Source organism: Mauremys mutica, chromosome 6 (assembly GCF_020497125.1).
Source record: "Mauremys mutica isolate MM-2020 ecotype Southern chromosome 6, ASM2049712v1, whole genome shotgun sequence".
NCBI classification, from domain to species: domain Eukaryota; kingdom Metazoa; phylum Chordata; order Testudines; family Geoemydidae; genus Mauremys; species Mauremys mutica.
Genome location: NC_059077.1, coordinates 47,859,231 through 47,975,292, shown reverse-complemented (window position 1 = coordinate 47,975,292; position 116,062 = coordinate 47,859,231). Strand labels below are relative to the sequence as shown.

The following is a 116,062-nucleotide window of genomic DNA, read 5'->3' as shown; positions in this document are numbered from 1 at the left end:
GGTGCCAGCTCCTGCTCCCAGGGGGTCGGGGGCCCTGGAGAGGGGTTTCAGAGTGAACCCATCCCACACTTGTGTTGCAGTGGCAGCTCCTGTCCTACAGGTCTGGGCCTGGCTGCCTGCTGTGGGTGCTGTGACCTGGCATCGTGATGCCGGAATGATGGCTGGGCCAAATTTGAATGAGAGGCATTGTGATCTGGCATATATTTTGGCCCCAAAGGACAGATATCACTGGTTTGGGGTGAGATTTTTGTTTTTCATTTTATTTTGTGGTGTTTTGCAGTTAAAAAGGTGAGGCTTTAACTATGAAGCATGGCTCTGGAATTTACACACACACATTTGACTTTCATGTGTGTTTATTCTCAACTATGTAGAAAGCTTCACTTGTTGAAATATGGGTCTGTTCTGTTCTTTCTTGTGGATAGTCACCAGTCTTGTAAGCTCCCCGGGTCTGGGTAGTGACCATTAAATATTATAACTTTGCATCTCTCAGCCACGCCCCCAGGTGCAGACCCTGTCTGGATTTAACTGTTGTTGCCTTTCAATGTTAATGTAAAAGTAATCCACAACCGCTGCATGATTTCCTCCCTTTTATAAGAGAACTTGTGCTGCTTGTGTATATATGGCAAAGTTCTATTTCCATTGTCTTAATACCAGGATGAAAAAGCTGCATTTCATAAATGCTTCTTACCACTTTCTGGACCATATATTCCAGTACAATTCTAATTCCAGTATTTACAGAATGTACTTAAGGTTTGTCTCATGGGGCAATTATTCTGATGTTAGTTTTAAATTACAGATTAATTTGCATGAGCAGTTTTGCACACCTGATATGCTGTTTTTCATATAATTACTCTTGGGGAAATAAATCTAGGAATTATGGGTTCTTTATCAAGAGGTCACATGATATGAGAAAGAAAGAAAAGCCTCAGATATAGGAGAAATTCTTTAGGACAATGATGCAACTACAGTACATTGCTAAACTAGAACTGAGGGTGCACTATATGTAATGAATAGATTGCTCACACTGTAAGACGTATCACGTGTTAGTTCCCATTCCTTTTAATAATCTGCTCTTTTACTATGATTCATGGCTTGGGTGAAAGAACTCTGCTCATAACTAATTGTTAAATAGACACATGTATAGAAAGCATGCTCTTCCATAATATAGTGGAAACTTATTAAATGTGTTTTACTCCTCTTAGCAGCTATTTATTTAGAAGCTTGTGCTACTTTACAAAATGGTCTGTATGATAGATGGTGAAAATACTCAAGTCTGTTCCTTTAACGAATGCTTAAGTGTAAACTCTCATGTGAAGTAGTTATGAAAATTTTATTTTTGTTTAATCTGAATGTGGCCCTTATGCCATCTTTACAGGTTTGAAGTTCTTTACCCATGGATGAGTAGTAGTTTAGCAGTAGCAATTTTTGCTATCAGTGTGTTTTGGCAGGATTTACTGCTAGGATGTGAGGGTAGCAGAGTCTCTGTATTCACTCAGGGCTTGTCCACACATAAAACAGTGCAGTGGTGCAGCTCCCCTCCCCTCTGTTTAAGTACTCCACCCCCCTGCGATGCAGTAGCTAGGTCAACAGGAGAATCATTGGGGATGTGGATTTTTGTACTTATACTGACCTAATTTCCTAGTGTAGACCAGGCCTCAGTTTCTGCTGGATTTGCCAACTATTTACTCTTAGGTCACGTCCACATTTGCAAAGTTACAGTGCTGGCAGTTACAGCGCCGCTGAGAGAGCACCAAAGAAAAACTTCTGTTGTGTGTTCACATGGACAACTGCCTGCGCAATAGTGTGTTCACACGTGTGGCACCATTCAGAGCAGTGCACTCTGGGCAGCTATCCCACGAAGCACCTCCTTCTCTTTCGCCGCTAAGACTTGTGGGAAGGCGGAAGGGGTCGCAGGGCATCCTAGGTCCTGTCCCAATGCCCTGTGATGCATTGCTTCGCATCTCAGCAATCTCTGTGCTTCCGTCCGCATTTGGCGCCATCTTTCAACAGTTTGTGTACTGCGCGCCCTGCCTTGCCTCTTTTGGTCTGCAGGAATTGATCCTGAGCTGTTGACCAGTATGCTGCTCGCACTGACCAACACATCACGAGTGGCAGTGGAGTTATTCCTTAAAATACAAAGGCAAGAGGAGTGTGACATTGATCTTGCCACACATACTTGCTACGACATAAGATTGCTTGTGGCATTCACGGAGGTGCTGACCACAGTGGAACACGGCTTTTGGGCTCGGGAAACAAGCACTGAGTGGTGGGATCACATTGTGATGCACATCTGGGATGATAAGCAGTGGCTGCAGAACTTTTGCGTGAGAAAAGCCACATTCATGGGACTCTATGATAAGCTGGCCCCAGCCCTGTGGCGCAAGGACACAAGAATGAGAGCTGCCCTGTTGCTGGAGAAGCATATGGCGATTGCACTGTGGAAGCTGGCTACTCCAGACTGCTACCAATCGGTCGCTAACCAGTTCGGAGTGGGAAAGTCAGCTGTTGGAGTTGTGTTGATGGACGTGTGCAGGGCCATTAATTGCATCTTGCTCTGAAAGACCGTGACTCTGGGCAACATGCTTGATGTTGTGGATGGCTTTGCACACATGGGCTTCCCTAACTGCAGAGGGGCGCTTGGCATGCTCCTTCCAATTCTGGCACCAGACCACCTAGTCACCGAGTACATTAATTACAAGGGGCATTTCTCAATGGTTCTCCAGGTGCTTGTGGATCACCGTGGGCGTTTCACAGACATTAAAGCAGGCTGGTCTGGAAAGGTGCATGACGCATGCATCTTTCAAAACACTGGCCCGTTCAAGAAGCTGCAAGCAGGGACTTTCTTCCCTGACTAGAAGATCACCGTAGGGGAAGTTGAAATGTCCATTGTGATCCTGGGAGACCCCACCTACCCCTTAATGCCATGGCTCATGAAGCCATACATGGGGCAACTTGACAGCAGCAAGGAACGGTTCAACAGGCTGAGCAAGTGCAGAATGACTGTGAAGTGTACATTTTGTCCATTTAAAAGCCCGCTGTATGGGAAGCTGGACATGGCCGATAACAATATTCCTATGCTTATAGCCGCGTGCTGTACGCTCCATAATATTTGTGAAGGGAAGGGTGAAAGCTTCACTTAGGGCTGGACTGCAGAAGCTCAGTGCCTGGAGGCTAAGTTTGAACAGCCAGAGACCAGGGCTATTAGAGGGGCACAGCACAGGGCCATAAGGATCAGGGATGCTTTGAAGCAGCAATTTGAAGGTGAAAGCCACTAATAGCTGTTGTTATGCTTGGGTTTGCAGTGCTTGTAATGCTAGGAGGTGATTGACAGGGCCGGCTCCAGGCACCAGCATTCCAAGCTGGTGCTTGGGGCGGCAATTTTCAAGGGGCAGCAGTCCCTGTTGTTTTGCCCCAAGCAGCGCACCGAATTGCCGCCGCGGGCGGCAGGGGCAGTCCGTGTGCCCTTAGGGCGATATGCGTATTTCCGCGGAGGCGGCAATTCGGCAGCAGCTTCTATGTTTAGCTGTCCGCGGCGCTGTTTAGCTGTTCGGTGCGGTGCTTGGGGCGGCGAAAACTGTAGAGCCAGCCCTGGTGATTGATGCACATGATGCAAGAAGGGGCCTTAACATAATTGTATGCTGCTTTGCAGTGCTCTTTTTGCTTTCACTTAATAGAATAAAGATTGATTTCAAACAAACAATTCTTTTATTGAGAGACAAAAAGCAGAGGAGAGAGTCAAATGAAAAAAATCAGCAGGGAGGGGGATGGGGGGAAGGGAAGGTCTCAAGAGGAGGAGGGATCCTGGGATGGCTACAGATTTGTGTATGTCGAAGGATCATACCCAACCTTCCCCTTTGGAGTACGATGCAGCAGGTGCTGTACTTCAGCAGGGCCAAACTGCATAGGGATGGGTGTTGAGTGCAGTGAGTAGTGGGAGTCCACACTGCTGGACTGTGAGGAGGGAGGAGTGGAGCCAGGAGGTTGATAACTGTGTGGTGGCAGGTGTGTGGGGAGCGCATGGGAAAGTTTTGCGACAGCAGCTGCAGGGGAGGGCGGGCGCAGTGCTGCTCAGTTTGAAGAGCTAGTATCGCCTGAAGCATGTCCACTTGGTGCACCATAACTTAAGAGCTGCTCCGTGGCTTCTTTCTGGTGTTCTGCATTCTCCTTTCAGTCTTTCTTCTTGCTGTCCCGCCACTCCAATATTTTTTTTCCTCAGCGGCGGAGTGCATTATAACCTCACGCATAAAGTCCTCCTTAGTTCTTCTTGGCCGCTTTCTAATTCTGCACAGCCGTTCTGCCGCCGATAAGGGAGGCTGTGCTCCCAAGGTCATCTCTGTGAAGTTTAAATGCAACATTTTACAGAAGCAGTATTGTTTGCAACACAGACAACACTGTTTTAATGCTTTAAAACACAGCCAGTACTCTCACATCTGACACTAACTGGCTGACCCCAGGCAAGCGCACATGAGCCACAAGACCCCCAAATGGTTAGTAACCACAGGGGCAGGGTAAATCACTGCTCCCAGACCCTGCCGTACACTGGGCACGGGGCTCTTGCGGAGAGCCAGCACTGTAGGGTGGGCCTGATAATCATTCCTGTCCCCACACTTTCCACAGGAGGTGATCATTATGGAAGATATTTCGCTGCTGAGGGTGAGCAGGGAATCAAGGGAGGGTCTTCTCCAAGGCTGCAGCTTCTGCTCTGGTGCCTATGCGGCTTGCCTGTGTGCAGCAATGGTCCCCTCACCAGCAAAGTGGCATGGGAAAGTTACCGTTAATGGGGCAAGAAACAAAGCAGCTCTGCTGAGGAACCTGTGGCAGCAGATTGCCCAGTATCTCAAAAGAAGATTTCCCAAATGCTGATGAGGTCCAGCAGCTCTGCATTGCTCCAAACGGGGAATCGCCTGGTGCGTGGAGCAGGCATGGCCACCTGGAAAGATGAACTGAGACCACTGCACACATCACCGAGCAAACACAAAGGGGACTTTTCAAATTTGCAAAAGAATGTATGGGGTGGGGCTGACGGTCACCTGAGGTCAGGCCAGTAGAGTTCAAACTGATGGCCAGAGAGGTGAGAACAGGCATTGTGGGACACCTCCCGGAGGCCAATCACAACGCTGTAATCACCATGGTGTCTACACTGGCACTGCAGCGCTGAAGCCCTGGCGCAGAAAGCTCTACGCCTCTCATGGAGGTGTGGGGTTTTTTTTTAGAGTGCTGCATCTGCGCAGTTTCTGCACACAAAGTGGCTTGGCAGTGTGTACACCTCAGGAGTTACAGCACTCAAAGCAGCTTTACTGTGCGCAAACTTGCCAACGTAGATGGGGCCTTATTTATTATTTTGGTTGCTGGGAGGTGGCACGTATGACTGCTATTGCTGTAATGTTCTAATTGTAATGTTCTAATTGTGATGAGGCAGATACATAATCACCTGGAACTATTTGATGACTGTGTAAAACAAGATAGTAACATCTTTTCATTATTGCTGTGGCCTGGATCTGAAACTGATCAAGAAGATAAAAGCTCCATCTCATCATCAGTTCATTTAAACAACAAATGCCATTTAGATAGATCAGACTGTAATTACTGGAGTAGGAGCTTACTTAGGACTGTGTGACTAATACTCCCACTCTTGTTTTAAAAGATTAAGTCGTCTCTTGGGTTGTTCAGTAATAGGTATGTCAGTGCATTGGTTTTGACTTTATTCTGTGAAACATCTCTAACACCACAGTGCTCCCCTAGCAATATTCTTGGTTCAGTTCTGACGAGGAGTATGTCATTGACTGTCAACCAGGGCCAGCTCCAGGCACCAGCTCAGCAAGCAGGTGCTTCGGGTGGCCAAGGGGAAAGGGTGGCACGTCGGGCTCTTCGGCGGCGGGTCCCTCAGTCCCTCTCGGAGGAAAGGACCTGCTGCCAAAGAAGAAAGTGGCACGGTGGAGCAGCCACCGATCGCGATCGTAGCTTCTTTTTTTTTCCCCCGCTTGGGGCAGCAAAAACCCTGCTGTCAACAACACCATTTTCTCTAACACCATTAATTACATTGCTATTAATATAATTGGGGATGTCTTTGATTGCTGATGGCCCAAGTCTGGCTGACGGAGGTGAAACTTTGAGTTATTTATGGGCACGTCTTTACTAGCAACGTTAAAGTGCTGCCATGGCAGCGCTTTAACATGGCTGTGTAGTTGCAGCACCAGAGCTGGGGGAGAGCTCTCCCAGTGCTGTAAAAATGCCACCCCCATGAGGGGAGTAGCTACCAGTGCTGGTGCACTGTCTACACTGGCACTTTACAGCACTGAAACTTACAGCGCTCGGGGGGGGACGGGGGTGGTCACCTCCCTGAGTGAGAAAGTTGCAGCACTGTAAAGTGCCAGTATAGAAAAGCCCTACTTCTCTAGTTCCCCTGCCAGAAAAGGATAGAATATGGTAGAACTTTTTTTTTTCCTCCCTCTCTCTCTCCTATTTGCTGCCAGGGTGGGAAATTACCCTACCTCTGATTTGCCAAGTCTGTACAGAACCCCAAAGAATTTGCTTACTCTTTAGCTCAGCCCTGTTTTATGGAGGTAACCTCTTGTAAAGCTAGGATGGATTGTTTGCCCACCTTGAGCTAGCTCTGACAAATGAGCCCCTTGAAATATTGTGTACAATACTATCGTTTGCTTACTAGGTTAATTTTCCACTGTGCTCCTAAATGCACTATTAAGGTCCTGATCCAGAAAAGATTCAAACGATTCATGCAGAAAGTTAAGCATGTATGTGAGTCTTTGCAGAGTTATAATCCAAGTTTACTATTCAGAGTAAACCTGAAAGAAGTGTCAAAATATACCACCAAGCAATTAACATTTGTAAAGCTGCCAGAGCCAGCTGAACTACCTTAGCTGTATAACTGTGAACAATTACTAAATGTGAACATCTACATTAATTTAAAGAATGATTTTATTTTATTTTTACAGTACTTACATTGTAGGTCCATGCAGGGCCATCCTTAGGATTTATGGTGCCCTAGGCAGGATTATTAAACTGGTGCCCCTGTGCCTGTCTTGCTCTTAGCAACACAAACATAAGCTTACACTATTGGAAAACTTGCCACATGCATGTTATTAAAACCAGTTTAACTTAATGAAGGACACTGTAATGATGATGGACTCGCACTAAAGAAGTGGCACTATAGAAAAAATTCTGATTTGACAGAATGATGCAAATAATATAATTTTTTTAATTTGTCAACATTTTATTGGAAATTTCTATGAAGAGGTATTGAAACAAGGATTAGTTTTTAATTAAAAGCATCTTTCTGGCTTTTTTGGCTGCAAAATCAGTAATAATGTCATTGTATGACAAAGACAAAGTGATGTCTTGTTTGATTGCAAGAATAGCAAGACGAGTCAAGTGTTCCTGACTCCTTGTAGAGCGGAGATAGTTTTTAATGAGCTTTAGTTTTGAGAAACTCCGTTCTCCTGGTGCTACTGTTACAGGAATTGTCAGTAGAATATGAGTGGCAATGTACACATTAGGATATATGTCAACAAGTTTGCTGGTATGAGTAAACTGTACAATGTCCATTATCGATTTTGCATGTGGCAACATTGATGACAGTGTCCTCAATTCTTCATACAGTTCAAGTCCATTTAAATCAAAACGATCACCATGCTTCAGGAGGCTCTCTAGGTCAGGGGTCCACAATGCTGTGCCTGCGGGTGCCATGGCGCCCACAGGGGCCTCTCAGTGCACCTGCGTACTGGCTGGTGGATGAGCATCCGCCGAAATGCCGCCAAAATTCGGCGGCATTTCGGCAGCGACTCCTCTGGATGATGCTGCTTGCCGCTGATAAGCAGTGTCAGCCAGAGGCGTCGCTGCTGAAATGCCGCCGAAATTCGGCTGATGCTCGTCCACTGCCACGGTCCTTCATCTGGCGACCACTGCTCTCGGTTCTTGCACTTTGTCATTAGTTGCTCTTGTTTTCCTATTTCGTTGAATTTAGTCCCGCTCACCCCACGTACCAGCTGAGTGAATGGAACCCCAGGCCGACAGTGGCTCAGCCAGGGTATCAGCCCCCGGCCGGCTCAGCCCGCTGCCAGCCTGGGGTTCCTTGGGGGTCCCCAGGCCAGCAGTGGGTGCTGAGTGGGGCCGGCAGCCAGGACCCCAGGTGGCAATGGGGCAGCAGCCAGAACCCCAGAGCTGCGTGCCATCGAAAATCAGCTCACGTGCCACCTTTGGCACGTGTGCCGTAGGTTGCCGACCCCTGCTCTATACATTAGTAAGGAGATGAGCATATTACAGTTGTTGGAGGGCTCTATTTAGCAGTAACAGGGCTATAGGAAAGTCAGTCAACATTTTTTGTTTCTCTGATGAAAACTGGCCCACTCCCTTCCCCATACCAAACTTGTCACAAATAATTGCCAACAACTTAATTTTCTGTTTTTGGCTAAGATATTGATTTAAAAAAAATATTGAAATTGAATTCAGGATTGTTAGCAAGCTCTTTTGGCAAACAAAGTTGTTTACTGAGTTGCCATTTAGATTGTCATTTCTGCTTCCTTGCTTGTCTCACCCCCCAGCCTGCTGGTCCAACAGCTGCAGTAGAGGAGGAGATAGGTGGAAAACTGCAGGACCCCAAAATCCACCTCTTGGGGTGCAGAGTGGCAACAGCAGCAGCAAACCCTCATCTCCGATCACATGCCAATGAGCACCACCGCCAGCCCAACGACCATGGTGAAGTTAGCACAGCATCTGATCTCAGGGACGGGGCACCCATGGAGCCACAACAGCTCATCCTGCCCTGTGCAGCTACCCCCGGGATGAGATGGATCACTGCCAGCCTGGGGGAGAGACGCACTCCCCAGCTAGGGTGACCAGATCCAGATGTCCTAATTTTATAGGGCCAGTCCCAATATTTGGGGCTTTTTCTTATATAGGTACCAATTACCACCACCTAGGATGACCAGACAGCAAATGTGAAAAATCGAGACGGGGGTGGGGGGGGAATAGGAGCCTATATAAGAAAAAGACCCAAAAATCAGGACTGTCCCTATAAAATCGGGACATCTGGTCACCCTACAGGTGAGTTCCTTCCCAGAGACCCCAGCAGCCCATCCCCTCCCTCAGACTGTGTTGCATTCGGCTCTCTTTAGGACTCAGCAGCCCTGCTCTTACATGCTCCACTGCTTCCCGTCTGTCCGGGCTCACAGCAGAGCGGTGCCCCCAGACCTAGTGGTGCCCTAGGTGGCTGCCTGTTCTGCCTATGGCTAAGGACGGCCCTGGGTCCATGGTCCAGCAGATTTTGTACTTTTAACTAGTGCCTAAGTACTGGTACTGGCTGATACTTGAGAAATTCCATAACAGAAGTGGGAGAGGCTGCTCTTATGCTGTGAGCAGTACTGTATTATCTGCTCTGCAAAGCTCTATTTTGAATCATAGGAGTAAGTTCTGAATTTTAAACAGGAAATATCTGCTGGGAGTTTTAGACAAAAGAACCTTCATTCTGAGGAAACTAGATTAGAAGTTAGGAGCTCACAGTTCTAGTCACAGAAAAATATTAACCTATATTAGATTTGACTATTTAGTTTTTGACTGAACTACTCCAAGGCACTCTACCCACATGAGAAGTGAGAAATCAAGTTACACCAGGGCAATAAAACAGAAGCTGCTCTTGCAGGATCAAGGCTTAAGTATATTATAGAGAGTTGCAAGTAAAAGCATGTGGATGTATCCTTGTGCCCCCTCAAAGCCCTGTCCCTGCATTGTAATTTGTAGGATCAGCCCTGTGATTGTGTCCTAGGGCGAAGATTTTCAAAAGCAGGAGCCTAAAATTAGGTTCATAAATCCATATTTGGGCACCTAAATTAGTGACCTGATTTTCAAAAGTGTGGCGTGCCCAGTAGCTCCCATTTGAGGGATTACCTGCAGTCAGATTAGAAGCCACTTTAAGTTCCTGTTTTTTGTTTTTGTTAATTCACTTTGGAGGGGGTCCTTGTTGTCGAAGAAAAACTCAGTTCTCGCTTTTTGTTTGGGTGCAGCAAAATCAAATACTTTTTATTTCTCCAGTAATTACAATGGAGGGAGAGAGTGCCATAGGACACAGGGTCCTGGACAGGTCTCTCAACTGGTAAACAATTACATCAAGCCTTTATACCTTTGTTACGGACAAGCTTAGACACTCATGGAGACAGTAAAAAGCAACAAATACATTTTGTTTATACATAAGCTTCTCTGCTATCTTACTAGAAAAAGCAAGACTGCACATTGCAAGGTCGTAATACTTTCACACAGTTCACTCTGTCTTACATTATCTTGCTTATACAAATCTCACGTCATAAGGGTCACAGTATGGCCTGACTCTTGCTAACTGACTAACATGCATTAAAATCCCCTTCAAATCCTTATTAATTCTTTCCTTGCTTCCACACTCCCCCCTTTTGTACTTCTAGTACAACAAACAATTTCAAATCTCAATTCGCATTAAACCATGGAGTTTAGATTCTACAGCAGATATGTCAACCTGAGGGGTTGTCAAGGGATGTAATGACAATGCATGATTTGCATGATCAGAAAAGGTATTATTACTATAATTATGTTTTTTTCAAAAACAACAACAATAACATAATCCTAAACTAACACGACAAACAATAACATTCTCATAGGAATAATATAATGGGGCTGTTGTACAATTTTAATCACAAAGCATAAAACATCATACCTAGTACATAAAGTAAACACTCTATAAGCTGTATGAAAGGCATTCTTTTCAGCTTAATATATATTCTAAAGCATGTGAATTTGCCCTTGCAATTCAGAGATTCTTCGAACCTCTGTAACAATGAAAGCAAATTTTCGAAACCGATCAGGCACTACCCTAGTCCAATCAAAATATACCTGAAATCTAAGAGCTACTGACAACATTCTATCTGCAATCTATCTGCAGGCCAGTAAATGATATAATTGCCTGCAGCAGTGGTAAGATCAATATGTATATCTCATCAGGTGTTATTCTAGGGGTACTGTCTATAAATCAGGTAGGTATACCAGGTGGTCTAATTTCCCAGATGGCTCGGCAAATAATTCAGTTCCACATGCATCCTCCCCATGGACCCAGCAGGATTCGGTATATGGGAACCCACACCCACCCTAACCGGTCCATATGCTTGGAAGGAGCACTCTGAATGTCCCCACTTCCATCCAGAAAGTGTCCAAGTATGTCTCCATGACCACAGATCAGATGGTACTCCTGATGCATCTGTAAGGGCAGTGGGCCAAGTCTGGTCTAGATCCCACTGCAATACCTTCCCAGCCTCAGTGGTATTCAATACCATCTCTGTCAGTAACTTCTGGGTCATAGAACTAAGGGCTGAAATGACATGTAACTCACCAACTCCAGCCTGTACGTAAGATAGCTGAGTTTCAAGAATAAGGCTAGTAGCCTTTTCTAGTTGGCCCAATTTCTTATCATGTTCATGGCTTTTAAGATATTGGCCCTAGCCCACAGGGATCTGCTCAATTCTCTTTCTCTCCAGAGGAAATAACCCAGGCCCTCTGTTGTGCTAATCTAATGGCAGCCCCTTGTGAGCAATCTGGGTATGTAGAAGTGATTTGAAAACTAGATAAGGGCAATGTCATTTAAAATCCAATTAGGGAGGGCAATACATACTGAAGGATTTATCCAAAACACAGGGCACAGCCTGTAGATTAATCCAATTAATACCACATTCCCAATCATGGGTCCCACAAATTTCTTCCTCCCAGTGTACAATTCTTTGTTTCTTCACCAGGGTCAGTTCTCAATGTCCTTTTAGTCAGGAATTCCTGGACTTTGGCAATGTCAGTGGAGCGAGTGTTTCTTCTTCTTTCCCAAAACAATCGTGGTTTAGCATCCTACAGGGGAGAGGTTTCCAGCACATATCACCCTGTAATGGCTTTGCTTTTTCTAGAAAAGTCTAAAGGCACAGTTGGTCTGTCAGTGGACAAGGGAGAGGTTGCCAGTTTGGCACCTTGCCCTTTTTCCTGCTGTACAGAAGCACAGTGGAACTAGAAGAAAGAATAGGGTAATCATCAGTAGGAAAATTCTCCTGATGCGGAGGGGTCTTTTTTTTCAGTGAGAATCCTGGGTCCAAGCAGTCAGTCTGTGGCACTGCACAACGGTGTTGGTAGTCAGCAGGACTTGGAAAGGGCCTTTCCAGCGTGGAGCCAAGGCACTCCTTCGTTGATGGATCTTTATGTAGACCCAGGCTCCTGGTCCCAACGAGTGGCAAGGTTGCACAGGATCCTTCGGTAGTGCTTCCTTCACCTGTGTATAAAAAGACTTAACACATTGCATTAGTGCCTGACAATACTTAAGCATTATGTTATCCAGCAAATGAATGTCCATCTGAGCTGGGGTTAGTGGGGATGCAGTTGGTAGTCACATTGGGCGTCCTGTCAAAACTGCATGAGGGCTGAGTCCAGTCTTTCGATTGGGAATGGCTCTCATACACATCAGTGCCAAAGGAAGGGCATCTGGCCACTTTAAGTGTGTCTCAGCACAAATCTTGGCCACTTTATTTTTTTTAAGTCCCGTTCTGGCGTTCCACTGTCCCAGCAGATTGTGGATGATGAGGGCAGTGAAGGTTGTGTTGGATCTGCAAAACTTTACATAACTCCTTTACAGTCCAGTAAAGTGTCCAGTAAAGTGAGTTCCACAATCACTGTTGATAGTCACAGGGATGCCAAAACGTGGTACAAAATCTGTAAGCAAAGACATCTACTGTCCTGCAGGGAAAAGCTTCAACCCAAGTGGTAAATACATCAACTAAAACTAATACATATTCATAACCACAACATTTAGACATTTAAATAAAATCAATCTGAATATTTATAAAAGGTCCTCAAGGAGGAGAGAGGGCTGGCCGCTGCACACCAATCTCGTGTAACTGCAGCAACCATTCCCCCCCCCTTCCCTTGGTAGGCAGCCAAGCGGTGTCCTTGACTGGGGCCAGCGCATGTTAGCCATTCTCTTTTTTTTTTTTTTTTTTTTATTTGTTCATTTAACCTACAAAGGAAACGTTTACTCTTCAATTATACACCTTTTCATACCATGAACACATAAACAGTACTGGTATACAGTACATAAATCTTATCAGTCAATGTATGCCACATATACCCTTTCACTAAAATAACCTTATTACAAAACTTTGGAATAACAAGCCAGGACAAGCACACCCACTTGGAGAAGTTCACTAAATATAACTTCTAGTCCAATAGCTATCCACCATCCCCAGCCCTCTGGCTAAAAGTCTGAGGTAGCCAGAAGGATCCCTTGTACAATATGGGGAGTGGGTTAACTTTTCATGTCATTGCTTCCAAAGACTGGCAGTATGCAAATTTTAATAACCACTGTAAATTAAAAGATTTGACCAATGTAGTTTCTTTCTCTTACTTAAGAAAATGTATTAGACTTTAGTGTATCACATTTTTCTGATGTAACCAAACACTTTGTATGCTAAGTTGAACAAAACAAGTATCTGCATTTCAATGCAACATTTTCGCTTGATTTCAAATCAGACCATCTCATGAAAATAATAAACACAACAATTTTGGCCACTAGACAAACACCACAAGACAGAACATAGAACACACAACATAATTTTTACTGTGCCAGTAAATCAGGGTACGGTGAATGCAGCACAGCTGGCATTAGTTTTCTTTGATTATCTGAAAGACAAAACAGGTCTACCCCTTCTGGGCAGTCAAGCATTACTTAAAACATACAAATACTCTTGTTGATTTCAGGCAAAATAGAGGAATTACCCCATATTTCTCGTATGTGTTTCTCAGACAGCTCTGGTTTCAGCGGCCTCTACCTTATCAGTTAGTTAATTTGCAGTAACACAGATTATTTCTGGCTTGCTTTTTATACTTTTAATTCCTGCTTTTAAACACTGAAAGAAAACATCACCACTTATAGTGCCTGTAGAGCCTAATAAAATTTTCATTACATAGCACTGTATACAGTCTTCAATTGATATAACAAAATCGGTCACAGCCAAATTATTACAATCTAATAAATTTATTTGCCTGAATTTATTTACAAACATTTCAAAGACACCAAAAACTGTTCTCTTAAAAATCACTCGCTTTTCCCTTCCAACAGCCACTTTACCAATTCAAATCACCATTCCAAATATACTTCTGAGTATTTGAAATTCTCATGCTTATATTCACTTACTCCTTTTTTCCACTACACCCTCAAAAGTTTCCAACCTGTTTTCCAATCACTCTGTCTGTTGCCTGCTCGCCTGGGCCCGATCCTTTTTTTCTCGCTGAGCCGTCCCTTCCATTTTGCACCAATTTGCTCCACTACAAGTTTAGCTAGGATGGTGAGCTTCTCAACTAGCCCCACCCTACTGGTCTTTTCCCCAAAACATTTCTACTCACAAGACTACCTGAGTCCTCCCTAGTAAGGCTTGCCACCTGGGCAAAAATACATGGCCATTCACTTAACACATAATCCAAACCCCTTTGGGGGTCTACCCAGAGACCCACCCATTTGTCTGCTGACACTTAAACAGAAAAGTGCTCACCAAACTGTGACAAATTCCTGGTACTAATTTATCCCTCATGTCAGGTGATCAGACTGACAGAGCATATAATCAAATTTTAAAGCTTCATTAAAAATAATAAAACAACAATGGAGAGTATTGGGAATGCTCCCACCTCACACAGGAAAAACATGAATGCCCCAAGCCTTAAACCACTTCAATACTCACACATGTCTCACTGGGAAGTTAAGCTTTGCAAATATAATTCCAATTCTGTAACTTGTACAGCCTTTGCACTTAGCATAGTCCGCACTGATTCTCGACCTTGAACACAAAACAACTTCTCTTATCTCTGGGTGAAGCCGAATTTCAAATTAACCCGTTCCTAGACAAATTGCTCACACCGTGTCAGAGGCTTTTATCTGGTGATTAAAAGCTCCTCTTAGATATATGATCTTATCTAGATTGAAGGTGCCTTCTAATGGGCATTGTTTAAATGAATTTTCACGCGTGTACAGATTCCAATCATTTAAATACCTGCAGGTTTTAGGACCATAATGTACGTACATGTAATATGCTGGGGTACCCTTAGGGGGTAAGGTGGAATATTTAGACTGTCCCTTACCCATTTTCTACTAAGGAGATGATCAGACTGTCAGTAGCCCACACGGAAGGGAAAGGGGAGGGAAGATGGGTTCACACACCCCTAGACCCAGGCAGCTTCCTCGCCGGACTATGCCAGGCTGAGTCAGCCCACCGTGGGTCAGATCTCCTAAAGATCCACTAGTTACCGGGCTAGCCAGGGCAGCCACTCACACTGGTGTACACACACACACACCAAGGCCTCTTTTTCTTCCTTTTTATCTCTTTTTAAAAATTTTTTTCCTTTTTTTTTTTTTTTTTTTTAACCACGATGCATCTTTACCTGGTCCGGACCAATACCATGAGGCGGTATGACAACCCCTCTTGAGGCGGTAAAAACCCCTCAGCACCGGTGCATTCTAATGCATTTACCTATGCATTACCTTATGCATTTCCTTGGCCAACTCAGCAGTTCCCAGTACTGCTATAAACTAACCTTATTGGGGCCTCTCCCCAATACCACTTTGCATCTGATCCTGCTGCACAGTCAATAAGTTCAGATGGCGTGAGCCCAACAGAGACAAACGTCCTCACGGAAAGTCCTCCTCCGATACCCCAATAGAGATTTCAAAAGGTCTCATACCTCTCATGTGGCGCCATGGGGTTCGAAGGGGAATGATCCGTAGTAGTCGTCTGTGGGTCCGTGGGCATTGCCATCCCGGACGAGCCCCCAAATTGTCGAAGAAAAACTCAGTTCTCGCTTTTTGTTTGGGTGCAGCAAAATCAAATACTTTTTATTTCTCCAGTAATTACAATGGAGGGAGAGAGTGCCATAGGACACAGGGTCCTGGACAGGTCTCTCAACTGGTAAACAATTACATCAAGCCTTTATACCTTTGTTACGGACAAGCTTAGACACTCATGGAGACAGTAAAAAGCAACAAATACATTTTGTTTATACATAAGCTTCTCTGCTATCTTACTAGAAAAAGCAAGACTGCACATTGCAAGGTCGTAATACTTTCACACAGTTCACTCTGTCTTACATTATCTTGCTTATACAAATCTCACGTCATAAGGGTCACAGTATGGCCTGACTCTTGCTAACTGACTAACATGCATTAAAATCCCCTTCAAATCCTTATTAATTCTTTCCTTGCTTCCACATTGTTAAACAACACTTAGTTGTATAGGTCCTAGAAATATGGTAGGTGCTTAACAGAAATAAATGCTGTTCTTAGAGTGCTTTTTAGGGAAATTTTAGAATATTAGGTACTGCGGTGATTTACTACTGAACCAATGCCCCATCCATTAGGTTAGCTGTGTTAGGGGCATTGTGCCATTGCAGGTACTGTTTTTCAGCCAAAACATAAAATCATTTTGATCATTGATAAATTTGTGGTAACTTTCTAAGAAGCCAACTGTCCTAGCTAAATTCCAGTTTGGATAATTACATTCTGCTTAGGTTCTTAAGACAGCCACCACTATGCTATCTAAATACCTGTTCTGCCTAGCTACATTCCCCTTGCAGTTTCAGTGACACAGGGTATATTATATTGAAATCCTAGAGAATTAAAGGCACTGTTTACTTCTAGATAATGTTTATTTGTAACCCACTGCTAGTGTTAATATGCACAAGAATGTCTTATCTACATACACACACAAGTTCCACTCAGATATGTCCACCCTCTAATCATCAAGTGTACCATTTCTGTTCTCTGTTTTGTCTACTTTGAATATAAGGTCATTGGAGGCACTTCTCTAATCTTCCTTCTCTATAATGCTGATTACATTGTTGGCACTCAGTACATAATATTAATTACCAGGATATGCCTTGCTGAAGTTAGTATTGCTATATCAACATGCAAATGTGTGTAATAAATAATAATAAAGATGGGTGATGTTTTTCCATCTTGGTATGTTAGAGCAAGGGAATCAACTCCTTCTGACTAATTCAAGCAATTAGATTGTCTAATCTCCAAACATTCAATTAATTTCATAATAATAGGCCTCAGAGTTAATAGCATTACTTATGTGCATTGAGTGGACATAGAAACTGATTATTTGCTTGCTCTAAGAGGCAATTACACTAGGTGTGTGTACACACCGCTGGAGCCACGCCGATGCAGCGCTGTCCAGGGCCACCCCTGGATGCGGCGTCCTGAGGCTCTGGGAGAGGGGAGAAGCAGGGGTAAGCGGCATGGTAAGGGGCCGGGGCTGGGAGGGTTGGATAAGGGGCAGAGTGTCCCGGGGACAGGAAGCGGGGGGAGGGGATTGGATGGGGTAGAGGTTCGGGGGGGGGGGCGGTCAGGGGACGGGGAATGGGGGGAGTTGGGTAGGTGTGGGAGTTCTGGAGGTCTGTCGGGGTGGTGGTGGATGGGGTCGGGGCAGTCAGGGGACAGGGAGCGGGGTGAGTTGGGTAGGGGGTGGGATCCTGGGGGGCAATTAGGGTGGGAGGGTCTCAGGAGGGGCTGGTCAGGGGACAAGGAGCAGGGGGGTTGATGGTTTGTGGGTTCTGAAGGGGGGCAGTCGGGGGCAGGACGTGGGTTGGGGTCAGATGGGGGGGGGGGAGACAGGCACGTGGGGCTTGTACTCACCACGCGGTTCCCTACCGGGTCTTCGGCGGCACTTCAGCAGCGGGTCCTTCACTCGCCCCGGGTGCCGCTGAGAACCCAGAGCAAGTGAAGACCCTGTCGCCGCTGCCACCGCTGAAGTGCCACCGAGGACCCGGTAGGGAACCGGTTCTTAGGATTTTGGGAGCTCATCACTGTGTAGTTCTGAATTCCCACCCAGATGACATCAGTGCCAAGCTCTTTCCTAGTTGCTGTCTCCAAAAGAGGCAAAAGCTGGAAATTCCAAATATGATTTTTAAAGAGGCTTTTTAAACAAGACTTAGATCTTTTACTGTAAAACCCAATTGTTTTAACAAATTCTGGAAAATTGTGGCTGAGAACCACCCTTTAAAAGAGCCTAACACAGGGGATCTCAAACTGGGGGTTGGGACCCCTCAGGGGGTCATGAGTTTATTACATGGGGGGTTGTGAGCTGTCAACCTCCACCCCAAACCTTGCTTTGCTTCCAGCATTTATAATGGTGTTAAATATATACAAAGTGTTTTTAATTTATAAGGGGGCTGGGGGCTGCACTCAGAGGCTTGCTATGTGAAAGGGGTCACCGGTAAAAAAGTTTGACACACACTGGCCTAATAGACACAGTAAAGATTCCATATTCAAGATTGTAAATAGAAAGCTATTTAAAATGTAACTTTGACCCCCACCCCCTGGCAATTCCTCAGTATTGAAATAGTATCCATTAGACTTCGGAATTAACTTGTTTTGTTTTGGTTAAGAGTGAAAAGGGGTGGAGGAGGAAGAATTCAGACTTTTAATGTGACTACTGCTTGAGGAAAAATTCCAGTAACAAGCTTTTAACAAGGGAACAGTGTGTAAAAAGCTTATTGTAATAGACAAAACTATGTTTTTTTAAATAAAAATTTTAAATTAAAAGTCTGAAAAAACAAAACACAGAATTACCCAAAACAGCCTATAATTTACCTGCATTTTTTATTTTCCCAGAGTCCTTATCTAGAACCTTCTCTGGATGCACATGCAGTTGATCTGTCATTTTGTAATACAACAGAACATTAAACCTTATGTAATTACTGAGGTCATGTCTACACTATGGGTGCTACTGCAGCTATGCTATTGTAGTATAGACACTCCACTCCCTGCATCCATAGAAGGGGTTTTCCGTCAGTTAGGCCTGGTCTACACTGTGGGAGGGGGTCAATCTAAGATACACAACTTCAGCTATGAGAATAGCATAGCTGAAGTTGACATATCTTAGATTGAATTAAAATTACTTACTTCATATCCTCGCGGCGCTGGATCGACAGCTGTGGCTCCCCCGTCGACTTTGTTTCTGCCTCTTGTACAGCTGGAGTTCAGCAGTCGACGGGAGAGCGATCGGGGATCAATTTATCGTGTCTACACTACACGCGATAAATCGATCCTTGATAGATCGATTGCTACCCGTCGATCCGGCGGGTAGTGTAGACGTACCCTTAGTCTGTAATCCACTTCCCCAGCGGCTGTAGCTAAGACCTGGCCATGTCTATGCCTGGGGGTTAGGTTGGCTTAACTATGGTGCTCACACCCCTGACCAACCAGGATCTACACAGTACAACTTTATAGAAATAAAAGAGGACAAGGTCCCTGCCCTAATGAGCTTAATTTACATATAGATAATACAAGGTTAATTTTACCCAAATAAAATAGGACTAGAGTGACCAGATGTCCCAATTTTATAGGGACAGTCCTGATTTTTGGGTCTTTTTCTTATATAGGCTCCTATTACTGCCCCCCCACCCCGATTTTTGACACTTGCTGTCTGGTCACCCTAAATGGAACTACATAAAGCCTATCCACTACTTGTCTTAATGCATGCAATAAGGGACAAATCCTGGAACTAAAAGGAGACCAGGATTTCACTCTCAGCTTTTCAGTGGGGTTTAGGTAACACGCAGGAATTTCACCCACAATACTGAAGATAATATCAACATTGTGGGTGGAGAGGAAGTTTAGTGGGCTAATAAAACAATGGACAGTACTTAGGGGAGTATTAGGGTTAAGTTATGGGTACTTTTGGTTGTTACAATTGTTTCATGTATCCTATATCAATGCATCAATATTTATAATGCACCTATCACTACTAGCTAGAGGCTGATGGTTTTACATGGCTGGAGATTTGCATAACTATTCTGTGCTTCTGTACTTGGTAATTTTTTTAATGTTTCCTCTCAAATTATTATAGTAAATTTATCAACTATTTTAGTCAATCTTTTCAGGCTCAGCATACCAACCAATTTTCTGTATGTATAATCTAATAAACCTTAGGTTGAGGATGCATAAATCCTAGACCAAATATGTAATGTCTTTCCAAAACCCCTGTGATATTTAAGCTGCCCAGGAGGGAGGAGGGGAAAGAGAGAAACAACCCTCCTGTTTAGACCCGTGAGCACAGTTAGAATGTTTAAAATAAAGAAAACAAATAATCAGGCCAGTGATTAAATTAATTATTTTTCAACAGATTTAGTATTACTCTGTCAAGACTATTAGAATTTGCAAATAATTTCCCCACTGGTACTAATAATGCAATCACAAGTTTAACCCACTGCTTTATGGTATTAGTAAGAAGATATCCTTAGGCTATTAGTACTAGCTGGAGGTCAGCTGTATCATGTGCAGGGATTTAGATTAACTTGTTCCTTATTGTCATTATCTCTGATAAATTAAGCTAGCACTCACTTTTTAAATTTAGATTAGACAAAGTAGAGGGAAAGGGTAAAGAGGCTGGTGCCTCTCCATTGAAAATTATTAGTAAATCAGTCTTAATTACTACCAAAGAAGTGGAACCTCACTAGTTAATGTGTCAAAATAATTCCAGGTCTAATACTAGTGCTTCCAATATAATTACATCAAGGATAAATAGTCCCATCTCCAATACCAGATGTTTCTATTGTTAGTAGAATTGGGGGGGTAGTAGAATTCACTCTTCACAAAAGCTTTTGTTACAGTAGCCAGGGGCCTTTCTTATTTAGCTGCCTCTGGGATCAGCTAGCTTTACGAATATCAATGTGAATTAAATATCCATCTCCACAGGAGATTGACACACAAATACAACTCTTGGGACTCAGATCATCTAATTTATCAGGGCTGCAGGAGGTAAGTACAGCATTCAAGGAAGCTGAAGCACTGTCTCCATTCAATTTTATTTTGCTCCTGATTAAAATGCATTTTGAGTTTTGTTTATAGGGGAAAGTTTTACCAGTTATGTATATGGACACTCTTAAGTTATGTTTACACTATGGGTGCTAAAGTGCCATAGTGAAAGTGCCATAGCTATGCTGTTTAAGCACCATAGAGAAACCAACAACAGACTGGGTTTTTCTGTTGCTCTAGGAACTTCATCTTCCCAAACAACAGGAACTGTTCAAGAACAGCATTCTTCCCTCAACCTAGCTGCCTCTACACTGGGGGTGAGGTGGGCATAGTTATGGTATAGTGCTCAGGAAAGTGGACCTTTTATACCTCTGACCACCGTAGCTATGTCAACCTAAGTTTTAAGAGTAAACCAGGCCCTATGCAGATATTTTTGGGGTTTTGTTTATGTTGCTTAGGAAGGGGTTTAAATTAAGCTGAAAAAGGTACTGCTATACTAGAGTGTCAGGCAGAGGGTTGTACCAGTCTATTTCAGTTTAAATTCAAACCTTAGCTTATACCCCTCCCCCAAAGTTAATATATTGTAAAGCCTCAGTTATTTTTATTTCCTTCCAGTGCATGCAGGTGGGGAGGGGGAAAGGTGCATAGAAACAGCGCCACCCTGCTCCTAGTACTGCTGATTTAAAAGGGTGGCACTGGCAGAGGGAGAATGGTAGGTATTATCACCTTTGCCCTAATGCCCTCCCCTCAATTTGTCTCTCTCTTTTCCTGGCGCTAACCCCCATAGGCCGCGGAGCTGTGTTCATTCGTGTTTTATTTCTGCAACACGACAGGCAATTTACAAACAATACCAAGACGGGTGCCTGGGCTGAGGAGCTGCAATCTAAGGGCCTTATCGCTGCGCCCCCAAATCGTCCACTGATCTCAGTGGGGCAGTTCTGGGCAGTAGGGGAGGGGCGACACATTAATCCCGGTTGAAGGGTTAAAGTGTCTGTGACGTGCCATCACGGAAGGGCTGAGAGCGAGACACTCTCCCTCTGCCCCTCGTCTCCCGCCCGCCCTTTGTTTACACTAGAAGCTCAGAGCTTGGGCAGCCTCACTCGAAACTGGTTCCCGGCTCCTTCCACGCGCTCGCTCGCGGCGCTGCAGGAACAACCTGTTCGCTGCCTAGTCCCGGCGCCGAGTTTCAGGTGACGGGGTCACGCGCCGCGAGCGCCCCGCCCGCTGTCGGAGGGGACGAGACCAGCCAATCGGCAGCTCCTACCCCGCATTCCAGGCAGGGCAGCGGGAGCCGCTGGGCTGGTTTCCACCCGGGCGGGGAGGGAGGAATGGGGGATGATCGCTCCTATCCCCTAGCCCCAGGTGTGCAGGCAGGGCGCATGCACGGCGGCTGGGTGTGGCTGCTTGGCAGGGACGGGGGAGGAGGCGATGCGAGCAGGCAGCTCCTAGTTGCAGAGCGGGGATCTGGCGAGTCTAGCTGGTGCGTGTGTTGCTGACATTAAGGTAAATGATCTCCTGGAGCTGAGTGCCTGACTGGGCTACAAGCCTCTGAATGGGAATTCGAAGTGGGATGGGGGCGAAAGTAGAGTGTGTGCGTGTGTCTAGTTAGTAGTGTTATTTGCTTTGTGTAGGTGGTCGGGGGGAGGAGTTTTCCCCTTTTCCCCAAACTCATCAATGCGGAAATTTAGTGGACTGTAGCTTCTCATTAAAAGTTTTCGTATATATTTATGCTTATGGCTTGTAATTTGAAATAAGACAAAAAGCTGATACTTTCAGTTTGTGGGGTACTAATATGCATTGCTCATTATTATAGCCAGATCATGCACAGATCTCACTTATTAAATGCTCAGTTGCATATTTAAACTCATCTCTGTGTTAGTTGGGAGTTCTCTCCGTGACATCATGATGACTTTTCAGTTACATCTTTTGCAAGTTAGCCTGCCTCATTGTTCTGGGGGTGTGCACTATAATTAGGTTTTAGTTTCCATTGTGGCTTTCTGATGTGAGTGTTCTCTCAAAAAGAGGAATACTGGGAGGGAAGAATCAATCATATGATTTTAATACGTAGTTTCCACCGAAGCTGTAAACACCATATCCCTTGGGAGCTGTCGGTAAGTACTTCCTGGGTGTCCCATTCAAAAATGGGTCTTTCTAACAAGTTGCTTCCTTAAGACCCATTTTCTTCTCCCTCAGGAGTCAAGTATCAGAGGTGTAGCCGTGTTAGTCTGGATCTGTAAAAGCAGCAAAGAGTCCTGTGGCACCTTATAGACTAACAGACGTTTTGGAGCATGAGCTTTTGTGGGTGAATACCCACATGCATCCGACGAAGTGGGTATTCACCCATGAAAGCTCATGCTCCAAAACATCTGTTAGTCTATAAGGTGCCACAGGACTCTTTGCTGCTCCCTCAGGAGTGACAATTCCACTAGGGTATTCAGTCTATTATGAATGCTGTCTTCTCTGTAAAGACATTTTCTGTATGCATGGGAACACATGCATTAAATTCTTCTTTGCTTCCCAAAGAAATGCTGTATTATTCAGCAACTAATGTCTTCTATTCTTTCCTTTATCTTTACTGTAGTATCCCCTCAAGGCTGCACTGAAACAAATTACATTTTGGTTGAAATAGCTGTACTCTGCATAACTAAGTTTGAAATGTTTTGGTGACGTTTATTGAACTGCTTTTCCTAATCCAGCAATTAACGAGGATAGCCACTTCAGGGACTGAAATAATTATTGTTTCAAACCATAATTTTAAAAGGATAATTTTAAAGAGAGCTCTTGGCACGCCACTCGACAGATGATGACTCTAAAACCAAGAACCTCCACCATCAAAAACCTATTTGCTATATACAGTACTTGCTCTCACTGGGGGCAAGGTGGGGTGGGGATAAAATTGTCACTCTTTTGAATGCCCGAATAACAAAAGTTTCCCAGCCAGTATTGACAAGTCCTATTGCTCTTTTCTTTTGCTGTGGGGATCTGTTTGACAAAGGTCTTTTCTCACTCTTGTTTAGAAAAACATACAATTTAATTCAACATTTGGGGATAATCTAGTAGATACTCTACCAATGGTCATCTGAAATGTTGTACTGCTTTGTGTCAGTATGTAAACAAACTGGGTAAAGGCAAAACTAATGCACCCCTCCAAAAAGAAGAAAATGTAGATGATCATGAAGAATTCTCCATGGTGTCACTACTTGAGAGATCAAGCAAGCTGTTAAATAATTCAAGATCTTTTTGGGAGAAATCATAGTGTTAAGATAAACCACTGTATAAAAAACCTGTAAGATGAAGGGGAGTCTCTGGATATTTTGGGGGAATAGAAGGAATTGTTTGTTTGTAGTTGGTGAATTGAAGGCTCTAATTGTTGAAAGCCTTGACAAAAAAATAATTGATTTGTCTACTTGTCTTTTTGTTATTATTCAAGATTGAATAGCTATCTGTGCTACTTAATAAAGTGATCATACTAGCTATAATGCCATTACGTTTAGATTGCTTTGTTACTAAGCCTGTCACTTTTTTTTCCCTTCTAGTTACCAAAAATAAGTCTGAATTTAGCAGCCAAGCACTTCAACTATGTCATCCAGACCTTTTGAAAGTCCTCCACCTTATCGACCAGATGAATTGTAAATATCCTCTTTTCTGCTTTGGTTACCAATTTAATTTACCCCAGATAAGCAGTGTACATAGTTGGAGTTCATATCTTTAACAGCTCATTTATATAACTGTTAACAGTAACTGTGTCAACTATCATAAGGTTGCTGCTGTTAGACCAGGGGTGGGCAAACTTTTTGGCCTGACAGCCACATCAGGGAATAGAAATTGTATAGTGGGCCATGATTGCTCACAAAATTGGGGTTGGGGTGCGGGAGGGGGTAAGGGCTCTCGTTGAGGGTGTGGGCTCGGGTTCGGCTGGGGATGAGGAGTTTGGGGTGTAGGAGGGTGCTCTGGGCTGGGACCGAGGAGTTCGGCGGGGGATCAGGGCTGGGGTAGGGATACCGAAAGGGGTGCAGGTTCTAGCTGGGGGTGTGGGCTCTGGGGTGGGGCTGGAGATGAGAAGTTTGGGGTGCGGTGCAGGAGGCTGCTCCATGCTGGGATCAAGGGGTTTGGTGAGCAGGATGGGGCAGGGGGTTGGGGCGTGAGGAGAGTCTCAGGGGTGCAGGCTCTGAATGGCGCTTACCTCAGGTGGTTCCCCCGGAAGCAGTGATATGTCCTTTTTCCGGCTCCTACACGTGGAATGGGGCTGAGCCACATGGTGTGGCCCCTGACCCGGCGCCCCGTCTGGAGCTTGCCGGCCAGCTTAAAACAGCTTGCGGGCCAGATCCAGCTCGTGGGCCATAGTTTGCCCACCCCTGTGTTAGACTGTACCTTGCTGCTTATTTAATGAAAAAGCAAACATCTATCTAACACATGGGGCACATGTAGAATGGTCTAATAGCTTGTTTACCACTTTACAAGCTGCTTTTTGTCTCTTAGATCTGTAAACTAATCAAACAAAATTTAAACTGTCAATTAGGTGTTGCTGCGCTCAGTGTTGCAACAAGTAACTGACTATCAATGGGGTTTAGGCTCCTAAGTGCCTAAATTCCTTTTGAAAATGAGATTTAGGCTTCTAAATCAGTTAGGCATTGTTGAGTGCCATTCCATCTAAATACCTTTACAAATGTGGGCCCTACTATTTTGTATAATAAATACTGCAAATTATCACGGTTAAATATTCTTTCCAAGTTTTCCAGAGCACCTGTTACAGTAATCTCTAAATGCCAATGGTCAGAGTGGATTAATTTCAACCTTCTAATATTTGTAGCTAACCATCGTAAAAGCATCTGAGAGAATAGAATTCCATCTTTTTGGAGGAATATATTCATTCCATTTAAATTTAGGGGGTCTTCTTTCAAAATTGGCTAATTCTGACCATTTCCTGAATTAGTCTGTTCCTGATAATTTCATTGCATGAGTGTCATGCACTACAATTTTTTTGTAAGATAGTTTTTCATAGCTGGCTAAAAACTTCAGTTGATAATGTTTTCATCTTATTGCAGCAAACCTTCTCACTATGCACCAAGCAACATTACATATGCTGAGGAGATGCGCTCTCAGCCCATGTACTCTCAACCAGCGTATTCCTACTATCCAGAGGATGAAGTGCAACACTTCTACAAATGGACTTCCCCTCCAGGAATAATAAAGATCATGTCAGTTCTCATTATAGTGATGTGTGTAGGCATCTTTGCTTGTGTTGCTTCCACATTGCCTTGGGATCTAGAATTCTATGGAAGTTCCTCTTTGGGATCTGGTGTAGGATATCCTGGATATAGTGGTTTTGGAGGCAGTTACAGTGGCAGTTATGGTTATGGCTCCGCGTATGGATATGGTGGAGCTTATGGCATTGGAGGAAATTACATTGAGCCCCGAGCTGCTAAAGGCTTCATACTTGCAATGTCAGCTTTTTGCTTCATCGCTGGAATGGCGATTTTTATACTAAGTGTTACCAACTCAAGCATGTCCAGAACAAGAAGATATTATCTAATTGTGATAATAGTAAGTGCTATCCTTGGCTTCTTGGTATTCATTGCCTCCATAGTGTATGTACTGGCAGTAAACCCAACCGCACAAGCTTCAGGATCAGTGTTCTACAATCAACTTGTTGCTCTGTGCAGCCAATATTATGCTTCTACAAATACAGGAATCTTTGTGAATCAATACCTGTATCACTACTGTGTGGTAGAGCCTCAAGAGGTATGTATGCACTAATGTCTGTGTTGTTTTGTTTTTTCCCTTTAGCTAACTAAATCGTATATCTAACACTTCTGTGTACAAAAGTCATGTACAAAATCCATAGCTAATCTAGCTAAACTTTCTCTGCTCATTAAACCAACTCCTTCAAATTCTACCTTACCCATTGCACTGAGTGTTTCTAAAACAAATGAAGAGCCTGAAGAACTTTTATATGCTTCCAGGAATATAGTAAACTTCATGAGTAGGGCCCCACTAAATTCATGGTCCATTTTGGTCAATTTCACAGTCATAGGATTTAAAAAATCCTCAATTGAATCATTTCAGCTATTTAAATCTCAAATTTCATGGTGTTGTAATTGTAGGGGTCCTGACCCAAAAAGGAATTGTGGGGAGGTTGCTAGGCTGGGGGCATTACAGTACTGCTGGTGGAGGCGCTACCTTCAGAGCTGAGCAGCTGGAGAGTGGCAGGAGCTGCCCAGGAGACTAGCTCTGAAGGCAGAGCCGCTGCCAGCAGCAGTACAGAAGTAAGGATGGCATGGTATGTTATTGCCACCTTTACTTCTGTGCTGCTACTGGCGAGGTGTTGCCTTTAGAGCTCGGCGCCCAGTTAACAGCAGCCGCTCTCTGGATGCCCACAGAAGTAAGGGTGGCAATACCGCAATCCCCCTAAAATAACCTTGCAAGCCCTCCCCCTTGCAACTCCCTTTCAGGTCAGGATCCCCAATTTGAGAAATGCTGGTCTCCCCCTGTGAAATCTGTATAGTATAGGTTAAAAGCACACAAAAGACCAGATTTCATGGGGGGAGGGGGGACCACCAGATTTCATGGTGCATGATGTGTTTTTCATGGCTGTGAATTTCGTAGAGCCCTATCCATGAGCATGGGTGTAATTAAAATAAATACAAATCACTTTTAGGAGGTTAAAATAAAGTCCTTTCCTTTTTAATGGTGGTGATTTGTTAGTGTGCCAACCCTTTTTTCTCATGTCCCATTGCCCCACCACATCCCTGCCCTGTCACAGTAAAAGGAGCTAACTACTTTGGATATTTTTATTTGTGAATATGAGTCTTGTTTCTTTGTCAGTGTTTTTTAACCTAGTCTCCTGTATCAAATTTATATGCACTAAATTGCACCCGTGCAAGAAAAAAGTCACACTGATAAGCCATAACCACTTCTTGGTGTCCAATATGACCTGGTGATGATACATTTAATACCTTTTAAATAATTCTTTAGCTACTGCAGTCACTAATATGTTCGGCTAATGGAATTTTATAAAATACTAAATTTGAAAACCTATATTTGATGATTAAAAGAGCCTGAGATAAATACAACTTGTGCACTGTAGGCCTTTTTTTAGAATACCACAGTGAACCATATTATTGACTAATCCCCACATTTCTAAAAAGTAGATTTAATTTTAATTAAATTTATGTACGGAAAAGATCTGAGCTGGTGAAGTTTAATGGCACAATACAGGAGACTTCCGGTCTCCTATCCTAATTAGTGAACACAGTTTTCCCTGGTCTCTTGCCTTCTCATATTGATTTTCTTCTAGATATAGGTAGATTAATGTATTGAAACATGTGTGTGCGTGCTCCATTTAAGGCCCCAAAATGTACTCAAAGGAAAACTGCATGTGGCGTCCTGGGGGATTACATGAGATGGTGCTTCCTTTAAAGGTGACCTGCATGGGAGGAAGGGGAAAGAAAACTGGGCTGCTGTGCGAAGAAGGCCTAAAAGTGTTTGGGAGGTTTTCTGTTTTGTTTCCAACTTGCTCAGAAATTTGGATTCTGTCTGACTGAAAGAATCTGAGGTTTGGAGAACTCTATTGTAAAACCTTGTCTTCGCTGCAGGAGAGGGTTATTTTAACTTGAGGTAAGATCTTAGTGAAGAGGTGGTTTGTAGTTTTTTGTACAGGTTATCAAGTCTAAGATTAGGCTCTTCAGTAGGCTTTGACTCAGCCTGCTTCAGGGAAATCTAATCTGACCTGGTATCTTGTGTGAAAACTACAAACTGCCTTGCCTTCATTAGGATTTTACCTCAAAGTAGATAACTCAAGTTAAGAACACACCTTTTTTTTTTTTTTCTTTCTTTTTTTTTTTTCCCTTCCTTCTTCAGTGAAGACAAGGCCTCAGGGAGATGTCAGATGAGCCATGTGAGTGAAAACTGACCTCTCAAGTCACTTTTAGTTTTCTTTCACTTTCTTCTTTATAAACCTAATTTAAGTTAAATTCACATTTGGGCTCAAGGAGGCCTTTGCTAAAGATCTAACATCCTTGACTCCTCTTCAATAAAGGTATTAAAGCTCTTAGTAAACATGCTTGAAAATTCCTGAAAGGTCCCTTTCTGGTTTTACTGGGAGAAAAAAAATGGACTTTCCTAATGTTTCTGGTTTAAAACTCTTTAAAAAAAAAAAAAGTTTAAAAATTAAAAAAGCAAGAAAGGAGAAGCTCAATTAAAAAAAATCCTTTTCATGTCACCTTTGAGGAGTTATTTAAAAAAAAAAAGTGGTGACTAGGTGGTGGTCCTGCAGAACAGTTCTCTTCACGTTTCATACAGGACGCACAGCTGAAATCGGTGCAAGTGCCCACGATCCAGCCGCCTTTATATAAAAGGAGGGGGGGGCAGTTTTCCAGCAGGATTTACTCCTCTACTAGTCTTAAATAGCTTCAATTTGGTCTCCTCCATATGCTCCAAAGCCCATTTATTGGTCTGGAAATTGAGGATGTTCATCTCATGGGAAGATGTTGGACTTTTAATTTGGATTAGGATCTTGACTTGTGTGGAGGTGGAGGAGACAGCAGCTATTTGTGGGTGGGTGTTTTTTTTTGTTTTGTTTGTTTTTTAGTGGGGGCTCTGAACTTATTTTTGGCACCTTGAATAGATGGTTTTGTCTTAAAATCAAATAATAAATATCTGCTACATATTTTTCTTCTTTTTTAGGCTATTGCCATTGTGTTGGGATTCTTGGTTATTGTGGCTTTTGCCATAATCATATACTTTTCTGTAAAGACCCGAAGTCAGATGAATTATTATGGTAAAATGAACATTCTCTGGGATAAAGTAAAGGTTTATGAAGAAGATCCCCCCAATGTAGAAGAATGGGTAAGCTTAATATTGGATGTTTGTTCTAAACCGGTACAAACCCTCAAATTTCTTCTCAAGCTCAAGGTTTCTGTGCCCCAAATTTGACTCACCTCTATAATAAGTGACATCATTATGTAAAACTCCCATTTAAAAAATCTGGAAAAAAAATTAGCGTAATACTAAGGGCAACTCTACAATAACAAGTCCATTTGCACATGGAATAGAGCAAAAGCACTTCAGAAAGCCATTGTTAAACTAGGTGTCTGTTTTCAGCTTCTACAGTGGGTTGTCTCCAACAGTAAAATTATTGTAAAATAATTTACTATCATATTTTCATAAAACTATTCAGGTCTTGTGTGTATTGCTATACTAAATTACTCTGTAAACAGATGGTCTGAGGTAATCAGACAGTGATACTAAGAACATAGTCAGAAGAGGAAACACATATAATGACAACAGTACTTTGATGTAGTCTCCCAGTTATCCTCTCTGGAAACCTAGCAACTGGGCTGTGAGATCTGTTATCCAATTTCAGGAAACATCCTTAGTTGCTTTCCAAAAAACCCAGATTGATTTATTTTGATTGTTTAATACCTAACACAAAATTTCAGGCGTACATGATTTCTTAATGCTTGTAACTATGTTCACAGTATTCATTGTGTACCTCTGTAAGTATGTTATGACTCATGTGATTCTACCTGTGCTCATTGGGTAAAGGTCATGAGCCAGGACTGTACTGGGAACTGCTATAAAGAATCATTTGAAGTAAATGTTTCGGTGAGACAGTTTCTGGGTGTGCCTTTTCATTACTTGTTTACTCATGTTTCAAGATGTCAGAATAGGGAATATATAGGAAACTACCAGCAAAACTTAAAACGCTGATGATTGGCTATCTGATGTCTTGTGGTTTTATTTATTTATTTTTTGGGGGGTCAGTATAAAGAGGTGGTAGCCTCTCCATAGTTAAGGTTTCAGCTAGTTTCTGTTGCAAAGGTCTCTTTTAATCTCTTAGAATTTATGACTTGGAAGATTGTTTTGGCCAGAAAACTGCCAGATATATTACGAAAGTAAAGGATAATACATTTATAAACAACTTGTTTGAATTACAGTTACTATTACATTTTAGAAACTTCTGCTTAAAGTTTCTTTTGTCTCCTCATAGGTCTGTAATAGCTTGTTTTTACCCCTTCACGTTTTCTAGGTAGTTGAGTCTCCTTCAGTATGTGTCCTGGCTTTATCTGAAAAAATGAGTTTAACTTATTGTTTTGGGACCCAATCCTGCTATAAGTGATGATGGTGGAAGTTCTTTGCCACTGCAGTGGAAGAATTGGATATTATGCATGTGAATATGTTGTCCTCTAATGGCTGGCAGTGTCTTAGAAATAATTAGGGCGGTGTTTGTTTGTTTTGGGTTTTTTTATTTTTATTTTTTTTCCTGTATATGATGATCTCCTTCTAGCGTAAGGAGTAGATGTTTTGTTTTGGATACCAGGCCACGGTTCCAGTACTGATTGTGGTGGGGAACGTGGTGGTAACTTCTTCATAGTTGCCACAATATTCATGATTATTTTGAAAATGGTGGTTTTGGGTTTTTTTTATATCAATCTTATAACTCCACACAAAAACAAACCACCCGAAACTCTTCATTTTAAGAAACTTCTAGGGTTAGGTCTCCTAGAGATTTTGTTTTGTGTGAAGCTTTTGCTAAGGGTATGGCTACACTTGAGAGTTGCAGCGCTGGTGGAGGCTTTCCAGCGCTGCAATTAGTAACTGTCCACACCTGCAGGGCACATGCAGTGCTGCAACTCCCTGGCTGCAGCGCTGGCTGTACACCTGGGTCTGCTTGGGGAATAACCACTGCAGCGCTGGTGCTACAGCGCTGCTCGTAAAGTGTGGCCACACACCAGCGCTGTTATTGACCTCCAGGGTATTAGGAGATATCCCAGAATGCTTTTAACTAAATTACTCCCTTTGTTTTGTTATGCTGCCTCTCTTTGTTTTGTTGTGAACTCGGGGCTCTGGGAGCTGCTTATCTAAAAAACACAGCTCCTGTTTGCTGTGATCAATCTGTAACTGACTGAAAAATCAAATGAGATAACCCACTACCTTGCTGTGAATGAAGCAGGCAGGGGGATGAGTGTTTGCTTGAGGAGAGAAACAGCGGGGGCAGGGGTGAGAAAGGGAGTCCGTTGGAGCAGCTGCTTATCTGGTCTGCAGGCTGTTTGCAGTTAAGAGTAAGGGGTCGGGAAAAATTTCTGATTTTGCAAGGCAGGGAGCTGATACACAGTGTCGGCTCCAAAAATCCACTCTCTCTCTCTCTCTCCCTCCCCCGGTCCCTGTCACACTCCACCCCACCCCCCTCTTTTGAAAAGCACGTTGCTTCCACTCTCAACAGCGCTGCAAATGCTGCAAATGTGGCCACACTACAGTGCTGGTAGCTGTGAGTGTGGCCACACACCAGCGCTTTCCCTACACAGCTGTACGACCAGCGCTGTAACTCCCAGCGCTGCAACTCTCAAGTGTAGCCATACCCTAAGTGCCTTATGTTTCAGAGACCTTCTCTACCCAGAAAAATCTCATTATGACATGAAATGTAGAGAGGTCTTGAAATTGCTTTGTTAAAACATTGTTCTATTCCTGATTTTGAAGAAATTGACATTTTTGAAAAGTAATTATGCTTCACAGCCAATGAGACAGAGGAAGGAAAGAATATAGTGACAGAGACCATTTTTGCCTCTGACTTCCAAACTGAATAGGATTAACTTTCAAAAGTGAAGAATGATTGACAATTACCCCTCTTATTCAGGTTCTGATAGTGCACCCATCACTGTGGTACCTGGGTTCATTCCTCACCAAAATGATCTCTTAATTTAGGATGTGCACAGATTTGTTTGGCAAACTGAGCAGCTGAGAGTTGGGTTATTAAAAGTTACACAGGAAACATGTGGCACAACTGGGCACAGAACCCGCTTAAATTGTGACTTATTTTGGCTGCAAAGGAAGTCAAAGTTCAAGTCCCTAAAATGAATTTAAGCTTAAACGCTTCCCAGTCATTTCTCCAGAGTAACAGCTGGGCTGGAAGGGATGTGTTGTGTTTTCCCTTTGAAGTTTCACTACCTGTGATCTCATCTCGTATTAGGACTTCAAAGGGAAGCACACTTCCTTCACAACACATCGGAGGAATGCATCGGGGGCTTGCCTATTATATCATGTTGTATTGAAATTAACCAAATCTTGTATGTGTCCTTAGGACAGCACAACTAATACAGCAGTTCTCAAACTTCATAGCATTGTGACCCCCTTCTGACAACAAAAATTACAACATGACCCCAGGAGGGAAGACTGAGCCTGCCTGCGTCCCGCCAGCAGGGGCCAAAGCTGAAGCCCAAAGTCTTCTGCCCTGGGGTGGGGGCCATGTAACCGTAGCCCTGGGCAGTGGGGTTTGGGTTTCAGCTTTGGGTTTCAGCTTCAGACTTGCTGGGGCCCAACACCAGTCTTGGCAATTCCATTAAAATGGCGTCACAACCTAGGTTCCCTGTAAGCTGCGCAATCGCCACGCAGGTCACCAGGCCCACAGCCAGAGCTGTTGTGGCTGGGGGGAGAGAGAGAGAGAGAGCTGTGATGAGTCCTCTTTTCCCAGCCTAGCCCCAGCCGGCAGCCTGCACCCCAAGCCCTTCATCCCTGGCCCGACCTCAGACCACACACCCCAACCCTCTTCCTCAGCCCCAAGCCCCCTCCTCCATCCCAGTCCCCTCATCTCAACCCCAGCCAAAACCCAACCCTCTGCCCCAGCCCTGAGCCCCCTCATATATGCCGAACCTCTCAGCCCACCCCACCACATGAAGTTTATGTGCACCAATATGGAGATGTTGTCACATATACCTCCATATTGGTGCACAAACAGACACTCCCTGGGTTATGCAGACCCAACTTACAGAAATCCAGACTTATGGAAAAAGTTCTGTAAGCCTTTTTTTTTTTTTTTTGCATAATGGATCACTTGCATAAATCGGGGAGCTTCTGTAATAAAATTAATTCCACACGTGTGGGGAAAAATTAGAGGCAACACTGGTCATGACCCACTTTGGGATCCCGATCCTCCCTTTGAGAACCCCTGAACTAGTATGATATTAAGTGACTGTGAAGGAGATAGAGTTCCTTTTTAAAGTTCAGGGGGTTTTGGGGGTGGGGTTTGTGGTTTCTTGTTTTCTTTTTGGCTGCTTTATAAAGATGTGAGAAGTCTTCTTTAAAAAAAAAAAACAAAGTAGAAATATCAGGCAAGGACAAGTAAAGTCTATTTTCCTGGTCCACTGGAAGACTTCTCGTGGGAATGGGGGTCCACTGGTAGAACTGGTTCTGAACTTTCTGATGAAAGTGGTTTTAGTTGGAAAATGCCACTTTGTTGAAAACAAAATGTTTCATGGAAACATAGTAGTTTCCATGAACTTCTGACAAAAGTCAGGCAATGGATGGCTTCCAGGGTCCGCAGCTCTGGGATAGCTTGGCCATGCTTCGCAGCATGGAGCCTATAATACCCTGAGAGCACTGGATAAGACATCTCCCGAGTTCTTTCCTGTTGCTCTACCAGCCAAGTTCTGCCAAAATATCTCCATTCTGATTTGCCATTTCTAGATCTCTACTTCTCCATCCTAAGTAGATAATTTACATTGTTCCAATTATGTGCTGTTTTTCCATGTATCAAAGTCAATGCATTTTTTTCTGAGGTCTTAGTTCCAACCTCCAAACTCTCATTTGTGACCTGATCAGGATTTGAATTCTTCCTAGCTGTAAACGACTCATGCATTGCTGAAAACACTGTCAAAACAGACTTTTTAACTGGGAATAACTAAACACTAAGGTGGATTTAAAATGCATGACTTTTCTGCATGAGTTTTCCTAAATTGGACAATTAAATGTTTCCTTTGCTGATAAATCTTGTTGAATGTTTGTCATAACTTTATGCTCTAATTTGCAATTGTTCATGTGTGTTTGAAGAGGAAAACACATTGATGCTTTATCTAAATGCAAGCTGTGTTTGTGTCCTGTCCTTTAAAGCTCATGTTGTCCAGAATAAGTTACATTGTTTTCTTAGGCTGTGTCAACATTACAGACCTTACAGCAGCATCACTGTACCACAGCAACTGTACCGCTGTAAGGTCTCCCATGTAGCCACTGTATGCCGACATAGTGCTGTCCACAATGCTGTGTCTGTTGGTGAACTTATGTCAGTCAGGGGTGTGTGTTTTTTCACATCCCTGACTGACAAAACTTTTGTAAAAGTGCTAGTGTAGATGTAGCCTTAGACTGAAGGACCGCTGCTAAAGGGTGGATATCCAAATGTGTTGCTTAAATCCATGTTTCCTTGTCATATTTTCCTCCTGCTCTAAAGTCTGGTCTAATTACAGAGTTGCACTGGCATAATATAAGGGGTGTGACTTTTAAACCAATTTAGTTACATTGGTGTGACTTTGTGGACGCTCTCACATTGATTTAAACCTGGTTTATGTGGGGGTGAATGTAAATTTACAGGGACAAGCTACATTGCCAGGCTTAAACAGATGGGAATGTACCCACATAAGTATTCAGTAGTTCAGCTAAATGTAATTAAATTAGCACAAGTTTGTGAAGCCATACCCTTATTCTTCAAAGATTTTATGTTGAAAAATAATTGAGCACTTATGAACGAACACACACACACACACACACACACACACACACACACACACACACACACACACACACACACACACACACACTTTTCCTGTAAGCAGTTTAGTGTAATCTACAAGTATCTTTTTTAAGGCAAAAAGTGCAGGGTTTTGCATGCACATGAACATTCTATCAGCTAACAGAGCTGACTCCCACAGCTGGGAAGGGAGAGGGAGATAAAAATATTTTTCAAGCTCCTGTCATTGAGCCAATGCACAAACGTTGTATGTTGTTCATAAGTAACTCATCTTTTACTGCAATATAGGTTTTTAGAAGTTGATGCTGCTTTTTCCCTTGTCTGTAGTGTGTGGGGGAGAGTAAGAGAGTTAAGATCCTACCAGTGCAGCATTCTGAGAGGTTTTGTTTGTCTCTTGCCCACTGCCATCCTAAATTAAGTAGCTTCTTTCTTTTCTCATTTGTCCATGTCAGCAAACTTCGTAGCAGCAGTTGACTACTGATGAGAGTAAGGGTGAAAGCTGCAGTGATGCCAGGGCTTGGGCATCTTTACCATAGTATCACAACAGATAACGTGGTGGCTACAGCCTGAACCTTCGCTACAGCTTCCATCAGTGGTGGTGAATTATACACCGCTACCTCGATATAACGCCACCCAATATAACCTTAATTTGGATATAACGCAGTAAAGCAGTGCTCCGGGGGGGGTGGGGCTGCACACTCCGGTGGATCAAAGCAAGTTCAATATAACATGGTTTCACCTATAATGTGGTAAGATTTTTTTTGGCTCCCAAGGACAGCATTATATCAAGGTAGAGGTGTATGTATACATTTTACTAATGGAGATGCACTTAGGTGTCTTATTTGTTCCTATTCATTTGTGTGTGTTTCTTTTCCCCCTCACCTTTACTATTGAGTGTCTGTGTGATATGTCTCCTTGCCCCAGGCCATGCTGGTGCCGCCTCTGCTTCACCAGCAGGAGAAGCACAATTAGATTGAACGTGTTCTGGTATGATAAGCACTTTTTTCCTGGCTTAGCAGGTACAGAATGGCACTGACTAGGCCATCATGTCTGCTTTTAGGGTGGCTACATCTGCTAGGATTAGTGGGAACAAGAACATTGCCATAATAGTCCCACGGTAGAATTTGAAAAACTGGTATTGAAGGGGAGATGCAGGATATTGGCACCTTGTGCCAACCCTAAACCCTCCTCTGTTCATGGAGATCTCTAGTTATTAAAAAAGCAGGGAAAAATCAATTAAGTGATATTTTGGAGTTTAAAAAAATACTTTTGATGGCATATCAAATAAAATATGGAAGAATATTGAATGTTTTGAGACTCTTCCTTGGAAAACACTTGTATATGTAAAGCACCTGTAGAACTGGAAAAACTAGTTGAGCCACACTTTTCTTCAAAGAAACCCTAAAGGGATTTCATGCCTGCATATTTTCACAACATTAAAATTTCTAGATATATAGATTAGACACAGCTTTGAGAATAAAGCCCTCTTCTGTCTGAATTGTGAAGGGTAGGCAGTCTTGCAAACAATCAAGTGTCGTGTACACAATACCGAAATATAAATTTAAGACTCTATAATGCTTAATACTGGAGCACACTACAGAGAGGTACATTACAAACATACCTGTCATATTTAGATCCATTGAGTGCAATCTAGTTCATTAGGGGCCCAGTTTGGAAAGGTTCTTAAGCTCGTGCCAAACTTTAAGCATGTGAATAGTTACCTTGACTTTAGTGGGTCTACTCGTGTTTAAATAACTTGTTGAATTGGGGCTACAAATAAAGCTGATCACCCAGTTGCTCTAAAAGTCGTATCGTTTCTCAGCCAACTACATTAATCTACTCCTTCTACTCTAATCTTCACACTCTTTCAATTCTCAGGTCACTCTTAATGGCATCTTTTAAAGAAATATAAATACAAGTTACACTTCAAATAAAACAATCTTCTCCTTCTCTTTTCTCTCCCCCCCCCCCCCGCACCCCTTCTGTACTATTTCTACTTCCAATTCCAAAACTGCTCCACTTCCTTCAAACTGACCCCCAAAAGAGAGTAGTAATGGGCATGGGGAAGATTAATGCAGTCAACCCTCCATCCATCATTCTGACACTGATATGAAGCAGCTGCTGAGGCTTACCTGCATGTGATAAAACTATTCCATGGTACTGCAAGTGTAAGACTCTTCTTTCATATACTTGTAAGCTATCTTGTTTCAGAAATACCCCTGGCACAAATACTTCATGTAACAATGGGCAGCGGAATCAAATTTCTTTAAAAATAACACAAACACAGGACTCTCATGCTTTGGGCCTGGAGCTTCCTGTGCCAAAAAGGATGAAACTGCTGTGGCACTAAATGATTGATTTTATGGTCCTTTGTGGTCCTCAGTGATGTCTAGCAGGCAAGGGGTCTTCAGACTACAGTCCCCCATGCACACACGAGCTCAGCCCTCAGAAGCATTCAGTCACCTTATTTCAATCTGTCTCCACTTCTCTTTGGTCAGTGCTACCCTAGTATTAAAATAGAGCTCATGACTTCAACATAATGATGCTAGTGTCTCAGTCATCTGCTGTACGTATAGGAACATTTTTTAATAATTTGTGTAATTCTAGTTCTGAAAATGCTTTCTTAATTTATTTTAAAAATCAAACAAAACTGAGAGTGAACTGCTAAAGGTGTTTTTTTAAAAAAAAAAAAAAAAAAAAAAAAAGCTTTTAGCCACAAAACAGAGATGTTGTGTATCTTAATGTCTCTCTCTTTTTGGATGGGGATTATTTTACTAGGTAAAAACTGTAAATGCAGAACCAGCAGAAATACCAGTAGTGGACTACCCAGATCGAGTTGCCAGTTCCATGGTTTACTCTGTTTCTGAGAAAGTTAACGAAAATCGAGTTTATACAGACGCCTACAGAGCTATGCCGTAAGTAAACTGTTCCTGCCTTGTTAATGGATACAGAACACTAGAAGGGTAATAGAAGTGCATTGGGACTCTTGCTCTAAAGAGAGGATCAAATCTTTTTTCTTACTCAGGATTCCCCATGGAAGAAATTGGTGGGATTCTTGCCTGAACAGTTATTGCAGATGTTATCCTGTCTGTAGGGTGTTGATTAACTTGTATATGTTGACTTGTTCTTGTGTGTCAATTTAATATTATAGTTTTATAAGATTATGGGAGATTAATGTGAGACTTGTACCTTAGTTTGTAACAATCAAGCAAACTTACTCACAAGCCTCAGCTCTAAGTGTAGTTGAAAGGGGTGGTCTCCAGGTTATGCTGTTCTTACTAATTCATAACATGTCTTTAATATAAAATAGCTGTCAGTCAATTTGTTTTCAGATAATCTAGGAATTGACTTTATTTTGTAGTATTTATCCACATTAGTCCCTTTCTGGTGTAAAGATTTTTAGTTGCTGTCTGTCACCATTACGCCTTTTATCCTTGTTTTGACTTGCAGTCTGATCTGTAGAGATTACTTAAATTCAAATTAGTATTATGTAGAGTACTAAGAGCCTAGGATAGATTCTTCTAAGGCATTTATCATCTTGGTGTCCAAACACCAGTGTGTGTGAATATTTAAAGGAGAAAAGAGAAATAAATACGCCTTACCATAAACAGTAGTGGAGGTAGGGGGAATTAAATGGAGTATGCTGGTGAAGAAAAATTGCACCTGTGTTTGAAGAAAAATAGAGGGGAACTGTCAAACATAAGGGAGGGGTGTGTGTGTGTGTGTGTGAATTAAATGCATGACATTCAAAGATGGGGGGGCTGAAGAAAATCAAATTGCTTGTTTGGAAGTGAATGTATTTATCCACCCAGTCAATCAATAATGGTAATCTAACCAGATTCCTTCTAAAAATAAAGTACTAAAATCCACTCATTCTAACCTACCCCCATATCTCTTTATCCTTGGAAAAATTATCAGTTTTTCATGTGAGTGAGAAATATTAAGCCTCCTCCTTAAGCTCATATTGATCTCTGAACTCTTTCCCACCCTGGGGGAGTTAGGGCATGCTACAGAGTCTGTTTGCTTTGTGTCTGGACTAGAAGGTGTCTTCTTCAACTTTTAATTGCCCATCCGTATCTCTCTTGAGCTCATCTGTGGTGCATGATGGCTGCTCTGTAGACTGGAAATCATGTAGCAAATCCACAACACTGGACTGCTGCTAAAACACACACATGTTGTTCCTTTTTCTATGTTATGGAGCAGGCAGAGGACTTGGACTGTGCAGAAATTCCACTTCTAAGCAGGACTCCCGTATTACTCCGTTCTCTGCTTGCTCATGACAGTGGAAGAGACCCCCCCTGCCAAAAGTGAGGGGTGTGTGTACACCTGAAAAACAAAACCATGGCTGGGTCTAATTTTGAGGTCTACAACCTGTTTAAATATAATTGTTGTTTACTGAATGCTTTAAATCAGAGCATGTCTCTAAAGACTTTGGATATTCTTCATTGATTTTTACTCTCACATCATGTGAAAAGAAAATTAGTTGCAATTTGAAGATCTCCAGCAACTGCTTATAATTTAGTTACTGACACAAATTCAAATACTACAGACATTTCCTTCTCTCTTTCTTGCAGATCACTTGTCATACAGGCCTTGATCTTTCGAGAAACTGTTAAATAGTGAACACACTGAAGTGTGAATCAGGCCCTGCACTTATGAAACACACAAACTTTTGAAAACTAATTCAGAGCAACTGAACCCTGATTCTGGAATTAAATGCCGAATGTGCAGTATCTTAACTTTGCCACTCATAACAATTAGGAGGGGAGTTGGGGGAATTATACCTCTCCTCCCAGTAGACACCTCTTCTTCTGTTCTAGTTCTGCCTGTTTCAGGAAGTGCCAGAGATGATTCTCTAGATGAGTGGTCCCCAAACTTTTCAGGGCTGCACACAAACCCCTTGTTACTCCTGTCCATGCCCCCTCCTGCGGGGCCAGGGCTCCTGGGGTGGGAGGGACATGGATGGGGTAAGGGGCTGAGGCTGGGGCCACAGTTGGGGGCAGGGCCAGAGCTGAGGCTGGGAGTGGGGTTAGAGCTGAGCTGGGGACAGAGTAGGGCTGTATGGCATATTCTCTTCCTGTCCCCTGTGGGGGATGGCCCAGAGCTGTCACACTGCCCTAGAGGGGTGTGCCCCACAGTTTGGGAACCCCTGCTCTAGATAGTCGTTAGCTGCATAGGGAAAGGAAAACACTTCAAATTGAGTAGAAATTTTAAAATTAAATTTATAATAGGATGAAGTCTTATGGCAAGTCTGAATGGAGTCCACTATATCGGTGTTCCCACAACGACAGGTGTGTGGGCCAGTGCTGGTCCCCGAGATCTCCCTGACACAATTTAGGAAGGCAGCAAGCCTGTCCCTGATATCAAAAAGGTTGAGAAATACTGCACTATATCACTCTGAGATACCTCTTTACCCCCTTTACTTCCCTTTTCTGACAGCTTTGGACTGGGGTGATCTTTCCTTTGTCTGACATAGGTATGCTGGATACAGTTTCCTTCAGAGTAATGCCTTGAAGTCAAGGCACAGAGAATATATTGCTAGTTCTAGGTGATGGTACTGTTCCATCCCACCCGGCACTGGACCCTGATTCTGGTATTGACCCTGGTATGGAGGTCCCAGAAGTGGCCCCAATGGAAGTGGTGCAGATGGAGGAAGAAAAAGCATCCTATCCTCCAGGGCTGGCCTCTTCCTTGTCATCCCCGGATGAGGCAGTTGCAGGCCCCAGTATCCCGCTGCCTCCGGATGACTTCAGAGCCCATCAAGAGCTCCTGAAATGGGTCACCGCAGACTTAGGGCTGGAAGCTGAGGAGCTGAAGGAGTCTGTGCACAACTTATTTGATATCCTGGCTGCAGCGGCTCCATCCAGAGTGGCCCTGCCAGTTAATGAGGCAGTGTTGGGGCCTGTCAGGGTGCTCTGGCAGACCCCTTTGTGTCTGCCCCCATCTCAAAAAGGGCAGAGAAGTAGTACTGTGTACCAGCCAGTGGGTTTGAGTACCTGTACTTGCATTTTCCCCCGGTCCCTGGTGGTGTCGGCTACAAACGAGTGGGACAGACGGGGCAGTCGAATGCTACTCCCAAAAATAAGGAAGCTGAGACTGGACCTGTTTGGACACACCACTTATTCATCAGGCAGCCTCAAGTTGCATGTCTCTAACGAGCAGGCTCTGTTGGGTCGGTACGATTTGAACCTGTGCGACTCAGTGGTCAAATTTTAAGGACTCTGTCACAGGCGTCAAGGCAAGAGTTCATGGCCAGCCTGGAGTAAGGCAAGATGCAGGGCCAGGACCTCCCTCCTGGCAGCTCTGGATGTGGCTTACTCAGCAGCCAGAACAATGTCGTCAGCAGTCACCATGATGCACTGTTCATGACTCCAGTCATCAGGTGCCTCTCACAAAATGTTGCAGTCCGTCCAGGACCTCCCCTCCAAGGGTACCTTCCTGTTCTTGGAACAAACAGACTTCAAGCTTCACGGCCTCTAAGACTCGAGGGCCATGCTTTGCTCCTTGGGCCTTTACACGCCTCCAGGAAGCATTTTAGGCCCCAGCAGCCTCCCAGATTTCTGGTGCCTCCCAGGCAGGAGCTCTACAAAAGAAAGTGAAAGGGCTATAAATGTTGTCAGCCCCTACCTTCTGCCTCAGCTTTCCAGTGGGACTTGCATAGATAGCCTGGTGAGGTCAGACAGGCCTTTTGAAGGTACGTCTGAGGATGGCATACCCACCTCAACTGCAGATCCACCCCCCATTTGTTTTTTAGACCACCTGTCACCCTTCCAGCTGGCATGGTCTTCATAACATTGGACCATTGGGTGCTCAGCACTATAACAGTTGGTTACACCCTCCAGTAACCCTTTATTCCCCCCATCCCTGCTACCTCCCTCCCCCATCCCTCTTCAGGGACCCTTCTCACAAGCAGATTCTCATCTAGGAGGTGCAAGCCCTCCTATGTGTGGGGGCTGTAGAGGAGGTTCCTCAAGACGTGAGAGGGAAGGGGTTTTACTCCCAATTATTTCCTAATCCCGAAGGCCAAAGGGGGTCTAATGGCCCATCCTGGACCTGTCGCCTCAACAAATATCACAAGAAATTGAGGTTCCACATGATCTCCCTGGCCTCCATCATTCCCTCCCTGGATCCAGAAGACTGGTATGCCAACCTCAATTTGAAGGACTCTTATGTCTACATCTCTGTCTTCCGTCAACACAGGAGATTCCTCAGGTTTCTGGTGGGTCAGTGCTACTACTAATTCACCGTGCTTCCTTTCAGCCTGTCGGCAGCCCCGTGGGTTTTCACTAAGTGTATGGTAGTGGTTGCGCCCTTCCTCAGGCATCGAGGTGCACAAGTCTTCGCATACCTTGACGACTGACTGATCAAAGGCCACTCACAGGCTCAAGTCCAGCAAATCACTGGCATAATATGGGCCACCTTTCAGGCACTGGGCCTCATAATAAATGAGCAAAAGTCAACTTCGGTCCCAGTTCAGAGAATAGAATTCATCAGGGCGGTACTTGACTCCAGCTCAGGCCTATTTACTGGAGACTATATTCTGAACTCTGTCAGACTGGATCTCCCCCCTTGCAACCTACCCTCTTACAACCGCCTGGGTTTGCCTCAAATTGTTGGGTCACATGGCGGCATGTACCTATTTGGTGCACTACACGCAGCTACAGCTCAGATCTCTACAGATGTGGCTGGTGTCAGTCTCCTCCCTCGGCAGACACCACTTGGACTTGGTACTCATGATTTTGCTGCCCATCCTAGCTTCACTGGCTTGGTGGAGAGAACTGGGTTCCATAACTTTTAGCTACCATGTATCTATTGGTAACCTTGATTTTGGATGCATCAGACCTGGGGTGGGGAGCCCACCTTAACAGTCTCAGGACTCAGGGCCTCTGGTCCCAGGAAGAACTCTCCCTGCAAATAAATGTCAGGGAACTCAGGGTGGTATGTTTGGCTTGCCAGATGGTCCTTCCCCAGATCTAAGGCAAGGTGGTGCAGGTCTTGACAGACAACACAGCTTTGATGTTTTACATCAACAAGCAGGGAGAAGCTCAATCTTCAGCCCTGTGCTCTAGAAAATCCACGGAGAGAGCCTATATGTAAACAATGATAGATCCTGTAAATAGGAAATTTATTCCTGATGCTTTATACAAAACATGATTATTTACAGGGACTATCACCATACTGTGAAATTAGTTGTTGGTGCATATGCCAGATTTTCCTAACTTTTGCTCACCAAAACACTCTATTTCTGTTGTCCACTTCTTCATCTTTTATTCTACAGTGTCTATCCTAAAATGTAATACTCACGATTGTGTCCAGGACAGTCGGTATGGTCTCTCAGTCCTTGCTATAAGCAAAATGTAGTTGAGTTTCTAAAATCTTAGGGGCATTTGTAAAGCAAAAATGCTAATCCTCTAAGAAATTTCACACTCCATGTTTAGGTAACAAATGGATTCCATCCATTCAAAGGACAGCCTTTGACAGACATATCTTTGACGGATCTCTGGGCTACTGCCATTTTATCAACTATTATTTTTACTTTAAACTGAGTGCCATTCTGTAACAGACACACTTTTTAAAAAATTCACTAGCAGCTTTCTTTGTATAGGGATCTCTTACTATTCTTTAAAAGGTTAGTTGATTACACTTTCAACCCAGTGTGTGTTTCTCAACTCACCAGTTTTAGGTGAAAATGGAAGCATGAAATCACAGAGGTGGAATGATTAAAAATCTGGGAAACTTGTTCCATTTTAGTTTGGAACAAATACATTCACATTTTATATTATAAGCAATTTGTTAGCCAAAGTTAGTGAATTAAAATGAATGACTCTTGTTTTCCAAATACATGTTGAATTTTTTATAGAATAAAAATCCAGATTATTTTGTCTTTAATTGATCCTGTTAATACTTACCCTGTGTTTAATGTTGATAATTCAGCCTGTAAATGGCAACTAATGAGATCTTTACTGCTTTTGGTAGGAAGTCTGAAGTTATTGTTCCGTTAATGAAGGACCTCACACAGTCAAATTATACTGGTAACAGTAGTTATGATGGATCGACTAAGGAACCACCACAAAAGAGAAGAGCAGGAAGACGGAAGAGAACCAACTCTGATAACTATGATGCAGATTACACAACTGGAGGGGAGTCTTGTGATGAGCTGGAGGAGGACTGGGACAGGTACTGACAATAACTTCATCAGGCATTGAAATAATACTAACTCCCCTGCTTGTGATACATTAGATGAGCTAACCCAGTTAATAAGTGTGCTGTCTCTGCTGAATGTGGTAGTGGTTGGAAGCTTGTTATTTATATAGTTGCAGTGCCACTTCCATACTGTGGATAGTGGCAGCATAAGGACTATTGGAATAGGAAGGAGGCCTAGAAAGGTGGTGGGAAAAGAATTACTTTTTTATACTTGGAAACATTGCCTTTGAAAGGAGTATTTGCAGCAGTAGCATTATCTGCTGTTACTTGTCTGAAGTAGCCTCTTCCACTGACGCTACTACCTAGAATGATTTCATAATGTGGCCATTGAACAAGACTTTGGGTGTCTTGGGACATCTGTATTCAGTGGAATGCACCAAGTATATTTGAAGTGTCCCATTTATATTTTAATATTGAGACTGAAGCAGTTAACCAATATAATAGATGCTTCAAAATTTGTTTTAGTGAGTTCTTAACGCTGCTCATCAGAGCAAGTCAAGTTGAATGCATACATGCTGCAAGCTCTCCCAAAAAGCGGGTAATAAAACTCTTCCCCTCCTCTGCAACACTCCTGTTACTTCAATATTGAAATGCACTGATTTCCTCCTGAGCACATGTAGCAAATCTATGCTAAACCAGCCTTCATAGTCTAATGTTCTCTCACAGTAAATGCTGCCCTGCATATAGACAAAAACTGACATGCTTTGGGTGATGAAGAAACTGAAATATTTGTTATGGACAGCTAGGACTTCATGCTGCTATGAAGTGGATAGTACTTTTGAATGAAATTAGCCGTATTTAATAATAATAATAATAATTCATAAATAAATACAAGTGGTCTTTAGACAATGATCAAGTTAATCTGTGGAACACTTGCTAAAAACTGATGGCTATTCCAAAATGAGCTGTTGAGAAGGTGGCAGTGGGATAATATAGTTGAATCCTAACCTGCAGAGGTGTAAGATTTTATAAACCTACAAGAAAGAAGGATTAAACCATTCAAACCACTATACACTTTTGGTAAAGTTAGCAATTTGCATTTAGGAAAAGCACTTGGGTATTTTGCATTGTAAATGTGAATTGGGAAGTTGGTTCCTGGGAAAATCCAGAAGATGGGAAGAGTACTAATGTTGTGCCAATAATCAAAAAGGGAAAGTAGGATGACTTGGGTAACTATAGGCCAATTAGCCTGACCTCAATCCTGGGCAAAATAATGGAAAAGCTGATATGGGATTCAATTAATAATGAATTAAAGGATAGGAATATAATTAGGCTTGGAAAGGTTAGATTTTTATCGATTAAATGACAATTTCACTGTTCACATGCAAAGCAACAAAAAATATTTCCATCAGTAATCATCAAAATTTACAGATGGGTGAAGAAAAAAATGCTGCTTGAGAAATTTAGTTGATTTAAGGATACTTTGAATATTTGGACATTTGATGTTGACAATTTGTGTTTTAAGAGTTGAAAAACTCTTAACATTTGGAATCTCAACATCTGTCATTAAATAATCACCTAACCCCTGCATGACTTCCCGCAATTGTAAAAATGTAATAAATAAAAAATGCTTAACGATAAACATTGATATTATCTTGAATTTTTTTTAAAAATGAAGCCTAAATATACTGCCAGTTAAATGTGATTTTTATGGAATACAGGTCTTGTCATACAAATCTGACTATATATTTTGGTAAGGTTACAAGTTTGATAATAAAAGTAACTATGTAGATGTAATATACTTTGATTTTAATACTGCATGCCATTCTGATTTAAAAAATTGGCTCTATACAATATGAAGAGAGCACACATGAAATGGCTTAAGAACTGGTTAACTGACAGATCTCAGCAAGTAGATATCAGTGGGGAATGATACTTGCATGGGGGTGTTTCTAGTGGTGGTCTGAAGGGAGCAGTACTAGATCCAATGCTATTCAACATTTTTTATCTATGATCTGGAAGCAAATATAACATCACTGTGGACAAAATTTGCAGATGACACACACATTGTTGGAATGGTAAGTAATGATCTGGTTTTCTTGATAATTTGGGCCCATTGAAACAGAATGTGTGTTAATAAGGTCAAAAGCAAAGTTACACATCTAGGAACAAGGAATGCAAGCAAAATTTACAGAATGGGGGAATGTATCCAGGAAAGCAGTGACTCTCTGAAAAGGATTTAGGAATCACAGTGAACAAGTAACTCAACATGAACTCCCAGTGTGGTGCTCTGGCAAAAAGGCTAAAACAATGCACAGGGAATATATAATAGGAGTAGGGAGGTTATTTTACTTCTATATATGGTATTGATGAGACTGACACTTGATTATTCCATACAGTTCCGGGGTCCACATTTTGAGAAGATACAGAAGAGAGCCACAAAAATACTTTGAGGGCCGGAGAAAAGGTCTTGTAGTGAGAAATTTGAAGTGATCAGTCTGTTTAGTTTAGTTTATCAAAAAGGAGATTGAGAGGTGACATAATTACAGAATACCTTCACAGGGAGAAAATAGCAAGTATTAAAGGGCTCTTTTAACATAAAGGAGAAAGACATAACAAGAACTAAGGAGCTTGCTATGTGGCCCTACCAGTGCCTGTCAGGAGCAGAAACTTTTTCATCCAAAACTTAACATGCACTCTCACCCTCCATCAAATGGATAAACAAACGCTTTCTGTTATACAGCTGAAGATAGCCCATACCATATGTAACAAGTGACTTTTTTCCCCCCTCTCTCCCTCCCTCTCCCCCCCTGCCACCAAATCTTCCCCTAGGGAATACCCACCAGTAACAACAGATCAACAAAGGCAAACATATAAGCGAGACTTTGACTCCGGATTACAAGAATACAAGAGTTTGCAAGCTGAACTTGATGAAGTCAGTAAAACACTCTCTCGACTGGATAAAGAGTTGGATGACTATAGTGAAGACAGTGAGGAATATAAGGTATTTCCGTGGATAACTTTGAATGTTTATGCAGGATATCTTGAGGGGGGGGGGTTGTGAAGGGTAGGGTGCTTAATTAATGTATGCAAAAATATGTGCCATGCACCAGTGAATGCTAACTTTGTCATACAAATTACTATGTAGCAAGTAAACTTAGAGTTAGTGAACTGATCATGCAAAACTTAATGAATTTGAATTTGAAAAAGGAGCTTTTCAGAATTTAGAGGTTTTATTAAAATTTTGATGGGATACTGAAGATCTTTGTAAATGGAAAACTTTTACAAATAGGGTGAAAAAATTTCCAGATATTTTGATAGTAAGATTGTCATATCTCTTAGACTCTGTTCCAGAGTTCTAGATCTTGGTCTGGGATTAAAAACTATCCATGTACTGGAAGAAATACTGATGATCTCTTCTGTCAATATCAGAATTTTTGTCCAGCCTTGAATATCATTCCCAACCTCCTTCAGATTTTTATTAAATGGGCCTTACTCCTCTGAGAGAATAGGATATATGGTACACGCCAACACAGACAGATTTCTAGCTCTAAATCCCTCAGACTGTCTACCAGGCTGACATCCAAAGACTATTTTTACATCCTCTGTAGTTCAACTGCCTTTCTTTGTAACTTTAGATTTTTTTCCAAATGTATGGTTAACAACTCAAAACCGTGTAATAGGATATTAAACCTATGTTATTCATAACACTGACATGAACTGTCCTACTTAATTTAATTTTCTCTCTAATTATAGGTTGCTGCTGATGAGTACAATAGGATGAAGGATATAAAAGCAGTAAGTATCATAAGGTTCTCTTATTCTTGTTTGTTATTTCTAAGGACTTAACTTTTGTGTGTGTGTAAAATAAATAAATAAAATCTTCCTTCCTTTTCTCCCTGTCCAACTCACATGCAGAGTGACAAGCACTGGAAGCAGGTGCCAAGTAGTTTTCTTTTAGCAGATCTCTAACTTGTGCTTGAGCAGTAAATTCAAGAAGTCTAACTCTGTCTTGGCACATCTCCAGTGTAGTCAGTCAGTCTAGTTGTGACTACTTATACCAGGACTGAAATTGGCCTAAACTACCTCAAAACCTGTTGAGATGCTTCTCAGTATGGCCATAATATAATGGGTATTTGTGGTGAGATGACTCCAGCTATCACAGTACTGAATTAATGGCAACTGAGTAAAGACTTCAATATGCTTAAAGCATTTTCTAGGCAGACAGAATGCCCATTAAATAGCAGGACTAATAAAGCGCTGGCAAAGGTTAAGTGTGGGGCAAGATTCCCTTGTCCCTCAATCCTAATATGCAACATTCCTGGTTTTCAAGTATTGGGCTTCTCCTGATTTAGTCTGTCAAACTGTATGCGTTTGTAGGCAAACTTTAGTAAGGGACTAAGATTGCATTGGCAGGGAGATACTGAATGGATAAACAGGTCTTTCCTATCTTTGCTGGTTTTATCTTTGTAGAAGTTTAATAACAGTTTTGCTTTTAACTAATCTAAATCTGAAACTTCTGCATACATGAGAGAACAGTATCTTCTGATTGCCACTTATGAAAACTTTGAAACAATAGATGAAATGTTGCCAAGTCTCATGATATTTAATGTCAGTCTTAATGCCCCAGGTGATAGAACCAGTTTATTACATGAGATTGTCAGCTTTTTAGTAAAATAGTTTCTAACCCTCATGGCTGTAGAACAAAGCTTTAAAAATGAACTCTGAATGCTCAAAGAAAGAACACAAGGCAAATAGTTCTCCCCCACCCCAAAAAGAGACTAACTCACAATTTTTTAACTCTTGAGATTGGCAGTACTGGAGTTGAAACTATGTACTTCCTAGGTATTGGTAATATTTTTGCTACTGATACTTGGGAAGTTGCTTTGGACCTTGCATAGGAGGGCTGACTGCAACTCCTCTCTCTTGATCAGACTGTGTCTGGGCTTATTTACATATGATTCCCTACTTGGTGGTCACCAATACACGTGTGTGTGTTGTGGGTTTTTTTTTCTTTTTTCCCCAACCTTGGAAGTTCCTATAAGAATGGATTCTTCTTACAGCAGGCTAAGTAAGCTGGTAAAGGAACTGGAGTATTTTTTTACAGTATAAAAGTAACTTAAGAGTCCAAGTGTTTATCATTATACAGACTGCCAGAATTGTGTGTAAACAGATGAGCTGCTTAGATTCCTGGGAACCTTTTCCAGATAGGACTCAAACTGATATTTACTGACTTTTATAACTCTGAGATTTATAATTTTATTTAAAATGGATTTTTATATTAATGTGCTGCCCTAGAGCCCTTTTCATATGAAAAAAATTACTTGTAGAGAATTCTGGTTGGTCTAATGCCACATTTGGTTTGTGTTTTTTGTTTTTAGTCAGCAGACTATAAGAACAAAAAGGCACAGTGCAAGAAACTGAAGAGTAAACTGTCACACGTAAAAAGGATGGTCAGTGATTATGACAATCGGAGATCGTAGAGGAGAAAAGAAGGAAACAAATTAGAATCACTACATGGGTTATGTCCAGTTTGTAACAATGGGCTATAAAACGGCTTTGGTTGCAGCTGAGAAGCAAAACCCCTTTTGTTTTATTGGTTAAAAAACAAACAAAAACCCACCCCACCAACAGCCTCCGTTTTTGTTACCTCAATGTAATAAATTTTGATACCTTGTTTACTATTGAGTACAGCCTCTAATAAACCAGACAAGGAATCTGTTCTATTTGAAGCCTGTCATTTTTGCCTGGGAACAATTCAGGTCCAAGGTTTGTTATCTAAAAGTTTGACTTATTTAGTATTAAGTTGCAGACTTCCCTCTCTTCCTCAACAGTGGTTGAGGACTTTAAATATTATTGCCCTTGTCTGCATATTGACTTATTCCCCAGCTTTGTTCTCTACTCCATATGGTATGCCCTAATTTTGAAAAGCAGTTTCCAGATAATGCTGCATCTCTTCTGGCTCCTAATTGCAACACATCTGGATCTGTGTTGCTTACATAAACAGTAAGCTCTGTGGCCTTCAAAATTTCACTCCTTCAGTGTGCATTATATCCCACTGTAACCACTCCATTCGTAGGGTCATGATTAACCATTTGTTTAGGAATGAGTTAAGTTGCATAAGTAAGTGTATTAATGAGACCAATATAGTGTGTAACTAATGAAAACGTGAAATTAAATGTGAATATATTTGCTTTTTTAAAAAACAATTACATTTGTATTTTAGATAAAAAAACATAATTATTGTACAGGCATGTATTTAGAATGACCAGTTAATCTTTTTATGTCTTATGTATGATTTGTAACTGTGTGACTGTGCAGAATCCGGATGTTCCTGTGAGCAGTTGTCTTCTGCTAAATATGGTTTATTTAGCAGAACTAAGTCAATCCATTGTCTGATGCAATTAACTTTGACCTTTTTTTTTTTTTTTTTTTAAAGCCAAAATGTTTTGACCATTGTAATTGAAATAGTTCGGTAGGGGCCTAAATAAACTAAAACCAAAGTGAAGTTCAGTGGTTTTAATAAAGTTCTGAATCTTCCTTTTTTAGGCTTAAATTCCCATGCTAGCTGCTAATTTATTTTTTTTGTTTGTTTTTAAATATTCTCTTAAGAGGAAAAGGAAGTGACTCTTAATGGAAATTCCAGAACACTGTTTTATTAGGTATAAAAAATCTTTTCTGTAAGTTGCACCCTTACATTTTTGATGTGATACTTAAATTGTCTGCAGTATATAGTTTTAAGTAAATCATTTTTCACATAAACTGCTCTTAAAAGGTAAGCAAGTTTGTGCTTCTAAAAATATATTTTAGCCTATGTTACTGAATACCTTCAATAAAACCATTTTACAAAAAATCTGATTTTTTTTTTCCTTCCACATTTCACACTGTTTGGATGATGGAAATAGATTATTCCTTCTAGTCAATTTGACTCTCATTCTCATGTGCTGGACCAATGCTAAAATATTTGGGTTGCAAATAGTACAAGGAAATAATGTGGGTTTCTTTAAATCTGTTTCCATTAGAATTTTAAAATAAAATAGTGAAAACATTTCACTTTATAAAACCTACATTTGGGGCCAAATTTTATCTGACATAATTAGTAGCATACTGCAAGTAAAGCAGCTGCATTTCAATTGGATATCTAGTCAACATGATTAAGACCAATACTATGTACATACAAAGACTACTGACTTGTATCTAATGTTGTCACTTGTTTTTGAAGCTGTATAATTAAACCAAGTTGCATATCAGTTTCTTGGAGTTCATTAAGTGAAGCTGAAATGAGAGCTAAAGAGAAGCACTCATTCTATTAACCTTTATATGTTCCTACTAACCAAGTGTTTTGAAAATTGTCTTTTCTTGGTATCTAAATTCTAGCTGCCTGTTGCAGTCAATGACCATATTAATTAGTGCTTGTTTTTTTAAGAAGGTGAGATTTCTGAAAATGTGAGTGCACATGGTTGGCTCTTTATCTAGTAATATATCCTTTTTGGAAGACTTCACTTCCCGAAACAGAAACATTACCTAAGAATTGTAGTAAAATTGAGTGATTTTTTTTTTTTAAACTTGCAACTGAAAACAAATACTCTACATTGAGCCGTTCACTTTAGTAGATTGAGCATAACATGTAGCATTTCACTACAGTTTCTTTCACATCAATAAAGCTGTCATAGTTCAATACATATTTTTCCATTATCTGGATACCCATTAAAACATAAAGATATGCATTAGCTGATGCACCTACTCTTCAGTGGGGTTGCTGACTCTGACTGATCTATACCTCATGTTTTCAGAAGCATCACAAGCCATTTTAAATTGGTTTCTCACAGGGAATATACTTAATTCACTGGGCTTTGTGCCTGTTCATATATAAAACTCTGAATTCTGTGCACCCACTGCTCTACCAGGCAATGACTTAGTACAACTTTAACTTGTACTCAAGTTAAAGGGGACTGTATTTGATATTTTCACCCACCTATTTATTGTTGTCCTTATAAGGAACTAGACTGTGTGTGTTCAGTCAAAGGCTTATATCTTAGTCTTGAAGTCTTATTTGTATTCCTTACTGCCTGAAAACTTCCTCATAAGCTTTACAGTATCTGCAACATCTGTGCTGAAACCCATCCTCTCTTGGAAAGGCATAAGATAGGCCACCCAGATGCAAGACTGAGTACGCAGCTTCCATCAGTTTTTTTGTCAGGGAAATCTTTTCAAAGGGACCACAGAAACATTACTAGCATGACATCAGGCACAGTGGTGAACAAGACATTTGATCTGGAGGAAATGTCCTTGTGACAGGTTTCCCTGGGGGTGCCATCTGGAACTGGGGCTCCACTGAGTCCCCCTGACCCACCAGCCTGGGCTCCCTTTAGACTGTACTGCTGTGACAAGCTACCCAGCCCACACATAGGCCAGGATACACCCAGCTGCAGTTACATGCAGATGCTGTGACCAGCCCTGCATGGGAAGGCTCCAGCTAAGGAACTTCCCAACTACTCAGGCATGTACCCCATTCTGGATTGTAAACCCAAAATTATATCAACTTGTGCTGCCCAGAGAACTGTACAGCATAAGCTCTTTAAATTTGCCCCCTCCCTCAATGTGAAGAGGAATATACAACAGCTTTTTACCCCGAGTTATGACTCCCACACACGGGTCTTAGGCAAAGCAAAAACAAGTTTATGAACTACAAGAGAGATTTTAAGTGTTTATTAGGGACAGCAAACAGATCAAAGCAGATTACCTAGCAAATAAACAAAACATGCAAACTAAGCTTAATATTCTACATAGATTGGCTATGAATAGCAAATCTTCACCCTAAGTAAGGATACAAGCAGGCTGCAGATTTGTAAGGGGCAAGCTGCACTTGTTTAGAGTTTGGAGTCACCAGGTGTTCCAGTCACAGGCTAAAAATCTCTTTAGCCTGGGTCCAGTACTTCCCCCAGTTGAGTCCTTGTTCCTCAGGTGTTTCCAGGAGTCTCTTTGGGGAGTCAGAGAAGAACCATGATGATGTCACTCCCCTGCCTTAAATAGCTTTTGCATGTGGCAGGAACCCTTTGGACTTGTCTACACCATGCAGGTTTTAGGGACAAGGCTGTGTTGACGCAGCCTTGTCGCTAAAAGTCTGTGTGTAAATGCTTTGTCCGTACTTTTGCTGACAAAATACTTCCAGCCCCATGAGTGGCATTAGCGTTGTCTGGCAGGAGAGTGCTCCTGCCCACAAATCTGTGTTCACACTGCCACTTGCATTGTCAAACCTTTTGTCTTTCATGGGAGGGGCTTTTTCAACTACCCGTGAAAGACAAAAGTTTTGTTGACAACTTTGCATTGTAGATATACATATACCCTTTGTTTCAAAGCTTGGTTCCCAAACCAGCGTTTGGAAAAATACTGATATCCCAAGCTAGAGTTCTGGTCACATGTCCCTCTAGTGCCACAGCAGCCATAACTTGGAGGCTTTCTGTAGCATCCTCAGGAAGGCTCACCTTCTAAGGCCTATTGTTTTCTCCTAATGGCTCATTAACCTGAATGGGTTCTTCCTAGCCAGCGATCTAGACTGAGAGACTTTTGTCTAGTGGGCATTCTCCATGTGTAAACACATTTGTAATACAGATGCATAGTCAATATTCCTAACTTCAGATAAAAAAATGATACATGCATACAAATAGGACAATCATATTCAGTAAATCATAACCTTTTCAATGATATCTCACATAACCTATCTTGCATAAAATACATCATAATTATGCCATAATCATATATCACTATGAAGAATATGGGGTGCAGTGTCACAGTCCTGTTCCAGAAAATCTGTGTGATGACTGTTTTGTGCAAGACTATATTGCTGTTTGGATTTGCATTAACACTGGACTGCACAAACACTGGGTGAAACCACTCCCAAGATTTTAAATGCTGGAAGATTCCAGGTGTAGGGCTCTTTAATGATAGTTCTCCTACTGTGTTAAAAGATGAATTGAATAAAATTATATTCTTCTCTTTGAACAATGAAACACTTCTGTTAAGTTAAAATTTACTAAAATTCAGCTATTTTATGAAGAGTAATCTCAATTCTTACTCACCACCTTGTATTTTAGGAGTAGTGTACAAACAGCATTCAGTCCACATCTCTCACCCTGTGAAGTGGGGAAATATCCCCATTTTATAGATAGGGAAACCAAGACAAGCAGAAGTGATATGACCATCTTGAAGTCTGTCAGTCAGCCATGGATTACAATGGCTTAAAACCATGTGTAGTCCACTTGACCATACTGTCTTAGTTTATTAGAAAATGCCCCTGAGTATGACCTGAACACAAGATCTGGAAAGGGTTTAAAGTCTATTTGATACCAAGAGCTGTCAGATATATAGGAGCCAGTACTTTTCAGAAGTTTGAATAACTAAATAAATGATTTTTAACGGTTTCCATATAGAGTATGCAATGAGTTTGCATGAGAGACTATTTTAGACACTTAAAATTTTTTTCTATTAATTAGTTGATTAGTCATAGAGCCATATCAAATAGATAGTGTTTTCACCCCTCTTTATTACACTACTGTGTAGAAGTAAAACAATTACAGCAGTGGTTCTCAAACTTTTGTACTGGTGACCCCTTTCACATAGCAAGCCTCTGAGTTCAACCCCCCCCACTAATAAATGAAAAACACCTTTTTATATATTTAACACTATTATAAATGCTGGAGGCAAAGCAGGGATTGGGGTGGAGGCTGACAGTTCGCGACCCCATTTAATAACCTCACGACCCCCTGAGGAGTCCCAACCTCCAGTTTGAGAACCCCTGAATTACAGACTCTGTGTCTTACAAGAGTGTTACTACCCTATTTGGGGCCATTGCTCTAGACTATAATAGTATCATTAGGAAACATTCAACAAATGGAAAAAATAGATGTACAGTAACTTACACATAATACTGTATTTTAATGTATAAATCCTACCTCTCAGATACTTCAGTTAATGACTAAAATAAAGATGATTTACACAGGTGTTTTTAGAAGTAGTGCTTTAATCTGGTGGAAAATCATACTTCCTTGACAACACATTCCCATTAAACAAATTTATTTATGAACAATTGGCATGATACCTCCACAATCCGGCACTATGTGAATCATAGCAAATGACCAAGAGAAACAGCATTATTATATGGGAAACAAGATTAATTTATATCTACGTGAACAGGAATTTTGCCCCAATCCTACAGATTTATGAACCTGCAGAACTCTAAACCCTGTGAGTAATCCCACTGATTTTGGAGGTATTCACACTATGTAAACAGTCTTTGGAGTACTGGGATCTTAGTCTCCTACTCTAATTACTTGACAAACAGTTGTGTGATTCATTATTTGTCTTAAGGTAAGGCTACTTCTGGATCTGAACTAGATCAGTCTGTCTTCGGTATAGATGCTGTGCTAACCATCACAGTCAATACTGGAGTGCCTTATAAACTCTAAATCAAGAGAACATTCTAGATATAAATACCTCCTTGCCCAGCACATGGATTTTTTATTAAATATTTCTTAGTATTGTAAGTTATGGTAGAGAGATGTCTTGTCTTTTATTCGGACAGTGGCAAGGTTTGTCCCAATCTTAGCTTTTAAGTGAGTTTCACAGCTATCAGCTGCTGTATCAGCTCCCACTAGTCTCATTTTTGTTCTTGCAGAGCACAGCTTGACGGCAGTATCAAAGACCACTTGTCCAATCCTTTTGACAGCTTTGAAGGTCAAACCAGGACATTAAACTTAATCTGGTATTTCACTGGATGCTAATGTAGATACCAAAGCACCAAGGTGATGGTGCTTATGATGATGTGTGGTGCCTAATAGGAGAGTTTCACATGTTGCACCTGCTTTTTCAGTGTCTCTTAATTCCTAGCTATATTGTGTGTTGTACCCATCAAGCCTGCCATGGTGTTGGTGACAAATAAATTGAAACATTTCCCTCTTCTTCACAGCAGCTCTGCCTTGTCTGGGTTGTTTCACGCAGTTTACCAACCAGGTGCTGAGTTATTTCAGGAGTTTGGGGTATGGCGCTATTTGTGTTTCAGGTAAAGCTGGAACTTGTCTTTATGCAACTGCCACTTAACTCCTCTTACCTCCTCCCAGGCAGATTTGAACTTAATGGGCGAAAGAGCCCAAAGGTTCAGAGGCCACGAGAGGGGACAGCTCTGTCTGGGGAGAGTTTCCCCTGGCAGGAACCAAGGAAGTGCGAGGCTAGACCCGCCTTAAGGTCCATCTAAGCCCGAGTCCTGTCTCTGACTGACGGCGGCCAGCAGTGGAGGCTGCAGAGCCTAGCACAATACCCAGTGGGGTCTGGGGACAGGTTCAGAGCCGTCCCCAGCGGGCCGAGCAGGGCCCGTGCCGTGGAGACAGGAGCGCGGACACTCCACTGCACCAGCGCTGGGCCGCAGCTCAGTCGGGAGAGTGCCGGGGTCCCGTGTAACTCGGGCAGCGCCTGTGGGCGGCCGGCTGGGGCCGACTCACGGCAGCCGTGCAGAGTAACGGGTCAGCCCGGCCCGGGCGCAGCTGGAGGGAGAGGCGTCCCTTTGGGCGGCCTGGGCCTGACCGGGAGGGCGGGGGGGGAACGTGCGTTACCCCCGTGTACCTCCCCCCGGGGGCCGGGCACCACTTCCTGCCCCGTTCCAGGCCGGCCCTTTCTGACGGCGGAACGTTCCTCCCGCGGCCTGGCGCGCCGGTCGGACGAGTTGCAATCACACCGAGCGTGTGTGTGTGTGTGTGTGGGGCGGGGTGTCCGAGATTCTCGCGGGGAGCTCGTGCGCGGTCCTGGCAGGTCAGTGGCGTGCGCTGGGATCCGCGCGTCGCCCCGCTAACCGCCCCCGGCCGGCCTGGGAGAGCGGGGCGCGCGGGTGGCAGGAGCAGGCCGGGGCCGAGGGGAAAGTAGAGTCGCGCACAGGCCCCCGGCTGCTGCCTCGGCCCCGCCTCTCCCTGAGGCCCCGGGTAACGGCGCCAGGCAGAGTGGCCCCGTCTCAATCCCTGGGGACCCCCTTTAGCTCTGTAGGAAACGTGCTTTAAATAACCGCCCTGCCCTCCCCTTTGTGAGGCGCGGGTGTGAGCGTCATTGACATAAAAACTAACCGGGCACAACAAACGCACAGGGCAAAGTGCTACCTGCATGTTAGTATTGAGGGACCTAGTTTTGACAAAAGTAATTGAGCATCTTAAGTCACATTTTTATTGTCAACACAGAGACTGATGCATTGCATTAGATCCAATGTTCTGTGGCACGTAATCAGACAGAATTTAGCAAAATGCCTTTGCTTATAAGGATGTAATCATTGTCCTTAACAGTATTATAAGCACGCACTTTTGGACAGACGGACAGACATGGATGACGAGCCTGAAAGAACCAAACGCTGGGAAGGGGGTTATGAAAGAACATGGTAAGCTTTGTTTTATTAATTATTTTATTTTAAGAGAGAAAATTTAATCTAACTTTTATGTAATAAATTGTTCATTGTAGGGAGGTTCTGAAAGAAGATGAATCTGGGTCACTGAAAGCAACTATAGAGGACATTCTTTTTAAGGCTAAGAGAAAAAGGTAAGCAGTCCTGAAGTTCTGAAGCACAGAGAACACATTAGGAAAAGCTCATCTCTGGAGTGAGTATGTTGAAGTCAAAGGAATTATATTGAGAAAAAATTGTCCCCATCAGATAGATTAAACATACTGCAATATTTATAAGTAAACATACTTTCTCTTTTCCCTTTTTTTTCCTCATTCTGTGTCTTAGATTCAGCCTCCCCTTCCATAGTTCCATCTTTACTTAATTGTGCCAGAAAGAGTAATATGAAATTTCTTTTCAAACTGTTTAAGGGCATTGATACTGGGTAGTTCATACCTCTGCTCCCAAAGAAAATGGGTCCTAAACTTATATTTTATATGTGGTAATGCAGTGTGCTGCAACTAGACAACTGAATATAAATAGCAGAATCCATCTTTGTATGCCCTCTAACAAAATATTGATATACAGATTAAAATAATCTGTTCATTATTGGACTGGCTGGATATTTGCCTAGTGCTGTGTTATTTGCACCACATTATAAATTGATTTTGTTTAAAATTCTGTGACTAAAAACATTCTAGGCAAAGGCTAGTTTTCATTCACAGATTGATGTTATGGCAAAACCCCTCAAACTTTCAAATATATTATGTTTGTGTAAATACTTCAGAGTGGCAAAGAAGTTCAAAACAAATAACCCCATTAAAATTTGATATGACTCACTGCACTGTTTTTTTCACTGAGCCTCTTCCACAGTTTTTCACAGTCCTGGTTGTATGCTTATTTAGAACCTAATCTTTCATCCCTTTTAAATGCATTGATGTTAATGGTAATTTAGCATGTGATGTAACTGTAGGATTGGCCTTAGTTATTGATGCTGTTTTAGAATCCCATGTTATAGTCTTAGCTCAAATTCTTCTGTATTTTTAACAGAATCTTTGAACACCATGGGCAAGTTAGACTTGGAATGGTATGTTTATATATTCCCCTTGACTGTTAGATCTAGTTTTGTTGTGTCTGAGATTATTTGTACAGTGGTTTTCCCTCTTCAGAAAACAGTGGCATCAAATCTAAGAAATATTTTTACTGACTTGATGTGCATGAGTTTGAGGTTTCTTTCTGTCCCAACAGACAATTTTTTTTTTTTACTTTCATGAGTTGGTGTGTGGTATGCTAAATATTGAAAGTGTCTGATATTCAAGAGACCTGGGTTCTATTTTTTTTGGTAGGACCTGCTTTGTGATACAGTTGAATCAGACAACCTCTTGGAGTTTGTTTCCCAATGTGTAAAATGGTACTAGCTTAATTCATAGAATATCAGGGTTGGAAGGGACCTCAGGAGGTCCTCTAGTCCAACCCCCTGCTCAAGGCAGGACCAATCCCCAGACAGACTTTTGCCCCAGATCCCTAAATGGCCCTCTCAAGGATTGAACTCACAATCCTGGGTTTAGTAGGCCAATGCTCAAACCACTGAACTATCTGTCCTCCGAATTCAGACCAGTTGTGAGAACTGATTGATTTGTAAAACACTGACTTCCTCAGTTGAAATGATATAAATACAAAATATTATTATTCCATAATCCATCTTTTGAGAGAGGATGAGAACAGTGATCATTTATCAGGAGAAGATCTCTGCTCACATTGTAAAGGGAGGATGGAGAGGAACTTAACCTCTTTAATCAGCAGCCACCAAAGACTCCATAAAGGCCATTATGCTGTTCCGTACTCTAAATATTACCAATGTGACAGAGAAGGCTTTACATATTGTCTATTTAATTTACTTGAAATAAACAGCAGTTATTTTAAATTACTGTCTTATAAATATGTTTAATGTGAGTTCTAAAAGTTTATTTGTTTCAAACCAAGAATTTGCAGAATTAATATCCTTTATGATTATGATTCAGATGCGTCACCTTTATGTGGTGGTAGATGGATCAAGAACTATGGAGGACCAAGATTTAAAACCTAACAGGCTTACGTGTACCTTAAAGGTATTTATTTTATCAAAAGTATATTAATCTACCTTTGTTGTGATGTCTGCAGATCACAATTATCTGGACTCGAACAGGATTGCAACTACCTTTGACTAATACTTATGTTAATGTTCCCATCTGCCTCTTCCCTCTTTGTCTGTTGTTTGTCTTGCATATTTTCCAAACTCTAAATCAGTGATTCCCAGACTTCGTACTAAGGCGACTCACCAACAGCATTTGGTCTTTTTTTTTTTTTCTTTTGTAACCCACCATTACATATATGCACCCTCTGCTCTGGCACTGCAACCCTAATCTTGGCCCAGTGCGAGGACTAGGAGAGGAAGGGCATGTTTGGAGAGTGAGTCCACTCTGCACTGATCCCGCAGTGGCAACTCCTCTCCAGGGTGTGTCCCCCTCCAGATGTTGTGACTTGGTGCACGGGGGCACAGCACTTCTCTCTCAAATTTGGCCTTGCCCCTCCATGGTGACCAAATTTGCGTGGGTGAGACTGCAGTCCCAGGTACCAGGTTGCAATACCTGGAGTAGGAAGCTGGGCTCAGCCCCATGGGAGAGGAGCTGCCGCTGTGGGATGAATGTGGGGTGGGCTTGCTCTCCAACCCCCCACTTTCACCAGGCTGGGAGAAGTGTATGTTTGGCTGGGCTGTGCAGTGATGGGTTAGTCTTGTCCTGGTTGTGGTGATCCGTCTAGAACATTCCTGTAATCCACTGGTGGGTTGGGACCACCGATTTGGGAAACACTGTTTCAAACTCTGTGCTCTGTGAGGTAAAGGCTGTCTTTGTGTTTGTTTTGTACAGTAGCTAGTACAGTGGGGCTGTTTGGCATCATTAAGCACTACAGAAGTAATAGTAATAATAATTATGTTAGGAGGGCTGTGGAGAAGTTTAAATAACAGGAAGTGCCATACAAAAAATGTGGGAGTTGGCAGACTGTGGAGTATCACCCGCAGCATGCAGTGAAAAGAGAACAAATATACTTTGCACTTCTTAAAAATAAATTTTTAATTTTTTGTGCTGAAAATATGCTTCATAGGTCCTGATTGAGTCTGTGATAGTGACTTACTCCAGTTTAGATAGGTATGACTAACTATAGAAGACTGAACTTGATGGAGATGATAAGGTGATGCCCTGACAATACTAAGCATTAAAGTTGTTTTAAAATATGTGTATTATTCTGATTTCCTATACAAATAAAACATTATGTGCTGTATTTATGGCAACAGTTTTAGCTAACATAGGAAAAACTTTCACATTTTGCTGAATCAAATACTCCATTTTTCTCTTTTCCCTGTAATATGTGGTGGACCACCTGCGTCCCATCAGGGTAATCTGATTGCAGGCCACAAGACATTTTGCTGATGTTGACCACAGGCACGGCCCTCTGTAGCTCTCAGTGGCCATGGTTCCCAGTGGAAGCTGCGGGAAGCAGCAGCCAGCATGTCCCTGCGGCCCGCTTCTTTCCGCAGCGAACCGTGGTCGTGGGGGGCTGTGCCTGTGCCTGTGGACGGTCATTGTCAGCAAAATGTCTTGGGGCCTGCAATCAGATTATCCTGATGGGCCGCATACAGGCTGCAGGTTGTCCACCACTGCTGTAATATCTTCCATGTGTTCAGAAGTATAGATAATGTAGGGTCCTTGGTGCGAATTAGGGGAACACACTTTGTTTAAACTTCATAGCTTTTTAAAAATTAAGTAATTATCAATATTTCTTTTGTGTGAATGGGGAAGACCCTCTGTTCAAAATAACTCTAATCTTCCATGTGTTGACCAAAATACTGCTTAGTTTTGGTTAGTGAATTTGAGCCATATGGAAGGTGGAATAAGTTTGGCTAAATATGACTTAGTCCTTGATCTGTTTTTGCAAACAGTTACATGTGTTTAGCTTTATGGACATGAGTAATTCCATTGACTTCATTGGTGTACACACATGCTTAATGTTAAATGTGTGTGTACAACCATTTTCAGGATTGGGACCTTAATTTTTGTTAACAAGATTATTGGTCGCAGAAAATAACTCAGTAATCGTTACCACTGACCTGTATTACAGACTAAAATTTCAGCTGTTGTCTTAATTCTAACTAATGCTGTTAGATCTATTTTAAATTTGCTGCAGAAATAACAGTAGTATAGTCACCATGTACTTAATGTAAGCTGAGATTTTTCTAAAGTTTCTGAAAGGTACTGTGCACCCAAGGAGAGTCGTGGGTAGAGAGTGGGAGGATGGGGGTGTTTAAAGGTTTTTAATGGCTTTATAAGTACTGTCATTTTAACAGAGATGAAATTACTGATATGTTTAATTATCTTAATACTCAGAACTTTTTTTTATAGTTATTGGAATATTTTGTTGAAGAATACTTTGACCAAAATCCTATTAGTCAGGTAGGTATGTACACCTGTGTTGGAAACCAGATTCATTGTTACTGATTAAGCAGCTGTCTGAAACCAAAGTTGGAAGAACTATTTTGAAGTTTTCATTTAATTTTAAACATTTTTCAACAGATTATTTTAAATTAATATTAGTCTTTTCCCCTTTCTCCCCCGATCTTGTCATTTTTGTTTTCCTCTTAAATGGTGAGGATGAGAATTCAATTGAAAATTGATTTACAGTACAAATGCTAACACAATTAGGATTTAGAATTGCATTCTTAATGCCAGGAAGAGGATGTAAAGAGACATTTTAGTCCTTAGGGGCTAGAGGTACCAATAAAGTGAAGAATTAAGAATATATTTTCATCTTAGTACAAAGGGAGTTATGCTAGTAATTTCCTGTATCTCAAAGTGAGAGCTGGTTTTAAATTACTGTGCTTGCAAAGAAAGCCTGCAGAGATTTAAATATGTGGGTATTATAAGCACTGATCCAAAAAGATCTATATAACAATACACAGGGTATACTAAGAATGTAGATCAAATTGATAAATCACTAATAGAACTATTTCTTGCAGATTGGTATAATTGTAACTAAGAGTAAAAGAGCTGAAAAGCTGACAGAACTTTCAGGTAGGAAAGAAGTATCCTTTTGTATTAGAGAATCATTGTCATCACTATAACTGTTGCACTCTACAGCCCTGATCTTGCAACTTGTTCCATACAGGCAGACTCTAATGAAGTTAGTAGAGCACCAGAAGGGTTTAGGGTCCACGTTAGTGGATCTAATTGCAGGATTGTAGCCTGTTTTGAGATAGGTTTCTGATTGGTCAGGGAGTCTACTTATGCTTAGAATATAAATATATGTATGTTTTAAGAGCAGAAGTCAAATTTCAGTGTTGATTTTTCTCTTGATAACTTTGTGCATGTAATTTGTATTGAGTGCCAACACATGACTTTCTCTATTGCCTGCCCTTCCTTCTCTCTTTTTCCTCTCTCACCAACTTCCTCTTTTATATACATTTTCATGATTCGGTGCGAGAGCCGTCTGCTAGGAGCTCTTCCCATTTGGAACAGCCTTCTCATATTTCTCCCTCATCAATATTTCAAATATCATATGAAAAAAATACCTTTTTTCTGATGCTGGTTATTTTCTTTTTCTCCTTGTTATCTGTTTTAACTTTGTAATTGTAGTTAATGGAGGATTAGAGGTGAGGCTGAGAAACAGGAACTCTTGATTTCTAATGTATGTTCTAACACTAACAAACTGTGTGGCTTCAGGCAAATCATTTAACCTCCCCTTGTCTACTACGCCATCTGTAAAATTGAGATAACTACTACCTTGTTTAGGTGCTTTGAGAGCGATTTAATGTTTGTACAGTGCTTTGAGGATGTAAAGGACAATGTAAGTACTAAATAGTATTGTTACTAAAACAATTTGTGATACAGTTCACTTTAGGATATTTTGTTTATGTATTTCATACTGTATCAGTATACATTTATAAAAAAATCTTACAATTGTACATTTTTCAGTTATCTTACTATTTCAGGTGAGTTTTGTTTTTTGTTTTTACTTATAGGAAACCCAAGAAAGCATACAACTGCTCTGAAGAAAGCTGTAGATCTGACCTGCCATGGAGAACCATCTCTGTATAACTCTTTAAATTTGGCCATGCAGACTTTAAAGTTAGTATATGTAGGTTATTATAGGTTTCATTCTTTTTGGAACAACAGAAACTGATAAAACGCTGATTGTAAGCTCTTTGTGGCGGGGAGCGTATTTGTGTTGGGAGTGATGCCTTGCACAGTGCTGCACTGATCCTTCTGAGATACCTTAAGGTGTTATTACAATACAGATAACTAACTTCTGCTTTGTACAATGCACAGTCAACATAATTGTCATTTTAAAAATAAAAAATTAAAGCATTTAATATTCCCAAACAAAAACTGTTTATGCTGCTGTTCAGAGGGGAATATGTAATTGTTGTTAGGAAAAATTGGAAGCATTATTTAATATTAGTAAGAAGTGGGGAACTTTTGGTTTTCTGTCTCTATAAGAGCACAAAGTATTTATCAAAACATGTAAACAAACCATAACTGTTAGTTACCTATTACATAAATATCAAATGTCCCCTTGTCTTTTGGTTCACTCCGTTTCAGCACCTTAGAGAAACAGTTACTGGCAAAATTAACACTTCTGAGTATTTCTGTATAGGATTTCATTCTCTTCTTTGAAGAGGTAGGCAAGACCAGAGCTGTTACATGCAAAGAGCTGAAAAGTGCAGATTTTGAACTTTTAACTGCAGATCCATTAAAGCAAAGAACATATTAAAATTTTGTTTTCTGCACAGTAAGTGGCTCAGCTCCTCCGATATGAACAGACTTTTCATGGAGCAATCCAAAGCTGTAAAGTCAAATGGGAAAAATGGTGTAAGTAGTGGTCTGTAGGAATGGTTTTAATGAACTCAGCTATGAGGCTAGGACAAATGGAACCTGGGTTACTGTAGCAAAAGGAGCAGTTTATCATAATTAAAAAAATAATTCATCATGTGTAAAGGCCCCACTCAGGATCCAAGCCCCATTGTGCTGGGTATTGTACAAACACAGCTGAAGACAACATAGCCCCTGTCCTAGAAAGGTTAAAATCTAATAACAGATGAAGGTTTGGAAATGGGGATATAGAAGACAGGTAAATGAACAGGATGATGAAATACCATCAATTTTGTTAGTTTCCTATTTTTTATTTTTAACTATTTATTTTTAATTTGGCTGTAGAGGTAGGGTCTGGGGGAATGGCAGGAGTGGGGGGTTAGTTAAAGATATGAGAAAAGGAAGGAGGAGGAAGAGGAACAGTCATAGCTTACCACCTGCGGCAAGGTCATCTGGCTGGGTTTTGTATGTATCACATGAAAAGTGAGTAGCTTTTTAGATTTTTTGCTGGGAGGGAGTTTGCATGGTAAATAAGTGGCATGAGAGAAAGAATGGATGTTCGAGGGAGAGTCTGACTGGCAAGCAAGAAAGGCCAAGAACAATGACAGTAAAGGATGTGGTGGACATTGCAGTAAGTTACAAGGATGGCTATTTAGAGTGGTTCTAAATTGTTAAAAGCCTTAAAAGGAAATACCAGAAGCTTGTTGACTGAGTTGATGATGATTTTTTTTCCTATAGAGAGTTGAAAAGAAAAGAAAAAAGATTATCTTAAAGCATTTGCAGTATTCTGATATGTGGAAGTGAGAGAGACAGAAAGACACTAGAAACTCTCTGTGAAAGATATCATAGATTTGCATCTCCGAATTGACCACAGAATAATGGTTTAAAAAAAAGAAAAATGCTCGGAGATGATTTGTTGTGGTCGTGTCAGACTTAATCTAATTTTTCCCTGGAGGACTGTGGTGGGATAACTTCAAGAACTATAACAAGCCATCAACTTGAAAGGGTTATTTCAGTAGGTTAGATTTTTGGAAAAGTATGACCTTATTGTGGGAGCAGCTCTCTGAGGGATTTACAGCATCCTTTGGTGTTTGTGGGCATTAGCCATGTGTTTTTCTGAATTTTGTACAACTGAGTACTAGGAAATGTTATTCTTGGGGATTCTTAAAAAGCCACAGCATCAGACTTCAACATACGTGTATGTAATTGTTATATTCTTAGTTTATAGCTAATTTAAATATACATCTTTTTACCTTCTATAGGCACATGCCAGGACATACAAGCAGAGAGGTTTTGATTATCTTCAGTAGCCTGACAACGTGTGATCCATCTAATATCTATGATCTAATTAAGGTATAGAAGTAAAGAATTAGTACTTCTTTTAAAAAAAAATGTTGATGCATCATTTTTGTGATTACTTTTAAATTGAATATTTATATACCTTTTACAGTTTGCAGTCTTGCTGATGCATTCGAGTGTTTTTTGTTTTTCTATGTGAAGTGTTTAAAAGCAGTTAAGATCAGAGTATCTGTCATCGGTCTATCTGCTGAAGTTCGAGTTTGTACTGTACTTGCCCGAGAAACAGGTGGTAAGTATATAGACTGATTCTGAACATATGTCAGTAATAGTCATTTAAGTCTAAAAGTAAGTCTGAAAGATTTGACAATTTTTTTTAAATAAATTCTAATGTTTAAAGAGGATTTTTTTTTTTTGAACATACTGTTGTGTTAGGAGACTATTTCATAATTTCTCCCTCTGTTTAAAGAAGTCATACAAATTCAGTAAATTTGATATGTAACCATAGTTGCTGATTTGGAAGAGAGATGATTAAAGAAATAAGGATACCTGAAAAAGTCTGTAGGCAAACTGCATCATATAAAAGTTATTAAATATATATTACCATTAGTGACTACAATGGTTAGTTAGTGTGGAGAGGGAAAGGTAGGCTCTCACTATCTAGCTTTTAGAGGTACACAGTCATACTTGTATATTAAAAAAAAATGTAACAACTATAGGTAACATCCCATATATTTTGCACTATTAGAATTATACATTTTTGCTTAAACTGTTTTCAAGTTTTGCCTAAACTTGATTTTCCTTGTTTTTTTTTTTTTCTTGTTCATGGTTCTGATCTCAGTAAAATTATCCATATATTATTTGAACAGGTATTATGATTGTGGTGCTTACCTATTCTTAATAAATGAGTCAGCGGAGAGTCATGCTTTTTTTTCTCTCCATGGTAGGAACGTACCATGTAATTTTAGATGAAAGCCACTATAAGGAGCTGCTGATGCATCATATTAGCCCTCCACCTGCCAGTTCAAGTTCTGAATGCTCCCTTATTCGAATGGGTAGGATCTTGTTTTATTAAATTTTAAGTGCAAGATTTAAGAATCTTTGGTGTAACATCCTCTTTTGTGTCTTCTGTATTAAAGTAATACGAACAAGGAAGCTGTCTGAAATCTGAAAAACATATTGATGCATAATTGTTTTCATTTTAATTTTTCAGTTTTAGCAAACTGGATTTTAACATATTTAGCAATATACCTACAAACCATTTAGCTATTTAAATTAAAAATTGAGAATTAAAACAAAAGAGACAAAACTCCATTTTAAGTGGGTAGTAACAGATTTTACACAATATTTCTTTGTGCAGTAGTGGAAAAATGTGATACGTAAAATATTAAGATGATAAACCTAAAATGTGTGCCTCTCCATTTGTATTTTTATTTGCCATTTTATCATGATGACTGCCTTCTGTACCTAGGCCAAAATCCATGAGCCTTTTAAATTCATGCCCGTATTGCTTGATTAACTGATCGGGCATATATTAGGAAAAATCTTGTCAGCTTGTTCCTTTCTAACAACTGGAATGAGCTCCTTTGCTTCCTTGTGATAGAAAAAGAATTGTGAAAGAGTGTGAGCCTGAAGCTAAGTAGCAGCACAATGTTCTGCTGCAGTGCCACTGTGCAGGCTTGTTCCCCATTTTAAAACAACTTTCTTTTCATTCGTCAAAGTGAATAAATACATAAACAGTAGACATTTGTGTGTAATCATCCTTATAATTAAATGATTTAACCTTTTGTTTTTTCAGTCTAATCAGTGGAACAGTTTTTCTTATTACTATCTCCTTGGTTGAGATGAGCTATACAAATAATTACCAGAGGAGGACTGGAAGCTACCTAGGACCTCCAGAAAATATTGTATTAACCCTCATACTGCATTCAAAGGGATCATGTCTCTGAAGTCTGAACATTAAATTAGTTCCCTTTAATTTCTGACTTGAACCATAGTTCCCTTTAATACATTGCTCTTTCTTCTTCTCTACTATCTCACCTAATTTTCTCTGTAATTGTATGCCAAAAAAATTGGGGTTTGTCAATTTCACTCTAAGTGGGGGGAAAAAATATTTTTGTAAGGAGATGCAATACAGAATTTGGAGGCAGAAGTAGAAAGAGAACACTCACGATGGATTTAATATCTAGGAAAAGGTTTATTGACTTCTGTAATAACATGAAATATTTTAAACAGTAACCCCTAACTTTTTAACTTCTCCACTCAAATAGGAAGTTGTTTGTTGTATGTTACCAATTCATATACTGATGTAATATTTTTCTTGTCTCCTAAGGTTTTCCTCAGCATACCATTGCTTCGCTCTCTGATCAGGATGCTAAACCATCATTTAGCATGGCGTAAGTAAAATATGGTTACTTTTAGGCATTATTAGAATTCTGTGGTATCTAGATAAACTTAGAAAATGCTGTATATGCACTGAAAGGTACAAAACATCATGAAAATGGGTAGGCATCAGGTGTGCTGTGACCACTGCTGATGACATTGTTCATAATGAGAGACAAGGTGGGTGAGGTAATATATTTTATTGGACCAACTTCTTTTGATGAGAGAGACAAGCTTTTGCGCTTATACAGAGGTCATCTTCAGGTCACTGTGTACAACTGTTCATAATAGTCTCATTTTATCTTGTACTGCGAACATCTGTTTGTATTCAGCTGTTGTCTCTTATCTTATACTTCCTTAGATTTTAAGATCTTTAGGGTAGCGATCATCTTTTGGTTGTTTTTATAGTGCCTAGCACAATGGTGACCCTGATCCCTGACTGGTGCCCTTAGGAGCCACTGCAATACATAAACACTTTTTACTATACTATAGCAAATAATATAAATCAGCATCCGTAAACATAGTGGTGATAAAGAGAGAATACCTGGAACTGGGAACTGAGTCTTCCATTAGTTTCATTGATAATGTATAGTGAAATTGAAAGCTTGATTAGCAAGAGTGCCCTTCTTTGTGAGAAGAGACAATAGAGGATTTTTTTAAGTTTCAGAAGGAAAAAACCGGTTACTCACCTTCTCATAACTTTTGTTCTTTGAGATGTGTTGCTCATATCCATTCCAATTAGGGTGTTTGCGTGCACAGTCGGAAAGTTTTTTCCCCTAGCAGCACATGTCAGGTCGACTGTAGAGCCACCTGGAGTTGTGCTTCCATGGCACTCAATATATAACCCTGCCAACCTGGCACCTCCTCAGTTCTTTCTTGCCAGTTACTTCAACAGAGGGGAAGGTGGCTGGGTTTGGAATGGATGTGAGCAACACCTCTAGAAGAACAACAGTTCCAAGAAGGTAAGTAACTATTTTTCTTCTTTGAGTGATTGCTCATATTGATTCCATTTAGGTGACTCCCAAGCCTTACCTAGGTGGTAGAGTCAGAGTTATGGAATCACAGACTGGAGCGCTGCTCTGCCAAAGGCTGCATCGTCTCTAGTGTGCTGAGTCATGGCATAGTGAGTGGCAAAGGTATGCACCGAAGACCACATTTCCACCCTGCAGATCTCTTGGATTGGCACCTGGGCCAGAAATGCTATCGATGATGCTTGTGCCCTTGTGGAGTGATCTGTGAGAGCTGGGGCTGGAACGTTGGCTAATTCATAGCAGGTGTGGATGCAAGAGGTAATCCACGATGAGATCCTCTGCAATGAGACTGGGAGGCCTTTCATATGGTCCACCACAAATAGCTGGTTCGACTTTTGGAACGGTTTCATGTGTTTGATCTAAAAGGTGCGCACACGGCGAATGTCTAGAGGGTGGAGTCTCTATTCCTGACTGCTTGCATGCGGTTTGGGGTAAAACACAGGCAGGAAAATGTTCTGGTTAGAGTGAAATTGGGACACAACCTTTGGAAGGAAAGCTGGGTGAGGCCTAAGCTGACAGTGTATGGAGGGTCAGAGGTGAGGGCCTTGAGCTCTGGAACCCATCTCCCCAAAGTAATGGCAACTAGGAAGGCAACCTTCCATGATAGATAAAGGGGCGAGCAGGTTGCCAACGGTTCAAAGGGGGGCCCCATTAGTTTGGAGAGAACCAGGTTGAGGTCCATGCAGGGATTGGCTGCCAAACCTGTGGGTACAGACACTCCAGGCCCTTGAGGAAGCGGCCAGCCCTGGGGTTGGTACAGAGGGAGCATCCAGCTGCTCCTGGGTGGAATGCGCAGATACCTGCTAGGTGTACCTTGATGGAAGAAGCAGCCAAGCCTTGCTGCTTAAGGTGTAACAGATAGTCCAGATGAGAGGAATGAGGGCCTGGGAGCACCAGATTGTAAACCTCTTCCACTTTGCCAGATAGGTGGCCTTAGTGGAGGGCTTCCTGTTACCAAGTAGACCAGGAGCTCTTTGCGGTTTAGCCATGAAGCTTCCAGGACATGAGGTGGAGAGACTGGAGGTCTGGGTGATGAAGATGTGGAAGCAGGGAAAGAATTAACAAGGATTTTAAGGGAATTTTAATGCATGTCAGTCAGTTAGCAAGAGTTAGGCTAGCTGTGACCCTAATGACGTGAGACTTGTAGAAGCAAAGATAGTGTGAGGCGAGAGGAAAAGAACTGTGTAAAACGTTATTACGACCTTGCAACTTGATAACCAAATATGCAGGCTTGCGTTTTTAGGAGTAAGACAAATAAGATAGCAGAATGGCTTATGTATAAACAAAATGTAGTTGTTGCTCATTATTGTCTGTATTATTGCTAGTTATTGTCTGTAACAAAAGTATAAAGGCTTGCTGTAATTGTTTACCAGTTGAGAGAGACCTGTCCGGGACTGGGGCGACCCTGTGTCCTAGGGCACTCCCTCCCTCCATTGTAATTACTGGAGAAATAATAAAGTATTTGATTTTGCTGCACCCAAAGAAAAAGCGAGAACTGAGTTTTTCTCCGACAAAGATGACCGTGGTCCTGGGTGATCAGGTCTGGGAACAGCGGCAACATGACTGGGACGTTCATCGACAGCTCCAAGAGGGTGGTATATCAGTGCTGGGATGGCCACGCCGGCGCTACTAGTATCATTGCCACCTTGTCCCTGTGGATTTTGAGCAGGACTTTGTGTACGAGAGGAAACAACGAGAATGCATACAGCAGATGGTCGGACCATGACAGGAGGAAGGCATCCGCGATGGAGCCTTGGCTGTGGTTCGGAAGGAGCAGAACCGCTGGCACTTCCTGTTGCTTCGAGTAGTGAAGAGATTGATGTGGGAAATTGCCCACCTCTGGAAGATGATGAGGTCCAGCTGGATGGACCACTCGTGGTTGCCTCCAGGTGAACTGAGTTGGCTATGCAAAACTCCCACAGCTGGAGGCCTTCCCGACATAGGGGAGAGGAATGGGCTCCACTCTCCTGCTGATTGAGCCACCAATCGAGGGCCTGGAGGACCTGTGCTGGTAGAGTGACCACCGAGTCCAGACTGTCACGTCCTTGATGAAAAGCTAGAGAGGTCTGAGTCTCATCCTGGCATGTTGCACCACATACGTGCATGACGCCATGCGATCATGCAGCCCCTTGCTTTGGTGGTGAGGTACTGTCCGAGGCTGCATATGATGTCCGAGATTGTCTGAAATGCCCTGGCCCAAGTCGAGTCCAGCACTGCCCCTATAAATTCTATTCTCTGAGTTGGTATCAGGGTTGACTTGCTCTTGTTTAGAAAGAGACCTAGATTGTCGAAGGTGGATTTCACCAGTCAAATCTATTATTCCACCTGGTCCTTGGAGCACCCCCGAAGCAGCCAGTCGTCGATGTTCGGGTATACCTGCACCGGCCTACAAGAAAGGAAGGCTGCTATAAATGACATGCACTTGGTGAATACCTGGGGGGCTGTTGACAGGCCGAAAGGGATGTTGACCTGAATTTGATAGGTTAATTGTTATGGCTCGCCACTGATCGTATCTGACCAGAAGACTTATAGGTTCTTATCCAATTCAGACTACAGAGTTAAAGAACTCAGAGAGTTCTGTATCAGGAGAGGACTTTCAGGGTACTTGGCAAGAACATGTACACTAAGGAAAATACCAAATTAATAACAACTTTATTGAAATTAACATAATAATAAATGCTATGAAACTTATAACTGCAAAACAGAATTTTTTTTTTTCCCAAACTCCTGGTGGTAACATTTCTACTATAGGTTTCAGAGTAGCAGCCGTGTTAGTCTGTATTCGCAAAAAGAACAGGAGTACTTGTGGCACCTTAGAGACTAACAAATTTATTTGAGCATAAGCTTTCGTGGGCTACAGCCCACTTCTTCTTTCTACTATAAATACCTTAACCTAACATACTCTCACCCTTTTTTGAGGACCTGGTAATAGGAGGTGAAGGACCAGCCTCACTCCTGGCATGCCCAATTACACGATCGATGTGTGCTGGCTTCCCCGATAGTTAGGAATGTTGATTAGTTATACTATACTACACAAGCTGATCTGATAGTATGATAGAGGATAGAATAGATAGATGAAAAGATAGTATATAGAGTATAGGAGAACTGGAAAAAGCACTCCAAGAAACCAAAGCTTCAGGAGCTAGAAGAGCCTACAAGACCCTGTCTTACAAGGTATTTTATAGGATCCTGACCCTATGTAATTCAGGCCCAACCTACTATACTCAAATCCTATTTCCATACCCTAAGAAATTTATGGGTACCCTTTTCCTACAGGTTAGTGGATTATGACACTTTATAAATATATTAATAAGGATTATCTCACTCCAAAACTGCCAACCTAGGTTCTCTTGGTGACCTCCAAGTTGTGGTGTACTCTGCGATTACCAACTGGTTGTAGATGACGGATAAACCTGTCATGTCATATGGATAGTTCCCCCCCCCCCCCCCTTTGGTTCCCCAAAGTTCAGGGACCATACTTATCTGTGCCAAAGGTTGCCAGCTTTTATGGTGACATATTCATAACTGATTATACTTTTTGCTGTATAGCATATCTTACTGGATCTTAGACCTTACAGGCTTCTTGCATTTCAGCAAAAACTTATTAGGCAACACATGCCTCAACACATCCTAAATTCCAAGGAATTAATACTGATAAAATATAAGAAGGAAATAGATTAATTTCAGAAACATGTTATTTGATACAGCTGGCTGGATTAGTAGTGAGGGGGAGGGATAGCTCAGTGGGTTGAGCATTGGCCTGCTAAACCCAGGGTTGTGAATTCAATCCTTGAGGGGGCCATTTGGGGATTGGTCCTGCTTTGAGCAGGGGATTGGACTAGATGATCTCCTGAGGTCCCTTCCAACCCTAATAATCTATGATTCTATGATATAATAGCTAGCAAAATAATCCTATGGCTACAGGGAGGACTGTAAACTGATAATAGTTGCAGTTGACCACAAACCGGAGGAACCGTCTGTGCGCTGGACGTATGGATATATGGAAGTAAGGGTCCTTGAGGTCGAGGGTGGCATACCAGTCTCCCGGATCCAGAGACGGAATGATGGTGTTCAGGGAGACCATGTGGAACTTTAACTTTACCATGAATTTGTTGAGGCCTTGCAGGTCTAGAATGGGTCTGAGGCCCTCCTTGGCTTTGGGGATTAGGAAGTATCAGGAATAGAATCCCTTGCCCCTGAGCTACTGAGGAACCTCCTCCACCGCTCCTCTGGTGAGGAGTGCCTGCAACTCCTGGATAAGGAGTTGCTCGTGAGAAGGGTCCCTGAAGAGGGATGGGGAAGGGGGGTGGAAAGGAGGGGAGGAGCAGAATTGTAGAGAATATCCCACTTTTACTGTGCGAAGGACCCAGCGGTCTATTTGGGACCAAGCACGGCAGAAGTGGGACAGACGATTCAGGAAACAAGGAGAAGGATCTGAGGTCATTGCTGAGGCACCGTCCTCAGGCGCACCTTCAAAAAGCCTGCTTTGAACCAGACAATGGTTTGGTCGGGCCTTGGCCCTGCCCAGATGAGGGGTGGGAAGGCTTGCGCCTGCTGTTCCTGCCTCTTCTCCTATAGAAATCCTGCCTCGGCCAAGGAGGATAGGAGCGTTGCTGCTGTTGCTGCATCTTAAAATGTTTGTGTTGGGTTGCCAGGATATGCATGCCCAATAATTTCATAGTTGCCCAGGAGTCTTTTAGGCTGGGCAGCCTGGAGTCCGTCTGCTCCTCAAACAGGCCGCCCCATCAAAAGGCAGGTCCTGTATGGTCTGTTGGACCTCGGGCGGAAGCTCCAACGCCTGCAATCATGAGCAATGCTGCATGGCAATTCTGGAGGACAAGGTGCATGCCGCTGAGTCAGCAGCGTCCGGTGAGGCCTGTAAAGAGGTCCGTGCCACTGCCTTGCCTTTCTCAACAATAGCTTTGAACTCCTCCCTGGATTCTGCTGGTACCAGCTCCTTAAATTTCAGCATAGAGTTCCGGGAATTGAAATGGTATCTACTCAAGATTGCCTGCTGATTGGCAGTCCTGAGTTGCAACTCCCAGTGGAGTACACCTTGCGCCTGAACAGATCCAGGCGCTTGGAGTCCTTCAACTTAGGCACTGGGACTTGATGTCCCTGCCTCTTCCTCTCGTTCACCGCAGCCACCACCAAAGAGCAGGGTTGCGGGTATGTGAAAAGGTATTCCCCCTTAGAGGAGACAAAGTATTTCCTCTCCACACCCTTTGTGGTGGGAAGGATGGAGGCTGGGGTCTGCCAAATGGTCTTCGCGTTGGCCTGGATAGTTTTGGTAAGGGGTAGAGCCACTCTTGATGGGCCTTCCGGGGCCACGATGTCAACCGTAGGGGCCTCTGACTCTACCATCTCCTTGGCCTTTAGACCATGCTCTGTGCCACCCTGCATAGGAGGTCCTGGTGGGCACAGCTGTCTATGGGGGCAGCCATGAGGCGGAGGTCCCCACAAATGCCTCGTCCAGGGAGAACACGGGTTCCTCCTGCCCCTTCCGGTCCCTGGGGCCTCCTGCTCTGCCTCTACATCTGGGCTAATCACCCTGGGGTCTGGTCCAGGAATGGAGGTTGGTTCCATGGGAGGTAGTGTGGCCGGTACAACCTCAGCACCCTTAGGGGTGGGGCAACTGGCTGATGCCTCTGGCACCCTTGGATCGGACACCAGTGAATGGGAACTTTGGATTGGGTGCCCTGGGCTTGGTGGTACTCCCATGGGGTCCAAAATGGCTACTGCACTGATCCATGTCACTTCGCAGACCATGGCCCTGCACCCACATCAGGCCTTCTGTGGGCTCACCAGTGTTGGCCCTGCTCAGAGTGTCTGGACCCCGCCTCCAAAGACAAGGACTGGGATCGCGATGGCCAGGGTGGTGTGGAGCTGGGCTGGGGAGCAGTGCCACGAGACTGGAGAGCAGTGCTGTGACCTGGAGTGGTACTGTGAGTAGGGTCTGCGCGGAGTGGCTGACCGGTGCCAAGACAACTGAAGCCGGGAGTGGGACTTGCCGCGCAGCGGGGATTGGTGCTGCGATCCGGAGCGCTGGCGTGACTTGGATTTGTGCCGCAAATCCGACTGGTGCCATGAGTCCAATCGGTGCTGGGACTCAGAGCGGTATCTTGCCTCTGCTGGTGATACTGAAGGACGAAGCATTGCCAGTTTGCCTCAAGATGGAGCCATACGTTGTGGCGCTGGAGGCTTGGCATGGAGGACTGGGGACCGTAGCACTGTTGTGGCAAACTAGTCCCTTGTTGCTTCAAAGGTGTCCGGGGTGGACGGCAGTTCCACCTCCTCAATCACCTGGCTTGGGGAGTCCAAGAGTACCAGACTTGATGGTCCGCCTTGGAGGTGCCACTCTAGGGAGCTCCACAGCCAAACCAACAGGTGCTGCTAGGGGAAAAACTTGCCAATGACTGTGCACGTGGCGCGCACCCCCCCTCCCCCAATTGGAATCGATATGAGTAATCACTCAAGGAAGAATAGTGTATGCTCCATGAGAGAATTAAAATGCATATCTTTAGTTTTAAGTCCAAACCAGAGTTTCTCTGTGTGAGGGAAAAATTATGACTATAATATAGTGGATGCCTTTTATAAAGTCACTTTCTAGAGGTAAAGGAAATTTCAGTTATCTGGGGGAAAAAATAATCTTTTCTTGTTATTGAGGGAAAGCGTGGTACTGGCTTCTGAGTCAAAAGCAGGTGGCTAAATCAAGCATAAATTTCCTCTCTTGGAAATCCTGGATCACATTTCAAAAAGGTTATTGAACTCATGATATTTCCCTATTTTTGGGTATTTATTGAGACACAGGGTTAGAAACTCCATTACCAGTGGAAATTGATCTATTAGGTAACACTTAATAAATTTCTTAATATTTTGCTACTTAAAAATGGGAAGGTTAATCCCAGGATTTAATTAAAGACCCTGGTAAAGTGTTGGTGTTTTGTTGTAACATTTCATTAAATGGCTATGTTATTTAAGGAAATGTGTATTTAATAGTGAATTTTCTGGTTGATTTGCAACTTCACATCACACCAAACTCTGTGACAATCTCTATGCTTGTTCTCCAGTTCTGTCCAACAGTTTCACATTTGTCCAAGAGATTTCAACAGTATTGATTTCTTCTCTTCCTGCCCCACCCCCAGGCACTTGGAAAACAACAGTGATCCAGGTCTCACGTTGGGTGGATATTTCTGTCCCCAGTGTAGGGCCAAATACTGTGAACTCCCTGTGGAATGCAAAATCTGTGGTGAGTATAAAAAACCAAAGTATATAGACTTGGTGAAGACAAAATGGGGGGGAAACAGAGAGATGATGTCATGGGAGGGGGGTCTACTATAGACCAGCAAATCAGGAGAAGGAGGTGAATGAAGCATTTCTAGAACAAATTATAGAAATAACCAAAACATCAGATTTGGTAGGACTGGGAGACTTTAACTACCCAGGCATCTCTTGGAAAAGCAATATGGCAAAACGCAGAATGTCCAAAAAGTTCTTGTAATGTATTGGGGACCACATTTTGTTTAAGAAGATGGTGGAAGTAACCAGGGGAACACCATTTTAGACTTGCTTCTAACTATCAGGGAGGAATTGATTGCAGATCTGAAGGTTGATGGCAATGTGGGTGAAAGTGATCATGAAACAATAGATTTTTATGATCCTAAGGAAAGGGAGGAGTGAGAGCAGCAGAATAAGGACTTAGACAAACTCAGAGAATTGTAAGGTAAGGTCCCATGGGAGGAAAATCTAAGGGATAAATGAGTTCAGGAGAGCTAGCAGCTTCTCCGAGACAATATTAAAGGCATAACATTAAATGATCCTGATGTGATGGAAAGATAGGAAGGATACTAAGAGGCTGCTTCGGCTGCACTTGAAAATCAAAAGGGAATCCTACAAAAAATGTAAATGGACAAATTGCTGAGGATGAGTACAAAAGAATAGCACGTGTACAAAATCAGAAAGTCTAAGGCACAAAATGAGTTGCACGTAGCAAGGGACAATAAAAGGCAACAAGAAGAGGTTTTACAAAGACATTAGGAGCAAGAGAAAGAAAAAGGAAAAGTGTAAATCCTGTACTTAGCAGGGAAGAAGAGCTGATAATGGACCACATTCAGACGGCTGAGGTGTTTAATGCTTATTTCTTCAGTCTTCACAGAAAAGGTAAATTGTGACCAGATACTTCGCACAATTATTAACAACAAGGAGGAAGGAGTTCAGACCAAAATAGGGAAAGAACTGGTTAAAGAATATTTAAATGTATTCATATTGGTATTGCCTGATGAAATGCACCTTAGGGTACCTTAAGGAATTATCTGAAACAATTAGTAATTATCTTTGAGAACTCATGGAGTATGTGGGAGGACTAGAACAGGGCAAAGATAGTACCTATTTTTAAAAAAGGGGGTCCAGGGAATTATAGACCAGTCAGAGGTGAAAGTAAGCCAGTACAGCGTACCAGTAAGAAGGTGGCTGCCGGTACTGTCCAGTACAGTCGAAGTTAGAGCGCTGCTGCAGCAGTGCCTTAAGGACCGTACTGGCAGGGCTGCTGACTGGGGGCAAAAGGGGCAGCTGCCCCGGGGCCCAGCTATTTAAAAGGACCCAGGGCTACCGCAGCAGTGGCTGGAGCCCCAGGCCCTTTAAATCACCACTGGAGCCCCAGACAGAGCTTGCTGGGCAGTGCTGAAGGGCTGGCTGGGGGAGGTTGGCCCCCAGCCCTGTCATAGGTGTGGGAAGTAGGGGTACAGGGGGGCATGGGGGTCCCGGGGGTCTTAGGGGGTTCTGGGGGGGCACAGCTCCCTCTCTGCAGGCTGTCGGGGTCCCGGGGGCATAGGGGGTTCTGGGGGGGCACAGCTCCCTCTCTGCAGGCTGAGCTGCTGCTCCCCCAGGCTTTGTGCCCAGCGTGGCTCTGTGCCAGGGTCCTGGCCACTGACCCCCTGCCCAGGAGCTCCACTACAGGGCCTGGCCACTGACCCCCTGCCCAGGAGCTCCACTACTGGCCCCAGGTCTCAGCCATCAGGCCCTCTGCTGCTGCCCGGGGTCCTGGCTGTGGGGCTCTGCTCCTGGCCCCGGCCTGGAGCTCCTCAGCTGCCCCCAGCTGTGGTCCCAGCCTGGGGCGCTGAGGGATGCGGACGGGGTAGGGGGGCCACAGCTCAGCACCCCGGCCTAAAAATTGTTCCAGCGCCACTGGCCATGTCCCTTCTGTCCAAGGCCCCACCCCTTCCGGGAGCCCAGGGCTGTGGTGCCCCCTTCTCTCCTCCCCCCCCCCCAGCTTGCTCAGGAGCCCAGGAGGCCCGTGTACAGTAAGAGATTTAAGTTACTTTCACCCCTGAGTCCAGACAGCCTAACTTTGATACCTGGAAAAATATTGGAACAAATTTTTAAACAATTAGTTTTAAAGCACCTAGAGTATAATAGATTTATCAGTAAGAGCCAGCATGGATTTGCTAAGTGCAAATCATGCCAACCAATGTAATTTCCTTCTTTGATAAGGATACTGGCCTAGTGGATGGGGGAGGGAGGGCAGTGAAGAAGTAGGTATGATTTATCTTGATTTTAGTAAGGCTTTTGACACAGTCACACATGACATTTTCATAAGCAAACTAGGGAAATGTGGCCTAGATGAAATTACTATAAAGTGGATGCATAACTGGTTGAAAGACCATACTCAAAGAATAGTTATCAGTGGTTTACTGTCAAACTGGGAGGACATATCTAGTGGGGTCCTCCAGGGTTGTGTCCTGGGATCAGTTCTGTTAAGTATTTTCATTAATGACTTGGATAATAGAGTGAATGGTATGCTTATAAAATGGGTGGATGACACCAAGTACAGAGGAGTTGCTTGCACTTTGAAAGACAGGATTAGCATTCAAAATGACCGAGACAAATTAAAGAATTGGCCTGAAATCAACATAATGAAATTCAATAAAGACAAGTGCAAAGTACTACACTTAAGAATAAAAAATCAAATGCCCAACTGTAAAATGGGGAATAACTGGCTAGGCGATAATATTGCTGAAAAGGATCAGGGGGTTACTGTGGATCACAAATTGAACATGTGCCAAAAATGTGATGCAGTTGCAAAAAAGGCTAATATACTTCTGGGGTGAATGAACAGAAGTGTTATATGTAAAGCATGGGAGGTAATTGTCCTGTCTGTTTGGTGCTGATGAGGCCTCAGCTGGAGTCCAGTTCTGAGGGCCATACTTTAAGGAAGATATTAACAAATTGCAGAGGGTCTGGTGGAGGGAAACAAAAATGATAAATGGTTAAAAAACCTGACCTATGAGTATTCTGCATTTTCAGTTTTTATTTGTTTAAAAAAAAAAAGTCCAGGAATTTTTCAGTGTTTATTTTCCAAACCTTAAAAACGGGATGAAATCAGGTTATGAAATGCAGGGGAGGAGGAGGAGAGGAAAAAGAAAAACAAAAAAACTTGTAATATACATATTTTACTACAGTATAATTGAAACTTCTTGTGTGTATACAAAGATATATTTTGTCTCTCTGAGTTTGTAGCTTTTCCAGAAATCCTGGTTTGCGTATGTTTGCATAATTTTCTTCAAAGTATCCTCATTCATGTTGAGCCTCTTGCTGTCATGGAATTAGTCCAACTGTGAAAATATGCACTCTGCATCAGTAGATCCAGGGGATACACTCATAGCTTGCTGTGCCACTTTGCTGAAGTTGGGAAGTGTGTCTTGATGTTCTAAAAAGCCAGAACATCCAGTTTTGTATTGTCAGGGTTAGGCAAGTTCATGGAATTAGTAAATGCCCCTTTCAGATTTGAAATTTTATCTTTAGTAGCAAATGGTTGAAATACTCTGGCATAACAGTCATAGTCTGCTGCAAAATTCATCTTGAGGAAGGGGTGCAATATCTGGATGACATTCCAAAAAGAATCTTTGGCACCAAACATTTTTGGGTTCAGATTATAGGCCATGGTCATCTCCTATTTCTGGCTGTGTTGTGTTGAAGATTTTGAGTGCTTGTTTGGTTTTCTTGTGTTCCAGGGTGGGAAGGATTTCCAGAAACAGCTGGGTTTTCTTGCCGTATGTTTCTCCTGCAGCTTTTGTGCTCAGTTCAGCTGAGATTTTGGTTCTCAGGATCCAGTAAATATCTGTATTGGCAAATGTGTTGGCACTAGTTGGAGAAAATTTGAGTGTTTTCTGTGTGTCACACAGTGACTGACTCCCAAGTTTTCAACAATGAATATTACCTTGGTGCACAGAATCTAGCACTTACTTTGGTTATTTGCCAGTCTCTTCAGAGTTTCTGCTTTAGAACCAACAAACTCAGGATAATCTAGGAGAGACATTAGCACAGTCCATGTGTTATTTACATAACAAACAGCGAAATACAAGATCACCAATGTGGCACAACACGGGGTAGTTAATTGGCAGTTGGCTCTGCACTCAACTCGCACTGTGTTAAACAAAGCCTTCAGTCTGTTTGCATGCTTGAAAATGGCCCTGAATCCAGTGATGCAAAATTTCACATCTTTCGTTTCTTCTGTAGCAGTAGCTGCTGACAGCGCAGTATTAATCAGATGAGCTGGACAGGTAATATGTAGCATCTCTGGTTTCTGATTAAGTTTAATCTCCTGTGCAAACATAGTCATGTAGGAAGCAGAATCTGTATTAGTTGTAGCCACGTTTTCCCAAGTTAGTTGATACATCTCAAACATGTCAGTTATTGTTGTGTTGACAAAACGGCTGTCAGCAGAGGGGATGAATGTCACATCAGCACAAAACAATGTGGGTTTACTTGCTTTGAAATAAAAAAAAACTAAAACAAAAGGCCAGGACATGGAGGTCCAAAGTATCAGGAGACTCATCACAAATCAGACTAGACACCACATTTCCATCAATCTTTTCCATCAGGATAGATACTAAAGCATTGTCATTTTCTTTCAGATGCTTACGAGTGAGGTTGTCTGCATTAGGAAGGGTTTTGCAGCTGGACAGTACTGTTGCACAAAATCATCAATAGGCCCTTCTCCTATTAACAGCAGTTGTCCGGCAAACCGAAGAGCATGCACAAATTCATTGACACAATTGTGCTGTGCCTTCTTTTTCATTAAAGCCCTGGTAAAAGCTCCTCATATTGACTGTTTATCCCAAAGCTCACTTTCTTGTTTCTTGTCGCTTCCTTTCAACATGTCCCTTTATTCTGTCAGCATGAGCATGACCTTAATCATAGGCGCCAACTTCTAATGGCACCGCTGGGTGCTCGACCCCCCCTCTGCACCCGGCCCTGCCCCAACTTCACCCCTCCTCCGCCCCTCCCAACCCCATTCCAACCCCTTTCCCAAAGTCTCTGCCTCTATTCAACTCCTTCCCCAAATCCCCGCCCCACCTCTTCCCCGAGCATACCATGTTCCCGCTCCTCCCACCTCCCTCCTGGAGCTTGCTACAGCTGTTTGGTGGTGGCAAGCGCTGGGTGGGAGTGGGGAGAAGTGGGGATGTGGCGCGCTCAGGGGAGGAGGCAGAGGAGGGGAGGGGGGGTGGGGAGCTTGGCTGTTGGTGGGTGCAGAGCACCCACTAATTTTTCCCCGTGGGTACTCCAGCCTTGGAGCACCCACGGAGTCAGTGCTTACGACCTCACTGCTGCAGTGCTTGCAGCACAATGCATCCTTTTCAATCCCATCTTTACTTTTCTTGAAAATTTCTAAGCACTGATTTGCTTATTGGTATTCAACATAGGTTTGCGTTTTCATTCCACGTTTATCTGTTTACCTTATCTATCTATAACCCCAAGGAGCTTACCTAGGTTTCTGGGGCTCTGTGTGCTGGTAGTTCAGGGAGAGCCAAGGGCAGACTCAGAGTCTGCTAGGTAACCAAGAGGGAGAGAGACTGTGTAGAATGGGGTGGACAAACTACGGCCTGGGGGCTGCATCCGACCCACCAGATGTTTTAAGCCGGCCCTCAAGCTCCCGCTGTGGAGCGGGGTTCAGGGCTTGCCCTGCTCCAGCTGGGGAGCGGGGGCTTTCCCCGCTCCGTGTGGCTCCTGGAAGCAGTGGCATGTTCCCCCCCCTCTGGTTCCTACGCATAGGGGCAGCCAAGGGGCTCTGCACACTGCCCCTAGTGCCGCCCCCACAGCTCCCATTGGCCAGGAACTGCAGCCAATGGGAGCTGCAGGGGTGGCACATGCAGACAGGCAGTGTGCAGAGCTGCCTGGCCGTGCCCCCAGGTAGGAGCTGGAGGGGGGACATACCGCTGCTTCTGGGAGCTGCTTGAAGTAAGCGTTACCCAGAGCCTGCACCCTGACCCCCTTCTGCACTGCAACCCTCTGCCTCAGCCCTGATCCCCCTCCCGCCCTCCAAACCCCTCCGTCTCAGTCTGGAGCCCCCTCCCGTACCCTGAACTCCTCATTTCTGGCCCCACCCCAACCCCGTTTCATGAGCATTCATGGCCCACCATACAATTTCCATACCCAGATGTAGCCCTTAAGCCAGAAAGTTTGCCCACCCCTGTTGGTTTGGGGCAGGATTGCAGGCATGCCTGCTCAGAAGAAGGGTCAGAGTCAAATGATTGACAAGGGAAAGCCTGAGAAGGGCTAGCCTGATCAATAGGGAATGAGATGCCCTTTCCTGGGAGCCTGGATTGGGGAGAAGCCCTTTTGGGGGTAGTCTGGAACCAGCCACAGAAAGGGTAGGACTGGCTGTGTGGGGATCCTGAAGAACCCAGACCTGTCCATCCAAAGCCATAAGGAGACGGGTAGATAAAGGCCATTACATATCTTTATCTGTGGAGGATTTTTTAAATTCAGCGGCACATTAAATGAACACAAAGAAATGGACAGGCACTGTTCCTTGTGAGCCAATAGTAAAGTGATATTAATTTTTAATTTTCCAACCTCTACTCTGTATATACTGTGTTTTACACTGTGGAACTGCTTCAGTTTCAGCACTCTAGAACACAACAATTGCATAAAGTTTTAGTAAATACTGAGTGGATTGAAAAAGGGGTGTAAATCAGTAAAAACTGGACTCCTTTAATAAACCTGGTAACTTAGTGAAAATTGGTAAAAACTCAAAACGTGGAACTCTATCTAAGAGGAAAGGTTAAAAAAACTGGGCATGTCTAATCCTGAGAAAAGATGATGGGGGGGGCCCGCCTGAGAACCAGATAGTCCTCAGATATATTAAGATGATGATGAATTGTTCTCCATGTCCACTGACAGTAGGACAAGTAGTAATGGGCTTAAACTGCAGCAAGGGAGTTTGTTAGATATTAGGAAGAACTAGCTATCCTTATAGTTAGACAAGTACTGGAATAGGCTTCCAAGGAAGTTTGTGGAATCCCTGTTGAAGGTTTGTAAGAACAGGTTAGACCAGGGGTGGGCAAACTTTTTGGGCCGAGGGCCACATCTGGGTGGGGAAATTGTATGCAGGGCCGGGGCGGGGGTTGGGGTGCAAGAGGGAGTATGGGATGTGGGAGGGGGTGTGGTGTGCAGGAAGGGGCTCAGGGCAAGGGATTGGGGCAGAGTAGGGGTGCAGGGCATATGAGGGAGCTCGGAAGGGGGTTGGCGTGCAGGAAGGGTGCCGAGTGCGAGAGGGGGCTCAGGGCAGGGGGTAGGGGTGCAGGAGGGGTAGGAGGTGCAGGCAGAGGGCTTAGGACAGGGAGTTGGGGGGCAGGGTGTAGGAGGGGTTCGGGATCCGGCCCGTGCCACTTACCTAAAGCGGCTCTGGGGTGGCAGCGGTGCGAACCGGGGCCAGGGCAGGCTCCCTGCACGCCTGCCCTGGCCCCACGCTGTGCCGTTCCGGAAAGCGCTGTGGCCCCTGGGGGAAGGGGGGGGTGGAGGGCTCTGCATGCGCTGCCCTTGCCGCGCCTCCAGGTACCTCCTCCAAAGCTCCCATTGGCCATGGTTCCCCGTTCCCAACCAATGGGAGCTGCGGGAGGCAGTGTCTGGCGGCAAGGGCAACACATGGAGCCCTCTGCCCCCCCGCCCCTGGGGGGCTGCAGAGAAGTGGTGCCGGCCGCTTCTGAGACCGGTGTGGGGCCTGCAGCACCACGGGGGACAATCCCACGGGCCGGATCCAAAGCCCTGAGGGGCCGGATCCGGCCCGTGGGCCGTGGTTTGCTCACCCCTGGGTTAGACAAAATAAATGTTAGGTATGGTTTTCAGTATATTTGATCATGCTTCAGTATAGGGTGTTGGACTAGATGACCTCTCAAGGTCCTTCCAGCCCTACATTGCTATAATTCTTTATATACAATGGTAAGCAACAACAACAAACAAACCCCTAAGCTACTGGGATGTGGAAAAACTCAATTATGCCTGTTGCAGAACTTGTCCTTAATTCTATAGTCTTGGGTATCAAATGGGTTTGAGGCTCTGAGGGCTACAGTGTGCAGAAAGCAATACCACAACACCAACAGTTGTCTTAGACTGGATGCTGAATTCCTTGTGTGCTTGAAACTTTCATTGAGGTCAGTGGGAATTTGGGGTGAATCAGAATTTGATCAGACTCCATTTCTTTTGTATTCCAGTATCTCTTATATTCAGTTGGAATATATTTGGAATACATATATATCCAAAAAAGGATTCCTTTAGCAACCAATTTAGTTATATAGTATAGTGGAAATATCACTTGTGCTGGAGGAAAGCTGTAACTTGCCTTCATTGAAGGGCTTGGGCATAGTTTATATTTTCATGTATAGAATTAAAATAATTCACCAACCCTCAAAGGAGGCCATTAGTATACTTCTGTAAACCTCTGCAATCAGTAACCTAGGTGGAACAGAATGGAGTTGTATACCTTCTAATTTTTAAGAGTTTTTTTTTTATTTTTATGTGGACTAAGGCAGAAATTCAGATTATTAAAATTGATGCACTCACATAAAATACCTTTTGCTGTTAAAAAGGGAGGTTGTGGGGCCAAAGGGTTCGTAAACACATGCTTACTTTTGCTACCTTCTCCTGTATTCATGGAATAAAAAATTTTGGTTTATCTTGACAAATAATTTGTTTTTGTCTTTTTATTTTGACATTCAAGGGCTTACATTAGTCTCTGCCCCCCATCTGGCTCGGTCTTACCATCACCTGTTTCCTTTGGATGCCTTTCAAGAAGTTACACTGGAAGAATATAAAGGAGAACGGTATGTAAATCATGCCTGCTATAAAGAATCAACTTGGGCCCTTATAGATTTCATCTTTTGTTTTGAAAATAAGCTAACTTGGCAATGGCTTCTTTAGTACTGGTTGAACTAGTGCATGTTCAGTGAAATGGCTGTGATTTGTCCTTTAAATTCTAGAAATGGATATTAAATTATAATTGTATAAGAAATGACTGTAAAATGCTGTTGTTGAATTTTTTTCTCTTTCAATAAAAATATTTGAATTCTGTTTCATAGCTATTGTCAAGGCTGCCAAGGGGAGATTAAAGATCAACATGTAAGTTATTATTAAAATGTATTCTAATTTGCACACTGCTTCTTAATGTAATTAATCTTTGTGAAGGTCATCTTGATGACAAAACAAAAAAACCTGTATGGAGACCATCATCTTGGCTAGATTGAATTTTCAGTCCTGGGTTCTCACTTTTTAGACTGCAAAAGCAGCACACTTGAGGTAAGGAGTGTCCAGAGACTGTCAGGTGTGCTGCTGCCCTTGCTCAAAAAGTTGACAGGGCTAAGAATGAGTCCTGTTCCCACCTCTGGGCATAAGGATGCTGGGAGTCTACTGAGTAGAGTTAAATTAGAGAAAAATGAGCTTTGTCAGACAAGACGCTTCTATTTGTAGAACTCTTTAATGGAGCCTGTACTTACTTTTTTAAAAACATAAGTTAGCTGCAGTACCCCTAGGATTCTCAAGTTATTACAATTATGGGGTTTTTAAGGGTGAGAATTTGGGCAATTGGTTTAATAAGAAACACAATTTATAGTTTATTCTGATTGAATCAAAGTTACATTTAGCCTGAAATTTTCATATTGGAAACTTATTTGGTAGGAATCTTATGATGTAAATATGTAAAATAGTTTGTTTACAGTACTCTATTGCATTACTGTAATACTACAACAGTGATATTTGTATTTGAAAATGTAACTTAATTTTTTTAACCTTTTCACTTAGGTTTACATTTGTAAAGTCTGCCAGAATGTTTTTTGTGTGGAATGTGACTTATTTGTTCATGATTCTCTGCACTGCTGTCCTGGCTGCATTCACAAGCATCCTACTCCTCTGTGTATATGATACCAGGTGTTCCCAGAGATGGTCCTACCTGTTTCATGCCTGCACAAAGAGTCAAATTAGACTATTCAACCATAGACTTCAGTAAGACAACTCAAACAAGAAGAAATACCTAGATAAATGCAGTAACAGTGAAGACAAACACACAATTTTTAGTTAATGTATAGAATTGGAATATTTAAATTCTCATGGTTAATGTTTATAAAAATATCCGAATCATCTGATTAATTTCCCTCACTTGTTTTGAAAACCTTTGACTTATTCAAGAGTTGTGCTAAATAAATGTATAAATCTGTAAGTGTGTGGAAAAGTGATAATAGATTTGTATGCTAAAACTGTGATTCATGTTTGTTTCATAACTTGTAAAAAAACAAACAAACAACAACCCCTAACATCTTAAACGCCAAGTGGAAGCGTTTCTCCTGCTGGTGTGCTCTGAGCAATACTGCCCCTCTGGAGGCACCACTAACTACCATCTTAGACTATCTCTTGTCCTTGAAATAGCAGGGCCTAGCAGTTTCTTCTGTCAGAGTACACATAGCAGCAATTTCGGCCTTCCACCTGGGTGAAAATGGGTGCTCAGTCTTCTCCAATCCCATGGTTAGCAGGTTCAAGGGACTAGAATATCTGTATCTGCAAATTCGGCATCCGGCCCCTACGTGGGACCTCAACCTGGTCCTATCCAGACTCATGGGGGTCCCGTTCGAGCTGATGGCCACTTGCTCGCTCCTTTACCTTTCCTGGAAAATAGCTTTCCTTGTCGCTATCACCTCGGCGAGACGTGTGTCGGAGCTTAGAGTCCTCACGTCGGACCCACCGTATACAGTGTTCCATATGGACAAGGTACAGCTGCGACCACACTCTGCCTTCCTTCGTAAGGTAGTGTCTGCCTGTAATCAGTTGGTCGGGGCTCGACCCTCCAGCGGGCAGGAGGGGAGCCACTCCGACTCACTTCTTGTCTCCTGTTAGTCTGCTTGAGTGCCAGGGAACAACGTTAGGAGGCCCAGGCCCTCTGGAGCAGGGGCTGGGCAACAGCAGTACAACGTAGGCCCAGGCCCTCTGGAGCAGGGGCTGGGCAACAGCAGTACAGTTAGGCCCAGGCCCTCTGGAGCAGGGGCTGGGCAACAGCAGTACAGTTAGGCCCAGGCCCTCTGGAGCAGGGGCTGGGCAACAGCAGTACAGTTATAAAGCCCAGGCCCTAGTTCAGGGCGGGGCAGCAACAAGATACAGGGCTCAGACCCTCAGGCAGGGCTGAGCAGCAGTTCAGTGTATAAGCCCAGGCCCTAGCTCAGGGCGGGGCAGCAACAAACACAGGGCTCAGACCCTCCGGCAGGGCTGAGCAGCAGTTCAAGTTCAGGGACTCAGGTCCTCAGTCAGGAGCTGAGCAAACAACCGGTAAGTCCAGACCTTTGGGTCGGGGTGCTGGTGTGAGGGGGGAGACTGCCACCCGTGAGTGGGGTGGCAGGGGGGACACAGGCCCACCCACTCCACTGTGTCCCAGCCCGGGGCCCTAGCAGCGGTGTGGATCCGCGGCAGTCAGTGGGGATCCTGGCCGCAACACACTGACATGGGCACGTCGGTGCCCGCAGCCTGACAGGGGTCGGCTACCCCCGGGCTACACTCCATTCCCCCCTCAGGGCCTACCTCGTCGGTCGCACTGGGTTCGGGCCAGTCCGTCTGCATCGGCTCCTCTGGACCCGGGCTTGGCAAGTCTGGCAGCTCCTCCGGGAAGTTGGGCCAGGACTGCTCGGGCAGCTCCTCCGGGTAACAGCAGGGCCTGGGGGGCTCCTCGTCGTAGCGGGCGCTCGGCAAGCCTGGGGGCTCCTCCCAGTACCGGCTCCGGGGAGGCTCTTCGTCGTAGTGGGCGCAGGGAAGCTCCGGCCAGGCAGGGCAGTTGCCTCGGGCCGAGGAGGGCTCCCAGCCAGGAGCTCCCGCCAGCACGTCTGCTCGCGGCGGCGGCTGCCGTCTGACTGAGCTTTGGTGCCCTCCTTTTCTACTTCCTGCCCCGCCCCTTGACTTCCGGGGGGCTGGGACTGATGGTGGAAGCTCCGCCCACTGGGGGGTTAGCAAGGGAGCTCCCTCTGCCGGGCAGGAGGGGAGCCACACCGACTCACTACACTGCCTTCCATGTCAACCAAGACATCTTCCTTCCAGTCCTTCCTTCTGCACGCTTCTCAACGAGAACAACAGCTGCACTCCCTAGATGTTCGCAGGGCCCTCGCCTTTTATATTAACCAAACGAACACTTTTAGGAGGATTACCCAGCTGTGGCAGACCAGATGAAGGGCCTCCCGGTCTCCACACAGCGCATCTCGTCCTGGATCACATCTTGCATCTTTGCGTGCTGTGACTTGGCTGGCATGCCAACTACACACCTTACTGCCCACTCCACTTGGGCTCAAGCTTCGTCTTCCTGGCTCATGTACCCATAGAGGAGATATGTAGAGCAGCAACCTGGTCATCGGTGCATACCTTTTGCTTCCCCCTACGCTGTTGTCCAACAGTCAAGGGCTGATGCAGCATTTGGCTCAGCAGTTCTCCACTCTGCAACGTCTCTATCCAACCCCACCGCCTAGGTAAGGTTTGGGAGTCACCTAACTGGAATAGATATGAGCAAGCACTCTAAGAAGAAAAGACTGTTACTCACCTTTGTAACTATTCGTCGAGAGTGCTGCTCATATCCCTTCCAAACCTGCCCTCCATCCTCTCTGTCGGAATAGCTGGCAAGAAGGAACTGGGTGGCAGTGGGTCAGCTGGGGGTATATATCTGGTGCCATAAAGGCTCCACTCCAGGGGGCATCTCAGCCAACCCACCGAGTGTTGCTCGGGTAAAAATAGTCCACGTGCACACCTAATTGGAATGGATATGAGCAACACATCTCAAAGAACAACAGTTAAAGGTGAGTAACCTTTTTTTCCTTCCCTGCACTTAGCTTTACTGAATTTCTGACTCTCCAATTTATCAAGGTAATTTGGAATTTTAATCCTGTCCTTCAATGTGCTTGCAACCACTCCCAATTTGGCATCAGCCACAGATTTTATAAGCATACTCTCTACTCCATCAACCAATTCTTAGAAAATAGTGAGATGTACCAAACTGCTCAGGGATCTCACTTAATATGTCCTCCCAGGTTGAAATCTAACCATGAAAAGTGAGTCGTTTTGAATTGGTCCAATGACAAGTCATTTTGATGTTTCAATCGATGTATTATAGCCAATAAGCAAAACTTTTACAGTCCATAACATTTAAAAACTTGATTAAGGCTCCAAAAGAAGTGTGGGAAAGGTAGGTGACTGATGTGAAAAAAATAATAGGCAGTACATTTTAATTAAGTGACCTCCCTCATTCTCAGAAAAGTGAGCTGCAGCCTTTGTCAGTGTGAAATGTTACATCTAAACTAAAGAAATGAAAATGAGGGTTAAAACGGGAAGGCACCTTTTAAGCCTGTGATTCATTGCAAGTCCTACTCTAAATATGATTACCTAAAAACCACTCTTAGCAATTCTTTTTTAGTGCTTTTCATTTTTTAGCATTGCACTGTTACAATACTTTGAAAGAGGATCTGAATTATCTTCTTTCTTATATCAGCAACAGAATGATGTAAGTTCCAGTGAATTATAACCTTGGCAAATCAAAGGAAGGCAATACATTTGCCCAAGAAGTGGGAGCAGAGTTGGTTACTGACAGTTAAGTGACACTTAAACATTTCATTACTCCAAACATGTAAGAAAGGAGTTGTGTTACAAATAGCTACAACATCTACTCTGAATGACTGCATTTTTGTAGGCCTTTAACAAAATGCAAATAAATGGGAGTACATGCTCCTCCTGTGAGAATTGTGCACCCCTGTGCACAAGCAGAATTCATATCCCCCCAGCAATTTTTTCCCCCTTTGCAGAATATAGATTCTGCTGCAGTTATACCTTTCACCCACCAGGGGCTGCTGTGGCACCAGAGGAGAGGGCACCAAGCCAACAGAGGGAGGGGGAAGAGGCTGCACTCCTCAGTAGGGGCAGCTGAGGAACTATGATCTGGATGTTATGTCTTTCCTATACACATACCATCCAAAAGGTAAAAACATTTAAGTAGCAAAATTTGTTATGGAAGTTTAAAAAAGCAAATTCAAAGTTTGAGTAAATTTTATTTACAAACATGCAAAATAAGTATAGCAATAACGCCTAAATGAGCCTTCCCCAGCTCACTGCTTTACGTTCAAGGTTCTGATCCTACTCATAGGATATTTAATGTGTTTAACATTTTCTGTATGTCACTAACTCCCACCAGCAGTCACAATTACATACATATCTGCCTATTGGTATCTACGTTAAATATTTTGTCCTTCTCACTGATCAAAATTAATTACGAATTTAAAAATGTAAGAAGATACAACAATGCAGACAGCAGCACGTCGTAACCACTTCTTGTTTCAAAAGGGATCTGTACAGTTTTTTCAAAATCCATAACATTAGCTTTAAACAGTTAATTGGGCAGGTGTCATTTTATTGCTGCAGTGCTTTTTAAATATATATCTTGCTGGTTGCCTTTAAAGTAGCAAAATAGTCATTCATGCATTCTTAAGAAGTCTGGTGTTGCACTAATTCAGTCAGACGGTTCACTATTAAAATGCAAAGGAATCGAGATGTTAAGCCTAGTTAGTCTTCGTTATTTAAAAAAAAATCAGATCTTCGTATCAGCCAATACACAAGTGACATCTCTCCCAGAGATATTTGTACCTGGCTTAAAAGAGAAACAACTATTATATTGTATGGGTGCATGCACACACTAATTTTTTTAAACAAGTATTACCTGCAAATCACTATAAATCATATTTGCCCTTTAAAGACAATTCTGTCAGAGAAACAAGCGAAAAGGAACAGATGGCAGAATACATGTTTTGCACTGTAGTAAAGTGATTAATCCTTAAGGATGATCCTATGCAAAAGTTATTTCAAACCAAAGTGCAGATACTCAGCAATAAGGGGGGAGAGGGAATTAAAAAAAACCCAAAAAAAACAACCACCTCAACAGGACACAAAAACTCAAGAACTGAGCTAGATGATAGTCCTGTCCTGAAAACCAAACTCAAGCACAATCTCTCCTACTCTACATGTATAAGCAAGTATCAGAGGGGTAGCCGTGCTTGCATCCGAAGAAGTGGGTATTCACCCACGAAAGCTCATGCTGCAAAACGTCTGTTAGTCTATAAGGTGCCACAGGATTCTTTGCTGCTTATGTATAAGCAAGCAACTGTTTCTAAAAATGTGTGTAGTGTCACAAAAATCAGATGTGATCACAAACTCAATTAACAGGTCTTTTGTTTCCAGGACTGATTAAGTTAGCTGTCTCTCTCATATTAAGGCCTGGTCTTCACAGGGGTGGGGTCGATGTAAGATACGCAACTTCAGCTATGAGAATATAGTGTAGCTGAAGTCAATGTATCTTAGTTCGACTTATCTCCTGTCCTCACGGCACAGGATCGACGGCCACAGCTCGCCCTGGTGGAGTTCCGGAGTTGACGGGGAGCACATTCGGGTATCAATTTATCGCACCTAGATGAGATGCGATAAATCGATCCCCAATAGATCGATTGCTATCGGGCGGGTAGTGTGGACGTACCCTAAGATAGCAGCCCTTCTAAATCATAGCGGAAATCATCAACATGGACTTAAATTAATTTTTAGTAATACTAGCCGCACTGATTTCCCAATCACAAATCCCACCTTGGAAAGTACTTTAACAGCCTATTCCAGCTCTCACCCACTATGCCTGGTGGCAAGTCACTTGCTACATTTTGACAGTGGCAGAGATTTTCTTCACTGATGGCCAAGATAACTAGAGATCTTGGAACCCAAAGTTGCCCTTTTCTTTAAAGGGACACTCTCTAGAGCTAGGATGCAAGCTGCAACAGGCTGCCCACTGATTGCAACATTAAACTTTAAACACAAATACAATACTTACAATTGCTCAAGATAGTAAGTGATATTCAATTATTTAGGGTGAGGACATCTCTCCAAGGCAGCTTCCATTCGGCTCTGTTTTAAACCCTATGGGACATAGGATAGCGAGAGTTTGTTATTCAAGTGTGTTGATGGCACCAGGCATGGCCCACCATTAACAGAAGGATGGAAAACGACAGTGCCAATAAAGCCTCCCTGTATTAGGCCTAAATAAACCAAAGTTGCCTTACGCTTGCCCACAGTGCGCCCATGTTTAAACTCGGATCGACCTTACAAGTCAGTAACCGAGAATGGAATGTGTTATCAGTGCAGCACTGATACCAGAAGGCAATTCCTGCTTGCACCTGGATAGCACAGAGGGAGTTAAACAAAATAACCGGTCGGGAAAAAGTTACTAACGAGATGACATGTTTGTTGCCAAGTATGATTTAACCCGCTCAATATAATTGCTACTTCATAATGTATCTGCTATATGGGAACTAGAAGGGAGGGAAGAAGGGGGGAAAGGGGGGGCTGGGCAGTGGGGGTAATAGAGATGCTTAGCTGAAATCATGTATAAAGAGAGAAAGCTGCTTGTATGGAGTGTGCTCGATTTGAGACTTATCTGCCTCCGAGCACCGGGCTTTGAAATCTCAAATAAACCTTTTGTTTGCTTCTCCACCTTGGTGTGTTTATTGGAAGCGAAGCACACCGGGCAACAAACCACTGTTGCTGTCGCCTCGGGCCTTTGTGCCGGCAACAAGTGTGAAGACAAAAGAAAAATGAAGCTTTGCTCATCATGGTAAAATATTTTGGGCCAAATCCTTCTAATCTCTCTCATGAAAAGCAGGTTTGGGTCTTTATAGATTACAGACTGAAGACGACCAACCAACATATATTATATTGAAATCAGGAACTAAAACTTAACTATTTGCTATTGTCTTGATCTGTGTCCCTACAGAAGAGTTTGAGAAATTTTTGCTGTTAAACCAAAAGTAAATAATGGAAACCCACTGACCTTAATCTAAAGTGCCAATTCCCAACAGTCTTCAGTCCACATTTGAATGTTAGCAAGAATTAATTATCAAAGCTTGAAAAGTCAAATCCTTTCTACATTTTTTTTCTTCCTTTGCAAATATACAAAAAGCAGCCCTCCACAACAACCATGGATTTTTCATCAGTGTGGAGTTCCAGCATGAGCTATTCATGTACCACAAACCCACCCCTCCCACAGGTCAGCAATGAAGTGTGCTGATTGGGGGGGGGGGGGGAGAAAATAAATTAGCTCTATCTTACACCCCACCAATATCCAGCAGTTAGAAAATAAAAATTTTCAAAGAACTAAACATTGAACAAATCCAGATTTACTCCAACCACACAATCTATTTCAATTATGACAAACTGTTCATGGTAGGAGAACTGGACTGGAAAGCTGCAACTGGTGATCTCAAAATTATTTTTATATAATATATTTAAATATGCAAATATAAACATAGTAAGTTCTCATTAGTTAAGTGGACTGATCTGTTTTTGCTCACAGAGAGACAGGAACACTTAAACAGAATGCCTTTCAAGCTAGGTTCTCATAAATTAAAGTAAAAGCTCCATAGAGAAAAAACAAACAAAAAAAACCCCCCAAACACGTATTTTTCTTAAACAACAGTAGAACCCAAAGCTAGACTACACATGCAAAATTTCAACAGAAGTCACTTACCAGATAGTAGCCGGTGTGATAACCACTCATATACCAGGCTATTAACATACTTCCCAAAGCTTCCTCATCTTCAGGAGAATCTGGACCCATGGGTGGTGGAGGAGGAATCAACTAGGAGATTGCAACAAAACACTGTACTGGCTTTATTTAATTGGTGTTTATCTTAAAGGCAGGGGAATTGAATGACAACAACCAACTCTGAAATTACTGACAAATAAATCAAAGAATAGGAATGCATTCTTGCACACACTTCAAAATACGATAGATAGTATTTCCTTAAACACCTTATTTAAAAAGGCACATGTACCATTGCTCTGTATTTAGCTCCTATGATCAGTGTCTCCACTGAGAGATAAAGGGAAAAACTTATTTTCCAAAATTCATAACACACACAGAGCTTTTCTACATACAAAAGCTTTGACTATACTGATACAGTTAAAGCACTATAAACACACTAATGCAAATGCAGTTGTATTAATATCATTATTCCCATAAGGGAAGGGAAATAAGATGTGTCAGTATAATGGAACTTAATATCTGTTGGAATTATTAATAAAATTTTAAATTAATATGGGAAATCAACAAACACCAATTTAACCATAAACTCCTTTATTAAATCCATAGGCCAAATGGCACTATATGTAGTTGCTCTAAACATGCCTAAAAAGCCTAACAGGCAATTTATTACATCCAAACAATAACAAAACATTGTAAGCATTTGATCAAGATACTTACAAATGGGCTAAACCCCAGGGTACTCAGACCCATATTGGCCACCTCCAAAATGGTCAGGCAGATATTAAAGAGTTCATTGCTAAGGGTACGTCTACACTACCCGCCCGGGTCGGTGGGTAGCGTTCGACTTCTCGGAGTTCGACATATCGCATCTCATCTAGACGCGATATGTCAAACTCTGAACGCGCTCCCGTCGACTCCGGAACTCCACCACCGCGAACGGCGGTGGCGGAGTCAACGGGGGAGCCGCGGACTTCGATCCTGCGGCGTCTGGACAGGTGAGTAGTTCGAACTAAGGTAGTTCGAGTTGCGTACCTTAGTTCGACCCCCCCCCCCCCAGTGTAGACCAGGCCTTAGAGTTTACATTTTTATACCCTTTAACAAACAAGTGATGTCACTGCCAGTTGCCAACGTCAGTTAAAGACCAATTCGAGACAATTCACCCTTATTTTGTCTTAATCCAGATAAGATTTACAACCTCCTTTCTTCCCAAGGGTTTTCCGCCTCTCCTCCTTGCTGTCCAACAGTTTTCCCATTGCACCTGGGTTTTAACACTGGTATGTGGGTTGGGGAAGGGCTATGTTGGCTCATTTTAAGACAGATTCTCTTTTTGATTTAAAACTATCTGTAGTCACCCCTCTCAGTCAGAGGCCTTCTTTTTAGAAACTTCCCCTAATGTTATTAGTTATTCATTGAACCGGACATCCTCAATATTTTATTCCTTCTGGCCTTAACACTTATTATTTTCAAGGCCTTCCTTCTACTTGCTAGTCAGGGCCTTCTTTTGCAATACATATACATTTGCTTAACCAAACTTAAGATAAGTATAAAATTAAAGAATTAAAGTTATTCATTCTACAATATCATTGTAACTATTTCAGTAAAAAAAAGTCACACGTCTAACTGAAATGGTTACACCAGTATAACAATTCTGTATAAAACAGATCTTTATCCTTGTGAACTCCATAATAGAAATTTACTCCCTGTGATCCTGAATACAAACCCCAGAAGCTGGGAGGAAATTTATAATTGGAACATTAAGATTGGCTTAACTTGAACTCTGCTACTGGGCATATACACAGTACTGAATAGGTACTCATTTAAATTTAAAAGCAGGTATGTGCACATAGATGACCAAGAAAGTCAGAAAAGTGGAGATCACAAATATTTGCCTTTAACCACTATTTTCCACATACCACTTACCGGTGGTCCTGTTGGGAATGGTGGGGGGCAGCTTGATAAGAAGGGTGGTGGTCCACTAAATTTTGGTCCAGGCTACAGTGAAAGAATTGAATATGAAACAAAATTTGGAATTAAAAAAGGGAAAGAAACCTACTGCCTTAAAATATTATTATGCAACAGATCACAAAATTGCTTAAGCAAAGGTAGCAAGTCCCAATGACTTAATGAATCAACAGTATAGGAATATGGGCCAGCTATATAGGATTCTTGCCAGTATTCTCTGACATGAGTGTCAGCAAGCCTAGCAAAACGAGACAGTGACTTACTTTATAAATATCAAAAAGGCTTGAAGTGATGTTTTAATAGTAGTAATTTTTAAAACGCCTTTTAAAGGGAATCTGAAGTTGAATGCTCACATTAAAAAAAACTGTTCCTTACATCTAATATTCCTTTATCCAAGATATAACTGATAATACCTGGTCTAGGATACAAGCTAAGCTCACTCTGTTTTTGAATACTAAATTTACCATATCACATTTTTATTAGAATCACACTGTGTCTTTATTCGTATAGAAAAATGAAATGATAGGTTCTTATCTTAATTTATACTAGTTCTTCACATGTGAAAATTTTCTGGTCATCTTCCACTTATATTGCAATGTTCTTAAAATAAAGCCAATTGTTTTTATTTCAATTGCATTTCATATAGAATCTATTCTAGATTGTAAATACATGGGGTGACAATTTGACCCCAAAGAAGTCAATGGGAAAACTCCAACTGACTACCAGGGTGTTTGGATTTCACTCCTACCGTTTACCACAGGAATATACATTAAGGTTCAAGAGTTGTCGTAAGAGCTTAACACAATGCAAAAGTTGGAATTTGATGTCTAGAAGAAGAGTGGTAAATACATTATTTTCTCCGAGCTGTGAAATAAATCATGTCTGAAGATCCTGCTCTGCTTCAAGCCACTGTCACAGCTAGGGCTATGCTTACCCTTCCCAGGCCTGGTGGTGGTGGAGGTGGAAAATGGGAGTTCCAGTGAGAGGATTTTAATTTTGTAGAGTTGTATTTGTTTCCAGGTGACTGGGAGGACTTTTCACTTTCATCTGTTGAATACTGAGTTTCATTTTCATTCTAGAAGGAAAATTGTATTTTTAATTAAAACTCTGGTACACTTGTTCCCAGGTTACACCTCCCATGTGTCTAGAGCAAATGTTAAACCAAATTCAATATGAAATCTTTCACTAGGAAAGCCGTGTCCACATCCTTGTCTTCCATCTTGATTTCTGCACCATCCTACACTCTGATTTCTTAACTCTGCCCCTGCTAATTCAAAAATGCACCTGCTAAGATCATCTTCCTGTTCTTTCATTTTGACCATGTAATCCCTTCTCTCTTTGAATCTCTCCTCTGTCTCCTCCCTTTCTACCACGTCAAGTTCAATCTTCTTGTCCTCACATCCAAGGCCCTTTACAGTTCTGCTCCTCCCCTATTTATTTGCTCATTCCTTAAGAATGGCCGTACTGGGTCAGACCAAAGTAGAGTGACCAGACAGCAAGTGTGAAAAATCGGGACAGGGGATGGGGGGTAATAGGCACCTATATAAGATAAAGTCCCAAATATCGGGACTGTCCCTATAAAATCTGGACATCTGGTCACCCTAGACCAAAGGTCCATCTAGCCCTGTATCCTTTCAACAGTGGCCAATGCCCCAGAGGGAATGAACAGAACAGGTAATCTTCAAGAGATCCATCCCATCGCCCATTTCCAGCTTCTGGCAAAGTTAGGGAAACCATCCCTATCCATCTTGGCCAACAGCCATTGATGAACCTATCCTACATGAATTTATCTAGTTATTTTAGAACCCTGTTATGGTTTTGACCTTCCCAACATCCTCTGGCAAGGAGTTCCACAGGTTGACTGTGCGTTGTGTGAAAAAATACTTCCTTTTGTTTGCTTTAAACCTGCTGCCTATTACTTTCATTTGGTGACCCCTAGTTCTTGTGTTATGAGGAGTAAATAACACTTCCTTCTTTACCTTTTCCACACCAGTCATGATTTTATAGACCTCTATCATATCACCCCTTAGTCATCTCTTTTTCTAACTGAAAAGTCCCAGTTTTATTAATCTCTCCTTGGCAGCTGTTCCATACCCCTAATCATTTTTGTTGCCCTTTTCTGAACCTTTTCCAATATTTTTTTTGAGATGGGGCAATCACATCTGCACATAGTATTCAAGATGTGGGTGTACTATAGATTTATATAGTGGCAATATGATATTTTCTGTCTTATTTCTTAATGATTTCCAACATTCTGTTCGCTTTTTTGATTGGCACTGCACACTGAGTGGATGTTTTCAGAGAACTATCCACAATGACTCCAAGATCTCTTTCTTGAGTGGTAACAGCTAATTTAGATCCCATCATTTTATATGTATAGTTGGGATTATGCTTTCCAATGTGCATTACTTTGCATTTATCAACATTAAATTTCATCTGCCATTTTGTTGCCCAGTCACCCAGTTTTGAGGGATCCTTTTGTAGCTCTTCGCAGTCTGCCTGGGACTTAACTAGCTTGAGTAGTTTTGTATCTGCAAATTTTGCCACCTCACTGTTTATGCCTTTTTCCAGATCATATATGAATATATTGAAAAGGACTGGGCCCAGGACCCCTGGGGGGCACCACTATTTCTCTCTCTCCATTCTGAAAACTGATCTTTTAACCAGTTACGAATCCATGAGAGGACCTTCCCTCTTATCCTATGACAGCTTACTTTGCTTAAGAGCCTTTGGTGAGGGACCTTGTGAAAGGCTTTCTGAAAAATCTAAGTACACTATATCCACTGGATCCCCCTTGTCCACATGCTTGTTGACCCCCCTCAAAGAATCCTAGTAGATTGGTGAAAGTCACATTGACTTTCCCCAACAAATTATGCTCATCTGATAATTTTGTTCTTTACTATAGTTTCAACCAGTTTGCCCGGTACTGAAGTCAGGCGTACCAGCCTGTAATTGCCAGGATCACCTCTGGAGCCCTTTTTTAAATTTGGTGTCACATTAGCTGTCCTCCAGTCATTTGGTAGAGAAGCTGATTTAAATGACAGGTTCCAGACTACAGTTAGTAGTTCTGCAATTTCACATCTGAGTTCCTTCAGAACTCTTGGGTGAATACCATCTGGTCCTGGTTACTTGCTTTTTGTATTGCTCCCTCATCCCCAGCACTGCCACCAGCTGTCAGCCTTAACAACCCAGTTGTCCAGTTCTCCCACTCTTACCACCTTTTTCTAGTCTCATATAGAAACATAGACTTTAAGGTCAGAAGGGACCATTATGATCATCTAGTCTGACCTCCTGCACAATGCAGGCCACAGAATCTCACCCACCCATTCCTGTATCAACCCTGTGTCTGAGCCACTGAAGTCCTCAAATCATGGTTTAAAGACTTCAAGGTGCAGAGAACCTTCCAGCAAGTGACCTGTGCCCCACGCTGCAGAGGAAGGCGAAAACCCCCAGGGCTTCTGCCAATCTGCCCTGAAGGAAAATTCCTTACATCTTGGGAAGATGGATTTTGGTCATCTAAAAATCAGAAAGTGACTTTAAGACACTTTAATGCCGGGGCTATTTCTTAGCGCATACACACACACACACAAAACCCACTCTCTAATTTCATATGAAATCCTCCACATTTAACGCTGAGCCCTGCATCAGCAAAAATAGTAGATTGTTTATGTTTTCTTGTAGAAAGGGCCAAAAGTCTGCAGTGTAGAGGGAAAAAAAGAGAGCTGTTTCAGCCCAGACATGTCTAGTACTCCACTAGCAAAACTTCTTGATGTCCAACACTGCTCATTAGAAATTGAAACAGTAGATTGATGTGTGCCTGGTACACTGAGAAAGACAACATCTCCCTTCATTAAATGATTATTAAGTGACTCATTAAGGAGAAGCAGGGTTTTGCAGCAATCCTGCAGGTGAGAATTATAGTTTTGTGCAAGAATCATAGGGCCATATACAGACATGGTGTGGCAATAGTAATAATACTACTACTACTAAGCACTTCTAAAACACTCTTCATCCAAAGCTCTCAGAATACAGTAACTCCTCACTTAAAGCTGTCCCGGTTAATGTTTTTATGTTGCTGATCAATTAGAGAACATGGTCGTCTAAAGTTGCACAGTGTTCCCTTATAACATTGTTTGGCAGCTGCCTGCTTCGTTCACTCCTTGCAGAAAGAACAGCCCGTTGGAGCTAGCTGGTGGGGGCTTCGAACCAGGTTGGACCGGCAGCCCCCCCATCAGGTTCCCCATTCCCCTAAGTTCCCTGTGTGGCAGCCTCCCAGCAGGCTATCAATTGCCAGGCAGTTCAGCTGTCCCTCTCCCCACTACCATGTGCTGCTCGTGCCCTCTGCGTTGGAGCTGTTCCTGGGAGCCTCCTGCTTGCCGTGCAAAGTGGGTGGGTGGAGAGCACTGCTAATGTCAGGGTGTTCCTTTCCCCCGCTTCTGCCCCCCATCTCCATAGAGCATGGGGGGGTACACGATAGGGCTCAGGATGGAGGGAGCTTGCTGGCAGCAGCTGCTGTCTCAACTTGCTGATCTACTTAAAAAGGAAGTGTACTTACAGTGGGGACAGCATACTTAAAGGGGTAATGCGCTTCCCTCACTCACACGGTGTCTGTCTTCGTCTCTCTCTGCCATGCTGTCTCCCCTCCCTCCATTTGCGCTGCCTTGTGAGGCTACATTAACAACAATGTATTCACCCTTGAGGGCTCAGCAGAGTGCTAGTTCATCATTTAGCAATAAGACATTCCCTGGGAAATATTCCACTCTCTGACTCCACCACCTCAACCAAGCTTTACACAGCAATAATCATTGCTGTGTACAGTATTAAATTGTTTGTTTAAAACTTATACTGTGTATATATGTGTCTGTATAAGTGTGTATATATTTATAAAATATAGTATTTTGTCTGGCAAAAAAATTTCCCCGGAACTTAACCTCCCCCTCCCGCGCCACAGTAGTTACATTAATTCTTATAGGGAAATCGGATTTGCTTAACATCATTTCGCTTAAAGTCACATTTTTCAGGAACATAACTATAACGTTAAGCGAGGAGTTACTGTACTCTACAAAAAAGGTCAGTATCATTATCCCCATTTTACAGACAAAAAAAAACTAAGTCCAGGAAAGGAAGCCACTAGGCCAAGGTCACCCAGCAAAGCAGTGGCAGAGTTTCAGTCCAGTGCCCAATCCATGAGTCCAGACTACCAAACAGGCACCATATACCATTACTTTCAACAGATTCATGACTATTTATACGAAGGATCACTTTTGGTTCACATACTCTTCTCCTCCTTCAGTTCCACAAGGGCAACAGGAATAGAACAAAAGTTAAAAGTTTTTGCTTATTTTTAGTAGAATAGTAATTGTTTACATTTGCCCTCTCACCTCCTCGGCATTCTGCTCCTCGTTTTCTTTTTCAACGGTGTTCGGAAGAAGCAGATCAGATAGATTGTGCTCTTCCCTATTTCCGTACCCAGTGTAAACAGCAACACAGGTCCCTCTCTTCTGATCGATTGAGGCAATAGTTGCGAGGTACACATTGCCATCCTCAGACCAAACTGCACTACAGGCATCACCAACTCTCCACTGCAACAAAAGGAAGAAAGTCAAATCAACAGCTATATTTGTGACCCTTGAAAAAATGTTTTCCCCAAATGTAACTTTTCTAATCCTCAAGGGTTTCAAACATCTAAACGTTAACATATCCATCTACTATGCATACAAACTTTTGAATTAAATACTGCATGATGTGCCTCTCCTCACTACAGATTATTCTTTGTATCCAATTAATCTGTTTCTAAAGTGGCCCCAGCACAGCAAGAATTTATAAATCTTATTTACAATCTCATTGATGTCAATAACTAAAATCTTCCCTTGATAAGCAAATAAACCTTATGTTTTAAAACTGACTATGAACATGTGCAATACAAAAATGAACAACATTTAGTTTTGGTATTTAGTTTTTAAGATGACCTGCTTCAACGGTGCTGCGTTGCTTTTCTTCCTACTTCTGCTCTTTTTGTTATTTTTTCTCTTTGTTCCTGAGCATTGTTCTTGTTTGTCCAAAGGCTCCGAACACTCACCATTCTTTAGAGCATTCTACAAAAGAAAAAAAGATTCTATGAATTATACCCCAAAATCTCAACTATGATGTACTTCTACCCCCCATTACATAGCATCCAGAGCTAAACAGGGGATGCAGAAAGCAAATTTCTCCTGTTCTGATAAATGACATAATGGTAAGGATGCATGTATTTATTTTATCTGTATTTCATGGTGTTGTAAAAAGGTCCACTAAATTTAGATGTTTAAAAGACAGATTTTAGCCTAATGTGATATTTGCACTTGTATGAACCGTTTTCTACAATTCTACTTTTGAAATAATATTCTGACCGAGATGGACTTCTCTACACTATGGGTGCTTCAGCAGCACAGTTATGATGACATAGCTGTGCTGATGTAATGCTGTCATGTAGACACTTCCTACAGCAACTGGGAAAGGGTTTTTCCATCACTATGGATAATCAACCTCCTGAAGTGGTGGTTACTCTGTCAACAGAAGTATTCTTCTATCAACCCAGCCATGTCTATGCCAGTAATTAGGCTGGTGTAGCTACAGTGCCGAAATGTGAATTTTTCATACACCTAAGCCAGAGGTGGGCAAACTACTGCCCACGGGACCCTCCTGCCCAGCCCCTGAGCTCTTGCCCCAGGAGGCTAGCCCCCGGCCCCTCCCCTGCTGTTTCCTCTCCCCTGCAGCCTCAGCTCATCCCGCCGCTGGCGCAATCCTCTGGGCAGTGGGGCTGCGAACTCCTGGGGCAGTGCAGGGCCGGATCTGGTGCTCTGTGCTGCGCGGTGGCAGGGCTAGCTCCAGCCAGGTGGCGCGGCTGTAGCACCGCCAGCCACCAGTGCTCCAGGCAGCGCGGTAAGGGAGCAGGGGGGGTTGGATAGAGGGTAGGGAAGTTCAGGGTGGTAGGCGGGGGTGTGGATAGGGGTCAAGGTGATCAGAAGGCTGGGAACAGGGGAGTTGAATGGGGGCAGGGGTCCCCAGGGGACAGTCAGGAAGGAGAGGGGGGATTGGATGGGCAGCGGGGGCATAGGTTCTGGGGACAGTCAGGGGACAGGGAGAAGGTGTGGTTGGATGGGGCATGGGAGACGCACTCAGGAATGAAAGGAGGGGTTGGATGGGGCAGTGGGGGGGGCAGTCAGGGGCAGGGGTGTTGGATGAGGCAGAAGTCCCAGGGGAGGGGCATCAGGGGGCAAGAAGCAGGAGGTGTCAGATAGGGGACAGGGACAGGCCTCGCCTGGCTGTTTGGGGAGGCACAGCCTCCCCTAACCGGCACTCCATACAATTTTGGAAACCTGATGTGGCCCTCAGGCCAAAAAGTTTGCCTGCTCTGACCTAAGCAATGCAACTATGTTCATCTAAATTTTAAGAGTAGCCCAGGCCTGTAACAAAGGGATGGAAAAGCATCCTGTTAACTACCACACACTTTTAAAAAAGAAAAAAAAATTATCTGCATAATTCCTAACTGGAGGAGGATGAGAAGCCACCTTCGAATGCCATCAGGAATAGTTATGCCCCTCTCAGTCTAGAAATTCAAATCTTTGTGTGAATTCTAGAGGACCCTTTGGCCCCGATCCCATATGGAGGCACTTCCCCCCCCAGACACATAGGGTTGCCAGGTGTCCGGTTTTCAAGTGTAATGCCTGGTCAAAAAGGGACCCTGTCCGCTCCTGTCAGCACTGCCAACCAGGCTGTTAAAAGTTTGGGCAGCAGAGGCTGGGGCTAAGGCAGGCTCCCTGCCTGCTCTGGCTTCATGCCAGAGCCAGAAGCAGCCACCAGGTCCTGTGGCCCCTAGGCACATGGGTGACCAGTGCTGGCTCTGCAGCTCCCACTGGCCGGGAACTGCGACCAATGGGAGCTGCGCCTGTGGGTCGGAGGGCAACACACAGAACTGCCCATGCACCTAGGGGCCACAGGGACCTGGTGGCCACTTCCTGGGAGCCATAGTAAGCACCGCCATGACCCTGCACCCCGACCCCTCCCACACCCACAACCCCCACATCCCCGGCCCCACCCCAGAGCCCACACCCCCAGCCGGGTGAATGAAGGAGGCTGGGGACGACCCTGTAACAGAGGGAGCGGGGATGGAGCGAGGGGGCGGGGCAGAGATGTTTGGTTTTGTTTGTGCCATTGGAAAGTTGGAAACCAACCCTACAGGCGGGGGAGCGGGAGCTGCCCCGCGAGGTTCCCCGCAGGAAATGGGTCATACAGCGCAAAGAGAAGAAGTTTTTGGAGCGGGGGAAACGCATCCTGGGGGTTTCTGGCTGAACGGCTGCCAGCACAGCGCGGGAGAGCCGCGTTACCTTAAATGACGCCACCGCTCTATCGTACGCCTTGATCAGCGCCGTGTCATCCCAGACGTCCGAATCGTCGCTCTGCGGGGGGAGCGGGGACAGGAAGTGTTACCAACACCTGCAGCACGCGCACGGGTCAGGCCGCGCCGGCGGTCACGGGGTCTAGGGTGTGGGGAGGGCGGACAGGGCACGGGGTAAAACGCGCCCACCCCGCACGGCCGCTAACGGTCCGCGGGCAGCGCTCGATGCCAGGCACGCTGGGAGCAGCCCCCGCCACCCGGCCTGGCCCAGCCACGCGGCCCCGCCGGTCCCACGCGTCTGAGGCGGCCCCGGCCTCACCAGCCCGGGCTAACACGCCCGGGCTCTGCCCCAAGCACCGCCACCCCTGCCTGGGGCGAGACCCACCTGCCCGGCGCCGCGTTTAAACAGCACCGTCTCGGCCCCACCATGGCCCGCCATGGCAAAAGTTTGACCGGCCAGTGGCCTCCCCCACTCAACCAGCGCGCATGCGCACGGCCCTGCACACGCCCTCCCCCCCTTGCACGGGGCTAGAGCTTGATTGGTTGCGGCAGCGGCCTCGTCCGGCACGTCCCTTTACCAGTGATCCACCCCCTTGCTAGGGAGGAAGCGGGCTGCCTGATGCCCCCTCCCTTCTCCGCACGAAGCGCTACAGCCGCTCCTCCCAACTCCAGACCCTTCTCACACAGCAGGGTTGGACGTGCTGCCATTGTTTTAACAAGGGGTCCCACAAGGATCTTCTAACCCCTTCCCTAGTCCCCCCCTTTGTGCCAAATCCTCTGCCCCAAAAGGGTAGGGGTAATCTGTTCATTTCCTATTTAAATGAATGCGCTTTTCCAAAAGGCAGCAGGAGCACAGGCAAATTCACCTTGTGTCTAACTGCTCTTGTACAGGACATTTTATTTTCTTCTGGAAGAACAGACTAAATGCGTGATTAGCATAATGCAATGCTCAAAGTGTACAATTTTAAACAGGGATAAGAGAGATGGAGAGGAAACGTAGGGCAGTCTCAGGTATTTCCCCTCAAATGTCTGTAGAGCAAGATAGACATCTTAGTGCAAGAATCAGAGTCCAAAATTCAGCTCAAGACAGTTCAGAAAATTCCGAGTGAAACTTATGTTAGGAAATCTAATGTTTTGTATTTATATGATGAACTGCTTATATAAACCACTTAATGAGTGCTGTGGCTTGATAATGCTTGTTTTACTCCTGCAAACATTTCCAGTTCTGAATTTTGCATCTGACATGGGTAGAAGAGACCTAAAATGAGTACTAACCCTACTTGTTCATAATATGGGTTAATATTAATGTTACTGAGCATGCTTGTGCTATTAGTACTGCTGTCAAAACTGCCACCCTTGCAAGCACTCCTGAACTAAGCAAGTTTCATTATACTTTCTTACAGTTTGGAATGAACAAAGGGAATACTACCTCTCATAGAATATCAGGGTTGGAAGGGACCTCAGGAGGTCATCTAGTCCAACCCCCAGCTCAAAGCAGGACCAATCCCCAGACAGATTTTTGCCCCAGATCCCTAACTGGCCCTCTTAAGGATTGAGCTCACAATCTGGGTTTAGCAGGCCAATGCTCAAACCCCTGAGCTATCCCTCCCCCTCTCTGTATAAAGGATGATGGCATGTGTATAGCTTTTTGTAGATACTATCATACTACTTTGATAACACAAGTTCTTGGCCAATTATTGATCTTTTATTGCCTCCCAGAAGAAATGTAAGAACAGTGGCAGAACAGGTGCAGGTTATGCTATCAAGCAGTTGGGTGCACACAACTCCCACACAAGTTACTGGGACCTTCACCCAGGGCCACCCAGAGGATTCCGGGGGCCCGGGGTCTTCGGCAGCAGGGGGCCCTTCCGTTCCGGGACCTGCCGCCAAAGTGCCCCGAAGACCCGCAGTGGGAGTCCCCCGCCACCAAATTACCGCCGAAGCGGGAGCCACCGCCGAAGCGCAGCCCGGTCTTCGGCGGTAATTCGGTGGGGGGGGGTCCCCGCCGCGGGCCTTCGGGGCACTTCGGCGGCGGGTCCCGGAACAGAAGGGGCCCCCCGCCGCCGAAGACCAGGCTGCGCTTCGGTGGTGGGTCCCGCCCCGGCCTCTGCCTCTTACCCGAACGCGTCTCCGGCAGGGCCTGAGCTCCGTCCCGCTCAGAGCCGCGTGGTGAGGGGGCGGGGCTGTGAGCTCCACACCAAGCCGAGGCAGCTGCCCCGCCCCCTCCCCACACAGCTCTGAGTGGGGCGGGGCTCAGGCCCCATTGGAGCTCCCAGCCCTGCCCCATCACCACACAGCTCGGAGCGGGGCGGGGCTCAGGGGCTCGGCCGGAGACTCGGCACTTGATGCGCTGAGGCTCCAGGAGAGGGGCGGAGGCGGGAGCCTCCGCTCTTCTCTTGGGGGCCCCTGCAGAGCCCGGGGCAAATTGCCCCCTTTGCTCCCCCCTCTGGGCGGCCCTGCCTTCACCTTCCTCATGCCATTTGTTTATATTCATGCAGGGAAGAGGGAGTTTATTCAGATCTAGCACTTTTAAATCAAGCCCCAGCTTGTCTGAATTGATAGTTATCCTTAATAGAAGATTGTCTAGAGAACAAGACCTGAAGTTGCCTAACTGATAGTTCAGACTACTTTCCATTTATTAATGTACTACACAGGAATCAAAAGGAAATTAGAGTTTGCATCATCAATGGCCAAAGGAGCAGTGAAAGCTGCATGACAAAGAAGAATTTTGCCTCCCCCACTGCATGTATATATGGGTAAAAGTTATTTTAAGTTCCTTAAAACCTACCTTACCTGCTCCCAAGAAAAGCTAGTTTGCCCTGTTAGAGTTTACCTTAAAATCAGTTCACTGCCCCCCAACAGACTGCCCTACCTATGAAAGGAATCCCTGTTTAAGCCAATTTACTGCATTATACATATCTACATACAAAATGCAGAGGAGAAATAGAGGATTGACAGTTAAATGCATGTTTAAAAAAATTGCCCTCCCATGATTTTTCTGAACAAATCTCAAAAATGAGATTTAACAATCTCATTTTAATGAAAGAGGGCTAGTTTTCAGATTTTTCTGAGCAATAGTTCTCCTTGACTTTCAGCTGAGGGTGCTCAGAACATTCAAGGAGTTAGGCCATACATCTGTGGTTATGAGGTTGCTGCCCTCCCCACCCAGACAATGTTTTAACTAGGTGAGGCTAAACTAAAAGTTTACAAGCAGATCTACTGTGGAAAAGATTACAGCATAAGATTAATCAAATCATGCCAGATTTTAGTCTTCTGAAAGTTAGTTTTGAAAAGTTCATTTTCTCAATAAATCTGCACTGTAAGATAGCTTTTAATTCAAGCCCAGTAAAAGGTTATCCACTGTACCCCATTTCAGATTAAACAATACTTCATGCAACATTTTATTGTAAAAATAATTTAAAATGAGATTTACAGTTCAGGCCTTTACAAGTTTGAATGCATTGTACAAAGGTATTGGGCTTTTAAAGTAGTGTTCCACTGTGAATGATTGTTATACTTTAAGGGTCACAAAGAGGGCAACCTGGTCTAACTGTGGCTTTAATAGTTTAGTCACACAAGCCATTCAGTGAAGTCAACATTGTTAATAATGAAAGATGCAGTTAAGCTATTGGTACCATTACTTAAACTATGCTTATTTGCATGCCTATAAGAGCGCTTGCAATTTTTTTGAAATAAGTATTTCAGGTAACTTAATGAAGTCTTGGTTTACTCAGCCTATACTAACCAAAACTTCTAAATAAATGCAAATTGAATAAGTCTGCAAGTATAAGATAAACATTTACCATTTAATGGTAGGCCACTTTTACAAACAAGTCTGATATTTTAGGCCCTATAACTTGGTTTACTGTAACATTTTAGGTCATTTATGTAGCCACACAGTTTATTTTGCTTCTGCCTGCAGAGTCTTCTTCTCATTAGCTGCTTTCTGCTTTTGCTGCATGATTTCAGAGTCTCTGTAAAAAGACAGATGTAGTTAGAAAAATACTGAGCTACTGATGGAACAAAACCAAATGCAACAGCATACAGTATCAATATTTAAGCTTAAAAATTATCAGGACAATCAGTTGATAGCCCTGCAGAAGATCAGCCCAGATAACAAGTCTACGTGCCTGCATTTTACTACAGTGAAAACTATTGATATTTTATGTACCTGTCAGCATTCCATCCCGGATGAACAGATATTTCCAAGGTAGCACTGAAGTTCTAGTCTGATACTTCTTCAGCAGAAGATGCATACAATAGATGAAGCCAAGCTCCAATATTTAAACCCTACTTGAGGTACTGATAATTTTGAGTTTGCCAATACTTGGCAGAAAATGGAAACCAAAGCTATTTGGTATAGATATTCCAAAATCCAATTCACAGATTATGCTCAGTCACATGAAATTATATATAGAGCAAGCCCCAACAAAGATCATAAATCCTGTGTCATATGTTCTCAGTAAAGTCAGGAGTCTGATAGCTTTTTACCTGGTTGTAACACACAGGGAAAGCATCTTTCAACCTGTAACCTTTAGGTCAAGAGGATGCGTCTCTAATTTGACTGGCTCTGAAGCCAGCTATTTACTGGATCAGTTTAAATTTGAAAGTGTATTTTGAGGCAGTTGCTATTCAATTCAAGGCTGATTGCACACTTGATAGTTAGTTCTATAGTACAAGGTAGTTTATTAAAGTCTTATAATTCAAGAACACTGTTGTGGCCTTGAGTCATGTTGTGAATAGATTTTACACTTAATTCGTTGCCTGGATCTTAGTTTTCAGTACAGACTGTGTTTAGTGTGATGCTTTCCCAGGATTGGGAGGCACCTCACCATTGAGTGGCAGTATCGTAGCTAATGAGGTTAATCCGATGCGCGATTATTGCTAGTTGAAATGGTCTGGTCTGTGCCTGTTGTGGATCATCTCCCTGAAAACAACAGCCTCTAGCAGCACAAGCACCATCTTCCAGGCCTCTGCAGACCTTGCTCTCCATTCAGGTAGAGGCACACACCAATCCCTGAATACTTGGACGTGTTCCCTGTAGTGTCCAACCCCGATCCACTGAACACTTACAGAATTACCAGGACTGCTATTCTCAAAGGAACAGTACCCACTAACTTCTAAGATTCAAATGAGGACTATCACTTTGCTTAACACCACAGCACTTAAGATATAGCTACAGTGAAAACAATAAGTTTTTCAAAGACTATAGTAAAGTCGCAGTAAGAGTATTGGAAACAAAGAACAAAAAAATTAGGGCTGTCAATTAATTGCTGTTAACTCATGCATTTAAAAAAATTAACTGCAATTAATTGCACTGTTAAATAGAATACCAACTGAAATTTATTAATTTTTGGATGTTTCTACATTTTGAATATATTGATTTCTATTACAACAAAATACAAAGTGTACAATGCTCACTTTGTATTTTTATTATAAATATTTGCATTGTAAAAATAAAAGATAGTATTTTTCAATTCACCTCATACAAGTACTGTAGTGCAATCTCTATCATTAAAGCTGAACTTACAAATGTAGATGTACAAAACATAACTGCATTCAAAAACAAAATGTAGAACTTTAGAGCCTACATGTCCACTCAGTCCTACTTCTTGTTCAGCTAAGACAAGACACTTTGTATTATATGTTGTAATTGAAATCAATATATCAAAAAATATTTATATTTATATAAATAGTATTCTATTATTGTTTTAGAGTGCAATTAATCACAATTTTTGTTAATCGCTTGATAGCCCTAAAAATTATGCACTTTTAAAAACTAAATTTAAGTTATTCTTTAAAGACTCTCACCCAAAGTAGTCCAGTATTTTCAACCAAACCCGGCTGAGACCCCTTTTTCCATGAAGCAAAAGCACTCTCCTTTTACTCCCTCAATGAAGGGTACCTGGGCATCCCTTTCATTTCCTCAAATATACTCAAGCAAACCTTTGATATGCACCTCACAAGAAGGTTCTCTTCCCCCTCTGTTTTTCTTCCTGTTTCATTTTACAATCCTTCATTTGTATTCAGTTCAGATGAATGGCTGGGGGACCCACTGTGAATGAGGTAATACTCAATTTATAGATCAGGGGTAGGCAACTTATGGCATGCGTGCCAAAAGCAGCACACGAGCTGCTTTTCAGTGGCACTCATGCTGCCCGGGTCCCAGCCACCAGTCTGGGGGGGCTCTGTATTTTAATTTAATTTTAAATAAGCTTCTTAAACATTGTAAAAACCTTATTTACTACATACAACAATAGTTTAGTTATATATTATGACATAGAAAGAGACCTTCTAAAAACGTTAAAATGTATTACTGGCATGCGAAACCTTAAATTAGAGTGAATAAATGAAGACTTTGAGCACCACTTCTGAAAGGTTGTCAACCCCTGTTATCAATGAACAAATATTTCCTGTCTGTCTACTAGGTCAAGCTGCTTTTCAGACTGAAATGGCTAATTCCTTGTTTGGCTAAGAAAAGTATCCGGGGTTTGGACTGAGCTGGTACGCTGATTTATTGTCAGTGAACTACATTTTTAAAAAAATGTCTCAAAGCATGTAAGAGGGCAGGAAAATATTAAGAACTGCACAATCTGAACATTTTGTTTTGGCACCTTAAGTGAATGGCTCGGGGGATACTGCCACTTCCCTTCTAACAAGGAGGAAAAACCAAGGATTACAGTAGAACCCAGAAGGGCATTTGAGGTCCTCTCAAAACAGATTCAAGCTCAAGAAATACCGTGGGGAAGCCAAGTCTGAGTAACCTAAAATATGTAAAGATGTTCAAAATATAATCAGTCTACTAGTATCAAGTAGGTACAGCTTATTTCATGAGTAGAGCTTACAGAATACCACTCACCCTCCTCTGACACCTGCGTACTAGAACTTACCTTTGTTTTCTCTGAGAAGCAGACAAACTATCCTCTTTCCTTTTCCCCTTGAGGACCTCCTGGGTTTTCTTCATGTTTTTCTGGCGGGCAAGTTCACGCTGGTTCCCACCTACATAATATTCAAGTTTATATATGTGCTGCAATTTCCCTTCCTTACCTTCACTCTAAGATTGTATTCTGATAGTAATTTAGTACCTTAAGACCAAAACCAGTAAAAAGCATTACTAAAACTACCCATGAAGGTTTTCCTCTCAAAGTTTGGATCCAAAAGACAAATTCTGCAAGGTAAAATAGCAACTCTGGTGTAAAGTAAGGAGGTGCTAGAGCTTCCCAAATTTAACAGCTAAGAAATTAACATTTTTCCCTAACCTTGCTCTCAGAAAACAGCTACATTTTTTTTGTTGAAGTGTTCCTACCCAGGAGACTCTGCTTTGTTCCGAGTTGCCCACGTTTTTAAGGCTGGCTTTAGGGCCACCCTTCGGGGACCCGGCTCAGAACAGGCTCCATGTTTATAGCCACCGAGGTTTCGCTCCAGAAATACCCAGTTTTACAGGGAGAAAAAGGAGCGAGGTCGCAGTACGGCTGCCAGGTACCCGAGTCCCGCCCGCCGCGTTAATCCCCCGCCGGGCCCTTTCCTGGGGGGAGCCCCGCACAATCTCTGGTTACCCTGGAGGCCTCTACCCCGCGGGCCCGGCCGCTCCTGCAGTCAGACGCCGGGTGGGGCCACTATGGCGCCGGCTCTGAGGAAGCCTGCGGGGCTCACGGGCCCCGGGGCCTGCACAGCTCGGCCGGGAGGCGGCGCTGCCGGGCCGGGTGCTGCGGTCGGAGCGGAAAAGAGGCGCCCGGAGCCTCAGTTACCGGGACCAGCCACCCCCACGCACGACCCGGGCCCGACCCGGAGCCAGCGGGAAGGGGGCATGCGCCGCGCTCACAGCCCTTCGCGGAGGCCCGCGTAGCCGCCGCGGCTCCATCACTTAGGCCCGACAGCGGCCAGCGAACGCGCGGAGACGTTCCCGACAGGGCGGGGCCACCCAGGTTGATACTCACGGGCCATAGCGAGACAATATCCCCGGCGCGACGCACCGAACCTGAACCGCGACTACTTCTCCTAAGCGCTCCAACAACTGCCAGAACCTTCTCCTGCCTCCCCCTCAGCGCCCCCGCCCCCTCCCCGACGTAGCTTATATAGTGACACGCCTCTGTGACGTCACAAACATAAGGGCGTCACCAAACCACCCCCACCAATAATAGAATTAGTCGGAGTCTCATTGCGCATGCTCAGCAGTATGTCTGGGCTGCTGTGGCTCTGAAGGGCTAGGATGGGCCTCAGTAAATCTGTTTCCCTCATCATTCATTCATTCATTCATGCCCGTCACCCCAACCGGGGTATGGGCCGCCATGTGGAAATCAGCGTTCTCACGGTACTCAGGCTGTGTCGGAGTCTCAGGATATTTGGTCTGGTTTCTTATCCCTTCCTCCAAATTCCGGGTGGCAGTAACGTCACGTGACTAACTGACAGCCACAATTTTTCTGTTTTGGAAGCAGGTTTTTGTCCTGCCTGATTGCATAGGAAAGCGTGCAAATATGATCCCAGTGCACCCTAAAGTCTCAAAAACCAGAAAGCAAATAGCGCTGTTTTGAGCCTTTAGTTTTAGGGGACACTTGGGCCCTGTTTTCAAATTTTTCTCTTCAACCATGAAGACTTTTTAAAAAATTAAAACTGTGATTCTTCATATAATCACAGAATTCCAGGTACTAGGGCTTAAAAAACACACTAAATATTGCAATAGTCAAGATAAAATGGTGAGCGATGGTAAATCTCTAAAATGTAAACTGGAAGTGCCCAATATTTACTCTTCTTGCAATGTAGAAAATTATGGTGCTGTAACAGTGCCAGGTCCAGTCCTCACATGCTAAATGAGAACTCCTTGCCAGGAATTAAGAGTTTCAGAGGAGGTCATTTTTGTACTGTTTGAGAAAAACAATATTTTAAAATCACATTTAATCCTTAAAAAGGTAATATAATTTATCTAAAACTAAATAGCAAAGCCCAAAAAACTAACTTCATAAACCAGAAGCTCCACTTAAATCATTGCAAATTATAATGTCTCTCTGGGCTGAACTGTCATCTGCTTGATTCTCAGCTCTTGGATTTATCATTATTTTAGGAATTTAGTACAAAATTAATTAAGCTGTTTTTGAGTTATTGGAATATGAAAAATTGCAGTCCTGACCTTGTAAGCAGATCTGTGCAGGCAGATCCTTAAAACTATTCAGCACCCCTTTGGTTTCTCTGCACAGGCAGAAGAGTCTGCCATTCCTACACAGATTTAATTGTAAAGTTGGTAATTTAGGTCCCAAATCTATAAACATTTAGGCACATGATTAATTTCACTAATGTGAGTAGTCTCAATCAAAACAATAGGACTGCTCACATGAGTAAAATTAAATAGGAGCTCACAGCCCTGCTACCCAGAGCATTGCGCCGGCAGAGGAGCGAGCTGAGGCTGTGGGTGAGGGGGAACCGCATGGGAGAGGCCGGGGGCTATCCTCCTGGGGCAGGAGCTCAGGGACTGGGCAGGAGGGTCCCATGGGCCAGATGTGGCCCACCTCTGGGGTAGATTCACACCTCAGCTTGCCATGAACTAAATATTTATGAAGACAAGTCCTAAACCCTGCTCACGTGAGTTGTCAAAATGAGACCTTGCTAACAGTAGTTTGTGACAGGTTTCAGAGTAGCAGCCATGTTAGTCTGTATCCGCAAAAAGAACAGGAGTATTTGTTAGTCTCTAAGGTGCCCAGGGCCACCCAGAGGATTCCGGGGGCCTGGGGTCTTCGGCAGCGGGGGGCCCTTCCGTTCCGGGACCGGCTGCTGAAGTGCCCCGAAGACCCGCGGCGGGTGCCCCCCCGCAGCTGAATTACCGCTGAAGCGGGACCCGTCGCCGAAGTGCAGCCCGGTCTTCGGCGGTAATTCGGTGGCGGTGGTGCCCGCCGCGGGTCTTCGGGGCACTTCGGCGGCGGGTCCCGGAACGGAAGGGCCCCCCGCCGCCGAATTACCACCGAAGACCGAGCTGAACTTCGGCGGCGGGTCCCGCTTCGGCGGTAATTCACCAGTGGGGGGTCCTTCCGCCCCGGACCCCCGCTGGCGAAGACCGGGAGCGGAAGAAGCTCCTGGGCCCGGCCCCGCAAGAGTTTTCCGGGCCCCCTGGAGCGAGTGAAGGACCCCGCTCCAGGGGCCCCAAAAAACTCTCATGGGGGCCCCTGTGGGGCCCGGGGCAAATTGCCCCACTTCCCCCCCCCATCTGGGTGGCCCTGAAGGTGCCACAAGTACTCCTGTTCTTAGTAGATTGTGAAGACTTTCATAACATGATTGTGCATGTATTCTGAGGTCTACTGCACTCCTTGAGCTTGGCTCCCCCCGGTGGGGTCTGAATATACCCTGTGGACTCTACTGGATTCCTTGGGCTTGGCTTCTTAATTGGGGAAAAATTAGTATTAAAATTTAAATTATTACTGTGCATGTGCATTAACACCTAACTGAAATGAATGGGGTAGTTAACGCCTAGGAGAGCTATGTTATTCCAGGCTCTCTGCAAACTCATCTCCGTATCAGTTACATCTGCTTGACATTTTTGAGGTTTTCTTTGCAACAAAAGCTAGAGATTTTTTTTTTCTAAATGGAAGCTGTAATTGTAGAGAAAAAGATGGCAGCTTTACAGAGTACTGTTATGGTGTGCTACCGTGTTCCAGCTCTGTCTAAGACCTGAAGTATGAGAAGAATGAATGAGCCAAGGCCACCTTGATGGCATCTGAGGCCTGGTGTTACAAAGAGACAAGCTTGAGCTAGTGCTTTGGATGCAAATACCCTCACAATGGGCGGTTGTGAAGCTGAAGCCTGGGCTTGGCTCTGCATTTGGTAACTAGTTCCTCTATGCCACTTTGAGGTCTTCACAATATGGATCCAAATTTGGATGTGGTCCCTGCATCTGTACGGAGCAACCTGCAGAATATACTCCTGGGTTCTGCGCCACTGCATGTATGCAGAATTCATGTCCTGCAGATTTCTTTGCTTCCCCACAGAGACTTTCTGATGAGGAAGCAAAGGGAAGCCGCAAGAGCGGTCATGCACCCCCCTCCCCCTAGCCCCAGCAACACAGGCACATTGTTTTGGGTGCTCAGAGCAGCCAGCGGAGAGGTAAATGGCAGGGAGTAGGGAGTGCTGGTGATGGCCCGGCCAGTGGCTCCTACCCTGCACTGGGTTCATCTGCTAGTCCTGGATGGGCTGGGGTTGGGAGCAGACAGGACTTTCTCTTCCCCTGCAAAGAGCATCTGCGGCCGGGTCACCCCCAGCCCCAGAAACCTCCCCTGGCTGCAGGACGCTCTGCACCCTCCCCATCTCTGCTTCCTGCCCCCATCACTCCTCAGCCGTGGGAGGAGCTGCTTCCCCATCCATCCAACCCCATGCATCTGGACCCCACCAT

General features: G+C 43.3%; 4 protein-coding genes across 15 annotated transcripts; 2 read left to right on the top strand and 2 right to left on the bottom strand.

The window, feature by feature from the left end:
- The first annotated feature begins 8,554 nt into the window (after positions 1-8,554).
- On the top strand, positions 8,555-51,585 carry OCLN (occludin). 5 transcript variants are annotated; one of them, XM_045022237.1, is made up of 10 exons: positions 22,232-22,315; positions 22,835-22,923; positions 24,349-24,441; positions 25,858-26,554; positions 29,498-29,659; positions 38,106-38,242; positions 44,304-44,504; positions 47,304-47,475; positions 48,228-48,269; positions 49,853-51,585. In XM_045022237.1, exons 3-10 carry the CDS (start codon positions 24,392-24,394, stop codon positions 49,952-49,954), a joined length of 1,563 nt encoding a protein of 520 aa, XP_044878172.1. In that variant the 5' UTR covers positions 22,232-22,315; positions 22,835-22,923; positions 24,349-24,391; the 3' UTR covers positions 49,955-51,585. The 5 variants fall into 5 exon arrangements, with proteins under 5 accessions (XP_044878175.1, XP_044878174.1, XP_044878173.1 ...); XM_045022240.1 differs by lacking the exons at positions 22,232-22,315; positions 22,835-22,923 and adding an exon at positions 8,555-8,712; XM_045022239.1 differs by lacking the exons at positions 22,232-22,315; positions 22,835-22,923 and adding an exon at positions 20,612-20,815.
- A 4,806-nt stretch (positions 51,586-56,391) lies between these two features.
- GTF2H2 (general transcription factor IIH subunit 2) lies at positions 56,392-87,024 on the top strand. 5 transcript variants are annotated; one of them, XM_045020466.1, is made up of 16 exons: positions 56,392-56,529; positions 57,791-57,882; positions 57,963-58,040; positions 58,933-58,969; positions 59,904-59,990; positions 62,319-62,369; positions 62,933-62,987; positions 63,935-64,040; positions 66,047-66,137; positions 66,285-66,372; positions 67,028-67,135; positions 68,413-68,476; positions 76,639-76,742; positions 85,491-85,593; positions 85,849-85,888; positions 86,567-87,024. In XM_045020466.1, exons 1-16 carry the CDS (start codon positions 56,509-56,511, stop codon positions 86,684-86,686), a joined length of 1,245 nt encoding a protein of 414 aa, XP_044876401.1. In that variant the 5' UTR covers positions 56,392-56,508; the 3' UTR covers positions 86,687-87,024. The 5 variants fall into 5 exon arrangements, with proteins under 5 accessions (XP_044876401.1, XP_044876405.1, XP_044876404.1 ...); XM_045020468.1 differs by lacking the exon at positions 56,392-56,529 and adding an exon at positions 57,040-57,205; XM_045020467.1 differs by lacking the exon at positions 56,392-56,529 and adding an exon at positions 57,135-57,272.
- On the bottom strand, positions 79,882-105,229 carry LOC123372406 (survival of motor neuron protein-like). Of its 4 annotated transcripts, none has more exons than XM_045020475.1 (9): positions 105,077-105,229; positions 104,681-104,752; positions 102,284-102,409; positions 101,696-101,896; positions 97,249-97,389; positions 96,273-96,344; positions 94,335-94,445; positions 92,643-92,728; positions 79,882-81,092 (listed from the first exon to the last, which is right to left on the bottom strand). In XM_045020475.1, exons 1-8 carry the CDS (start codon positions 105,128-105,130, stop codon positions 92,672-92,674), a joined length of 834 nt encoding a protein of 277 aa, XP_044876410.1. In that variant the 5' UTR covers positions 105,131-105,229; the 3' UTR covers positions 79,882-81,092; positions 92,643-92,671. The 4 variants fall into 4 exon arrangements, with proteins under 4 accessions (XP_044876410.1, XP_044876408.1, XP_044876409.1 ...); XM_045020473.1 differs by lacking the exon at positions 79,882-81,092 and adding an exon at positions 90,806-91,417; XM_045020474.1 differs by lacking the exon at positions 79,882-81,092 and adding an exon at positions 90,806-91,299.
- A 2,850-nt stretch (positions 105,230-108,079) lies between these two features.
- On the bottom strand, positions 108,080-112,781 carry LOC123373355 (small EDRK-rich factor 1). Its single transcript, XM_045022351.1, has 3 exons — positions 112,629-112,781; positions 111,582-111,690; positions 108,080-108,665 (listed from the first exon to the last, which is right to left on the bottom strand). Exons 1-3 carry the CDS (start codon positions 112,633-112,635, stop codon positions 108,593-108,595), a joined length of 189 nt encoding a protein of 62 aa, XP_044878286.1. The 5' UTR covers positions 112,636-112,781; the 3' UTR covers positions 108,080-108,592.
- Between the last annotated feature and the right edge of the window lie 3,281 nt (positions 112,782-116,062).

What these genes read in the sequence shown, in the direction of transcription:
- LOC123372406 (XM_045020475.1), bottom strand. Translation starts at nt 105,130, where the DNA reads ATGGCGGGCCATGGTGGGGCCGAGACGGTGCTGTTTAAACGCGGCGCC. An exon ending in CACCACCAGGCCTGGGAAGG is followed by an intron (nt 96,345 to 97,248) that starts GTAAGCATAGCC and finishes CTTTCACTGTAG; the next exon opens with CCTGGACCAAAATTTAGTGG. An exon ending in CATTCCCAACAGGACCACCG is followed by an intron (nt 94,446 to 96,272) that starts GTAAGTGGTATG and finishes GCAATCTCCTAG; the next exon opens with TTGATTCCTCCTCCACCACC.
- GTF2H2 (XM_045020466.1), top strand. Translation starts at nt 56,509, where the DNA reads ATGGCGCTATTTGTGTTTCAG. An exon ending in TTTAAGGCTAAGAGAAAAAG is followed by an intron (nt 58,041 to 58,932) that starts GTAAGCAGTCCT and finishes TATTTTTAACAG; the next exon opens with AATCTTTGAACACCATGGGC. An exon ending in GGCTTACGTGTACCTTAAAG is followed by an intron (nt 59,991 to 62,318) that starts GTATTTATTTTA and finishes TTTTTTTTATAG; the next exon opens with TTATTGGAATATTTTGTTGA.
- LOC123373355 (XM_045022351.1), bottom strand. An exon ending in GCTTCTCAGAGAAAACAAAG is followed by an intron (nt 108,666 to 111,581) that starts GTAAGTTCTAGT and finishes GTCTTTTTACAG; the next exon opens with AGACTCTGAAATCATGCAGC.
- OCLN (XM_045022240.1), top strand. Translation starts at nt 24,392, where the DNA reads ATGTCATCCAGACCTTTTGAAAGTCCTCCACCTTATCGACCAGATGAA. An exon ending in GTGTGGTAGAGCCTCAAGAG is followed by an intron (nt 26,555 to 29,497) that starts GTATGTATGCAC and finishes CTTCTTTTTTAG; the next exon opens with GCTATTGCCATTGTGTTGGG. An exon ending in CTGGAGGAGGACTGGGACAG is followed by an intron (nt 44,505 to 47,303) that starts GTACTGACAATA and finishes ATCTTCCCCTAG; the next exon opens with GGAATACCCACCAGTAACAA.